General features: G+C 34.4%; 2 protein-coding genes, 1 non-coding gene and 3 pseudogenes across 3 annotated transcripts; 3 read left to right on the top strand and 3 right to left on the bottom strand.

Annotated features, from left to right (window-relative positions):
• The first annotated feature begins 12,002 nt into the window (after positions 1–12,002).
• Positions 12,003–13,775, top strand: LOC107957554 (allene oxide synthase 1, chloroplastic). The gene has a single exon (XM_016893087.2). The coding sequence runs from the start codon at positions 12,113–12,115 to the stop codon at positions 13,682–13,684; it is 1,572 nt and encodes a 523-aa protein (XP_016748576.2). The 5' UTR covers positions 12,003–12,112; the 3' UTR covers positions 13,685–13,775.
• Positions 13,776–20,968: 7,193 nt separating this feature from the next.
• On the top strand, positions 20,969–22,547 carry LOC121203638 (protein JINGUBANG-like; annotated as a pseudogene).
• Positions 22,548–23,434: 887 nt separating this feature from the next.
• On the bottom strand, positions 23,435–31,017 carry LOC121228901 (cytochrome P450 CYP82D47-like; annotated as a pseudogene).
• A 5,457-nt stretch (positions 31,018–36,474) lies between these two features.
• Positions 36,475–82,993, top strand: LOC107960636 (nucleobase-ascorbate transporter 3-like; annotated as a pseudogene).
• LOC121229956 (small nucleolar RNA R71) lies at positions 57,627–57,733 on the bottom strand. Its single transcript, XR_005927907.1, has one exon. It is a non-coding gene; the product is annotated as a small nucleolar RNA R71 (small nucleolar RNA).
• A 4,869-nt stretch (positions 82,994–87,862) lies between the features above and the next one.
• On the bottom strand, positions 87,863–88,656 carry LOC107960634 (probable disease resistance protein At4g33300). The gene is given in 3 exon segments (XM_041111917.1): positions 87,863–88,141; positions 88,144–88,536; positions 88,539–88,656. Coding segments are annotated over 3 exon segments (639 nt in total). The 3' UTR covers positions 87,863–88,013.
• Between the last annotated feature and the right edge of the window lie 14,364 nt (positions 88,657–103,020).

The raw sequence follows: 103,020 nt of genomic DNA on the forward strand, positions 1-103,020 counted from the left end.
TTCTTTTTGTTACATGACTATTAAATGAGTATTTTCTTATTTTAAAACTATTGAATTTAACAAAATAATTTTAACGATGTCAATAATTAGATTTAAATTTTTAAATCTAAAGAGTAAAAGGACTAAATCCTCAAAAATATAAGTAGAGATGTTATTAAAATTCAAGTATACGAAAAAGTATAGGAACTTGGAGCATGTTTTAACTTTACAATAATACTCATGAGATTAGTATTTTAACTGTAATTAAATTATTTGAACTAGTAAGAAAATTATCAATAAAAATTCCACATCATAATTTTAACCCAAATTTCATTTAATGCATAGACCCCAAAGTACATCAACCTCTCGAGAACTCTTTTGCAGTTACTAAGCACAACGTTCCCCGCCAGAAGACCATCACTAGCGCATCATTAAATTAACCCATGAGTCTTGAGCTACATAATCTCACAACATCTCCTCTTGGGCTGCACTGAATGCCGTCGGGTGGTTTGAGTGGGATTGACATGAGTGAATTTAAAAGGGGTAGGCAGGAGATTTTGACCCTTGTTTAAGAAATGTTTAAATTATAAATTAATATATAATTAAATTGTACTTTAGTCTTTTCAAAAATAAAAAATTTTAATAAATCTTTTTTAAAAAAAATTAATAAATATTTTTTAAAAAATAATGAAATTATAAATTAATATATTATAACATTATATTTTGACTTTTAAATTTTATAATTCAAATTTAACCTCTCTAAATTTTTTTTTGAATTCGCACCTGTATAGAGTAAAACATTGTGAGTTGAACTTTAGTGATTATCAATGAGAATCAATGAGAAAGAGGGGTGAGGGCATATAAGCCTTGTCTTGGTGAGTTTTTTATTCAGCAAAGTGGGATGCGCATGAGGCGGTGGAGACAATGGAGTTTGGAGGGTGGATTCCAAGGGCCAAACCCAAGTCTGAAATAGTGATGGATTGGCCATGCTTATGGATGATAGCTCAACAGCACACTTGAGTGACATTGAGACAGCAATTTCTTGAGCTGAGTTAAAGGTCGACCAATTTTCCTTCATTCGAAAGCCATCCACATGCACTATAAATTTTGGAGTTTGAGAGACCTCAATGGTAGTAATAAAGATTCTTCGTGAATATATATAGTAGTTTGTCGATTTTGAAGCAGAGCAGTTCAAGTATAAATAACATGGTCCCCAGAATTTCACCTACGTGATTTGATTTACACAATCATTTTTGGAAAGGTAAGGTCTTCAACAAGTGGGGACCGGGGTTTAAATTTTACACACTTTATTTGTGTGATAAGTGATTTTCATATCATTATTTACATATTTATAAGTATTTAGTTGATATCTAAACTTTTATTTATCTAGTTCGTATTTGAACTTACATTTTGCCACTCAGGTTAGTACTTTCACACTAATATCTTTAGTTTGTGTTGATGTGGCATTAATAGTCAATCTGATAATGATAAGTGGCAACATTTCAATATAACACATGATGGACAAACATTTATCCATGTTCATTCTTGATATTTATTAATTCATATATTTTTTTAATTTATATCTGTCATGTGTTGTATTAAGAGATTGTCATGTGTCATCACCGGATTGATATTAATGTCGTGTCAGCACAAATTAACAATGTTAGTGTGAAAATACCAACTTGAGTGACAATGCAAATTCAAGAACCAACTAGATAAAAAAAATTAGGTACTAACTAAATACTTTTAGATAAATTCTAAAGACAAATTAAGTATTAGCCCATATAAATAGGTGTGACAAGTAAATTTTGATACTATAAAAATTTATTAGTTTTTTTAAATCCCACCTATGATATGTCAATTTTGAAAATCAATGAACAAAATTTGGGTTACCATGGCCCTTTTACTACCTTAATTTTTGGGTAAATTACATTAAGATTACTAAACAATTAATAAGTTTATGTTTTAGTCACTCAAGTTCAAAAGGTTATAAAATAGTCATTGAACTATTTGAATGTTTACATTAAAGCCATTCAACTATTCAAAATATTTTATTGAAGTTACTCGATTGTTATTGGGAATTATCCATATTTATGGAAAATCAAAGATATGGGTATCAAATAATAGAAAGTCAAAGATATGGGTATCAAATATTGGAAAGTCAAAGATATGGGTATCAAATATTGGAAAGTCAAAGATATGGGTATCGAGATATTGGCATAATAAAATCTGAATATTTGCAATATATGGTCCCTAATTGTAAAGTGACTTTGCAAGTTGATCCCTGAACCTCAACTATAAATAGGCATAACCATCTCTCATTCTGTATCTCAAACTTGCCATTCTCTACTTAAGGCATTGTTTTCTCTCTCTCTCTTTGTAAATTCTCACTTGTATTTTGGAGTGAAATATATTTGGTAGTGCCCGAGGACGTAGGCAAAATTTGCTGAACCTCGTTAAATTCTTGTGTTCTTTATTGTATTATTCTGCATGAATTGTGTGTGTGATTGTAGTGATTTATTGTGCTATTAAATTACGATTGAGGGATATTCTGGCTAGGAAAGACCTGGTACTTAAGCGATCCTTGTGATCCACCTCTCTTTCCTGGGAATTGAACTTAGTGTGATTTTTTAGTACAATAATTTTACTCTTTTACACGCTTCTGCACAACAATTGGTATCAGAGCTAGATTCGTACTTGGGGAATACGATCGTTCACGGCACTGTTCACGTACTGTAGTTGGGATTGAGGAGAAAAAAAATAGAAAAGTCATCGTCAAAGACTACTGTGACCAATGCGAAATTTGAAGTAGAGAAATTTGATGGTACCAATAATTTTGGTATGTGGCAATGTGAGATCCTGGATGTCTTATGTCAGCAAGAGCTGGATATAGCCCTTGAAGAAAAACCTGACAAGATGGATGACAAGGAGTGGGCCAAGATCAATAGACAGGCATGTGGAACAATTCGCCTATGTTTGGCCAAAGAGCAGAAGTACTCTGTCATGAAGGAGACATCAGCGAAGAAGTTGTGGGATACACTAGAAGAAAAGTTTCTAACAAAAAGTCTTGAAAATAGGCTTTATATGAAAAAGAAACTTTATCGATTCACGTATGCACCCGGTATGTCGATGAATGACCATGTGAACTCATTCAATAAAATTTTAGCAGACTTGCTAAATTTGGATGAGAAATTTGAAGATGAAGACAAGGCATTACTGTTGTTGAATTCTCTTCCTGATGAATATGATCATCTTACCACCACATTGCTTCATGGGAAGGATACAATCACATTTGATGCAGTCTGTAGTGCGTTGTATAGATCTGAGACTCGAAAGAAAGATAAAAAAGATCACAGAGATACAACTACAGAAGTCTTAACAGTAAGAAGTCGTTCGCGCAGCAACAAATCTGGTAGAAGGAGTAAGTCCAAAGGGAGACCTGCCAAAGATGAATGTGCTTTTTGTCGTGAGAAAGGGCATTGGAAAAAGAATTGTCCTAAGTTACAAAAGGGTAAAGCTATTTCTGATGCATGTGTAGCGGAGCATGATGAGAAGTCAGACTTTAGCTTGGTTGGCATGGCAATGGCATGTCATACAGATGAGTGGATTTTGGATTCGGGATGTACTTACCATATGTGTCCTAATAAGGACTGGTTTTCTAGTCTTAAAGAACTAGAAGGTGGAGTTGTTTTTATGGACAATGATAGCGCTTGTAAGACAATGGGAGTAGGTACAATCCAATTGAAGAATCACGACGCCTCAATTCAAGTCTTGACAGATGTTCGCTACATACCTAGCTTGAAGAAAAATCTTATCTCATTAGGGGTCCTAGAATCTAAAGGGCTCACAATCACTTTGAGAGATGGATTACTAAAGGTAGTAGCTGGGGTATTGACGGTGATGAAAGGCACAAGAAGGAATAATCTGTACTATTTAAATGGAAGTATAGTTATTGGATCAACATCAACAGCTTTTACGAAAGATGCAGATTCAGAGGCTACCAGGTTATGGCATATGCGATTGGGACATGCTGGTGAAAAAGCTTTGCAGAGTTTGGCGAAGCAAGGCTTGTTGAAAGGTGCAAATTCTTGCAAATTGGAATTCTGTGAACATTGTGTTCTGGGCAAGCAGACGAGGATAAAATTTGGTTCAGCAATTCACAATACAAAAGAAATTCTGGACTACGTTCACAGTGATGTGTGGGGACCTACTAAAGTGGCTTCTTTGGGAGGTATGCACTATTTTGTTACTTTTGTTGATGATTATTCAAGAAAAGTATGGGTGTATCTAATGAAAAGGAAAAATGAAGTTTTGGATGTATTTCTGAAATGGAAGAAGATGGTGGAGACCCAGGCTGGTCGAAAAGTCAAACGACTTCGATCAGACAATGGTACTGAATACAAGAATGATCCATTTCTACAAGTATGTCACGATGAAGGTATTGTACGACACTTCACTGTTCGAGATACACCACAACAGAATGGGGTGGCAGAACGTATGAATCGGACTATACTGGAGAAAGTTCGATGTATGTTGTCCAATGCTGGATTGGGCAAAGAATTTTGGGCTGAGGCAGTTACATATGCGTGCCATCTAATTAATCGGTTGCCATCAGCTGCAATAAATGGAAAAACTCCTATGGAGAGGTGGGCTGGTAAACCTGCTATTGATTATGATTCTTTACATATTTTTGGTTCCACTGCATATTATCATGTAAAAGAATCTAAGTTAGACCCAAGAGCAAAGAAAGCATTATTCATGGGTATAACTGGTGGAGTAAAAGGATGCCGTTTCCGGTGTCCTGATACAAGGAAAATAATTTTCAGTAGAGATGTGACTTTTGATGAATCAACCATGATGAAGAACAATGATTCACAAAAGGATAACACAACCAGTGGCACTTTGCAGCAAGTGGAGCTTGAAAAGGTTAATGATGATCTAGCTAATATTGAAGGAACAAATGATGAAGAAGTTTCGACCCAAGAACTTCTACAACAACATGATTCAATTGCATATAGAAGGCCAAGAAGAGAGATTCGTATGCCTGCTCGCTTTGATGATATGGTAGCCTATGCACTTCCAATTGCAGATGATGATGTTCCTTCTACTTACACAGAAGCAAGAAGTAACTCTGATAGTGTAAAGTTGAAGCGAGCTATGAATGAAGAAATGCAGTCTCTTCATAAAAATAGGACTTGGGAGTTGGTGACACTACCTAAAGGAAAGAAGGCAATTGGATGCAAATGGGTATATGCAAAGAAGGAAGGATTTCCTGATAAAAATGAAGTTCGATACAAGGCTAGATTGGTAGCAAAGGGTTACGCTCAGAAAGAAGGAATAGACTACAATGAAGTATTTTCTCCAGTTGTGAAGCATTCGTCTATTCGGATTTTGCTAGCCTTGGTTGCGCAATATGATCTTGAACTAGTTCAGCTCGATGTGAAGACCGCATTTTTACACGGTGATTTGGAAGAGGAAATCTATATGACTCAGCCAGATGGATTCAAGGTTGCTGATAAAGAAAATTGGGTTTGCAAACTGACAAAGTCGCTTTATGGATTGAAACAATCTCCAAGGCAGTGGTACAAGCGATTTGATCAGTTCATGAAAGGGCAAAGGTATACAAGAAGTAAATTTGATCATTGCGTGTATTTTCAGAAGCTACAAGAAGGATTTTTCGTATACTTGCTCTTATATGTTGATGATATGTTGATAGCATCTAAGAGTAAAGTTGAAATTGAGAGATTGAAGACTCAACTCAACCTTGAGTTTGAGATGAAAGATCTAGGTGAAGCTAAGAAGATCCTTGGCATGGAAATATGTAGGGATAGAGCTCATGGCAGAGTTAGTTTATCTCAGAAGCAATATTTAAAGAAGATACTACAGAAGTTTGGCATGAACGAGCAGACTAAAGCTGTAAGTACCCCGTTGGCTTCTCATTTCAAGCTTTCTGCACAACTATCTCCTTCGACAAATACGGAACAAGAATACATGTTACAAGTTCCGTATTCTAATGCAGTAGGTAGCTTGATGTATGCAATGGTGTGTACAAGACCCGACATTTCACAGGCAGTTAGTATAGTGAGCAGGTATATGCATAATCCTGGAAAAGGACATCGGCAAGCTGTGAAATGGATTCTACGGTATATTCATAAGACCATGGATATTGGATTACTGTTCAAGCAGGATACTACACTTGGTAAAGGTGTTGTTGGGTACGTTGATTCTGATTATGCCAGTGATTTGGACAAACGAAGATCAACCACTGGTTATGTGTTTACTCTTGCTGGAGGACCAATAAGTTGGAAGTCTACACTGCAGTCTACAGTTGCGTTGTCAACCACAGAAGCTGAATACATGGCTGTAACAGAGGCTGTAAAGGAAGCTATTTGGTTACAAGGTATGGTTAAAACCTTGGGATTGGTCCAGGAGCATATTAATGTGTATTGTGATAGTCAAAGTGCTATTCATTTAGTAAAGAATCAAGTCTATCATGCATGTACAAAGCATATCGATGTACGTTTCCACTTTGTGCGGGAAATTATTGATGAGGGGAAAATTCACCTTCAGAAGATTAAGACTGCAGATAATCCCGCAGATATGATGACCAAGGTGGTAACAACAATCAAGTTCGAACATTGTTTGAACTTGATCAATATTCTGCATGTTTAACAGTTGAAGAAGGCACTATCAAGTGTTGTTGACAAAGGCAGAGAGAATTGTGTGAAGATAAGATTACTCGAATCAAATCTTCAAGGTGGAGATTATTGGGAATTATCCATATTTATGGAAAATCAAAGATATAGGTATCAAATAATAGAAAGTCAAAGATATAGGTATCAAATATTGGAAAGTCAAAGATATGGGTATCAAATATTGGAAAGTCAAAGATATGGGTATCGAGATATTGGCATAATAAAATCTGAATATTTGCAATATATGGTCCCTAATTGTAAAGTGACTTTGCAAGTTGATCCCTGAACCTCAACTATAAATAGGCATAACCATCTCTCATTCTGTATCTCAAACTTGCCATTCTCTACTTAAGGCATTGTTTTCTCTCTCTCTCTTTATAAATTCTCACTTGTATTTTGGAGTGAAATATATTTGGTAGTGCCCGAGGACGTAGGCAAAATTTGCTGAACCTCGTTAAATTCTTGTGTTCTTTATTGTATTATTCTGCATGAATTGTGTGTGTGATTGTAGTGATTTATTGTGCTATTAAATTACGATTGAGGGATATTCTGGCTAGGAAAGACCTGGTACTTAAGCGATCCTTGTGATCCACCTCTCTTTCCTGGGAATTGAACTTAGTGTGATTTTTTAGTACAATAATTTTACTCTTTTACACGCTTCCGCACAACAATTGTTAAGTTTTTATTGAAGCCCGACTAACAAGCTTCAAGTAATGATTATGGTGGATTAGTACCCATTGACGAGTAAAATAACATACTTTAGATCCAAGTCGATCTGATGGTCAACCTTGGAGATCGGAGAAGAAAGTTGTTTGGATTTTGGTTCGTAAATTTATGACGTTTAAAATTATTTTATGAAAAAAATTGAACTGTAGAATAAAATGGGAAGGGGAGCTTTTGATTAATGCAGGCGATGTAAACAGAGAATGCCATATAACAACAACTCTAATAGTTCAATGACTTAAATGAAAACTTTTAGATAATTTGGTGGCCATTTTATAACTTTTTAAAGTTAAATATTCAAAATATAAACTTACTAATAGTTTAGTAAACTTGAGAATAATTTACTCATATTTTTGTTGGTAGAAGAATATTACGGGGTTATATAATTGTCAACCGATATATATATAATTGAATTCATTTTGATTATTTCATTTAGTCCTTTTTTTTAACTAGTTCCCATTTCATGTTTATTGCAAATTATTTTACTTATTTAATTTTTAAATAATATATTTTATAAATATTTTAAATATATTATTTACTCTTTAAACGAGAAATGGTTAAATTTATAATAAAGGTCAGTTAATTTTGAAAATTAATTAAAAGGGTAAAATAACATTTTAAAAGTAATTGAAAATAAAAAAGTAGGAAGCATCCGATAGTAAAATATTAATTAATTAGATAAAATAACTTGTCCTTCAAATATAAATCTAAAATTTCACTTACAAAGAATCATTATTTTAATATTTAATTATTTTTTATATAATATTTCATAAGACAATGATAAACAACATTCACAATTGTGTCAATATTATTAAAATCAAATAAGATGACGGAAACAAAACCTATTAAATAATGCTAAAATGTGATTTTTCCCATAATCTTTTATTTGTTATTTTGAATGAAAATGTTTTACTAATGCATATATTTATAGTGCTAAATATTTGTTTTAATTAGTATATAACTGTAACACTAATTAAGTAGTGATAATTAGTTTAAAATAATAAATATATTTTAATATAGACCTAAAGCCTAATTAAATGATAATAACTATTTAATTGATAATGAAAACATTATTAATAAAATAAATATAATTATAATTAATCTTATATTATATTATTGATTTTACCAATTTAAAAAAATATGAGAAACACAGATAATGCAAATTATTAATTATTAATTAATCAATTTTTTATATTAATTTATCAAATAGATTTGAGACCTACTATTTGTCATGTCAATATTTGTGTTGGATGAAAATTATTTGATTAGATGCAATTAACATTTACAAAAAAATAATATTTAATTTTAATTATAAAATATATTTATTTTATTTTTAATTTTGATATATAAATTAAAAATAAATAAATAACTTTATGCATTTTTAGATTTGATTATCAATATATTAATATTATATTTTTATATACATAATTTTAATCTCACACGTTTAATTTTTATTAATTATAAAAAAATATTTTAAAGTTATTTATTATTATATTTAGATAAAATAATATATAATTTATATTTATTGAATTAAAATGTTTAATTAAAAAAGTTGGAATTTTATTTTTTTAATATATCCAATGGTTTTATTAATTTAAAATTTTATTAATTAATAACATATTATGTTATTTTTTTAGTAGAATTTTAAAAAAAATGACCAAATTAATTAATTTTACATTAATATATTATCATAGTAATTAATATTATTTCTATTATTATCACATAATAATACTAATAAATTATTATTCTAATGTTGATTTAGTAATATAATTAACAATAAAATGTATTTTTTTCGGTTAAAAAAATATTTAAACCTGTACATTTATATATATTATATAGATTGTAGATTATAGATAAAAATTTATTTAAATGTGTAACTAATAAAACATAAGTTATAAAAATAACTTGAAATAAAATATATTTTACAAGATCTGAGTAGTTAAAAAATATATTATGTATGGTTTTGGGATAGATGATAGATCTATTTTCCCCTTATTTTCATATTACCAAGCTGACAACTCACTAGTTTGGTGACAAAGTTCTGTATCGGTGTTATGTTTAGGTTAAAATATGCTTATAGTATCTATAGTTTTTGAAAATTAACAATTTAGCCTTTGTATTTGTATTTTTAAGAATTTAGTCTATCTACTTTTCAGATTTCAAAATTTAGGTCCACAAATGATATTGTTAATTTTTTTTTGTTAAATTCAAGTTAATTACGACATCATTTTTTAATTACATAGTTATCAAGTGAGTAATTTTTTTTATTTTAAAATGTGACAACAACAAATTTAAAAAAAAATCACAATGTTTGAAATTATAGAAATTGTAATAAACTTATGTCCGTAGAAAAAAAGATTAAATTAGACATTTGGTTTTATATAAAAAAAACAAAAAAAAAACAACAAACTAAAAAGAGGTGAACATCATTAGTGGTTAATATTTTTATTTTGGTCATTTAACTAAAAAAGTTACAATTTAATTATATAATTGTTCAAAAAAAATTATTTAAGTCATTGAGCTGTTAAAATTAATGCTCAATGATTTTCTCTATTCGCATTGCCTACACCAATCGAAATTTCTCTTTTCCTTACTCTTCTACAGTTTAGATTCTTTTCATGAAACAACTTTGGAGGTAATGAATTTGCAAACAAAAATTCAAACAATTTTTTCTTCGATCTCCAATACTGAATGTCAAATTGACTTGGACCCACTGTACTAATCGTTAAATTGTCACTTGAAGCTAGCTGGCAGAACTTAAAAAAAAAAACAACAACTTAATAGCCAAGTGACTTAAATAAAAACTTTTGAATAGTTAAGTAATTTAAATAAAAACTTTTGAATAGTTCAATGACAAATTGTAACTTTTTTCAGTTAAGTGATCAAAACAAAAAATTATATAATTTAGTGACTAATAGTGCAATTTGCCCAAAAAATAAGTCACGTGAAGTTAATGTCAAATTTGGCCGGCAGTGAGAACCAGCCGTAATCCCAAGTTAAATTGGTCGGAGCTGTGACGGCGTCGAAGAGCATTTGACATTTTGTACCATTTTCTTGGTCCACCTCTTGTCAATGTTTTCAACTGCCTCTTGTCCTTCTTGGGTTATATAACCTCCACAACATATAAAATATATTTTGTTCAATAATTAAAATATAAAATTATTAGGAATTTTTACAACATAAATTATTAAGAGTTAGGGCGGTCAAACTATGAAATTCTTCATAAGCCTATTACCGCGTTGATTAGCCAAAGTAATCAACATGTAAAAACGTGCGAATTCATGGAGGAAAATGCTTAGAAACTCAAGGTTTTGTATTGATTAATCCATAAAGAAGATTTATATTTTTAATAAAAAGATCATTCAACTTTAATTCATATTTTCCATTAATACATATCATGCATGGACAGCATCCTCAAGCAATTCCAACCAGCTCCAGCTGGTTAATCTAACCTTAAATTAAATTTTTTATTTTTATATTCAGAATCTTTTAATAAGGAACCTTATTTTATTTATTAACAAAATTATATAATTTTTTACTCATGCATTGTGGTATATATTAATTAAATACATTATATTTATTTGTTAAAAATCTGGTACAAAATATGTACCGTTTCATGCATCGTCTAAAAAATATAGTGTGTTTACTATTACAGTAAATGAACAAAAATACAAATAACAAAATAATTAATATAAAATAAGTTTGAAATCGGCAAATAACAACAAAAGGAAGTAAAAATAATAATAATAATAAAATATGATAAAATCATAGAACAAATAAGGAAAAAAAAAACTAAAAGCTAAAGTGTGTGTTAGGAATTAGAGGAATAACATTTACAAACTAAACTTAAAAGGTGAAAAAAAAAAGTCATTTTCAATCATTAAATTAAATTTGTTTCTATTTTTCAATAATTCCCCATGGGAAAATTTCCCATTAAAAACAATATGCATTAAAATTATATATGGTAAGAATTTAAAATTATTATAAAAATATTTGTTACCATAAATTAATTAAAATATATGGTAAAATTAAGCATTAATCCATACAATTAATTCCCGTAAATAACTTGAAAATATTCGGTGAGATTTAGCTGTAATTAAAAAAAATTACTGAATGATTTTAGTATTTAGCTTTGAGAAAAGGGTTTATTTTCATATTTTAACATTAATTCAAATTATTATTAAATAATTTATAGTAAAAATTAGTATTTGATATATTATATTTTTCTATTTTATAAATAATTTTAAAAAATAATATTATATATTTTTTAATATTTTACTATTCATTATAACGCACTTATCAACCTCTTAATTATCCTTCACAGTCAACGAAATAATCCGTTTTAACTGCATACCGTCCACACGTGCCTATTACATCCTGAAACGGTAATTTCAGTTTAAAAAAATTATAAAATGTTAAAAGATTCTTTAAAAAATTTCCTTGAAAAAAGGAAAAAGGGAAAAGAAAATATAATATTCAATAGTGCACACCTTTCATGACTGGATCAAGATATATTTGAAGCTTAATAGAAATCACCGACCGGTCCGACCCGGCCCCTCACCTTTTGCTTACGCCATTGTTGGCAAACATTATAAATATAGAATTGAAGACTGGACTCTGTCATCCACTTGCGAGCCACTTCAGCTTATTATCATAATATCCCCCACCTCAACACCTTTCGCGGAGCTCAGGAAGCTCATTGTTACTCTATTCAAATGGCATCTTCTTCTTTACCTTTTACCTCTCTTCATCTGCAATTTGTTTCACCAAACACAAAATCATCTACCACTAGGTTGTCTTCTCGGCGGATTAGAGCCTCAGTGTCGGAGAAACCACCTGTTCCAGCGCCGGCAGTGGCGGTTCCAGCGAAGGGAGAAACCAAGCTTCCATTGAAGAAAATTCCGGGGAATTATGGGGTTCCTATTGTTGGTCCATTCAAAGATCGACTTGATTATTTCTACAATCAAGGCCGGGACGAGTTTTTTAAATCGAAAATCCAGAAATACAACTCGACAGTGTTTCGGACCAACATGCCACCTGGTCCTTTCATTTCTCAAGATCCAAAGGTTGTCGCTTTACTCGACGGTAAGAGCTTCCCCGTCCTTTTCGATGTCACCAAGGTTGAAAAAAAAGACCTTTTCACCGGCACTTACATGCCTTCAACTGACCTCACCGGCGGCTACCGAATCCTCTCATATCTCGACCCTTCCGAGCCCAAACACGCTAGGCTCAAACAACTCCTCTTTTTCCTCTTGAAATCTAGGAGAGATCATGTAATCCCCGAGTTCCAAGCCTCTTACAGTGAGTTATTCGAAACGTTAGAGAAAGAAGTCGCCGAGAAAGGCAAAAGCAGCTTTCAGACAGCTAACGATCAAGCTGGGTTTAACTTCTTGTGCCGGGCTTTCTTCGGATCAAACCCACCGGATACTAAACTAGGAACCGATGGTCCTAGTTTGATCAGTAAATGGGTACTGTTTCAACTCGGTCCGGTTCTTAAACTCGGTCTCCCAAAGTATGTTGAAGAACTCTTGATCCATACCTTCCCTCTTCCCCCGGCTTTGGTTAAAAAGGATTACCAGAGACTGTATGATTTCTTCTACGAATCATCTGGTTCCATTCAAGATGAAGCTGAGAAACTGAGTATTTCACGAGAAGAAGCTTGCCATAATCTGTTATTTGCTACGTGTTTCAATTCATTCGGTGGCATGAAGATCTTCTTCCCCAACATGCTTAAATGGATTGGCAGGGCTGGAGTTAAGCTACACAATAGATTAGCAACGGAGATCAGATCAGCCATAAGATCCAACGGTGGAAAACTCACAATGGCAGCCATGGAACAGATGCCATTAATGAAATCGGTCGTCTACGAAGCGTTACGGATCGAACCACCGGTCCCGTTACAGTACGGGAGAGCAAAGAAAGATATCGTGATAGAGAGCCACGACGCGGTGTTCCAAGTGAAACAAGGGGAGATGCTGTTCGGGTTCCAACCATTTGCAACGAAAGACCCGAAAATATTCGAGAGAGCGGAGGAGTTTGTGGGGGAGAGGTTCATGGGAGAGGAGGGGGAGAAGTTGTTGAAGCACGTGATATGGTCAAATGGACCCGAGACTCAGCAACCGACGTTGGGGAACAAACAGTGTGCAGGGAAGGATTTCGTGGTGTTGATGTCGAGGCTTTTGGTGGTGGAATTGTTTAGACGTTACGACTCGTTTGATATCGAAGTGGGTAAGTCGGCTTTGGGGGCTGCCGTTACCGTCACATCCTTGAAGAGAGCTAGTTTTTAAGCCCAACAAGTTTTAGCTTCTGTCAATTGTAAACTTTGACAAAGTCAGTCATGTAATATGGTAGGATATTATATCACATATTTTTTTATAATTTATTTTCTTATTTGCAATGGTTGTATGTGGGATATAATCAATTAATATGATAGGCTTATTCCAAGTGCAAAGTTAAGAACTTAAATACACGATACTAAAAATTTACAGCTTGTTTGGTTTGGTGTATTGGCTAAGCCAATACACCCCTAATCGGTGGGGCCCACCTAATACCAATCTAAGATGCCGTTTGGTTGAGCGTATTGCTAATGCGCGTGTATCCCCTTACTTCCCTAATCGGTGAAAAGCACCGATTTCTATTCCCCCCCTTCTTTCCAGATTAGATGACCCTACCCTAAACCTTCCCTCTTTTACCCCTAATCGATCCCCTCTGTTTCTCTTCCGTTTCCCACCTTCATCCGAATTGCTTCCTTGTTTCATTGCTTTTTCCCAGTATTATTTTCTTCCCTTTTCTGCCGATTTGCTCCCCCGATTATTTTCTTTTCTATTTCGGCTGATTTGCTCACAGTTTCTGCCGATTTGCGTCATCGGTTAGTCTATGTTTCCCGATAGATTAATATCCTTTGCTATTGTAGATGAAAACCAATACTTTCGAGGTAAATATGATCTATTGTTTTTATCTAATCGGTTTCCCCTTTTGCTTTTTTCAGGTTCTTCTTCATTGTGCCCCGATTTGCTAATAGGTTAGTTTTAGCCAATTTTATTCTGTTTGTATTGCATGTTGAATTGAAATGTGTTTTCTGTTGTTGGTTAGGCTTAAGAAATGCATGCCGTTCGAAGTTTTTCTCTCTTCTCTGCTAATCTTCGATTTCTGTTTGTTCTGTTGTAATTTTCGAGTCCTTTTCTAATCTCCAAAACCGCGAATGAGATTTCTTCCAATGTTTGTTTGTTTAAGTGCCTGAACTGAGTAGCAAAAATAGGTAAGATCATTGAGTTCTTTTGGTCCTCTGAAAGTAGCAAAAATAGGTAAGATTTCTGCAGTTCGAGTTCTTTTGTTTGTTTGTTCTGTTGTAATTTGGTCCTCTGAAAGTAGCAAAAATAGGTAAGATGAAAATGTTAGATGATAACGAATGTTCAAAACAATTTATAATGTTAAGAATATTGAATTTCATGCTGAGTGCAGATCAGAGAAACTAGAAGCTGTTAGATGCAATTTGTGTAGTCTGGCTTTGGGGTTTAGGGGTGAAGATACTGATACTGGTACTTAGAGGTCTTTCATGTATTCCATTTTTTCTAAATAGTTAATTAGGATGAACAGAAATATGATTTTTTTAAGATATTAAACATTTTGGAATTTGACAGCTTGTTATTGATTGAATAGGATGTTTGATATGAGTAAGAATTTCTATTTTCTTTTTGTGTTTTAATCTATGAATTTGGGCAAGATATGAATTTGAGTCATATGTATATAACTACTTTGTTGTAAATTACGAATAAAATTTGATATTTTCAGCCTTTGATAAACAGAAAAGCAATGATGAGTTGGATTTTCCAATCAGTGTAATATGATTTTTTTCTTCTAACCAAGCTATCTATATGTTTATGTTTAATTGTAGGTCCAAAGTTCTGAATTCTATAGTCAAACTTCTAATGTTTCATCGGAACTTTTTAAAAAGCAATAATATTTTTGCAAAATTCCCTACAACTACCTTTTATCAACTTGTTACAGTCATTAAGTTCTATTGTTGGTTTTTGAACTTATCAAAGTACATTGTGTTTGGATCATTTATTAAACATAATTATGTATTTTCTGCTAGTAATATCACAAGATTTTGTTGGTTTGTTCTGGACATTGTTTTGATAGTCTGTTGGAAAATGTTATTTTAGTTTGTTAGTGAGTATAAGATGAAACTGTTGTGGAAGATGAAATGTTATTTTAGTCTGCTAGACCTTGTTCTTGATTTGTTAGTCAATAGAATTTGTTATTTTAGTTCTTTTGGACCTTGTCTGTTGGAAAATTTTGATTTGTTCTTGATTGGGATGAGTATAGGATTTGAAGAGCATGTGTTTTGAACATAGGCGATGATAATACAAAGGAAAAAGTCAGCCATTAAAACAAGCAAGTAATTACTTTCAGTTTCAAATAGCATTCAAAATAGGCTTTCCTCATTTGCTTTCAAAAAAATGCTGATGTTCTTGAAAAAACTTGTAAAAGCAAGTAATTAATTTCATTAAAATACCTTACCTTTCAAGCATCACTTTTCATGCCCTTCATGATGTTTTAGGGTGAAAGTTTGTAATCTATTTACCAAAGCTAAATTATAATTATATCTTTCTTTATATGATATTTCACCGACCAAAGTAAGCTAATTTAATGTGATTAATTGCTCTCTTTTTATTATGGTTTACGTCACTATCGCTCAAACCATATTAATGGGTTCCAGAGGAGGATGCAGCCTTGGTTTCTTGCATGGTGGATTTGCACAATGTAGGAACATTTAATGCTGATACCGGGTTCAAAGCCGGTTATTTGAACGAGCTAGAAAAAATGCTAGAAAAGGCTTTACCAAGAGCAATGTTGAAGGCGAAACCAAATATTGAATCTCGGATTAGGTGCCTAAAAAGGGAATGGTCAGTCGTCTACGACATGCTTAATGGCCAAAACAACAGTGGTTTTGGTTGGGACGAGCATAGGCAGCTCGTTGTTGCTGAAGATGGAGTTTGGGAATCCTATGTAAAGGTAAAATGTATTTCAAGTATTTATTTGTTTTTTTACAAAACTTATAACTAATATGATTTCCTCATTTTTTTTAGAGTCACAAAGAAGCCTCTCAGTTCAGACATCGTTCTTTCCCTTACTACAACCAGCTTACTGCCATATACGCAAGAGATCGGGCGACTGGGAAAGGCGCTCAAACAGCTGCTGATGTTCTTAAAGAAATACATGCTGAGGATGATCGTACTACAGATATGAATGAAGAGATAAACACATTCTATGACTGCGAAGCTGACGTCTCTTTAGACGACATGGATGTTTCCGGTATGGATCCGCGAGGAGATAGAGATCAAGGGGGTTCCTCATCTTCAAACAAGAGAAAAAAGAAATATGATGCTCGTGATAATGTGTATGCTTCATTTGAGGAGGCTGCCACCTTGTTGGGGGAAAAAATTCAGGCCGTTGGCGATCAAATCAGTAGGACTATGGCCTCCGAGGTGGTAGTTCAGCAGAAGTCTGAAGAAAAGATGGAAGAGAAAGCTTCAAATCTATATTCAGCCTTATGGTCAATTGAAGGTTTAACCGACGATCAGCGGTATGATGCTTTGAGTAAAATTCCCGATCATCCAACTCAAATGATCGTTTTCTTCAGTTTACCTTCTGTTGCCCGATTGGAATGGGTCAGAAGATTTCTTTCTCACCATTAAATATCAATGTTCAAACTTTTTGATGTTGAAAAACTTTTGAACATATTGATTATGATGTACAATTTCATTTTCATCTAACTTTTTCTTAGTATAAGTTAATTATGTTTATGCAGAATATAATTTTCAAGTTATATATTTAATAATAATTATGTTAATTTATATTTTACAGTATCATATATTATGATTTGAGTAAATTAATATAAGAATATTAATTATTAAGAATTTTTTTAAATTATATAGTTTAATTAAAATATATTTAATAATAATTATGTTAATTTATATTTTACAGTATCATATATTATGATTTGAGTAAATTAATATAAGAATATTAATTATTAAGAATTTTTTTAAATTATATAGTTTAATTAAAATATATTTAATAATAATTATGTTAATTTATATTTTACAGTATCATATATTATGATTTGAGTAAATTAATATAAGAATATTAATTATTAAGAATTTTATTAAATTATATATTTTAATTAAAATATATTTAATAATAATTATGTTAATTTATATTTTACAGTATCATATATTATGATTTCAGTAAATTAATATAAGAATATTATCCAATTAAGAATTTCATTAAATTATATATTTTAATTAAAATATATTTAATAATAATTATGTTAATTTATATTTTACAGTATCATATATTATGATTTGAGTAAATTAATATAAGAATATTAATTATTAAGAATTTTTTTAAATTATATAGTTTAATTAAAATATATTTAATAATAATTATGTTTAAATATGATTAAATTTTTTATTATTGATAATAAAAATCTTATTATAATTTAAATAACAATAACAATAATCATTTACCAAAACAAATTTATGCTAAGGGTATTCTAGTCATTTTAGTTTTTTCTATTATGCTATTACACCTCTATTCCATTCAACCAAACACAAGATTACTATTACGCCTCTATTCCATTACATTCAACCAAACAGTGGATTAGCTATTACACTTCTAATCCAATACACCTCTAATCCCAATACACCTCTAATCCAATACGCCTCTAATCCAATACAGCGAACCAAACGTGCCCTTAGGTTTTTTAGCCAAAAACGAGAAATGCAAGGAAATGGTTGTAAAGTAGACGTGACCGCGGTGGAAATCATGATTGTGGGGACAAGTTTGGGCAACAAAAAGACGAGTACTTGTCTTTAACTCTGTGGGCTTTGGGTTATGACAAATCGTTCATATTTTATGCATATCGGCTAATGTAAGAAACTTTGAATTCAAAGTGCGTGTTAGACAGATGTCCGAAATTCAAAGCTCAAAATGGGAAAGTTGACGTCTTTGATTGTGATAACCGAGAAGTGTTGGATATAATTCGTCAAGCATCACGAGTTTACAACCCAAGTAGTGTTGGATTCCAGCTTTTTATCATTTTTCAGTATCTTAAAACAAGTTGGGGGTAAACTACTTTTTGTTTTCCTCCTTTAATTAAAAAAAATTACAATTTTATCATTAAATTATTAAAATATCTTCATTTAAATCACCGAGCTATTCTATATGATTTTATCTGTTCGCATTATCTCTACCAATTGAAAGCTCTTTTTTTTCTTATCTTTTATAGTTTAGTTTTTTTCATAAAATAATTTTAAACATTATGAATCTGTGAACTAAAATTCAAACAACTTTTTTTCTCTAATCTATGACACTAACTATCAGATTAACTTGAACCTAAAATATATTTTTTTACTCACCGACTTGTATTGATCCACTATTCCGATCATCAAATTGTCGCTTGGAGCTCATTGACAGAACTTTAAAAAAAAAACCCTTAGCAACCAAGTTACTTATAAAAACTTTTGAATAGTTCATTAATCAAATTGTAACTTTTTTTAGTTAAGTGAGCAAAACGAAAACTTACCCATAGTTTAATGACTAATGGTGTAGTTTACCCAACAAATTTTTAGATTACCGTTTCATTATTATTATTTTGGGTAAACTGCATTAGTATTAATCTAACTATGATTTTTATTTTTTGGTCACTCGAATATGAAAAGTTACAAAATGATCACTCAACTATTAGTAAATTTCTTTTTTTGTCACTCAACTATATTGAATTTTTGAATGTTTCCATTTCCACGTTAGCCAGCTGGTGACTAAAGAAGACAAAATTAAATAGTTGAATAACAATTTTGTAATTTTTCATAGTTAGATAGAAAACATAATTGGATGACAACAAATATAGTTTACTCTTTTTTTTTTTGTCTGTAATCTATACTACTATAGTACGGTTGGTTTTTACCTTTTAACAAGTGTCAACCTTAGCTTTTTGTTTTTTTTTTGTTTTAATTATAATACAATAGTTAAATTTCAGTTTTGATCTTTATTCTATGTCGGGATTTAAATTTTAATTTTTATACATTAATTTTTTACATGATTTGATATTTATATGTTTAGAGTGGGTTTGAATGGTTGGTGCGGGGCGTATATCTATTTTTTGTCTCATGCTACAGTATCGTTATAGTATCTAATCTCACCACTACTGTTGTTTTTACATTAATCGCAAGTAAACGCATCGTCCATCCAAACCCACCCTAAATGATCAATTTTGTTAACTATTTTAATTAAATACCGACAACATATTTCTTAAAAATATTATTCTTCAAAAAAGTTTTATTTTATCAAGATGAATTTGAATGTGTTTTCAATAACAAATTTGCATTAACATTTTCAACGAAATAATTAAGAATGTTAATTATTTAGATTAACCAGTGTCATCATAATATAGGAACCAAATTATATCAAATAAAAAAAATACAAATTAAGGCTCTGTTTGTTTCACTGAAAATAGCTTCGGAAAAATAATTCCTGAAAAATAACTTATTTTCTGGAAAAGTTAATATTTTTTGGTGTTTAGATGAATCTTTGTAAAATATTATTTTTGTTATTTAACAGATTTCCTAAAAATATTTCATAAAAACTATTTTTAATGAAACAAACATACATTCGATATTTTCTTATATTTTTATTGTTTAATTGAGTTTGTTTTGTATTTATAAATTTATATTTTACATTGTTCTTTGTAAAACAAACACGACATAAATGTATTTGTTATAAAATATTATAATATAATTTCCTTTTAACAATCGAAATTTATTTTATAATAAAAAGTATTTTGTAATAAATAATGTCATATATAAACTTAATTATAAATAATACTTTTTGAAACTTAATTTAAATTACATATATTACATATATGAGAGTATATATTGGCACATTAACATTGTAAGAGATAAATGAAGTAAAATATTATTTAAATAAATACTTATATTTATATAATTAAAATATTGATATTTTTATAAATTTAAAAATGAGTTCAGTTTTAATTTTGAGTTAGTTCTACTTTTGAAATACCAAAATTAAGGTTTAATCTCTCCTACTTGAAAAATGCCGTGAAAACCTAATGTTGGCACTCACTAACTTCCTTGTTCTTCCCCCAATCCTCATTAGTGTCAGGTTTCAGAAACAGCTCAAAACAGACTTCTGCGACTCTTGCTTTTCTCTTTTTAGGAAGAACAAAGGTCATCTTAATTATTATATAAAAAAAGAAAATAAACAGAAATTAAACCAATCAAGCATATATCATACAAACAAAAACAATTCCAAATTGGGAATTAAATTAAACTACAAAGGAACGTTATTATTAGGCAAAACGGACCCAGCTGGATTCCAATGGCCATTCTCGACCTAAAGTAGTTGTTTTATTGTTTCTGATGTTGATTTCAACCCTCAAATCCCTCCTGTCCATCATATGTTCTTCCTTTTCCTATATTTAGAATTGGCATTAGTTTTTTGGGCCATAGTTAGTTTCATACTTCTTTCTTTTTTGGTTTTCGATTCTGTCGTGATCGTAATGAGAGACGCAGTAAGGTCACAATGTTTGCTGAGGCTGATGGCTTTCCAAGAGCCAGAAATGGCAAAACCATCCATTCTGATCCCAACATTTCCATCACTGATCCCGCCAGTGAAGATGATTTCAACATCCGATACAGCAGCGCATCGGCCGCCCCCGCTTGTTATGAAGTCAACAGGGTGAGTTGCGAAGCTTCACCTTTGACCATGTCGCCTTGGAAGCAAGCTTCTCCTTTGAGCAAAACGCCATGGACCCACTCCAACGAAGCCAACGTTCCGGCTAATAGTCTCATCGGCTCCATTGTACGTGAAGAAGGGCACATTTATTCATTGGCAGCAACAAAGGATCTTCTTTACACTGGCTCTGATAGCAAGAACATTCGTGTGTGGAAGAATTTGAAAGAATTTACAGGGTTTAAGTCAAACAGTGGATTGGTTAAGGCCATTGTTATATCTGGTGAAAAGATTTTTACGGGTCATCAAGATGGGAAGATTCGTGTTTGGAAAGTGTCGCTTAAGAACCCCAGCATTCATAAACGATCTGGAACCTTGCCAACTCTTAAAGACATTCTTAAAAGCTCCATTAAACCAAGCAGCTACATCGAAGTGAAACGTAAGCGTTCTTTATGGATCAAACACTCGGATGCGCTGTCGTGTTTGAGCTTGAACAGCGAACACGGTCTTCTTTATTCGGCTTCATGGGACCGGACATTCAAAGTTTGGAGAATTTCAGATTCTAAATGTCTCGAATCGGTTCATGCACACGAAGACGCTGTTAACTCAGTGATCTCCACCGCGGGAGAAATGGTTTTCACTGGTTCAGCAGATGGAACCGTCAAAGTGTGGAAAAGAGAACTGCAACATAAAGGAACAATGCATAAGTTGGCTCAAACACTTTTACAACAAGAAAGCGCGGTCACTGCCTTAGCCATCAATGCCGCTGGTTCAGCAGTTTACTGTGGTTCCAGTGAGGGCCTGGTCAATTTCTGGGGGATTGGAAAGCAATTATCCCACGGTGGAGTCCTTAAGGGCCATAAGTTAGCCATTCTTTGCCTTGCGGCGGCTGGGAATTGGTTTTCAGCGGGTCAGCTGATAAAAGTATATGTGTTTGGCGTAAAGATGGCAACATCCACACATGCCTTTCGGTGCTGACGGGGCACACTGGGCCAGTGAAGTGCTTGGCCGTCGAAAAAGATCATGATTCGGGGAATGACCATCGATGGATCGTTTACAGTGGAAGCCTTGATAAGTCCGTCAAAGTGTGGAGCGTTTCGGAGTTTGCTCAGGCAATGTCGAAGGTGGGTGACCATGAGAGCAATAGAGAGGCTTTCCCGGTGGAAGGGAGCTATTCCACGAACTGGCTCATCGAACTATACGTGTATACGTGTGAATATTAATTTAAAAATATTGAAAATCTTAATGTTTATTGCCCCCGAACTATACTCGTTTTTTCACTTGAGTATTTAAATTTTTTTTTGTTTCACATTTATACTTAAACTATCATTCATTACACAAATTTTCCCATAATGTTAAAAAAAACAAAAAAAAGCTAACACGTGGCTTATTAGAATGTGCAACGTTGTCTTCTTTTATATTTTAATATTATGTGTATTATATTAATTGAAAAAGCATATATAATATATAAATAATTTTAAAATTTTAAAAAATGTTTTTTAAGATAAAATATTATAAAATATATAAATATATATTTTAAAAATTCAAAATAATATATAAAAATAAAAAAAATTTGCAAAAAATTTAAAAATTATTTAAAATTTAGAAACTTGAAAAAAAACCTTAAAATTTTCAAAAATATATATTCTAGAAATATTGTAATAATTTTTTTCAAAAATTCTAAATTCTGAAAATTCAAAACAATAAATGAAACATTCAAAAAAATTTAACTAAAAAAGTATACATTCTATAAATTGAAAAAAAAATGAAATCTTTTAACTTAGAAATTAAAAATAAAAAATAAAAAAATATAAAATTGAGAAAATTTTTAATAATTTTTAAAAATTGAAAAATTAAAAATTATGAAAATATTGTCTTGACTTGAATTAGAACTAGTTAACGTTTTGGTTACACTCATTTGACATAGGTTCGAACCGTGCTGTCCCATCCCTCATCTCTAATATTGTATAAAAAATTATGAAAATATTAAAATGTTAAAAATTTAAAGGAGAAGTCTGTAAACTATTAGCTAAAGTCACAGAAATATTTAAAATGTTTAAATTGTTTTAAAAATTATTAACATTATTTTTTCTATTTTTTATTTTTTAAATTTATATATATATTAATGTTAATAAACATGAATGTCATATAACCTATTCTAATTGGGGTTGCATGTCAACTAAATTTTTTATTGCTATTATAAAAATCAAACTAAATTGGGTAACCAAATAATAATTTTAAAAATAAAAAAATTAAGCATTAATCCATATTAAAAACAAAGGTTAACTTATAACATACATATATGTGATATATCATTCACTAAAGTATGCTAAAGTAGCCTATTACAATAATATTCAATCCACACTATCTACTGACTATTGTCATCTTATATTATGGATTTCCATTAGAAGAGGACTATAGGGAAGAGTTTTGACAACCATTTTTCAGGTTCAAATTACAGTCCTAGATTGTCGCTTGCTTCCATTCCTATGATAACATGCGACTTTATAAATATATAATATTCCGGCGAACAACTATATATATGGGTAGATTTATTCATACAGATGAGGAGGAAGACGAGGTGTGAAAACAACATTAAGTGGCGTGGCTTTGAGATTAGTCAAACCGGCACCCTCACGCATGTCGACTGGCTCATCGAACAGTGTCGTAATCTCGAACGATTGCAGCAGAGTCGCAAGGTTGAGTTGTAAAACTTGAAGAGCAAATGAGATTCCGGGGCAAACTCTTCGACCGCTGCCGAATGGTATGAATTCGAAGTTTTGTCCCCTCACATCCATGTGCTTTTGCGTTGTAAGGAACCTTTCGGGTCGAAACTCGTCGGGATCGGACCACACTTTGGGATCTCGCTGAAGCTTGGAAATGTTTACAAGAAGGCGTGTGCCTGCCGGTATGAGTATCCGCCGGTGATGCAGTCTTCGACGGATTCATGCGGTACAGACAGTGGGGCGGCGGGGTATAATCGGGTTGTTTCTTTGATTATGGCTTGGAGATAGACCAAGTTCTTGATATCGGATTCTTCCACTAGCCTGTCTTTACCGACAAAAGTGTCTAATTCATTTTGGGCTTTCTTCAACACATCGCGGTGGTTTAATAGTAACGATAGAGCCCATGATATCGTCACTGTTGTTGTGTCGGTTCCACCTACAATTATCGCCTGCAAAAGTAACGAAACAATTTTGAAGATAAATTCTACCATGGGATTCAAAATGCAATCAACTTTACCTCTATTCTCCAACTGTGACGCTTCAATAATTTTGTGCTTAAATGGAGTAAACAAGACATGTGAATCCCACTCTGTCTCCATTTATTTTTTAAAAATTAATAAAACATTACCTAAGATTTCAGATCAAAAGGCAGGGTGGCTTAATACGTTGATATTGTCCAATCTTAATTCTTGACTTAAATATCGGATTTAAATAATGAAAAAAAATCAGGCACCACCCAATTTGACATCACAATGATTGAATGGTAGAAGGAAAAAGAAGAAGCGATTTGTAGGTAAAAGTCAGTAAGAACTAATCAGGCAGGTAGCTTTGTTGATTGTGTCAGCATCATAAAAAGGGTGGTCTCCAGCATCTTCAAGAAGCGACAACATCATGTACATGAAATTATCAAGTTCGTCGTACGATTTGCCTGAATTTCTCTTCCGTTTATGTTCATCCAAGCATTCCTTAAGAATTTGGTCTAGTTTCTTTGCCGTCTTCTTCATTGCCTTCTCATGCCCACCCAAATCCAACCACCGCAAGAACGGCAGTGAGTCCGCCACCGTGAACGTCCCTGTCAAATCGAAGAAATCTCTCAACCCTTTCCGCCGTTGCTCGTTTTCTTCTTCCTCGTGTGAAGTTTCAACCTCGGAGTATCTCTTCCCGATAACAATCTTGAAAACTGTGTTTATGTTCAAAGTCCAAAACCATCTCTTCATCTCCACAACCACTGGTTCCGAACAATTATTGGTGACTAATGTTGTTCCAATAGGGTCGGAAGCGTGTAAATTATTGTACTAAAAAATCACACAAAGATCAATTCCCAGGGAAGAGAGGTGGACACAAGGATCTCTTAAATACCAAGTCTTTCCTTAGTCAGAATATCCCTTTTACAGTAATTTAATAGCACAATTAAATACTACTATTATACCCTCAAATATTGAAAGAAAAATAGGACAAGAAAGAACACAAGAGTTTTAACGAGGTTTGGTAAATTATACCTACGTCCTCGGGCACTAACACCAGATGATAACTTTACTATCTCCAAGATATTACAAACAAATAGAATTCCTTAAGAATTCTCAAATGAGAGAAGAGAGAAAACTAAGAGAGAAAGATTGGTTGGGATGAATTGAAATGAGAAATGAGAAATGAGAAGGCCTATTTATAGTTGAGGTTTAAGGACCAAACAATAAATAGCCCATTATCTCAAGGACCAAAAAAAATTTATCCCATGCCACTTTTTCAAAGTCAACTTTAGGGTGCTAAACTTGCACCACTTGGATTGTTTTCCATTAAAATTGTCTGCCATTAATCATAATGTTAACAATCTCCACATTGAAGATTTGATTAGGATAATCACATCTTCACACACTTCCTTTAACTCCCCAAATTTGATAAAGCTATCTTTTGTAGTGCCTCCAAATGCACTCTCGAGCGCCATACACCTGAAGGTGCTCAAATTCTCAGGATGTTAATCAAGTTCAAACAATGATTAAACTTGATTGTTGTTACCACCTTGGTCATCATATCTGCAGGATTATCTGCTGTTGGAATCTTCTGAAGTAGAATTTTTCCTTTTTCAAAGACTTCCCGCACAAAGTGATATCTTACGTCGATATGTTTGGTTCTTGAATGATAGACTTGATTTTTCGCTAAATGAATAGCGCTCTGACTGTCACAATATAAACTTATGTGACTTTGAACAACTCCTAAGTCTTTCAACAATCCATTAAGCCAAATAGCCTCCTTAACAGCTTCTGTAACTGCCATATATTCTGCCTCTGTAGTAGACACAGCTACTGTAGACTGTAAGGTAGACTTCCAACTCACTGGGGCTTTCGCAAGAGTAAACAGATACCCCATAGTTGAACGACGTTTATCTAAATCACCAGCAAAGTCGGAATCAACATATCCAACTACAAACTGACCAAGTGCTTTATCCTGTTCAAAAATTAAACCAACATCTACGGTTTTTCGAAGATACCGTAGAATCCATTTCACAGCTTGCCAATGTCCTTTTCCAGGATCATGCATATACCTTCTCACAACTCCAACAGCTTGTGAAATGTCAGGCCTCGTACACACCATCGCATACATCAAACTCCCAACTGCATTAGCATATGGGACTTTCGCCATATATTCTCTTTCATCTTTAGCCTTCGGAGATAATTGAGCACTAAGTTTCAAATGAGAAGCAAGTGGGGTACTTACATGTTTTGTGTTTTCATTTACACCAAAACATTGTAATACCTTTTTCAGATATTGCTTCTGATTTAAACAGAGCTTGCCTCTCGGTCTATCTCTACTTATCTCCATGTCGAGAATCTTCTTGGCCTCACCTAGATCTTTCATCTCGAACTCTTGATTCAATTGAGCCTTCAGCTTATCTATCTCATTTTGGCTCTTCGAAGCGATTAACATATCATCAACATACAAGAGTAGATAAATGAAAGATCCGTCATGCAGCTTCTGCAAATATACACAATTGTCATATTTGCTTCTTGTGTACTTCTGCCTTCTTATAAAGCTATCAAATCGCTTGTGCCACTGCCTCGGGGATTGCTTCAATCCATATAGCGATTTGTTAAGCTTACAAACCCAATTTCTACCACCAGCATCTGTGTATCCTTCTGGCTGAGTCATATAGATCTCCTCTTCTAACTCACCATGCAAGAAAGCCGTCTTAACATCAAGTTGAGCTAGCTCCAAATTCAACTGTGCTACCAAGGCCAACAAAATTCTAATGGAGGAATGCTTCACAACAGGGGAAAATACATCATTGTAGTTAATTCCCTCCTTCTGAGCGTAGCCTTTAGCTACCAATCTTGCCTTGTAGCGAATATCCTTCTTGCTAGGAGATCCATCTTTCTTTGCGAATACCCACTTGCATCCGATTGCCCTTTTACCTTTCGGTAATTACGCCAACTCCCAAGTATTGTTCTTCCGGAGAGACTGCATTTCTTCATCCATGGCGCTTTTCCATTTATCACTTTCTAAGCTTTGCATTGCTTCTTGATAAGTGATAGGAATATCATCAACAACGGGAAGGGCGTAGGCCACCATATCAGTAAATCGAGCAGGCTTACGAATTTCTCTCCGTGGCCTTGTAACTGCAACTGGTTCTGGTGTACTTAGTGGTTCTTGGGTCAGAACCTCTTCAACCTCTAATTCCTCCATTGTGGCTAGAGAATTAGACTTATTAACTGGGCAAATCCCATCAGCTCAAACTCCACCTGTTTTGGAGTACACTCCACCTGCTGTGGAGTATTGCTCGTCTGAATATCTTTATCTGCTACCTTTTTCAATGTGGCAGATTCATCAAAGGTAACATCTCTGCTACAGATCATTTTCTTTGTGCTTAAGCACCAAAGACGAAATCCCTTCACTCTAGAAGTGATTCCCATAAAGAGAGCTTTCTTTGCCCTCGGATCTAACTTTGACTCCTTCACATGGTAATATGCAGTGGTTCCAAACACATGTAAGGAATCATAATCTGTAGCCGGTTTTCCAGACCATACCTCCATAGGATTTTTTCTTTCTAATGCAGATGATGGCAAACGATTAACAAGATGGCCAGCGTATGTCACAGCCTCAGCCCAAAATTGCTTGCCCAACCCAGCATTGGACAACATACATCGAACTTTCTCCAGCAATGTTCGATTCATACGCTCTGCCAATCCATTCTGCTGTGGTGTATCCCTAACTGTGAAGTGTCGAACAATACCATACTCTTGGCACACATCGAAGAACGGATCACTTTTATATTCCCCTCCATTGTCCGTCCTAAGCCGCTTGATTTTCTTGCCAGTCTAGTTTTCGATCATAGTTTTCCATTTAAGAAAAACTCTAAGCACTTCATCCTTAGTTCTCATGGTATACACCCAAACTCTTCTGGAAAAGTCATCAACAAAAGTAACAAAGTAGTGTTTTCCTCCCAATGAAGGTGTCTTGGAAGGCCCCCACACATCTGAGTGAACATATTCCAAAATACCTTTTGTATTATGGATAGCAGTACCGAATTTCACTCTCTTTTACTTTCCCAGAACACAATGCTCGCAAAATTTTAATTTGCAAGCCTTTGCACCTTTCAACAATCCTTGCTTTGCCAGAATTTGCAAGGATTTTTCGCTGGCATGTCCCAACTTCATATGCCACAACTGTATTGAGTCCAATTCTTTGTTGCCGGAAGCTACAGCGACTGCTCCAATAACTGTACTACCTTGGTAGTAATATAAGTTATTTTTCCTGATGCCCTTCAATATCACAAGTGCGCCAGATGTCACTTTCAAAACCCCATCTTTCATAGTAACAACTGAACCATTGGATTCCAAGGCTCCCAATGAGATGCGATTTTTCTTCAAACTGGGCACGTACCGAACATCAGTCAGAACTCTGGTTGATCCATCTTTATTCTTTAATTGGATTGAACCTATCCCAACAGTTTTACAGGCATTGTCATTGCCCATATAAACAACTCCTCCATTTAGTTCTACTAAATCAGAGAACCACTCCCGGTTAGGGGACATATGATAGGTACAACCCGAATCCAATATCCACTCATCTGAATGGAACGACGATGATGATGCAACCAGTGATAGTTCAGAGTCACTAGTATCATGCTTAGCAACACAAGCATCTACAGCAGCTTTTCCCTTATTCTTCAACTTTGGACAATTTTTCTTCCAGTGGCCTTTCTCATGACAAAAAGCACATTCATCTTTCCCGAGTCTGGACTTTGACTTTGATCTCCCCTTTTGAGTTTTCTTCCGAGTGTATGAACGACCTCGGACTACTAAAGCTTCTGTATCTCTGATTGAGTTTTTCTGTTTGTCCTTCTTTCTCTGTTCATAACTGTATAAGGCCGCACAGACTTCGCTCAGAGATATATCACTCCTGCCATGAAGTAGAGTAGTTTCTAGGAACTCAAACTCCTCAGGAAGTGACCCCAACAGCATCAAAGCCAAATCTTTATCTTTGAATGTCTCATCCATATTCAGCAAATCAGTGACTAACTGATTAAATTTGGTGATGTGATCATTCATTGTGGTACTTGGGACGTATGTGAAGTGAAACAGTCTTTTCTTCAAGTGGAGCTTATTTTGACTGTTTTTCTTCAAAAAATTTTCTTCAAGTGCCACCCACAACTTATTTGCAGAAGTCTCCTTTGAAAAAGCATACCTCTGCTCTCGAGAAAGGCATGATCGAATTGTGCCACATGCCAACCGATTGATCGCCTTCCAATCTTTCTCCTGTACATCATCTGGTTTCTCTTCATCAATGGCAATGTCTAGACCCTGCTGAAAAAGGGCATCTAGAACCTCACTTTGCCACATACCAAAATGGCCCGTGCCATCAAAGATCTCCACGGCCAATCTTGCATTTGCAATTTTCGGTCTTGTCCACATGGACGATGTTGAAGCTCCTACACCGACCGTTTTCTCCATAATCTTTCAATATACCTAAGGAAATCTTTTCTGATGTGGAAGATCAGTTTAAACTGCAACCACAGAGCATACTACGATTAACCTTCGGCTCTGATACCACTTGTTGTTCCAATAGGGTCGGAAGCGTGTAAATTATTGTACTAAAAAATCACACAAAGTTCAATTCCCAGGGAAGAGAGGTGGATCACAAGGATCTCTTAAATACCAAGTCTTTCCTTAGTCAGAATATCCCTTTTACAGTAATTTAATAGCACAATTAAATACTACTATTATACCCTCAAATATTGAAAGAAAAATAGGACAAGAAAGAACACAAGAGTTTTAACGAGGTTCGGTAAATTATACCTACGTCCTCGGGCACTAACACCAGATGATAACTTTACTATCTCCAAGATATTACAAACAAATAGAATTCCTTAAGAATTCTCAAATGAGAGAAGAGAGAAAACTAAGAGAGAAAGATTGGTTGGGATGAATTGAAATGAGAAATGAGAAATGAGAAGGCCTATTTATAGTTGAGGTTTAAGGACCAAACAATAAATAGCCCATTATCTCAAGGACCAAAAAAAATTTATCCCATGCCACTTTTTCAAAGTCAACTTTAGGGTGCTAAACTTGCACCACTTGGATTGTTTTCCATTAAAATTGTCTGCCATTAATCATAATGTTAACAACTAACTCATAAAGCCGTTTGATTGATGCTCTGATTTCCGATTCTTGTACATGTCTCAGCTTCTCCAATCGGTAGTTGGACAGTACCTTGAGCGTCGCTATCTTGCGAACGTGACGCCAGTAAGGGCCGTAAGAGCTGAACCCAAACATGGCGAAGTTGTATCCCAAAAGCTCTGCCGCTAGAGTTCTGGGACGACTGGCGAAGGCTTTATCGTTGGTGGTGAAACACTCTTTAGCCATTTCCCAATTGCTTACTACTAGTGTTGGGTGCATGCCTAGCCTGAAGGTGAAGATCGGCCCGTATGCGTCGGCAAAGTTACCCAAGGTGATGTGGGCTGGTTTTGGCCCTCCTAACAGGTGGAGGTGGCCAAGAAATGGCCTTGCACCGCCAATTTCTGGTGCTTTTTTCTTCTTGCTTGAGCTTTTTCGAGTAATCACAGTTGTAAACAACAAATAGCTAAAGAGCAACAAGGCAAAGATTCCAGCCACTCCAATTACAGGGTTTGGAAAGAAAGCTCCCATGGCTGATAATTCAAAGTTCTAAACTTTTAGGTCTTTGGAACGAAGACAACGAATAAGCAGGATTTGGAACGAATGGTAGGGAAGCAAGAATGAGCAAACATAATGCATTCAATTTATAATTCTTATTCTTATTCAATTTATAATATTATTTTTTTTAAAGGGTTACAAACATAATTATAAATATATGTGTCAATATATCAATCTATAACAATACATATTATCTAAATTACATTTTAATCCTTAACATTTACATTTTAATCCTTAAAGTTATAATATTTTAATCATGCATTTCATAACAATCATTCAAGCTTTAACTAAAAAATCTCATGATTTAATATTTAATTTCATCCATGAATTATGGCTTCAGTTGTTCCTTTTACAAAGTTTTCAATCAAAATTTTAAAAAGTATTATAAATATATAAAAAAATTTTTAAAAATTTTATTTACTTTTTGAAATTATAATTTTTAAAAATGATGATTATACCCAAAAAAAATTCATAAAATTCTAAAGAGAATAACCGTTTCAAACAGAGATGAGAAAACAATCTAGCTCTTGAATCTGGCACACAAAAATCACATGTAAAAAAAATTAAAATTAAAATTTATAATTGAATTTATGGGGCATGAAAGCTTAAAGCGTTCGCAAATTAAACCCCGCTTCATTCTCTCTTTACTTTATAGGGATAAACGACGTTTCATTTTTTATTTTTCCAAAAATATGATTTTCGTGAAATTCCAAAACTCTAATTCTATTTTTCTCTTTTTAATTTCTAGTGGAAAAGGTCCTTTTTTTAAATAAAAAAAACAGTTTCTTTTTTTTTTGGTCTCATGGTTTTTCTTTTTTTTGGCGTGAGGTTATGAAAATTTGGAATTAATTGATTTTTATTCGGCTAAATTTGATGAAAATAGAAAAATTAAAAAAATTAGTTTCTATGATATTTAAAAAAATATTGATTTTAAAGAAAAAAGACGAAAACGTGTTCTATAGGATGTACTTTTTGACTTTTTTAATATATTAACTCATTTAGTTAGATTATTAAAATATTAATAGTATTGTCTGAGGATCCGAATTGATTCTTCTTTTATTCACATTTGTATTGTTTATTTCATGTTGTTTCAATATTTTTTTAATTAATATTTTTAACATATCAGCACAATTGTATTTATTATTTTATGTTCTTTCAAGTTTCTTATTATTTTTAATTAATAAATATATTTTTTCCAATTTTTTATTATTTTTAATCCATCTTTTTAATTAATAACTCTTTTATTTATGAAATCAAATAATTATTGCAAATATTATTATTTTTAGTAAATATAATTTTTATACGTGTAATATATATTTTTCACTCTATATAACGAGTGTAATAAATTTTAGTAATTAAAAAAACTTAAAATAATCTATTTATTAATTAAAATATTAATTAAAAATAAAAAACTTGAAATAACATAAAATAAAAAATATAAATTTAACCATTTATCCAAAAAAGCTAATACATCAAAAAAGTCAAAAAAACTCTTGTAGAATGTTTTATGTTCCGCTTTTAAAAATCTACTTATTTCCCTAAATATCGAAAAAAAAAATCCCCTAAATATTTTTTAAAATCAGCATTTTCTGGCCATCTTTATTTCACCTTCTTCTTTTTCTTTGTTTACTCACCACTCAGCTGTAGATGAGTCAAACGTTATCAGTCTTGGTGCAAACTCGTTCTCGATCCATTTTTTAATTGAAGTTTTATCTATTGGGTTTCCTTACTTCCCTGTTTTTTTAACGTTCTGCTTTTGGTTTTCTTGGGTTTTTTGTTTCGATTGAGTCAATACGGCGTTTCGTTCTTTACCGACTGAGTGGACCCTTTGCGAAGTTCATTGAGCCAACTCGCGAGTTGGGGGTGGGGGAAGAAGAAGAACCGAATGGCGATGCCTTCAGTAGGGATGAAGCAACAGTAAACCAATAACCACCACCATGTTTTCAACGCAAGCCGACAACAATCGTTTGAGGCGGCCCTTGATTCCCTTCACAAAGATGATGTAGAGGTTCGTAGCAGTGGTGTTATTGGCATAGCTCACAATGGCAACCCTACTGACATCCTGAACTTGTCTTCAATGGATCCTCCACGTCCTTGTTTGATATTTCCCCCTAATTTTAGCTTTATTGTTACCTAGCATTAAGAAAAAAGAACTCAATAACAACAAAATGTTACACCAATAACATTAAAACTAATCAATGCATGATAATTTCCATGTAATTTCAAAGTTAGCTAATGACATGTTGATTTAATTTTATTGAGCCATCTAATTTATTGAAAACAGGTTCAATAATAAATTTACTTATTATTTTTAAATAAAAGTAATAAAAATTTTAAAAAAATAATTAATAAATAGTTTAGAAAAGTGGAGGGAAATTTTTCCCAAGTATATGAAGAATTAAGAAAATTTTACCTACTTACACAAATAACATTTATTGCATGGCATTCACCTGGCTGGGGCGAAATTTTAAATCATTAAATTAATATCTATACTATTAATAAAAAACTTATGGAGTTAGTATCACATATTAATCAGATATCAATTTGATTAAGAAAATTACAAATATATTTTTATTAAAATAAAATATATTATTCAATTGTACTTAAACTTTTTAAAATTAAAAAAGTAATAAAAACTACGCATATGATGCAATTTGCATTCACATCAGTTGCATTGATAAAAGTTTAAATTTACTACTATTTTGATTTCTTTATAAGTTTTAATTTTATTATGCACATTTTATTACCTTCATCAATTATGTATCTATACAATTAATAAAATTTCTGACTAAGTTGGTGTCACTGGTTAACCAAGTATCAACTCGGTTAGGTAAATTATAAAAATATCCTTTCGTATTTAAATAAGTTATAATATTCAAGGGTACTTAGTCTTTTTAATTTAAAATAAAAATAAAAATTATGCATATGGTGGGATTTAAATACACACAAATTGCATTGGTAAAATTTTAAAGGGTAATCTACAAAGATAGTCACTATTGTTTGCCTCAGGTTACATTTTAGTCACTTATGTTTGAAATGTTTTGTTTTAGCCACTTATGTTACTATTTTATTACGAAGTGATCACTCTACCGTTAAGTTCTGTTATCTCTCTAACGGTAATCCTATATGGCAGTCCAACTAGATTTTAGATGTCAACTTGGATTTCTAAATGGGATGAAAATAGATTTTTAATTAAAAATTTAATTAATTAAAATTTTTAAACCTAAACCTTAACTAAAAAATCTGTTCATCTCCTCTTTTTAATTTTTTTTTCAGTCTCTTCTTTTTTTCAATTTTTTTTTCATTTGATTGGAAAACTATTATTAAGATCAAAATAGTTGAAATCAAATTGACTGCTTCATAAAGATAGATTCAATGGAGAGTTCAGGTATGTCTTCTTTGCAATCTTCTATCTCTTTTATTCAATACTAAAAAACAAAAGATTAGATTTTTTATTGTTTAATAAAAACCCTAAATTAAAATTCTTGATATGAATATTAACAACTAAAAGAATTTCAGATCAGAAAAAAGAGATACCCACAAAGGGATTGTGAACAAACAAGCCGATTCAGATCAGAAAAAATCGGATTGAGAAACTAATTATTCAAGAACGTGAAGAATTGGAAAATACAATGATTAGGAACAAAAACGATTACCATCTTCTTATTTGTTGACAACCACTTCATTTTAAGTTTTAGAACATAAATTTGTCGGTGAAGAAGACATATCTGGACCCTCCATTTAATCCTCTTTTGTTTTTGTACGTGAATAACAAATTTTGATGATAATAACTTTTTTAGTCAATTGAAAAAGAAAACTAAACAAAGGGGGAGATGAACGGTTTTTTAACTAAGATTTAAGGTTTAAAATTTTTAATTAATTAAATTTATTTAATAAAAAAACTAATCTCATACCTTTAGGAAATCCAAGTTGGCACTTAAAATCTAGTTGGACTGCCACGTAGGATTACCGTTAGGGAGATAACGAAACTTAATGGAAGAGTGATCATTTCGTAACAAAATAATAACATAAGTGACTAAAACGTAACATTTCAAACATAAGTGACTAAAATGTAACCTGAAACAAACAAAAGAGACTATTTTTGTAGTTTACCCAATTTTAAATTTACCACTTAACAAAATATTTATTTTAATTTCTTTATATGTTTTAATTTTATTATGCACATTTTATTATCGGTATATATTAATAGTGTTGTTGATTGAGTTAGTGTAACAAATTAACTCCACACAACTTAGGATTGATAACAATGCCATAATAAACAATTGTATTTAGTATTCTTAATTTGATGCATTTGTGCTTAAATTTTGTTTTACTTACAATTTAATCTAATTTTTTAATTTTAATATCGTACATATTTTCACGTGTTATTATTTATTAGTTTCAAACCATACTTTTCATTACTTGTTGTATGTTATTTTTAAAAACATCTAAATACATGGTTTCCACATGTATATGCGAGTGGTAGACTTTCTAATTTATATTATTAATATAAGAGAGATAATTTGTGGCACCACACATCCGATCTTATCTGAATGCGTGGTGTAACATTACGTTACTGAATGCCGTGGTGGAAAAATATGGGTACATATATTTCCAGATAAACCAGTTACGGTAAGAACTACAAAAACACGTATGGGTTTGGGGAAAAGATCTCTTGAGTATTGGGTAGTTGTTATTAAACTGAGCAGAATACTTTATGAAATGAGCGGAATAGCCGAAATTACAGCCATAAAGGCTATTTCAATAGCGATGTCAAAAATACCTATAAAAACTCAATTCATTATTTCAAGATAGAAATATAAAACCAAAGGAAAGAAATATTGTCTAGGAAATAAAAAAAAATTTGTGAGTTTTTTTTTGAGAAACAATATTTCTTTTTTTTTTGTTCATCCTTTATTATATTGAAAAAAAGATTTAAAAAATTATTCAACCTCAGACTCATTCAAATGTAGCAAACCAATAAATTATGTATAATTTCAATTAAATCACATGAACATAATCAATGAATATTAATTGATCTTATTTAAAGTATTTAGGAGTTGCACGGAGTTAAAAACAAAGTTAAGATTCAAATCTAAATTCTATTAGGGGTCTCAAGACATGACTTTCATGTCTAGGGTTAGAAGTAGAAAGAGAAAAAAAAAAGAGAAATAGAGAGAAAAGATAAGAGGATATTGAAAAGAAAGAAAATCAAAATTAAAAAAAAAATAATATGTTAGATGTTGGTTTGAGATTTTGATGGAAGTGATCAAAATTTTAAGGGAAATAATTTTTATTTTGAATGCCTAAAATGAAAATTTTTAATAATTGAGTGATTATATTTGTAGTTTATTTTTTAATAAAAAAATATATAATCCTATGAAGTTTCAAAGACAATACAAGGAAAACATAGGATGGCAATGAGAAAGAATGGCACAAATGTTATTTTCAACGAAATTGAAGGCTAAATTCGATGGAAAATACGTTACAAGATCCTTGTACATGAAATGTGAGAACAAGGTGAAAGTTGAATAAAGCTCCACACGCGCGTGTCAAAACCTTCAACTTCGTTGAGCTTTTTCTCATTCTATTTTCAAAGTTTTCTTTTACAAACAACTGAAATCGAATCGGCCTTTTTATTAAATATTTTCTCGTTTTTGGAACAAAACAAAAGGTCTCCCTTCAACCATTTACATTTTTAATAAATTTTTGCTTTTTGTTCATCATTTTTCTTTTCTTTTTTTGGTATAGGAATTTGAAAAACACATTGCTTATCTGTTCTTCGAAGTGAAGAAGAGCAAAAAGAAAGATTACAAGCACTGGAAAAAAAAGTATTTAATTGGAAAGCAAAACAATAACAAAGAAGAACAAAGATGGGAGAAACAGAGCACCACTACCATAACCACCTGCCGCCACTGCCGGCTCTGAAAGGGACTTACTTGGACTCCTGCTGAACAACTCCATCAGCTTCAATACTGCATCCACTCCAACCCTTCTTGGCGTCAGTTCTTCTTCTTTATTTGCTCTATTTTTTGTCAAGTATTTACCGTTTAATTTAAAAAGAAAGCTGACTAAGCTTTGAAGTTTTTACGTTAAAAGTTTTACTTTTGAATATTTTTTCTTTATGGGTACTTTTCATTAAGTACTTTAAGCAATGCCTATGTATTATTTGTTTGATCTTTTTCGATTTATCTTGTCACTCCGTTCAGTACATTTTAGTAATTTGTTTCACATAAACTAGCATAAATCTATGCATATTTGGAATATTCAGATATAAGTAAAGCATAAATGGAATAACTTAGAAAAAGTTATGCATATCGATTTGGGACATATACTACTATTGGACACTCATTTTTCGAATATTAGTGATATGCAATCAATCTCATAGAATTAACTTGTTTAATAGCTAAAGCACTTTTACTGGCTTTCTAACACTACATTGTGAATCTTGGAACGACAGTCTTAATTGCAAATACATTTTTGTATCGAATAGGTGTCCATCATGTACATTTTACGATCCGAAATTTCTTTTTAGTGGGATTGGTATCCTTTTTATGTCTCTCAATCCTTTGTTGTATGCTATGAACAGGGAGATAAAGCCCGGGTCATTCAAGTGTTGTCATTTATGTTGGGCATTAATACGCTACTTCAAACATTTATCGGCTCGAGACTTCCCACGGTGATGGTGCATCTTTTGCATACACCTTACCATTGTTGTCGATCATCAACGATTATACAGACGAGGCCTTCACATTTGAGCACGACGTATGTAAACTTTAGTAATGACACGAATGAACCAAATTCATTCATTTTAATATCAGACATTGTTTTTATTTGTCTCTTAATATTTTTGTACGTTGGGGTTACATCTTGGAACTGATTTAGCATGTATCATAGAACAAAGTTGATGTAGATGCTCCATAAATCTGCTCATTGTTGGTGTACTCTTCCTAGCGTCTTCTCGGTTATGACCGTATTACTTAATGACAATGATCTGGGGTGATTGTTTCTGCAGCGGTTTGTTCATGGTATGAGAACCATTCAAGGATCACTAATTGTTGCTTCATTTGTCAACATTATCCTTGGGTATGGCAGGGCATGGGGAGAGCTGACGAGGTAATACCGAATGTAGTTATCACGTCCTCGACTGCTCGTTAGTTATAGCTTGAGGTGTTTGTTCGATAATTATTGAGTTGTCATTACTAATTTTTCTAATAATTTTCTCTTTAACCTTTTTGTCAGAATTAAATAACCCGAATCCTTATTTAAATAAAATACAGTGGTAAAATAAAATAGAAGTAAAATCCATATAGAACTACACTTCTTTTATTTTATTTTAGAATAAGGTTTTTTAAACCTTATTAAACTCTATCTATTTTATATTGATTAGAATAAGGTGTTTCAATCTTACTAGAATATGGCTTTACAAGCCTATATATAGACATAGTCTATTCCTCTTGTAATTAAATTTGAATTCGACATAGTGAATTTTCTTCTCCTCTGCCCATAGTTTTTTTCCCGAAAGGGTTTCCACGTAAAATCTGTGTGTTCTTTATTTTATTTTATTTTATTTTCATAAATTGGTATCTGAGCTTCCGGATAGTTCATCTCGATCACGGTAATGGCGTCTTTGAAGTATGAAATTCTATTAGATAGAAGCAGTTCTTGCGCAAATGGATATGGAAGATGCCCTGCTAGGGATAGATAAGATGCCTTCGACATTAACAGATAAAGAGAAGAAGCGTAAGGATCAAAATGCGTTAACACAATTACATCTAAATTTGTCCAACAAAATTTTGCAGGATTTGATGAAAGAGAAGATCGCCGCTACATTATGGAAAAGACTGGAACAAATATGTATGTCGAAAACTCTAACAAGCAAGTTGCATATGAAGCAGCGTCTTTATGCTCATCGTTTGGAGGAAGGTGCGTCTATACACGAACACTTAACAGTGTTTAAAGAAATTCTCTTAAACTTGGAGGCCATGGAGGTTCAGCATGATAAGGAAAATTTAGGGTTGATTTTACTTTGTTCGTTGCCCCCATCTTATTCAACCTTTAGAGACATGATTTTATATAGCCGCGAGTCTCTCACAGTTGATGAGGTTTATGATTCTTTGACCTCGTATGATAAGATGAAGCATTTTGTGGTTACACCTGACTCTCAGAGAGAGGGTCTCATTGTTCGTGGGAGACAAGATCGGAACGTTGATGATGATCGTGGAAGGACACAGGAACGGAATCCTCGCGGTAAATCTAAGGGTAGATCGAAGTCTTCAAACAAAGGTAAAACTTGTAACTTCTGCAAGAAGAAAGGGCACATTAAATCTGAGTGCTATAAGCTACAGAACAAGTTTAAAAGGGAGGCTGCGAATCAAAAGGAAAAACAACCAGAAAATTCCGGTGAAGCTAATGTTGTAGAAGACTACAACGATGGTGAACTTTTAGTTGCTTCTGTCAATGATTCTAAAGTAAGCAATAAGTGGATACTTAATTCAGGCTTTTACAATTAGGTCCAAGTGCTTAATTCATTAGTTTTTGATTTTATGGACAAAATTGAAAGCTACCATTGATAAGTGTTGGCTGTTTATGATGAAATAAAATGAATTTTAAGCTTTGATTTTTTTGTTTGATGATTTTATCAAGTAATTTCAATAGAAATTGATTTTAGGACCTAATTGTGAAAAAGTTGTGAATTAAGGTTTAGTGTTAAAATTATGATTTTCAAAGGTTGTGTAATAGTTTAGAATGATGGAATAAAATGTTAATTGAGAAAAATTAGCTTAATAGATGGGCTAATTGAGCAAGGACTGAATTGTATGATCTGTGAAATTTAGAGGAAAAATAGTAATAAACATCTTGAACTAAAATAGTTTTGGACAGCAGCAGTAGGTTAATTTTGAAAAATCACCATAAATTGTAAAAATATAATTAGAGGATGAAAAAAATATTGAATTAAATCTTATTGAGTCTAGTTTCTTATAGAAGAAACGGTGTAAGCAATTGAATTGTAAATTATGAGATATAATGAATTTTGTGAGACAAGGTTAGAATGAATTCGGGTTCCCCTATTTTAACTTTGGAAAATTACTAAAAATTGGAGAAAATTTATTTGAGGCTCAAATTTATATGTTTAGAATCCTTAATGAGTCTATTTTCAATATAAATCAACAAGAACATTATCCGAGTTCTGTACTATGATATAATTAATTTTTAGTGAAGAGAGGTCAAAACTGTTGGATAGTGAAATAGGGGAAACTTAAATGAATAAACTGTACTAATTGGCTAAACCAAAAATTCTGAAAATTTTATGGTGGAATGATATGTGAGTCTAGTTTCAGGAAAAATTTACGGATCTTAATTTGGAGCTCTATAGCTCGAATTATAAATAATTGAGTGATTATGACTCGTGTGAACAGCTTGATGTGAGCATTAATAAGTAAATTGTGAAATAGTACTTACAAGAATGTTATATACATTAAAGATGTGGAATGGAGAGGAGGAGGAGGAAAATAAATGATATATGTTTATAAGAAAACAGTATGAGAATGATACATATCATGGCATGTATATATATAACTAGTTTCAATATGATGCTTGTTGGGTATGAAGTTGGATTGAAATGTCTCAGGCAAGTATTTTATTCTGCGCATCTGAAATGTAGTATTTTATAAAGATATGATCTAGCTTTAAATATGAATGCTTGATGATTAAGCTGAAAATATTTGGTAAGATGATAATCATGGTATAAAAGTATAAGTGGTACCATAATAGACAAGGTAAAATGAGTATGAGAGATACATGTATGATGACATACGAATACTATGTTTGTAGTTTAATTGAGAATGTTTAATCATTAAATGAATACCATGTTATATGCTTTTGATTTTGTATGAGTGTGTAAGAGATTAAGGTTGACCAAGGCTTGGAAAATAGCTTAGGTATTGACCACACAAGCAGAGACACGGCCGTGTGTCTCAGCCGTGTATGGAACACGACTTTAGGACACGGGTGTGCGATGTGGCCGTGTGCCCCTAAATTGATGATGATGTCATAAACAGAAAGCTCCACAGACAAGGTACACGGGCGTGTCCCAAGCCACATGGGCGTGTGGAATCCACACGGCGTAATCATACGGGCATGTGGGTACTGTTCACAAGTAAAATTTTTAAAAAAATTAAGCGAAAATTTTTATGCGAAATCGGTTAAGTTCCGACTTGATTTTAATGTTCATGTTGGGCTTCGAGGGCCCAAATAAAGGTTGTTATATATATATGATCTCAGAAAGTGAATAGTAATATTTCGATTAATCTGTAAATGTTCTGTATGTACTGGTAACACTCTGTAACCTTGTTTCGGCGACGGATACGGGTTAGGGATGTTACATAAGGCTTCATGTAAAATCGCAGGTGTTGGAACAATTAAAGTTAAGATGTTTGATGGAGTTCTCAAAACACTTAGTGACGTACGACATGTTCTAGAATTTAAAAGAAATTTAATTTCGTTAAGTACTCTTAATTCAAAAGGGTATAGATACATAGCTGAAAGTGGAGTTTTAAAGATTTCCAAAGGTTCCTTTATTGTAATGAAAGGGCAGAGAAAGACTACCAAGTTATATGTTTTGCAGGGTTCTACTATTACTAGTGATGCAGCTGTCGCTTCCTTTTCCTTGTCAGATGATGATATTACTAAACTTTAGCATATGTGCCTAGGGTATATGAGTGAGAATGGCATGACAGAATTGAGCAAAATAGGACTTATTAATGGGTAAGGAATTTGCAAACTAAAGTTCTGTGAACACTTTTTGGGAAGCAAAAGAGAGTTCGATTCACTAGAGGAATCCATAACACGAAGGGAACGTTAGAGTATATTCATTTTGATCTGTGGGGGCCATCCAGAGTGCCTTCGAGAGGTGGAGCTAATTATATGCTAACTTTTATTGATAATTTTTCCAGAAAAGTTTGGGCATTCTTCCTGATGCAGAAAAACGATGTGTTTTCCGCATTTAAGTCTTGGAAAATTATGATTGAAAAATAGATAGAAAAACAAATAAAATACCTCCACACAGACAATGGCTTAGAGTTCTGTTTTGATGAGTTTAATATATTGTGCAAATCAGAAGGGATTCTAAAACACTTGACAGTTCGTCATACTTCACAGTAAAACGGTGTTGCAGAACAAATGAATAGAACGATCATGGAGAAGGTTCGATGTTTGTTGTCAAATGCCAACTTACCGAAGTCGTTTTGGGCAGAAGCAGCCTCTACTGCATGTTTTTTGATCAATCGATCTCCATCCATTGCCATTGAGAAAAAGACTTCATAAGAGGTATGGTTTGGTAATCTTGTTAATTATTATGACTTAAAGATCTTTGGGTGTCCTATGTATGCTCATGTTGATAATGAAAAATTAAAACTGAGATCCATTAAATGTGTTTTTCTTGGTTATAAAGTTGGTGTAAAATGATATAAGTTATGGTGTCCTGAAAATAGAAAAGCTGTGATTAGCAGAGATGTCGTTTTTGTTGAAACTGCTATGCTACCTAACTTATCTTTTAAAGACTTTTCCAATAAAGAAAATCAAAAGTAGGTGGAGCATCAGCTTAATACAGAGTCGACTCCTCAAGCCAGTACAAAAATTGAGAATAAAGTTGCTTCTTCACCACAATACTCTATTTCCAAAAACAAAACTAGAAGAGAAATTAAACCTCCAACGAATTATGACGAGGCTGATCTAGTTGCTTATGCTTTAAATGTGGCTGAAGATATAGATGCAAACTGAGAGCCATCTAATTATTCTAAGGCAGTTAGCTGTGAAGACTCAGAAAAGTGGATGTTTGCTATGCAAGAGGAGATGAAATCACTCCACAAAAACAGAACATGGGATCTTGTGAAACTTCCTAAAGGTAAAAAAGGTTGTTCATTGTAAATGGGTGTTTCTAAAGAAAGAAGGGACTCCAGGAGTTGAAGAACCTATATATAAAGTAAAGCTTGTTGCAAAGGGTTATAGTAAAATTCCAAGAGTGGACTTCACAGATGTGTTCTCCCCAGCTGTGAAGCATAGTTTGATTCGAGCTTTGCTTGGTATTGTGGCAATGCATGATTTGGAGCTTAAGCAGTTAGATGTAAAAATTGCATTTTTGTATAGAGAACTCAAGGATGACATTTAAATACAACAATCAGATGGTTTTACAGTATTAGAAAAAGAGGACTATGTTTACTTGCTGAAAAAGTCTCTTTACGGTTTGAAACAGTCACCAAGACAGTAGTACAAGAGGTTTGATTCCTTTATGACTTTTAATGATTTCAAAAGAAGTAGTTTTGATAGTTGTGTTTACTTTAAGAAAAATAGTAATGGTTCTTTTGTATCTACTTCTTTATGTTGATGACATGTTGATAGCAACAAAAGATAAAAGAGAGATAAGAAAGGTCAAAGCCCAACTAAGTGAAGAATTTGAGATGAAAGATTTGGGACCAGCAAAGAAGATACTTGGTATAGAGATTCTCAGAGATAGAAAAGCAAGTAAATTGTACCTAAGTCAGAAGGCGTACATTAAGAAAGTTCTTTGCAGGTTTAGTATGCAGAGTGTTAAGCCTGTTAGTACTCTTTTAGCAGCTTATTTCAAATTTTCATCGGCTTTGTCTCCACAATCAGATGATGAGATTGAGTACATGTCACATGTTCCATACTCTAGTGCAGTGGGATCTCTCATGTATGCTATGGTTTGTTCACGTCCAGATTTATCATATGCAGTCAGTGCAGTTAGCAGATACATGGCGAATCCCGGTAAAGAGCACTGAAAAACAGTTCAGTGGATTTTAAGATACTTACGAGGTACTACTAATGTCTGCTTACAATTTAGAAGAACTAGTGATAGAGTCATTGGATATGTTGATGCTGATTTTGCTGGACACCTTGATAGAAGAAGATCTCTCACAGGTTATGTTTTTATAATCGGAGGTTGTGTAATCAGTTGGAAAGCAACTTTACAAACTACAGTCGCTTTGTATACCACTGAAGCTGAGTACATGGCGATTATTGAGGCTTGTAAAGAAGGTATTTGGTTGAAGGGACTCTTTAATAAACTCAATGAAGACCTTCAAATCAGTACAATATTTTGTGACAGTCAAAATGCAATCTTCCTTACAAAAGATCAAATGTTTCATGAGAGAACAATCAGAGTTCTGTATCATTTTGTTCGTGATATTATTGCTCATGGTGATATTGTTCTAAACAAAATTAGTACTCATGAAAATCCTGCAGATATGATGACTAAGTCACTTCCTATAACCAAGTTTGAGCATTGCTTAGACTTGGTTGGTGTTCATTGTTGAAGTTAAACCCTTAAGGGGTTTTATGGAAGAGGTGGAGAACTTGTTCGCTGAGAGTTCGCGATGAAGAACTTGTTCTGTAACACCCCTCACTCGTATCCAACATCGGTACAGGGCTCGAGGCATTATTGAAACTTTATCATTCATAAACATACAAAACCGGGTCACCAAATTTCACCCAAAATTTAAAACTTCTAGAACTTAAGCATATCGTCCCTTATATAGGCCATCGAGGCCTATAACCTACATTAAGGCGGTTCGGTACAAACCGAAATCATTCGGTAAACTTTGGGTGACTTAATAAATTTCTAGCTTTGGAGTGTCACACGCCCGTATAGGTGGGCCGTGTGGACTCACACGCTCGTGTGGCCTAGGGCACGCCCATGCCTTTAATCCGTGGGCAACATTAACTTTTGGGCACAGCGAAGACACATGCCCGTGGGCTCACCTCGTGTCCAAAACTTGAGCATTCTGTTAAAATAATACGGTCCAGACACACGCCCGTGTGTCCTACCCGTGTGCTAATTTGACTTAAAGTTTTAGGTGCAGGGGACACACGACCATACCACACGCCCATGGGGATGGGCCGTGTGTCACACACGGCCTAGACACACGTCTGTGTGTCTAACCATGTGGACCTTAATAGGCTATTTTCCAAGCCTTTAGTCACCCCTTTCTATTAGTGTGCCTAATGGTTGCCAAGTTTGAGGGAAAGCATGATTATACACTTGTAAATAATCTTAATGAAAATAGTTGTATGGAAACCTTATATCATTGGTTTCATACATAAATGGTTATTTCCTATTTAGTGTCATGGGTTCCTATATTACATTAATCCATCTGAAATTGGCTCATTCATGTGATTCATTTCCAATTAATAACAACCCGTCATTTGTAATTAAAACCATGCATAAAATCGTAGGTCTTAGCCTACTTAAATTAAGCCAATTTTCATGGCCATATACAAAGAGATAAACATATTTTTACATGCCTTTACTGGGCAAATCAAATGACACATATAACAAAATACTCGAAATTACTATACATGCCATTGAACAAAATAAATAGAGTCTTTATACCAAAGCTTGTTTAGTTAATAGTTTGTTGCTTCTCTAACCGTCTTCCAATCCTTATGAGTCCTCGAGCTCTGTAAAATAGGGAAAAGAGAGGGGTGAGCATTTTCATGCTTAGAAAGCTTGAATAACCGAAGAGTAAACTTACCGAATAATTAGCATACATCCATACTTAATCATGAAATCATCCAATATGAAATGATTTCCTATCACATGCACTCAATCAATGAGTTAGTCACATAATCATGTATCATGTAATTTAACTAAATGAGCTCATCATTCAACATTTCATTCATACATATATCCTACGTTAATCTCGTTGAGTTTCTAGGGAATATCGATGGAATGCCCAATATTCGTCAATTCATTCAGATGATCTTTCCATATATGCACTCCCGCGAACCTCACATCATATGGCGGGATTACCAGTCCAGGCTAAATCCCCTATTCTATGAACTCATAAGGTGATGTCAGGATTGCCAGTCCAGGCTAAATCCCTTATAATGACAAACACCTTTAATGATCTCGGATCTGAGTTACCAGTCCAGGCTAAATTCAGATCCTAATCGGATTACTCGCCTGGGCTAAATCCACAATGCACTCATGTTCTTCAGGAGCCTTGATCATTCAAGGGACACCCGTCCGGGTTAGATTCCTTTCCATACTCGAGATCTCGGATTACCCGTCGGGGCTAAATCCTTACTGTAACACATGCAGGATCTCCTTTCACATGTAAAACATGGTTTATCCCTCAAATTCCCTTTCAACCTCAACCGAGACGGTTATCAACAAGTCATTATCAAAGATGCATTTCATGCATTTCAATACCATTAATAATGCAATCATCATGCATTCGTAAATCATACAATCATGCATATTAGGGGTTTACTTTAAGTTATCTGAACTTACCTAGTAACAGTTTCAGTGTTATGTTTCGGTTATTCCGAAACCTTGCATTTACCTCGATCGGCCTCCGGAATTTGTTCCTCGAGGTTACTGAGCTTGAAAAGAAGAAACCCTAGCTATGGTGTCTTCCCAATTTCGGCAGCTATGGGAAGAAGATGAGCATATTTTTGCTCTATTTTTCCCTTTTTATTTCATTAAAATGACAAATGACCAAAATGCCCTTATGCCCTTTCTTTAAAATTTCATCCATGCAAGCCCATTTTTGTCCAAAAATTTAGAATTTGGGTAAATTGATCTCCAAGACCTTATAATTCATAATCTAAAGAAATTTCATCCAAATTGCTTCTAGAATCTAAGTTTTGTAATTTATTCAATTTAGTCCCTAATTTCCAATTGGACACCTTATACTTAGAATTTCTTCATAAAACTTTAACACATACATATACTCATATTCTAGGCCTCATAATAATCATAAAATAAATATTTTTGATGTCAAATTTGTGGTCCCGAAACCACTATTCCAACTAGGCCCTATTTCGGGATGTTACATTTCTCCCCCCTTAGGGACTTTCGTCCTCGAAAGTCTTACCAGAAAATAGATTTGGATATTGGATTCTTATGGTTTCTTCTGGCTTCCATGTGGCTTCTTCTACACCATGTCGATGCCATAAAACTTTCACAAAAGCCACATCTTTATTTCTCAACTGTTTAACTTCATGAGCCAATATCTTAATCGATTCTTCTCCATAGGTCATGTCCGATCGAATTTCGATCTCAATCGGCGAAATTACATGAGAGGGGTCTGATCGGTATCTCCTTAACATGGATACATGGAACACATCATGAATCTTTTCTTGTTCAGGTGGCAACGCCAAACGATAGGCTAGTAGTCCAACTCTTTCGGTGATCTCGTACGGTCCAATAAATCGTGGGCTCAATTTACCTTTCCGACCAAATCTCAATACCTTTTTCCATGGAGATACTTTCAAGAATACTCTATCTCCAACTTGAAACTCAATTTCTTTTCTTTTCAGATCATCATAAGACTTTTGTCTATCTGATGCCGCTTTTAAATAATCCCGTATCACTTTAACTTTTTCTTCAGTTTCTTTAATCAGATCAACTCCATGAATCTGATTTTCCTTAAGTTCTGTCCAGTACAATTGAGTTCAACATTTCCTACCATACAATGCCTTATAAGGCGCCATCTTCAAACTTGTTTGGTAATTATTGTTGTAGGCAAATTCTACCAATGGCAGATATTTTTCCCAACTACCCTGAAATTCAAGGATGCAACAGCGCAACATGTCCTCGAGAATCTGAATCATCCGCTCAAACTGACAATCAGTATGAGGGTGAAAAGTTGTGTTAAAGCTTAACTTTGTACCCAATGGTTCTTGTAACCTCTTCCAGAATCTCGAAGTGAACCTCGGGTCTCTGTCCGAAATAATTGAGAGTGGTACTCCGTGCAATCTTACTATCTCAGAAATGTACAAATCAACCAATCTATCAAGGGAATAATCCGTCTTTAACGGGATAAAATGAGCCGACTTTGTCAGTTTATCCACTATATACCATATGACATCCTTCTTTTTTGGAGTCAAAGGTAATCCTGTCACGAAATCCATGGTAATTTTGTCCCATTTCGATTTGGGGACCATTACAGGCTGTAACAGACCTGAAGGCACTTGATGTTCAGCTTTAACTTGCTGACATACTAGGCATTTCGATACAAATTCAGAAACATATCTTTTCATGCCGTTCTACCAGTACATCTTCTGTAAATTATTGTACACCTTGGTACTTCCCGGGTGAACTGACAAATGACTGTTATGTGCTTCTTGCAAAATCTTTCGAATAAGTTCATTGTCTCTGGGTACACAAACCCTATCTTTGAACATCAAACATCCATCAGGACTAATTCGAAAATCGATCTCAATACCAGACTCATATTGAGCCCTTTTTGCTTGCAAGTCATCATCATTAAATTGAGCATCATAAATTTCCTGCAAAAATGTCGGTCTAGCTTCCAGCTCGGCCATAACTGAACCATCATCAAGAAATGTCAAACGAGTATCCATGGCTCTCAAGGCATACAGAGATTTCCTACTCAATACATCGGCGACCACATTTACCTTTCCCGGGTGATAGTCGATAATCAAATCATAATCTTTAATTAATTCTAACCATCTCCGCTGTCTCAAATTTAATTCTTTCTGAGTCATCAAGTATTTAAAACTCTTGTGGTCCGTGAATATACGACAAGTCTCACCATACAAATAATGTCTCCAAATTTTTAAGGCAAAAACAATAGCAGCAAGTTCTAGGTCGTGGGTTGGATAATTCTTTTCATGTGGTTTCAATTGTCGTGAAGCATAGGCTATCACCTTGCCATCTTGCATAAGCACTCAACCCAATCCATTTAAGGATGCATCACTGTAGACCACAAATTCTTTTCTCGGTTTAGGTAGCACTAAAACAGGAGCTTCGGTCAGCAATGTTTTTAACATTTCAAAACTTTGCTGACACTTCTCCGTTCATTCAAACTTAACGTCTTTCTGTAGCAGCTTCATCATTGGAGTCGCTATCATGGAAAATCCTTTTACAAACCTTCGATAGTAACCGGTTAAGCCCAAAAAGCTTCTAACCTCAGTTATATTCTTAGGCGATTTCCATTCAACCATTGCAAATATTTTACTTGGTTCAACTCGGATGCCTTCACCCAAAACTATATGACCCAAAAATCCAACTTCCTGGAGCCAAAATTCACTCTTGCTAAACTTAGCATACAATTGCTTTTCCCGCAAGGTCTGCAACACAATTTTCAGATACTTCGCATGCTCTGTCTCATCTCTAGAGTAGATCAAAATGTCGTCAAGAAACACAACGACAAACTTATCCAAATATGGCTGAAAGATCCTATTTATTAGATCCATAAACACGGCCGATGCATTCGTCAGCCCAAATAGCATGAAAAGAAATTCATAATGGCCATACCTCGTTCTGAAAGCTGTCTTGGGTACATCCGAGTCTTCAACTCGTAACTGATAATAGCCAGACCTCAAGTCTATCTTTAAGAATACTGTGGCTCCTCTCAATTGGTCAAACAAATCATCGATCCTTGTAAAAGGATGTTTATTCTTGATAGTCACCTTATTCAGTTGCCGATAATAGATACATAACCTTATCGACCCATCTTTCTTCTTCACAAATAACACGGAGGCACCCCAAGTTGAAAATCTTGGCCTTGCGAATCCTTTATCAGTCAGCTCTTACAACTGTGCCTTCAACTCTTTCAACTCAGTTGGTGCCATTCTGTACGGTGCAATAGAAATGAGAGTTGTCCCTGACATCAACTTAATACCAAACTCTATCTCCCTTTCAGGAGGTAATCCGGGTAATTCTTCTAAAAAGACATCTAGATACTCACATACTATAGGCACAGACTCAATCTTTAATGTAATTTCCTTAGTGTTCATCACAAATGCAAGGTAGGCTTCATATCCTTTCCTCATATATCTCTGGGCAACCATTGCCGTGATTACAATCGGTGACGAACCCAATTCTCTTGATTCAACCCGTAGAACCTTACCATCCGGGCATCTTAACTTAATATACTTACTACCACAATTCACAGTTACATCATGAAGGGCTAACCAATCCATACCAAGTATTACATCAAATTCATCAAATGGTAACAACATAAAGTTAGCCGGGAAACAACAACCTTGAATCGTCACAGGACAATTCTTACAGACTTTATCAACTTGGGCTGATCGGCCTGGTGGATTCGACACTCTAATAATATCTTCCATATGTTCAACAGGTATGTTCATACTAGATGCCAATCTCATGCAGATATATGAATGCGTCGACCCCGGTTAATTAAAGGAACAACACTTATATTAAAAAGAAAGAAGGTACCCGTAATAACATTAGGAGCATCGGTTTCCTCTCGAGCACGTATCGCATACGTTCTTGCCGGGGCTCGAACCTCTGGTTTTGTAGCATCTTTAGTTATGACTCGACTGCCACTAGCAATCCCAGGGCATCTCGGAGGTCTACCTCGAAGAATAGGAGTGCTCGATTTCAGGGTTACATCCACTCCTTTTCAGCTTGTTCATGGCAGTTTCTAAGAAAGTGATCAAGAAAACCACATTTGAAACACACACCGCTCTTCATTCAGCACTCACCGAAGTGAAATTTATTATAGCTCTTACACTTCGATTTTTGATCATCTACACTCCCCACACTAGTTTCCATCGGGGAGGAAGACTTTTGACCTCGGCAATTAGAGCTTCTCGATCTACTCGAATATCCCACTAACGACGTGGAGCGTTCATACGAGCTCCTGGCTTTCTTCGTGGAGAACGAGAGTGTTTTACCGTTAGTCCTCTTGTCACAACTCGAGCCTCTCTCTTAGCTTGTTTTCTTTCATTATTAAGTTCTTCGACCTTCTTGGCTCGATCGACCAATACGGCGAACTCCCGTATTTCCAAGATCCCAATAAAAACTTGATATCCTCATTCAGACCTTCCTCGAAGCATTTACATATTTTCGATTCCGTTTGGACCCATTCGGTTGCGTACTGACTTAGTCGTACGAACTCTCTCTCGTATTCGGCTATAATCTTGTTATCTTGGTTGAGTTCTAGGAACTCTTTTCGCTTTGAGTCCAAAAACCGTTGGCTAATATATTTCTTCCTAAACTCTGCTTGGAAAAAATCCCAAGTAATATTTTCCTTCGGCACTACCGAGGATACGATTTTCCACCAATTGTATGCAGTGTCTTTTAAAAAGTACACAGCACACTTCAAACATTCCTCGGGTGCATGACAAATTATCTAACACCCGTGTAGTGTTTTCGAGCCAGAACTCAGCTCTTTCAGCGTCATCATCAACTTTAGCTCTGAATTCTTCAGCCCCATACTTTCTAAGCTTATCTACAGGGGCTTTACCGATTCTCACCGGTACCAAACCTCGTGGCTCATCCTTATCAAGTTGGTTAGGGGGCGGGGGTGGTCTTTGTATATTGGGGGGATTTCTTAGATAATCCCCAAACCATTCATCCATCATATCAAAGAAGGCAGCTTGGGCCTCATCTCAGCCTTCTGACATCAGCCTTCTACTACTACTAGATAAAACTCATTGAACGGAAGCTGTAGCATGACTCTCGGCTCCCTCGGACTCAGCTTATGCTTGATTGGAAGACATTTACTATATTCAAAACAATTTAAAAAATTAAGAGACGTCACACTATCAACATTCGAGTAATGGCATGTATAGCGAACCTTTAAAGTCCTCTATGGTCGTCCTTGAACCGACTAAATCGTAGCTCTGATACCAATAAATGTAACACTCTCACCTGTATCCAACACTGGGACAGGGATCGAGGCATTACTGAAACTTTATCATTCATAAACATATAAAATCGGGTCACCAAATTTCGCCCAAAATTTAAAACTTCTAGAACTTAAGCATATCGTCCATTATACAGGCCATCGAGGCCTATAACCTACATTAAAGCGGTTCGGTACAAAATCGAAATCATTCGGTAAACTTTGGGCGACTTAATAAATTTCTAGCTTTGGAGTGTCACACGCCTGTGTAGGTGGGCCATGTTTTCTCACACGCTCGTGTGACCTAGGGCACGTCTATGCCTTTAACCCGTGGTTAACACTAACTGTTGGGTACGACCAAGACACATGCCCGTGGGCTCACCCCGTGTCCAAAACTTGAGCATTCTGTTAAAATAATACGGTCCAGACACACGCCCGTGTGTCCTACCCGTGTGCTAATTTGACTTAAAGTTTTAGGTGCAGGGGACACACGACCATACCACACGCCCATGGGGATGGGCCGTGTGTCACACACGGCCTAGACACACGTCTGTGTGTCTAACCATGTGGACCTTAATAGGCTATTTTCCAAGCCTTTAGTCACCCCTTTCTATTAGTGTGCCGAATGGTTGCCAAGTTTGAGGGAAAGCATGATTATACACTTGTAAATAATCTTAATGAAAATAGTTGTATGGAAACCTTATATCATTGGTTTCATACATAAATGGTTATTTCCTATTTAGTGTCATGGGTTCCCATATTACATTAATCCATCTGAAATTGGCTCATTCATGTGATTCATTTCCAATTAATAACAACCCGTCATTTGTAATTAAAACCATGCATAAAATCGTAGGTCTTAGCCTACTTAAATTAAGCAAATTTTCATGGCCATATACAAAGAGATAAACATATTTTTACTTGCCTTTACTGGGCAAATCAAATGACACATATAACAAAATACTCGAAATTACTATACATGCCATTGAACAAAATAAACAGAATCTTTATACCAAAGCTTGTTTAGTTAATAGTGTGTTGCTTCTCCAACCGTCTTCCAATCCTTATGGGTCCTCGAGCTCTGTAAAACAGGGAAAAGAGAAGGGTAAGCATTTTCATGCTTAGAAAGCTCGAATAACTGAAGAGTAAACTTACCGAGTAATTAGCATACATCCATACTTAAATCATGAAATCATCCAATATGAAATGATTTCCTATCACATGCACTCAATCAATGAGTTAGTCACATAATCATGTATCATGTAATTTAACTAGATGAGCTCATCATTCAACATTTCATTCATACATGTATCCTACGTTAATCTCGTTGAGTTTCTAAGAAATCTCGATGGAATGCCCAATATCCGTCAATTCATTCAAATAATCTTTCCATATATGCACTTCCGCGAACCTCACATCATATGGCCGGATTACCAGTCCAGGCTAAATCCCCCATTATATGAACTCATAAGGTGATGTCGGGATTGCCAGTCCAGGCTAAATTCAGATCCTAATCGGATTACTCGCCCGGGCTAAATCCATAATTCACTCATGTTCTTCGAGAGGCTTGATCATTCAAGGGACACCCGTCTGGGTTAGATTCCTTTCCATACTCGAGATCACGGATTACCCGTCCAGGCTAAATCCTTACTGCAACACATGTAGGATCTTCTTTCACATGTAAAACATGGTTTATCCATTGAATTCCCTTTTAACCTCAACCGAGACGGTTATCAACATGTCATTATCAAAGATGCATTTCATGCATTTCCATACCATTAATAGTGCAATCATCATGCATTCATAAATCATACAATCATGCATATTAGGGGTTTACTTTAAGTTATCCGAACTTACCTAGTAACAGTTTTAGAGTTATGTTTCAGTTATTTCGAAACCTTGCGTTTACCTCGATCGGCCTCCGAAATTTGTTCCTCGGGGTTATTAAGCTTGAAAATTGAAGAAACCCTAGCTATGGTGTCCTGCCAATTTTTCCAGCTATGGGAAGAAGATGAGCATATTTTTGCTCCATTTTTCCCTTTTTATTTCATTAAAATGACAAATGACCAAAATGCCCTTATGCCCTTTCTTTAAAATTTCATTCATGCAAGCCTCTTTTTGTCCAAAAATTTAGAATTTGGGCAAATTGATCTCCAAGACCTTCTAATTCATAATCTAAAGCAATTTCATACAAATTGCTTCTAGAATCCAGGTTTTGTAATTTATTCAATTTAGTCCCTAATTTCTAATTGAACACCTTATACTTAGAATTTCTTCATAAAACTTTTAACATATACATATACTCATATTTTAAGCCTCATAATAATCATAAAATAAAAATTTTTGATGTTGAATTTGTGGTCCCGAAACCACTATTCTGACTAGGCCCTATTTTGGGATGTTACATGTTCATTGAGAATTCATGTCAAGGTGGAGATTGTTAGAATTGAATGACCCGAAACCTTATTTAAATAAAATACAGTGGTAAAATAAAATAGAAGTAAAATCCATATAGAACTACACTTCTTTTATTTTATTTTAGAATAAGGTTTTTTAAACCTTATTAAACTCCATCTATTTTATATTGATTAGAATAAAGTGTTTCAATCTTACTAGAATATGGCTTTACAAGCCTATAAATAGACATAACCTATTCCTCTTTTAATTAAATTCGAATTCGACATAGTGAATTTTCTTCTCCTCTGCCCGTGGTTTTTTTTCTCGAAAGAGTTTCCACGTAAAATCTGTGTGTTCTTTATTTTATTTTATTTTTACACTTTTTCTTCTCTAGATTCTTTACTCCCATAGTTGTGTTGCCAGTGGTTTATCTCCTTGGTCTTGGTCTGTTTGCAAGAGGTTTCCTGTTTGTAATATTCTGTAAAATTTTTGTGATTCGATTGGTGCTAATAATATACCAGCATGAACTATGCTTTGATGCAATTAACTTATGATACAAATCGGGAATTGTGTGGAAATTAGTTTGCCTATGCTTATTCTGCTGGTTATTTCTCAACTGGTAAATATAAATTAGCAATATCGTAATGTTCCAGACTAACATTCTTCTTTTATTAATTTGACAAAAATACATTTTTGCTTGCTGCAGTATCTGAAGCGCATCCACTATTCGAGGGCACATCAGATACCTGAGAGATTTGCTTTGCTTTTTTGCATCAGTATTATCTGGGCTTTTTTGCATCAGATACCGGTGTTTACAATAATGTTAAGATTACCACTAAACAGAGTTGCCACACGGATCTATCTTTTCTAATTTCTTCAGCTCCATGGTATGATTATGATTTCTTGCATTCCTTGTTTGATTGTGCTATGATTGAATCCACTAATTTAAATCTTTCCAACGGCTCATAGTTTCTTGTAATTGTTACTAGGATTAGAATACCCTATCCATTTCAATGGGGCACTCCAATATTCAGAGCAAGCTATGTCTTTGGGATGATAGGTGCTGCACTTGTTTCATCTACAGAAGTTTAATCTTTATCTTAGAGGATTTCAATTCTATTTAATATTCAGTTTCACTCCATCGAATTCGAAGGCTTTGTTCTGCATTGAGCTACATAAACTTCATTTACCTCATCTCGAATCTTAACTTCTATATGTTCCTTTGTATATTTCTTCGGTTAAAAGAGAGAAGTTATATACTAACGTACCTTTACTATATGACTTGCACAACAGTCAACAGAAACATTTTTCACAGCAGCTTGACTTTTTTGTGCAATAGCCCCTCCTGCACACGTACTCAACAGCAGTATTGTCTTACAGGTTCTTCCTTGATTGCTTTCTAATAAACGCCAAATTATACATATCTATACCCCAAATACTTAGCATATTTATGGATGTTTATTACTAGATTTGTGGATTTTGGTGCTCTTAATCCGGTTATTTCATGTTTTGTACTCATGAGAGCACCAAGAGTCGAAAGGAGAAAAAAAGAGCTAAAAAGGGATAAAAAAGGACCAAATCGAGAAGATGACAAGACCTAAGCCTTGCCACACGGGCATCTCAAACGTCCGTGGCCTTCGGGGGTGTCGACCAAGGTTTTCACGATTCACACGGCCTGGCCATTGAGCCCATCCGGCCGTTTGCATTTCAATGGATCGAACACGTCCTGGTAATCACGTCCCACGGGCGTGTCCCTTTTTCAAAGAGTTGTATTTTACACAGAAAAGGGTACTTAGGCCAGAAGAAAGCCAATCCAAAGCCTATATAAACACCCTAAGTGTGACCTAGAAAGAGGCCACTCTTTCCAAAACTTTTCTGGAATACAGAACCACACGCTAGGAATTACTTGAAGAAAGTCAGACGATCCATCTCAAAAGCTGGAGCTACTCCAAGACTGAAGATCTCTCTCAGAATTCCTTCAGGGGTTTTAGAGTTTTCTTTATGTTTTGTTATTTTCATACTTTTGAGATGTACTCCTATTTTATTGTGAACTAAACCCCTTAGATGCCTAAGGGGGATAAAACCTATGATGGATCTTGTTATTATTATTTGAACTGTATGATAAATACTTGATTTGTTCTTAATTATGTGTTCTTAATGCTTGAGTTAATATTTCGGGTATTAATTCATGATTTGATGTGCTTATGCAGAGGAGGAATAGACCCTGCCTAAGAGTAGATTTGGTATAATTAAGCGGAGTTGATCGAACGCCTAGAAATAGGGTTACGGGATTTTGCTGGATTAGGGTGAAACCTAATAAGGGGATCCATAGATCGAGTTAATGCAACCCTAGAGTGTTAATTAGAGAAAAGTATCAGTTATTCGATCTAGGGATTAGACGTTATTAGTCTTGAATAGTGATAATAACTTAACTTAGGGATCTCTACGGAACAAGTTAAGTGAATAAATCGTCCGGCTCAGAGTCAGATAACAAGTGAAATCTAGGTAGATTCCTCATTGGGTGTCGTCTTTATCAATTTCTTTTCGTCAAGTATTTTTCCCAGTTTTCTCTTTGCTTTAATTAAATCAGTTAATTAGTTTAGATAATTAGTTTAATAAACAAACCCTTTTATTCCTAGGCTAGATAATAAAAAGATAGTTATTACTAGTACTTTTGGTTCCCTTGGGTACGATATCCTGGTCTTGCCGTTACTATACTATTGTTTGATAGGTGCGCTTGCCTTTTTGTCGTGATAATAGTTAGTCTAGGTTCGATCTTAATTATAAATATTTATTACTTGTTACGAATCACACGATCAAGTTTTTAGCGCCGTCGCCGGGGATCTGAAATATTAGGAACACTAAATTTTTATTACTTTAGCCATTTATTTTTCTTGCAATTTTATTTTATTTTATTTTTTATTAATTTACTTTTTTCTCTCTCTTGGCAGGTTTTTATAGTTTATGACTAGAAGAAACCTGTCAGGACCAGTACTCTTTGACGAAGATATCGATTGTACAATTCGCAAAAATCAAAGGGAAATAAGGCGTAGTTTACGCTATACGGAAAACGAGTGAGAAAACGATACTCAAAACCCAACCTACGAGATGGCTGAAAACCTAGGCGATCAGCTGCCTCCGGCAATTGCAACTAATCAAAATCCTGCTCCACGTACTATGTATGATTATACTAAACCTTCTTTAACAGAAACTGAGTCTAGTATAGTTAGACCTGCTATTGCTGCGAATAATTTTGAACTAAAACCTAACACAATTCAGATGATACATCAGTTTGTTCAGTTTGATGGTTTGCAGGATGATGATCCCAACACGCACTTGGCAAATTTTCTTGAATTCTGCGATACATTCAAAATCAATGGTGTTTCTGATGATGCCATTCATCTTCGGTTATTTCCCTTTTCACTGAGAAACAAAGCTAAACAGTGGTTGAACTCGTTACCACGAGGGTCTATCACTACTTGGGAACAAATGACCAAGAAGTTTTTACTAAAATATTTTCCGCCGGCTAAAACAACTAAATTGCGTAATGATATCTCTTCTTTTGTGCAGATGGATTTAGAAACACTTTACGATGCATGTGAGAGATGCAAGGACTTACTGAGAAGGTGTCCTCACCATGGGTTATCGCTCTGGCTACAAGTTCAAACGTTCTACAATGGTGTGAATCTCTCGACAAGACAAATGATTGACACAGCTGCTGGCAGAACCATCAACAATAAAACATCAGAAGATGCCTATGAATTCATAAAGGAGATGTCACTGGACAACTATCAGTGGCAAGTAATGAGGATAAAGCCAACGAAAACAGCCGGCGTCTATAACATCGATTCAGTCATCATGCTCTCTAATCAGGTAGAACTTCTCAATAAAAAGATTGATAGTTTTCTTGGTTCTATACAGGTACATCCAGTAATGAGGTGTGACTCAAGCGGAGGAGGTGTGCATACAGAATATGAATCCTTCAATCCCACAACCGAAGAGGAACAAGTCAACTATATAGGTAATAATAACTTTAGATCTCAAAATAACCCATACAGTAATACTTATAATGTAGGTTGGAGGAACCACCCCAATTTTTCCTGGGGAGGTCAAGGGAATCAAAAGCCACAAAATCCTCAGGGTTTTCAACAGCCACCTTACAACAGGAGAAAAAACCAAACCATGAAGAGATGCTTTCTAAATTCATCTCGGTGTCAGAAACCCGTTTCCAAAATACCGAGGTAGCACTTAAGAATCAACAAGCATCGATCCAAGGACTCGAAACTCAGATAGGCTAGTTGTCCAAACTAATCTCCGAACGACCACAAGGTAGCCTACCAAGTAATACTGAACCTAATCCGAGGGAACACCTCAATGCAATTAGCACTCAAGACAAGGAAGGATTCATTATACCCCAACCAAAAATACATCAAGCCAACGTGATGAACAAATGACAAGAAAAGGTAAACAATAATGATCCCAAGTAGGTAAGTACAAATCATGAATCTCATGTGTCATATCCTAAAGCGATGACGAAAGACAGAATAGAAGAACAATTCGGTAAGTTTGTCAAACTCTTAAAGAAATTACATATTAACTTACCCTTTATTGAAGTTCTTTCGCAGATGCCCAACTCAGCAAAATTCTTAAAGGAACTTCTGAGCAATGAAAGGAAATTAGACGCTACATCATATGTGGAACTCAATGCAGTCTGCTCAGCTATTCTAAAAAATGAACTAATTAACAAATTGAAAGATCCAGGGAGTTTTTCAATTCCTTGTTTAATTGGTAGTTTATTTGTGAATAATGCTTTAGCTGATCTAGGGGCAAGTATAAATGTTATGTCATATAAAATGTTTAAACGACTAGGTCTCGGTAAACCCAAACAGACTAGGATGAGCATACAATTGGCTGACAAAACAGTTAGATTTCCTAAGGGTATTGTAACGCCCCCACGCCCGAGACCGTCGTCGGAGTCGAGTATGAGGTGTTACTAAGCTTAATTTAACATATTTAGAACTTTGGATTATTTATTTCTACATTCGCAGCTTTTAAGCTACTTGCATCACAGTCACAAGAAAAATAATATCTCGAGTTACGAAACTTGAAATTAAGATCCGTAAATTTTCCCTGAATCTAGACTCATATACCTATCTACTAATTTTTTTCTAGAATTTTTGGTTGGGCCATTTAGTACAATTTATTAGTTAAAGTTACCCAAGTTTTAGGACTTGACTGGTCTGACATCTGTTTACTACGAACCACATTTCTCTCTGTAAAAAATTCATATGAATATGAGGTTTATTTATCCTGAAACTAGACTCAATAAGGATTCTGAGAATATAAAATAAACTACCTAATTATATCTTTACAATTTATGGTGAATTTCTAAAGTTGGAATAGGGGATTCAGAAACTGCTATGACCCTGTTTCACTAAAATTATAATATCTTCTTACATATAATTCCTTTTCTTGTTTCATTTGTTTCATATGAAACTAGACATAATAAGCTTCAATTTTATATGTAGTACATCACCAAATTAAATTTCTATGATTTTTAGTAAATTTTCAAACTCGCATCAGTGTTGTTGCAGTATCCTGTTTATGGCAAATTTCATCCCTTTTGATGAGTTTTTATACACTAAGTATCTTATTAATTTTCCTTATCATCAAACATAATCTAAACTAACCATTTTCATAATTTATCATTATCAAACATTTTCTCAACCATTCCATTACCATACCATAAGATCATTTACACAAAATAGATATATTGCTATACATGCCATACTTAAATTTACAAGCCTTTACCAAAAGTCTTCCGGATAGTGTGACTGAGCCTTCGACCTATCCCGACTCCTGAGCTGGCTTGGCCAAAACTACAATGAGTAAGAATGAGGGAGTAAGCATAAATGCTTAGTAAGTTCATATGCAAATAATAAGTAACATAACAAACAGTCATACCAATCAACATTAGCATGCATCACTAAAACACATGTCACATTTCTAATCATTTTTCATCATCTTATTACCTTATCGTGGTTGTATCAATACTCAACCCGAGGGTTAAATACATACCTGTTCAAAATATCCATTTCACATCACTTACCAATACGTCTCTTTACATCTCAAAGATTCCTCCATTTGAGTAGAGCTTTACCCGTTGAACACATCGGAATGTAATTCGGATACATGGATAACTTGCACATAAGTGCCATATATGAAATCAAGCAATCATGTAACCCGCCCATAAGTGAACTCGGACTCAACTCAACGAGCTCGGGCGTTCGCATCCATAAGTGAACTCGGACTCAACTCAACGAGCTCGGATGCCTAGTTACGTCTCACGAACTCGGACTCAACTCAACGAGTTCAGACATTCGCATCCATAAGTGAACTCGGACTCAACTCAACGAGTTCGGATGCTCAACCATCCTAGTGACATGTCACTTGTATCGTAATCTATTCCTAAGGTTCAAACGGGATTTTTCTCGAACACTTATCCTTGCCATCTTCCGTAGAATGCCGAAATCAATACTCGGTAACAATTATATTTAACAAGTAGTTCACATAATTTACATATTATTTGAAATTAACCACAAAGCATACATTTCATAATAAAATTCAGCATAACATATAATTAATATCAATAACTTAAAAATAACCATTATGCTACATTATTTACACATGAACTTACCTTGGTACCAAAATACAAGGATTTTGCAATCTAGTCCACAATCTTTTTTTTCCTCGATTGAGGTCGATTCCACGTCTTTCTTGATCTAAAATAACACATTTAGCTTATTTAATACTCACATTATCAAATTAATCCTTAACTCAAATTTTGGCAAAATTACAATTTTACCCCTAAACTTTTGCATATTTACATTTTTTCCCCTAGGCTCGGGATTAAACTTTATTCCTTATTCTTATGTTTTACAATATGCTGATAACTTTTATCTTCTATGGCAACATCAAATTCTCACTCTAACATGTACTTGTAACTATTAGGTATTTTTACCGATTAAGCCCTTTTACTCATTTTTGCTTAAAATCGAGTAGTACAAGTTGTCTAACATAATTTAAAACTTCATATTCTATCATAAAACATCAAAATACACAAATTTCACCTATGGGTATTTTTCCAAATATAAACCCTAGGTTAAATTATTGCTAACATAAGCTTTATCGAGTTACCGGGATCTCAAAAACGTAAAAATCATTAAAAACGGGGCTTGGAATCACTTACTATGGAGCTTGGAAGCTTGAAACAAACCCTAGCTATGGAGAACCCTTGAAATTTCGGCCTAATGAAGAAGATGGACAAAAATTGGCTTTTAATTTTGTTTTTAATTCATTTTAATAACTAAATGACCAAAATACCCTTACTACTAAACTTTCCAAAAATTCCTTCCATGTCCTAATTTTCTCCATGAACTAAAAATTGGTAAAATTTCTATTTAAGACCTCCTTATTAATATTCCAAAACAATTTCATACTAAAAACTTCCAGAATGCAAGTTTTGCAACTTATTCGATTTAATCCCTACTTTCAATTTAAGCACTTTAGGCATAGAATTTCATCACGAAATTTTCACACAATCATGCAATCATATCATAAACCTCAAAATAATTATAAAATAATTATTTCTATCTCAGATTTATGGTCACGAAACCACTATTCCGATTAGGCCCTAATTCGGGATATTACAGGTATTATTGAAGACGTTCTCGTTACAATTGATAATTTTATTTACCTATTAGACTTCGTTGTCTTAGATATGGATGAGGATAACGAGGAACCTCTAATTTTAGGATAACCATTTTTAGCAACTGCCAGAACCATTATTAATTTAGGCACAGGAGAGCTTACACTTCGTGCAGGTGACGATGCAGTAACACTCCAAGCACGTGACTCAGTCAAAACCTCTAAGACTCAAGATAATGCTATAAAAACTGTCAATGATAAAACTAATATTCAATCTTCCTTGTAGGAACTTCCTCGAACAAAGACAACAGAGACAGTCCGCTACTATCATGAAGAGAACAAAGACGTCCACGAAGAACGAAGACTACGTATAGAGGAGCTAGACGAATGGCGAGAACACAAACTGAGAACACATGATAAATTGAAACTACGCAAACACAAGCCCGATACCTCTCCTAATCAACTTCAGGTCGGCGATACAGTCTTACTAGATGCTGTCGATCCTCACCTTGTTACTACCACACCAAATGAGGAAATCCCTTTTACGGTACTTAGTATTTTTCCATTTGGTACAGTGGAGGGGAGTCATCCCAAGTTCGGAACTTTTAAGGTAAACAACACCCATTTAAAACCTTATTTTAAAATTGACACTAGAAATGAGGAGTATGAACTCCTCGAACCACCATGATCATTCAACGGAGAGGTGACTCGAGTTTAGACTATAAATAAGCGTTTCTCGGGAGGCAACCCGAGCACTAACATATTTTGATTTCTTTATTTTTATTTTCTCAAACTTCGAGTCAATTAACTCAAATATTTGAATTGCAAAATTTTTAGCACACACGGCCAGACACACAGGCATGCCTAAAGCCGTGGCCAAACAGGGAAAGAGACACGACCGTGCGATACGGCCGTGTTGAAGCAGGACATAATTTCCCCAAAACACGAGGTGTGATAAATCCCCACGGCCGTGCGACATGGCTGTGGGTGAACTTGATAGGAACACACGGGCGTGGGAATGAAAACCCATGGGCATGCCAGGGACAAGGCTCGATTCTGTTTTTTCGACACTAGCGTGCGGCACGCTCGTGCCAATCAGCCGTGTACAACAATAGACGGGCGTGGAAGAAGCGAACAAAGCTAGGCATGGCCATGTACCACACACGCCCAAGACACACGAGCGTGGGACATGGCTGTGTGCCACACACGCCTAAGACACAAGGGCGTGGGACAGTAGCCGGGCACGACCTAAATTGAAAAAATTGAAAAAAATAGGCTCACACTTAAAGTACACGGGCGTGGCCCAAGGCCGTGTGACCCTCTCTTATATAAACAAACCACTGTTCATCTTCTTCCCCTTTTCAATACCCTAGCCGAAAACACCTCCTCCCCACTCTTTAATCTTTATTCCGGCTACCATCCCTAAGATTCTCATGTCTCCAACCTTCAAACCACCCTGAAATCCATTCCCCTTGCATTAATCCCCTCTTTCCCTTCTCTATACCCTCTATTTTTCCTCCACATGGCTTCCTCTCCGCGTCACACGCCCGTGATCGCCATCACACGCCCGTGCGCCGCCATACAATAGCCATTGGTTCACTTTTTCAACTTTATTTTTCCAATTTGTATTGCTACATTAGTATTCTACATGCTTTACATAGATATTGTACTGTTTTGATTTAGACAAGTTAGGAATTTACTTTAACTTTTTCTATATTTGAATTATTTAAGCCGCTAAATAGCATATACTAGTTTTGGGCCTCTTGCTTAATTACTGATGTATCGTAGATTCTATCACTGCTCATATATTTTCAGGTACATTATGTCGTCATCGAGAGGAAAAAAGGCCACGGTCCCATCCTCAAAGAGACTAGGGGATTGGGTTCTTCCTCGGTGCGTACTACAGCCGAAGTTTGGTACCCGTTCCTTGACTTTCCACAAGCTTCAAATACTACGCGCACGACCCATCACCACAGGTTGCTGCATCGACTGGGCTGCCTAGAGCAAGTCTAGCTTGCTGATGCCATCCACGCCCTCCTGTCCACAGACCAATGGGAACGGTTCTTCACTATCACCGAGCCCACTTATTTAGAGCTAACCTTAGAATTTTGCTCTACTTTTCATTTACAGGTGGTGATGACGAACAATGACGACCTCGATACCATTCACTTTCGATTAGGCAGTCTAGTTCGTTCGATGAGTGTCCCAGAGTTTGGAGTTGCTCTGGGACTTTACACCGATGAGTTTATAGAGGAGGAGGACATGAATGTACTACCATGCAACATCCACATCTCCCCCTCCTTGTGTTGGAAGGCTTTGGCACCACTCTCTTCCAACTACGACCCCAGCCGCTCGAAGGCCTCAGCTCTCCCCCATTCCCTACGATATCTCCATGCCATATTGGTATACACCTTGACCGGGAGGAGAGAGAGCACCGACGTTGTCAACGCCTACTATTTATGGTGCATGGCGAATGCACACGTGACCGACTTAGCCTACTTCATTGCTTTCGCCATACGCCATTAAACCGAGCAGCATAGGAAGGGAGTGATCTCCATCAGCCCCTACGTGACGCGCCTTGCCAGACACTTCGGCCTCCTCAACACCACGGCGCAGTCATCAGCGCTTACCCTGATAGGTCAGATGTCCCCACAGGGCATCACGACTAAGTTACACATGAGGATGATCGAGCGCCGACGTGGGACCGATCCTCCTCAGTACCGTCTCTCGTACGCCATTGACGAAGAGGATCTTGAGGACATCCCTGATGATGTTCCCCCACAGCATAAGGAGCCTTCTACCGCGCCACCTAGGGAACGACCAGCTTATGTGGCTGCTTCATTGGCACACCTTTCCGACTGACTCGCCCATTTCGAGCAGTATTGCACTACACAGTTCGAGATGATTCATGAGCGAGATTGGTGACGTGAGAGACAGATGGATGACATGCAGGCCATGATGCAGCAGCTGTGCCAGCACTTCCACATCGCTACTCCAGCACCACTACCTGAGGGCCCCACCGGCAAGGATCATTGAATCCTCCTATTTTTTATTTATTTAGTCTTATTTTTATTTTATTTTATTTTATTTTCTTTTAATTTTTATTTTCATTTCAATTTTATTATTATTTTATTTTGAAAGATATATCTATATTAGTAAATTTTACTTTTTCCATTTTCTAGTATTTTTAACAAGTAATTCCACTACGCTCCCTTCCACACCAACTCTTAATAAGCTATTCATGATTCTACAGACTTTCAAGCAAAGCTGTTAGGAATATTTTACGGAATGAGGAAACAAATGAGAAACAATACCTCACGAGTGCCATGTTCAACAACCCAATTTCTTCACCTAGCCAAGAACAATGGTAGCTACTACTTTTCCCAAACACTCTAGCCTCAGAATCAAGCTCCACATCCGTATAACAGAGAGTTTGACCTCCTTTCCTCTTATGATTTTCTTTATTTTGAGTAATCTATCTTTGTACATTGAGGGCAATGTACATCTTAAGTGTGGGGGGTGAACATGAAACCTAACTTTTTGTATTATTCTCAAATCCATGAAGTTGGTCTTATGCTTAAGTGATTTTCTCATAATCTTGATCGAATAAATTCTGATTGATCTACAATTATTGTTGGTATGTCATGAATTAGACTATGGGAATTATGCATGATTATTTGATTATAGGACCTTAAAGAATCAAGCATGATAAGTTGATATTTCAAAAACTAAAATTTTTTAGATTATTTTCCTAAATTGAGGTATTATCTTGAAATATTAAGTATACGGGAATGGCATCAAAAACCCAAATTTTTGGTGAGATTTTTGAGCCTTTTGAGCATATAGCTTTCTTTCTTTCTTACTTCTTTTGTGGTTTGAGTGTGTCAACATTAAACTGTTATTCTAGAACTTGCTTCGATTATACATGTCGAGATCACACGTATGATTTGATATACTGAGATGATAAAGGCACTTAGGATTTAACCCATTTACTCCATAAAAAGCCTTCCCACATAATTAAACCCTTAGTGAACCCCTTTTGAGCCTACTAACCCTTTTCTTTGATTAACCCTCATCATTAACCCATTAACTCATTATTATTGAAATCCTCTTACTTAGTTTGACCCTTTTTATCGAGATTAAATTTAATATTGTTACCTCACTATGTTCACCATTTTTTGTTACTGAATCATAAAATCTGATTTCCATATTGTATTGACTTGATTTGTTCTTAAAAAAAACTCAATATTATATTGTAATTCTCAGCAAGCTAAATTTGTCATGAACTCATGTAAAATAGTTCTAGATATTTGTTTGTGGTTCAGTAATTAAGTTTTTGATAGTGGGGGAATATATTGAAATTATCTCGATTCTAACCCTTTTCTCTTCAGCTTGTATCCACACCTGCAACCTAAACCCCATTACAACCATGCAAAGACCTTTTGATTAGTGTATCATATCATTTACAAGTGGTGGAGATGTAATTTTCATGCAAGCCTATGGTAATAACTTTTCATGTTAGACAATTGAGTGCCTAATCTTGAACCTTAAACACTTTGATTGATTTGAGTGAATCTTTAGTGAGGATGTCATCTCTTGTATATTTAGGACTAAAGTTAATTACTTGAAGGAAGGAGATTACCTAAAATTTTGTTGTCAAAGTATTCGATTTAGATTGTTTGAGGCTTTTAATGCCCCTATAGTTGAATTCTCACTGTATGATTTTTTGTGGAATAACTTGTAGCATTATCAGTAATAATTATGTGATTGAGAAGGATGAATTCTAGCAGTAAATGAGAATTTTGCTTAAGGACAAGCAAATGCTTAAGTGTGGGGGTATTTGATAAACGTCAAATTATACATATCTATACCCCAAATACTTAGCATATTTATGGATGTTTATTACTAGATTTGTGGATTTTGATGCTCTTAATCCGATTCTTTCATGTTTTGTACTTAAGAGAGCACCAAAAGTCGAAAGGAGGAAAAAATGAGCTAAAAAGGGACAAAATTAGACCAAATTGAGAAGATGACACGGCCTAAGCCTTGCCACATGGGCATCTCATACGCCCGTGGCTTTCGGGGGTGTCGACCAAGGTTTTCACGATTCACAGAGCCTGGCCATTGAGCCCACACGGTCGTGTGAAATTCAATGGATCGAATATGGCCTGGTAATAACGTCACACGGGCGTGTCCCTTTTCAAAGAGTTGTATTTTACACGAAAAAAGGGTACTTAAGGAGGAAGAAAGCCAATCCAAAGCCTATATAAACACCCTACGTGTGACCTAGAAAGAGGCCGCTCTTTCCAGAACTTTTCTAGAATACAGAAACACACGCCAAGAATTACTTGAAGAAAGCCAGACGATCCATCTCAAAAGCCGGAGCTACTCCAAGACTGAAGATCTTTCTTAGAATTCCTTCAGGGGTTTTAGAGTTTTCTTTATGTTTTGTTATTTTCATACTTTTGAGATGTACTCATATTTTATTATGAACTAAACCCCTTAGATACCTAAGGGGGATAAAACCTATGATGGATCTTGTTATTATTATCTGAACTGTATGATAAATACTTGATTTGTTCTTTATTATGTGTTCTTAATGCTTGAGTTAGTATTCCAGATATTAATTCATAATTTGATGTGCTTATACAAAGGAGGAATAGACCATGCCTAAGAGTAGATTTGGTTTAATTAAGCGGAGTTGATCGAACGCCTAGAAATAGGGTTACGAGATTTTGTCAGATTAGGGTGAAACCTAATAAGGGGATCCATAGATCGAGTTAATGTAACTCTAGAGTGTTAATTAGAGAAAAGTCTCGGTTATTCAATCTAGGGATTAGACGTTATTAGTCTTGAATAGGGATAATAACTTAACTTAGGGATCTCTACGGATCAAGTCAAGTGAATAAATCGTCCGGTTCAGACTCAGATAACAAGTGAATTCTAGGTGGATTCCTCCTTGGGTGTCGTCTTTATCAATTGCTTTTCTTCAAGTCTTTTTCCCAATTTTCTCTTTGCTTTAATTAAATCAGTTAATTAGTTTAGATAATTAGTTTAATAAATAAACCCTTTTATTCCTAGTCTAGATAATAAAAAAATAGTTATTACTAGTACTTTTGGTTCCCTTAGGTACGATATCCTGGTCTTGCCGTTACTATACTATTGTTCGATAGGTGCGCTTGCCTTTTCGTCATGATAATAGTTAGTCTAGGTTCGATCTTAATTATAAATATTTATTACTTGTTACGAATCACGCGATCACTTTCACAACTTATTCATCGATAATTTCTCTAGAATAACCAATTCTAGTCCATTAGAGTGCTGCTTGAAATACTTTTAATTTAAATGCAGGATATTGAAATGCTGCTCAAAGGGCTTTTTGGTTCTCTTGTTGGTACATCTGCATCTGTGTAAGGAAGCATCCATTTATTTTTTTAAAGAGAAGTTATATTCTATTTAGAGTAGTTATTAGTTCTAAGAAACTTTTACTAATAAACAGCACTCCAAATGATATTGCAGCAAAAACTTCAGCTTTCTTGGATTTACGTATATTGGATTTCATGATATTTTTCTCCATATTTGGTTTGTTTCCTGTGCTTGGTTCTTAAGTATTTTGGTCTATTTGCATCATGTTCATTCTTGATTGCTGCATTATCCTATATTCTTTCAGGGAAATATGGAGCACTATTTGCATCTATTCCATTGCTAATATTTGCCGCCATATACTGTATTTTATTATGTATCTGATATCGTATTGCTTATTTAATTTATAATTTCCATCTTGATGCCAATTACTTCCGAGATCACATCCATCCAATTTGCAAACAATAATTCTAAGAGAAACATCTATGTGTTGGGCCTCTCTCTCTTCTTCGGGCTTTCGATTCCTCAATACTTTGCAATGAACACAACTTACGATGGTTATGGACCCATTAAAACAAATGCTGGATGGGTAAGTTCCATGTACTGCAATTTTGAGTTCCTTATACACTTATTTTGGTTGGATATAACATGAGATTACGATCCATGCAGTTCAATAACATATTGAACACAATCTTTTCGTTACTTGCAACCATGGTGATTGATGGTCGTGAAAGTAACTAAAAATTTGACTTAAGGCAAGCGCACCTATCGAATTATAGTATAGTTATGGTGAGACTGGGAATATCATGTCCACGAAGACTAAAAGTATTAGTAATTACTTATCTTTTTACTATCTAGCCTAAAAATTTAGGGAATGTTTTATCTAAGACTTAATTAACTAATTAACTAAAGTAATGACAGAGATTAAAGTTGGAAAATACTTTATGAAAACTAATGGAAAAGACAATACCCCAGGAAGAATCCACCTAGACTTCACTTATTACCTTTGACTTAGACGATTTATTCCCTTGACTTATTCTGTAGAAATCCCTGATTTATGTTAATATCCCTTTCGAGACTAAAAACAACTGACTCTAGGTTGATTAATCGAAATCTCTTTCTAATTAAAACCCCTATTGTCGCATTAACTCGATCTATGGATTCCCTTATTAGATTTGACTCTAATGCGACATATTTATGTCGTCCTATCTATAGGATTGCATGCAACTCCGCTTAATTATGAATGATCTACTCTTAAACAGGGACTTTTCCTCCACTGAATAAGCACATCAAAAACCTAAATTAATATCCTGGAATATTAAAGTAAGGATTAAAACTCACAATTAAGAATAAGAACAAAGATTTATTGTCGAAACCATTTTTTTGGAAAAGTAGGGTCGACTTGATTTTGAAAACGAAAACAAACATGGGACTCGCCACCAATCCTTTTTGATGAGGTGTGATCGGGTTACCTCGTAAAAGTGGTTATTTTTAATAAATGATTTGATTTATTTAAACAACAATTTTGGTCCGCGAAATTCAGAAAAATAGATTCGGGAGTCGATTACGTACAAGGAAGGATTAGCACCCTCATAACGCCCAAAAATTGGTACCTAGTTGATTAATTAGTGTCTTAGTGTCGAGAATTGAAAAATTGAAAGACTTTCAAATACGATCCCTTTTTTTGTAAAAAAAAACTCGAATGTTAAAGACCTTCTCGTCTTGAAGTAATAAAATGTCACATCCAGTAAGTTAGGACACAACATCTTGACCTTTTGAGAACGAGCTTGCCTTTTATTTAAAATTCATGTATTTTAACCCCTTTTTTAAAAGGATATTCGATTATTTAGGGTAAACGAGAAAAATCGAAACCTAGCAAGTTAGGGCACGATCTCTCAAACTTCCAAATACCGAAGATCGCCTTTATTTACAAAAATCTTATCTCGAGGTGACAAGATGTCATACCCGATAAGTTAGGGCACAACACCTCGAATCTCGGAGAGTAAGCATTTTATTCAAAACTCGTATTGCGGTTTTAAAAGAATATTTCGTTATTTAGGTTAAATGAGAAAAAATCGAACCCAAAAATTTAGGGTACGACTTTCTCGAATTTCCAAATACGAGACATTAACTTTATAAAGGAATCAATTTTAGGTCGGGTAAAGATTAATATAACATAAGTTTTTAATAAAATGAGATAATAAAGAATGCATAAACAAATACAAATTTCGATATTGACAGGCATAACAGAATAAACATAGACGCGAATGTGAACGATAATGATAAAAGAAAAAAGAAAATAAAACGAATAAAAGAATAAAACGAATAAGCTAAAATAAAAAGGAAATAATAAATAAGCTAAAAAAATATTTGAAATTAAAAAAAAACTAGTAGTAAATAGATGAATATTATGTAAAACTATTTTAAAAAATGATAGTAACAGTAATGATTATAATATTAATGGTAATAATACAAGTAATAAATACTTTAAAGTTTGAAATGATATAAAAAGATATATAAATAAATAATATATAATGTGAGTAAGGAATAAAAATAAAATGAGTGTATTTAAAAAGTAATAGGTAAAAAAACATAATAATAATATAATAGTAATAATAATATAATAAAAATAGTAGTAATAGCAATAAAATAATAGTTATAAAATAATACTAATAGTAGTAATAATAATAATACAATAGTAATAATAGTAGTAGTAATATTGAATTAATGAATTTAATAATAATAGCAAAAATAACCAAAAAGGGACTAAATTGAACTTAAAACAAAAGTTCGGGGCCAATTTGAAATAAAAAATAAAAGAAAAGGACCGAATCGAACATGCGAATAATAAGGAGGGACTAAAATGGGGAATAACCCCGACCTCCAAAACGCGCAGTAGCAGGGAGGATCAAATTAAAATGCGCGCCATGAAAGAGGGACTGATTGCGCAATTATGTCCTATCCCCAAAACGACGCTGTTCTAATGCACACTCCTCAAATGGTTAGAGGACCAGATTGTAATCAAAATAAAATCGTGGGGCAAAAATTAAAAAATATAAAAAATTGCATTGCAAAACCATAAAAAAGCGGAAGGGCCAAAAGCGCAAATAACCCTTCCGCTTAAAAACACGCAGACCTTCGGGCGGACGAGCCGGTTCGCTGGTTGCCATGCCAAACGACATCGTTTTGGGCGCTAAAACCCCAAGAGAAACTACGTCGTTTTCTTCAAGCTATAAAAGGCCAATTTTTTTTTTAAAAAAAATAATTTTCCCCTTTCCTTAAAACAAAAACTGAAAAGCTCTCCCCTCACTCTCTCAACCCATCCCCCTCCGGCCATGGTCCGATCATCGGACCGATGTCGTCCGCCGCACCGGCCACCGTTTTTAAAAGATAAAATAGAAAAAACATGTATAAATAGATTCGAAAAGAAAAGAAAGAAAATAAAATAAAAAGAAAGAAAAGAAAAAAAATAAATAACAGTAACCTTTGGTTTTTTTTTCCTAATCTATTTTGTGGACCTGTAGTTTGATATTTGAATCTCTTTTTTTCTATTTCATTTATTTGTTGAAGTAGAAATCGACGCTACAATGGTTTCTTAGATGGCTTTTATAGCCATTTACAACTTGTTTAATAATTGTTCTACTCTTCTCTTTTCCAGGTAAATGGTAATGGCAACTGGGGAGGCAATGGGCAGGTGCGCCACTTGCACTGATGATGTGACATCGGTGACGCTAGAGGTTGATTAGGGTTTTAGCTTTTTTGAAACCTTAAATCTGGCTAGTTGGGTAAAAAAATTGGGCCTATGTGTGGGTTTGGGTCAATTTTGTTTGGGTTAGGGTAGGTTGGGCTTAGTTTATTTAATTGGGATTGGGTTTAGTTTAGGGTTTTGGATTGATTTGGGCTTTGTTTTGGCCCGGGCCAAAATTGGACTAAATAGCTGCCCCTCTTTGCTCGTTTCGTGTAACGAGAACGGAGCAAAGACTTTCAAGAAAGACCAATTTTGCCAGGTCGCGCCGAGTCTTGACTTTTTTGGTGCTCGTATTCTTCAGGATGCCTCGTTCCAGTCCACCAAAACTTGTTGCTTCGATCCACTCTACCGCAATCTTTACAGAAATAAGGTTTGTAGTTTTCATCCTGCTCCACTGCAACTTTAGGAAGATAAAGTTTGTTATGATCTGCTCTATAGCAACTTTAGAGAGATAAGGTCTGTTTATTTATGGCTTCAATCTGTTCCACTGCAACTTCAGGGAAATAAGGTTTGCTATCTTCAGTCTGCTCCACTGCAACTTCAGGGAGATAAAACTAGTGACTTCAACCTGCTCCTCTGCAACTTCAGGGAGATAAGGTTTGTTTTGATCTGCTCTATTGCAACTTCAGAGAGATAAGATTTGTTTATTTATAGCTTCAATCTATTCTACTGCAACTTTAGGGAAATAAGATTTGCTGTCTTCAGTCTGCTCCACTGCATCTTCAGGGAGATAAGACTAGCGACTTCAACTGCTCCTCTGTAACTTCAGAGAGGTAAGGTTTGTTTTGATCTGCTCTACTGCAACTTCAGATAGATAAGATCTGTTTATTCATAGCTTTAATATGTTCCACTAAAACTTCAGGGAAATAAGATTTGTAATCTCCAGCCTGTTGCCCTACTGCTTAGGGGATTAAGACTCATTGTCTTCGATCTACTCCACAACTGCTTAGGGAGATAAGATTTGTAATTTCCAGCCTATTGCCCTACTGCTTAGGGGGTTAAGGCTCACCGTTGTCGATCTACCCCACTACTGCTTAGGGAGATAAGATATGTAATCTTCAGCCTGTTTCCCTACTACTTAGGGGATTAAGGCTCGTCGTCTTCGATTCGTTCCACTACTGCTTAGGGAGATAAGATCTGTAATCTGCAGCCTGTTTCCCTACTGCTTAGGGGGTTAAGGCTCATCATTTTCGATCTACTCCACTACTACTTAAGGAGATAAGATCTGTAATCTTCAGCCTGTTTCCCTATTGCTTAGGGGGTTAAGGTTCGTCGTCTTCGATCCGCTCCACTACTGCTTAGGGAGATAAGATCTGTAATCTTTACCCTGTTTCCCTACTACTTAGGGGGTTAAAGCTCGTCGTCTTTGATCTCTCCACTACTGCTTATGGAGATAAGATCCGTAATCTTCAGCCTGTTTCCCTACTGCTTAGGTGGTTAAGGCTCACCGTCTTTGATCTACTCCATTACTACTTAGAGAGATGAGATCTGTAATCTTTAGCTTGTTTCCCTACTATTTAAGGGGTTAAGGCTCGTCGTCTTCGATCTGCTGCACTACTGTTTAGGGAGATAAGGCCTGTAATCTTCAGTCTGTTTCCCAACTGCTTAGGAGGTTAAGGCTCACCGTCTTCGATCTACTCCACTACTGCTTAGGGAGATAGGATGGTGGCTTGAATCTGCTCCACTACTGCTTAGAGAGATAAGATTCGCCATTTTTGATCTACTTCACTACTGCTTAGGGAGATAAGATCTATAAATTCACCGATGTTGCTACACCGTCCTCAGGGGCATGATCTGTAGAATTGATTTCATGTACTTATGCTTATGCCAAATGAGTAGGATGCTATGACTGAAATGAATTAAATACTCCTAACTAGATGTGTTATGAATGATCTATAAATGAGTGCAGCATGTTATGAGAATGATCCCTTTTTAATGCTTGGGTTGCCATTGCTCTTTGTTCATCAAGGTTCTATCACTGAAACAATATCTTGTGTTCTTGTTTAGTTTAGATCTTGGACAGAAAACCCGAAGAGGTAGTCCCAATTTAAACTCTTCTTTCTCAAATGTTTCCAATCATTAGGTTTGGTTAGTTCTAAATAACAGTCCTATTTTAGGTTCCTGTACTATGTAGAAACTTTCAGAGTAATTTGCAGAACTCCTTTTGTGAAAGTGTCATTAGTCCATTAATCGTTATTTTAATACAAAATGCTTGAAAAAGGTCGTAACAATGGACAGAACTGAAATTCATCAGAAACAAAATTTAAAAGGAATAGATTAATCACAGAAAGTAAATATTGTTGGAATGCGAAGTGAATAAAAGGAAAATAGGTACCCCAGATATTGCCACATGAGTATCTCTGTATGAACTTCTTGAGGACCCTTTTTTTTAGCTCAATATGTGTTTAGGGGATCTAGAGTACTTTTGTTGATACCCTAAGATGTAACATCTCTCCTCTTTGTTAATTCAGGTATCGCAAGACTACCGCATGCCCCACCTTCGATCAAAATTTGAATTGCCCTTTACGGGTTTTCAACTCAAATCTCTTTTGGTCTCAAAGCGCCTTTTGCTGGTTTTCGCCTTGGCCTCTCCTTTTTTTGTTTCTTCTTTTTTTTTGCGTACTTTACAGGTTTGCACTTTGGCCTCTCGCCTTTTAGGTAGAATACATCTTGACTGGATTTGAATTCACCGGATTGGGCAAATATTTGCCACCCATCTTAACGCTCCTCCAGAATAGGCATTCTTTACTACATAAGGTCCTTCCCAGCTTGACATTCGCTTTCCTCTGAAGTCCTTTCGTATATGAAGGATCATTTTCAAAACTAAGTCTTTCTCATGGAATTTTCTGGGACAAGCTTTTTTGCCATAAACTTGATACATTTGACCATTATGGGTATTTTCAAACTCTTTTCTTCAATCAGGTTCACTTGATCATATTGAAATTGGACCCACTCTGCTTCATCCAATTCTTGACTCAATTGAAGCTTGGAGAGAAGGAATCTCGACTTCAATGGGCAAAACTGTTTCCAATCCATAAATCAGTGAGAAAGGTGTTGCCCCGATGAAGGTCTTGGTCGACGTTCGATATGCATAGAGAGTAAATGGTGACTTCTTATGCCAATATTTACCAGTCTCGATTATCTTCCATAATTTTTTTGTTGCCTTTGCTGCACCGTGATATGTTGTCTGATCTTTGAATAGACTGCAAACTTTTGACATTGTGAGGTTGTGCATTGTTAGACATGATCCTTTTTTGGTATTTTTTTTTCCAGCACTTGATCTCTTTACCTTATTTTTTGTTTTTTTTTAATTTGATAGCTGTCGACCTTGTAACGTTGGCATATGAAGCCACATTCACCCTCTTAGTGAGTAATAGACGACTACAAGGATGAGTTAGTGTTGGTCAGAAGCTTTTGACGAGATCAGCCTCATAACATCCATACCCCACAAAGAGAAAGTTTGTGAAGAAATGAAGGGACACATGAATCTTGTCTCCATAAATTTGGCATTTACGACATACTGATGCAATTCCTTTCTACGGTGGACCAGCAGAACCCAAATCTCATGATTTGTCTGGTTATCGTAGAACCATTAGCATATGTTGTTCGACCATTCTGTAGCATCCTCACGCCTTAGTAGCCCAGGCGTATCTTGATACAATCGTGTGAAAACATCTTTGAATTCTTGAAACAACTCAATGCCGTCTCACTTTTGTCTCTGTGGTGATATAGGCTCCGATCTTCACCTTTTTCTCTTCTCTTAGGTTCGCGATATCCATTGCCCCTTTGTAAAGTAGGATCTATTTCCTATCTTGTTCTACCATCCTTAACAAATTAGGAGATAAGTTACGATTTCTGTCATTTTCAAAGTCCTGAGATCGCTCTAAACACATATCTCACCTAAAAAGGAGACTCTAAGTCAGTGTTAGTGTCACTAATATTGTTGATATCTAGGGACCTGTTGAAGGCAGATTCCAAAGAATAAATGATTTTAACCTGTTGAAGGCAGATTCCAAAGAATAAATGATTCTAAGGATGATTATTTGTATGGTATGATCATGAATGAAGAATAAATAAATTTTTAAAAGAAAGTCCAAAAAACAAAAGAATCTAAGAAAAATTATTTGTACAGTATGAAATGGAAAAAAAAATAAAAGAATATTTGTTCAAAAAGATGCATTCTATTGAAATAAAGATTTTGGGCACAAGCTTATTTCACAAAAAGATTCTTATTACTTCTAGGCTTAAAGCAACAAGCATGTTTTGAATATTATTCTAGATTAGCTCTAAAAATATAAGGATCTTTTCCACAGCCCCATTGTTCAAAACACACCCAAGTATACAAGGGTTTGGAAACTTTTATTCCCCGGTTCCCTCTTCGGATATGGCCCCCATATTCCTTCCACGCTTTTGACTTTTTCAAGGCATCGCAACTCTTTTGCCCCCACTTTCAAATATCGCATTTACTGAGTTGTCAGAGTAATTAGGTTCTGAGGAATCATCAAACTTCACAATTCTCATTTCAATTAACCTCTCGACCAACTTTTTAAATGTAGTATAATTTTCGATTGAGTGTCTCGTTATTCCCGTGTGGTACTCACATTGAGCATTCTCTTTATACCATTTTGAGAACGGAGGTTGCACAGGTTTCGAGTAGAACGGAGACACCACATGCACATCAAAAAGATTCTGATACAACTCTTTATATGACATCGGGATGGGTGTAAATCGGAGCCTTTCTGTATTTGGCCTCGAGTTAGATTCCTGTCTTGAAGAGCCTTAATAGCTAGTGGTTACAGTTCTCGGCTGGCCTACATTGACCAATTTGGAATACCTTTTGCTCGTACTATTCACTTCATTTTCATTTCTCTTTACGGTTGACCTCTTAGCGCTTTCTCCTGCGTCTATCTTTACGCTCCTAATTTTGTTTTCAATTATCTCGCCGGACATTACTATATCTGAGAAGCTCATGGTAACGCTTCCCAACATATGGGCAATGAACGGGGCTTTTAGAGCGTTGACAAAAAGCATCGTAGTTGCTTTCTCCAGAAGAGGTGGCTGGACTTGCGTCGCTACCTTTCTCCATCTTTGGGCATATTGCCTGAAGCTCTCACTTTGCTTCTTTTCCATATTCTGCAGTGTAATCCTGTCGGGCACCATGTCTGTCACGTGGCTATATTACTTCATGAAAGCCTGTGCCAAGTTCTTTCATGAATGAATTTTGGCACAGCTCAGTTGGTTGTACCATTTGGTAGTTGACCCAATCAGACTATCTTGGAAACAATGAATTAACAGTTGATTGTTATCAACGTATCCTGTCATTCTTCGGCAGAACATCGTGATGTGAGCTTCAGGACAACTGGTCCCATTATACTTTTCAAATTCTAGAGTCTTGAATTTCAGCGAGAGTACTAAATCTAGAACCAAACTGAGATCTTTGGCGTTAACCCTGCAATGGTAATTAGCATTATCCATTGCTCTAAGTTTTTTCTCCAACCACTTCTATCGATTTTCGAGTTGCTTTGGTAGTTCAACCCTTGCTTTTCATATTTCTGCCATTTCGTCTAGATTAGGAACTACATGATTGGTTAAACTATTCCTCGGATTGGAACCTGAGCCCGTCGGGTAGTTCATGGGTGCCGAGGTACCGGCCTGATGTTGTTGGGGCCTGACAGTAACAGATGCCCCTTGTAGATACGCGTTTGGTTGGGCCTGGGCACTTATTGAGGTAAAACCTGAAGGATAAATAGAGTCTTCATTACTGTCTTCACTGTTGACTACTGGTCTTTCCCTTTTTCGAGCCTTCCAACTAGCAATTGCGTTAATTGGCTCATCATACTTCTTTGGGATTCAAGCATTTGATCCCTCATATCCTGTTGAATATTGGCTAGTTGTTCTTGCATCTGTGCCTGTAGCTGGTCTTCCATATCTCTTTTTAATTGCTCTAATCTTTCCATTCTTTGATCCATTACTTTTGTCTTGCTACGGGTATCGTAGTGATACTTAGTTCAGTAGACTTTTGTCGATTCCTAAGTTAGCTAAAATAATTTTACCTAATTAGGGTGCTTTTGTGAAAATCTAATGCATGTGATGAAATGCAATGCAAATGCATGAGATGAATGCAAAAAGAAAGAGAGGCGTTGATTATAGATTCAATTCCATTAGAACAATTTTTCTAGACAACAATTTTTTTTTTACATAAAATGGATTACATATGCGGCTTTGCCCTCATATTCCAAGCGAAGACACCGATCTTTTTCTTCATATCAGGATGTTATGGTCAAATCTTGCGAATTTTCCAAAAAATGTCTCTATTATCTCCTTTTTGCTCGATCCGGACCGCAGCCCGTTGCTCACTTATCCCCGCGATGCTCGTCAGATTCTTTAAGACATGACGACTCTCGAATAATCTTTGTTGGCTTCTTCAGATAATGAAGCAAAGTCGTATATTCCTTTATGGACTATCAACCTTCTCTTGTTTTTTACTCGGACCATATTCGGACGGCCGTATTATATTCCACTTTATCAAGAAATCCATTCTCCATGACAAGCTTTTCTAGCAATCAAATGTGACTCAATGCCTCATTTCTATGATGAAAATGCAATGTAATCAAAACAAAAGAAAACATGTTAGTACAGGAGAAATAAACAAAATAGAGTACCTATCCGGGTGACCACTAGGGGTTCGGAGTGGCTCTACCTAGGGTGGGCTCTTAAGGCTTGCTATATGGGGTTTGGTTCTAAAGAAAGGGTACATGAACTAGCAAATTCCTCAATCTTCACCCATTATAGGTTCATATGGATCGAGTTCAGTTCAGGGGAATACATTTCCCTATGGGTATGCGGAGATGAAAATCTCACGAAGACATAGGTACGAATGTATTTCAGAAGCAGTCTACTAGCCTATGCGGAGGTGAAAACCTCACGAAGGCATAGCTTCTCACTCCCACCTAAAAAGGTAAAATCTATCGATCATGCGATGTAATGTGCAGAAAGATGCCTAAACTCAAACCAACACAACAATTATAAACCGCAATGATAAGGATCGTAACAATGACGAATAAAAATGCAACGAAAGGATCTCTTACGATGAAATGCAATGTGATCGAAGCAAAATCAAAGGCATCAGCACAGAATAAATAAACAAAATAGAACACCTATTCGGGTGACCACTAGGATTCGGTGTGGTTCTACCTAAGGCGGGCTCTTAGGGTTCATTATATATGCCTCAGTTCTAGAGTGAAGGTACCCGAACCGACATATTCCTCAATCCTCACCCATTATAGGCTCATATGAATCGAGTTCAATTCAGGGGAATACATTTCCCTATGGCTACACAGAGATGAAAATCTCACGAAAAAATAGGTATGAATGTATCCTGAAAGCGATCCACTATCCTATGTGGAGGTGAAAACCTCACGAAGGAATAGTTCCTCACTCCCACTTAAAAGGGTGTGACCAAGTGGTCATACAATGCAATATGCGATGACAGATATATATAAAAAACTCAAAGCAGTAACGAAAATAGGAACAAAATGACGAAAATCGTAACAAAAACGGATGAAATGCATTGTAAGGATCGTATATTAAAACCAAACTCTCTTATTTGTCCCCAGTGGAGTCGCCAAGCTATTGAAACCATTTTTTGGAAAAACGGGGTCGACTTAATTTTGAAAACGAAAACAAACATGGGAATCACCACCAATTCTTTTTGATGAGGTGTGATCGGGTCACCTTGTAAAAGTAGTTATTTTTAATAAATGATTTGATTTATTTAAACAATGATTTTGGTTCTCAAAATTCAGAAAAACAGATCCAGGAGTCGGTTACGTACGAGGAAGGATTAGTACCCTCGTAACACCCAAAAATTAGTACCTAGTTGATTAATTAGTGTCTTAGTGTCGAGAATTGAAAACTTGAAAGACTTTAAAATACGATCCCTCTTTTTGTAAAAAAAAAACACTCGAATGTTAAAGACCTTCTCGTCTCGAAGTAATAAAATGTCACATCCAGTAATTTAGGACACGACATCTTGAAATTTTGAGAATGAGCTTTCCTTTTATTTAAAATTCGTGTATTTTAACCCTTTTTTAAAAGGATATTCGATTATTTAGGGTAAACGAGAAAAATCGAAACCCAGTAAGTTAGGGCACGATCTCTCGAACTTCCAAATATTGAAGATCACCTTTATTTACAAAAATCTTATCTCGAGGTGACAAGATGTCATACCCGAAAAGTTAGGGCACAACACCTCGAATCTCAAAGAGTAAGCATTTTATTCAAAACTCGTATTGCGATTTTAAAAGAATATTCCGTTATTTAGGTTAAATGAGAAAAATCGAAACCCAGTAAGTTAGGGTACGACTTTCTCGAATTTCCAAATACAGAACATTGCATTTATAAAGGAATCAATTTTGGATTGGGTAAAGATTAATATAACATAAGTTTGTAATAAAATGAGATAATAAAGAATGCATAAACAAATACAAATTTCAGTATTGACAGGCATAACAGAATAAACATAGATGCAAATGTGAACGATAATGATAAAAGTAAAAATAAAATAAATGAATTAAACGAATAAGCAAAATAAAAAGGAAATAATAAATAAGCTAAAAAAAATTGAAATTAAAAAAAACTAGTAGTAAATAAATGAATATTATGTAAAACTATTTTAAAAAAATGATAGTAATAGTAATGATCATAATATTAATGGTAATAATACAAGTAATAAATATTTTAAAGTTTGAGATGATATAAAAAGATATATAAATAAATAAATAATATATAATGTGAGTGAGGAATAAAAATAGAATTAGTGTATTTAAAAAGTAATAGGTAAAAATATATAATAATAATAATATAATAGTAATAATAATATAATAATAATAGCAGTAACAGTAATAAAATAATAGTTATAAAAATAATACTAATAGTAGTAATAATAATAATACAATAGTAATAATAATAGTAGTAATAATATTGAATTAATTAATTTAATAATAATAGCAAAAATAACCAAAAAGGGACTAAATTGAACTTAAAACAAAAGTTTAGGGCCAATTTGAAATAAAAAATAAAAGAAAAGGACCAAATCGAACATGCGAATAATAAGGAGGGACTAAAGTGGGGAATAACCCCACCCTCCAAAACGTGCAGTAGCAGGGAGGATCAAATTCAAACGCATGCCACGAAGGAGGGACTGATTGCGCAATTATGCCCTATCCCCAAAAAGACACCGTTCCAATGTCCACTCCTTAAATGGTCAGAGGACCAAATTGTAATCGAAATAAAATCGTGGGGCAAAAGTAAAAAAATATAAAAAATTGCATTGCAAAACCATAAAAAAGCGAAAGGGCCAAAAGCGCAAATAACCCTTTCGCTTAAAAACACGCGAACCTTCGGGCGAACGGGTCGGGTCGCGGGTTGCCATGCCAAACGGCACCGTTTTGGGTGGTAAAACCCCTAAGTGAAACGACGTCATTTTCTTCAAGATATAAAAGGCCAAATTTTTTTAAAAAAAAAATCATTTTCCCCTTTCCTTAAAACAAAAACTGAAAAGCTCTCCCTTCACTCTCTCAATCCATCCCCTTCCGGCCATGGTCCGATCATCGGACCGATGTTGTCTGTCGCGCCGGCCACTGTCGAAAAAAGGTAAAATTTTTATTTTTTTAATATTTATATATAAATATATATATATACTTTTTTTAAAAGATAAAATAGAGAAAGCATGTATAAATAGATTAGAAAAGAAAAGAAAGAAAATAAAATAAAAAGAAAGAAAAGAAAAAAATAAATAACAGTAACCTTTTGTTTTTTTTCCTAATCTGTTTTGTGGATTTGTAGTTTGATATTTGAATCTCTTTTTTTCTATTTCATTTATTCGTTGAAGTAGAAGCCGGCGCTACAATGGTTTCTTAGATGGCTTTTATAGCCATTTACAACTTGTTTAATAATTGTTCTACTCTTCTCTTTTGCAGGTAAATGGCGGTGGCAATAGGGGAGGTAGTGGGTAGGTGCGCCACTTGCATTGATGATGTGACGTCAGCGACGCTAGGGGTTGACTAGGGTTTCAAATGTTTTGAAACCCTAAATCTGGCTAGTTGGGTCAAAATTTTGGGCCTATGTGTGGGTTTGGGTCAGTTTTGTTTTGGTTAGGGTAGGTTGGGCTTAGTTGGTTTAATTGGGATTGGGTTTAGTTTAGGGTTTTGGATTGGTTTGGGCTTTGTTTTGGCCCGGGCCAAAATTGGACTGAACATTTATCATATAAATCAAAGAGTAATCAGATTCGTCTTAGGTTTCATCTCCCTTAGGTACTTAGGGAGTTTAGTTCATAATATTAATAGAAAACATCTTAAAGTTTGGAAAACAACAAAACATAAAGAAACCCAAAGAACTTCTAGGAAATTGGATGGAAATCTTCAGTCTTGATGTAGATCCTAGCTCTGAGGTGATTCCGATGGCTATTCTCGAGTATTTTCTGCCTCCAACTCTGTGTGTCCCCTCTAATCCTCTTCTAGGGTGTTTATATAGGCTTTAGAATGCTTTCAAACCCTTAAAAATGGCATTTTTCTAGTAGAATAGACTTGGGCTCGACAGGGAGACGGCCGGGTACCTCGCCCGTGTGCAAGTGCTCAAACCGTGTACAATTTTGACTTGGATTAATGTCGACATGGCCATGACACACGGGCGTGTGGTTTACCCGTGTGGAAATGCCTAGACCGTGTGTAACACTGTTTTAAGCCTAATTTGTCCGTTTTTAGCCCGTTTCTCGCTCTTTTTGCTATCATAAGCTCTCCTTAATATAAAACATGAAATTAAAGGATTAGGAGCATCAAATTCACTAAAACCAAGGAAAAATCATTCAAAAATAAGCCAAGAATGAGGTAAAATATGTATAAATTACGGTTTATCAGCGATCATCATTGGGATAGTGTTTGATAACACACTAGAAGCAAAGAATTTGGAGGATCAAAGAGTTCCATGGTGGAAACCCTCCCAACACAGCAAGGGAGATGTTCGAACTAAGGAATTCTACAGCTAATCTCTCAAAATAAATGAATATAATCTGACCAGGTTTCTATGAAATATCCTACATTGTGTGTATTGCACCAGACATGGCTTAATTTATTTACAGATAACTCCCAGTGTTGGCCAATGTGCAGTATTGTAATCGTCTACGACTATTGTTAGAACTGATATATTTTAGTAAAATGAAACATCTAGTAAATACAACATTTATTTTTATAAAAAAATTGATAAATAAATGAAATGGGTTTGAATTTCATCATGAAGTGGGGGCCTGGATTAAATTGATGCAAGTGTGAATAACTTTACATGCTTTTTTTTACTTAAAGATATTTGACTTTTTTTTAAAGTTTATTTGTGGAGAAAATATAAATATTAATCGAAATTAATAGAGGCGAAAAATTCTTTTTTTTTGCCCATGTGGGTACCTATTTATCGAATTTAGATATAAAATTTCCTTTTCTCTAAAATAGAAAAAAATAAAACTTCTCATCCCAACCTTGGAACCACATGCACACAAAAAAGAAGAATTCCACTAAATCTTTAATAGCCGCATATCATATCTCGGGTGATGGCATTTTCCTCATCCATAATGGAACCTTTTTATGCTTCTTTTCTCTTTATTTTGCTGGCCCTGCCCCTTCACACCCTTCTTTTAAAGGAAAAAGGAAAGTAGTTGCAATACTTCCCCATTGATTTGAATTATGATCTAACACCAAGAAGACTTTTATGGCAGTAAATAAACTTACTATTAATATTTGACACATAGATACATATCATATGTTGTTTCAGTCATGAAGCTAGTCCAAACTATACCATTTCTCTGCAACTTCATCATCGTATATAACTCGGCGTAGTGATTTCAAGTTCAACTACATGACTGGCGATGGTAAATTCACAATCTATGGGCATTCCCTCATGTCTATTATTTCTAAGCTTGCTAATTTACAAATTTCTCTAGGTAGAGACCTCAAGTTAACACATTGTGAAATGGCAAGGAATTTTAACCTAAGTAGCTCGCCTATACTCAGAGGGAGGACCTTAAGTTCCAGACAAGCATAAAGCCTAAGTATTTGCAGTTTCTTAAACAAGCCGAAACCAACAGGCAATTCAGATAACCTGTGGCTAGAAATAAGCTAAAAAAATTTTAATATTGGCTGGGCTGGGTTGGGCTCGGGCTTAGCAATTTTATTTTGGACCGAGCTTGAATAATTTTTAGGCCCATGTTTCAGGTCGGGTGGGGCCTGGGCCTAAAAAATAGGCCTAAAATTTTATTTGGGCCCAGCCCAAACCCGGTTCGGCCCATGATCAGCTCTACCTGTGGCAGCTAGTTATGCTGAGATTTTGAAGTAAATTTACCTTACAAATGCTTTCAGGTAGCTTAACTAAATAATTATAATGATCTATTACGAACTCGGTTAAACAAGGGAAGATCTAGGGCAGGTCTAGAACTGATAGATTGAAGTTGTTATTAACCTTATAGAAAACCGTAGATAGTTTCCTCAAGTTCCTTAATGGAGCAGTGGTGTTGGACAATTTAGGAACCAACACCTTTTCAAGCCATAGGCTCCATAAATTCGTCAGATTAATGAAAACTGAGAAATTCAGAAGAGTTGCCTTAGTTGTACCATAGTTATTATAATAAGTGCTCTAAGATAAAGCATATCATCCACGAAATGAGGCAAGAAGTATTCATTGGAGGCAAAATTCAGGATGACTACTTTAGCCTTTGGAAACTCCATCCGGTACCAGTCCATTTCCCTCATTTCTCCTGTCATCAAACAATTTCCAGAATTGATAGCTATGCTAGATTTTAGCCAAGGAACTTATTTAGTGCAAATCAATTAAGAAAAAGTAATCATTTACACCTATATGAACTAAAATGATCTGAGCATTGAATGGCAGATTTGTATTTCTTCCCCAATCTCTCGAAAGTTTGGTATCTCTTATTGGCATAAGTAATCGCTTTCATTCATTCACATCCGAGCGATTGCTTAGATGAATAGCGATGTAACAGCCCGTTTTTGGGTCAAATTGGAATAGTGGTTTTGGGACCACAATTCTGAAGTCAAAATATTATTTTATTATTTTAATAAGGTTTACAGCATGATAAAATTATTATGTGAAAGTTTCGTAAAGAAATTTTACTGTTTGAATGCTTAATTCGGTAAAAAAGACTAAATCGTATAACACGTAAAAGTTGAAGTCTATTATTTAAATGTATTAATTAGCTATGAATCATTAAATTAAAAGTCCTTATATTGAAATTTGACCATGATCAAGGTTAGTAGACATTTATGTCCTTGAATAATATGATATATTAATGATTTACAATAAAGTTATAATGGTAATTTAGTTTATAAGGTTAATTATAATAAAACAAAATCAAAATTTTTTTATTTCATTCATCTTTAGCCGAAAATTAGAAGTAGATGAAGCCAAAATAGGGTTCTTCATTCGGCATTGATAAAATTTTCAATTAAGGTACGATTTTTACTCGGTTTTTAATGATTTTTACGTTTTTGATATCGTTGCTTCATATTCTAGCTAGCCCGTACCTTAATTTTTGAATTTTTTCATGATTTTGTGAAGTTCCATTGATGATTATTTGAGTTTTTAGATGTTTGATGATCAAATATGAAAATTTGATGATGGATTTTAATGTTTTGTAAAGTGATTTTTGACAAAAATGTCAAAAAGGAATTAAATTGAGAAAACGTAAAATTATGTGGTTAAAATTGTGAAATAATGAAAAATATGGGCTGCTAGTGGTATATAGTAAATTCGACTACTATGGGTTATGGCCTAATTATGTTATTTTGCATTTTTATGTGTTAAGGACTAAATTGCAAAGTAGTCAAAAGTCTAAGGGTAAAATTATAATTTAGCCAAAATAAATGTTTTAGGCTAAATTGAATTGAATGAAAGTTTGAATGAGTTAATTTAATATTATAGATCAAGATAAGCAAATATCGAAACTATATCGGGGAAAACAAAAAATGGACGAATAGTTGATAGTTTTATTCGAGGATACGAGGTAAGTTCATATAATTAGAATCAAACTTTTATATACTTGTAATTGTTGAAATGAATGTATATAATGGAAATACTTGAAATACGAATGCCTTATTGATATAATTTATTTGTTACTTAGCCTTGTTTGAACTGTATAAATTCATAGGATACGGGTGACATGTTACTGGGGTTACTGTTTTGGTCGAGCTCCTGCATTTGTTGCGGACTCACCACAGCTTGTATGAGCTTACTGATATATCAGCTTGTAAGAGCTTACTGTTATCAGCTCAATAGAGCTTACCGTTTCAACTCAATAGAGCTTATTGTTTATCAACTCAGGAGGAGTTTACCAATCATGGCTCGAAAGAGCATAAATGATAATAAATTGACAGATTACTGATATTATTCACCTGAGTATCCTTTGAATTTCTAATAGGTTCAACGGGCACAAATAATGTTATACGGAAGAGTTACGGTTTATAAATGTTGTTAATGTTATATATGATATATGAATTTCGAATGATGCAAAGTATTGTATTAATGGATGGTTTCAGGTATTTTTACAATGACTAACATGTGATGACTACTTGTGATTAGGTGTTTGTAAATTGAATTGGTTACACTTTAATTATTGATTTGATTATGTATAAATGGTAAGTTTAATTCTGATTTATACGGGCTTTTAAGCTATAAAGCTTGCTCTGTTTCTTTTTCTATGTTTTATAGAGGTTCGTTAGCTCGCTCGTTTTGGACAAGTCAGAGTTGCACATCACACTATCCAATTTCCGATTGGTACTTTTAAACTTGTGAAAATATGTAAATATGGCATGTATAGGCTAGTTTAAATGATATTAGTTATGGTCACTTGAAAATTATGCTTTTGGTATATCTTGTGTATTAGGTATATCTTGTGTATTAGCTAAGCCATGTGATTTGGCTTATTTTGGTATCATCATTGGTTATGTATAAGTGTTCAATTATGGTATGTTTTGGCAAAGAATATATGGAATGAAAATGTGCAAATGTTGTATTGATATGTATTTGGTATATGAATGGATTATGCATGATGTTAAAAAGTATTTAGGTATGTAATTGTTAGGTTTTGATATGGCAAATAGTGTGTATTGAAATGGTTATCTTGGCTGCCTATTGAGTTGTAAAAGTTTGGTCATTTATGCTTGTGATACTTGTTTTTATAGGGTGGCAAAATGGCTTTACAAATGGTCTATTTTTGTCCACACGAGCAGAGACACGGGCGTGTGTCTCAGCCGTGTGCAACACACGGTTATGTTGCACGGCCGTGTGTCCCCTAGGGTACCCTTTCGAATTAAGTCAGTATACCCTACAGTTTTGGTACGGCCTAGACATACGAGTGTGTCTACTGGCCGTGTGTGACACACGAGTTAGCACATGGGCGTGTGGCTGGCCGTGTGACTCAAGTTAGTAACCTCTCCAGTTTTCACATGACCTAGCACACGGGCGTGTCCTTGGCCATGTGACACAAGTCAGTATGTATGCCTTGTTTTCACACGGTCTAAGACCCGGGCGTGTCTATTAGCCGTGTGAAGTACACAGCCTGTTCACACGGGCGTGTGACACTTGAAATGTTGAAATTTTTCTAAGTTTCCAAAATTTTTATATGTTACCGATTTAGTCTCGAATGCATGTTTTAAGCTTCCTATGCTCAATTTAAGTATATATTGAATGTGAATGAATGATATTTTCTGTAACGAGATGACATTTGATAAATGATTGTTCTGAATTGAGTTACAAATTCGGTAATGCCTCTTAACCTATTCCGGCGACGGTTACAGGTTAGGGGTGTTACAAGCGAGGTTCCTCAACACATCGTGTTGAGTAACATAGATTACATGGTAACTGCTATAAGCATCCCCGGACCTATCCAAACACAGTTCACAAAACAAATATCAGACACCTCAAACTAAAAACTAAACCAATTAAAATAACTTGCTTCAATAGCAATAACAATTACCTTGCATCTTTCACCAAAGTGAGTATGTTTTTGTTTGATTTGGTTACTTAGAATAAGGAAGAGACTTACTTCAAACTTGATTATCTCTACAAATTTCATTAGCCAAAGTGGTTTTGCTAGATCCTCTAATACCCCAAATTCCAACAACGTTTAAATCATCTCTTATGACTACCAATTTTTTAACGTTGTTTTTCGTAAATCCAAACCAACTCCACCTACAATCCCCGCACTAGCTTCATCTTCTTCGACCCACCCTCTAGCTCCAATCTTTATCGAACTGAGCCGCTGCTCCAACCGGCCTTCTAACCGATCAAACCGCTCTACCGTTTCAAACCGCATGTGGTGGACGTCGGCCAATAAATGGGCTTGCATCGGTCTGCTTAAGAACCTCTCAACTTGTTTCTCTAACTTCTCCATCTTCCTGGCGAGCTGGAGGTTTTTGTAGACGTTCCAACGGCTAGAGGGAAGGACTTTGCAGGCCAATTCGAGGCCGCCACATAGGGTCTCGAAGAAACGGTCAAGCTGAGATTGGCGGAGGGCGGGGAGTTCGACGCCGGAGTATTTGATTTCGTTGATGATGAGAAGGAGGCTTGGATGCTTGATATGAGATTGTCTACACTGGATTTGCAGAGGCAGGACTTACGGGAGATGGCAATTAATTGTTTACAAAATTCCATTGCGATTTCTCCGGCGAAAAAATAGTTGAACGCCATCGTTTTTCTTGGTTAACCGGTGGGAAGAATTCCGTCGAGGTATGACTAATGAGTTGAAATGGCGGGCATTGTTGGATTTCTAGTAGCTTTAGTTACTGTCTTTAAAAAGAGGTACAATTTATCTTTTTTTAAAAAAAGTACAATTTATATTAAAAGTATTTCAATTTACACTTCTTATGACATGTATAGTTTAATGGTAATAAAAAATTGAATTTTTTTTCCAGATATAGGGAAAAGCTACTTTCTTTTTATTCGATTTTGTTGTGAATCTTTAAATTTTTTTTATTTCACTTTAATACTTTGAAATATTATTTTTATTTCAATTTATTTCCAATGAAAAAATTTAATAAAAACATAAATATATATATTTGAAATTACAATGTTAAAATTTTAAACTTTTAGGTTTAAAATGAAATTTATAAATTTTATATAATAATACAGAAAAGGTAAAAACACTCTATAACAGTAGATGTTATTTTGTAAAAAGATATATATATTAATTATCTTTAATTTCCAATTAATTTATCATACTAATTTAATTATAAATTTAAAATAAAATAAAATTTTAAAACCTGAGTGATTATATGGTAAGTATTTTATGGGAAACTAACTATCCAAAAAAACGAAAATGCTTTAGACAACATGTTTACTTGCATATGAAGTTGAACAGCTTTAAAGTAAAAATATATATTATTATCTCTTTGTTTGGTCAAAAGTTTCATTTTCTTAAAAAAAGGTGAGATACTATTTGAATTAAGCTCGAATAAAAAAATATTTAATTATTATTGAAAAAATAATAAATAACTAAATATAAATGTGAGTCCGCTTGTATTCATAAAATCTTTCTTCAAAGTGTCACCCCTATGGGTGTGCCAACTCTTTGTGTGGTTAGGGGAATTTGATTATAAAAATCACCATTTCTTCATGTCCTCATTGTTTGATAAATATTTATATTTTATAAGATTTATTTTAAAATTGGAAACTTTTTGCTTTTTATTGACTAGTTTTTTTATTACAAGCAAAACTTAGAGTGATGTGATTCCAGCTATGTACTGATAGTACGGTTAAGGTTGATCTGATTTTGTTGCAGCAGAGGGATTTTTAAGAAATGGGGATGAAAAATGAATAATAGGATTTAACATATTTTTAGGAGAATATTAGGTATTCGATGTGAAATTGTGGGGAATTCTTGATGGGTTTGTCTCTTATCCATGATAACAGCTTTGCTTGAATTATGATTCAAACAGACAGTCCAGAGGTAGTCAAAGCTATACAGTAAACTTCTTCATCAGTTTCAAACTCTGTCTTAATCAGGCGTATATATTGAGTTATTCAATATATTCCCAATGAACTTAATAATGTCACGAATTGTTTTGTCAAATTGGCCTTTGATACAAGACAAAGTCGAAAGGTTTTCAAGGAAATCCCTAAACAACTATTAGCAAGTGATAATCTTGCTTAGGGAATTTATGATGTAATCTGATATGTTATTGTAGCTTTTAAATATTCATATTAATTTAATAAAATATTTGAAGTAGTCAAATTAACTTTTAGTTATTATATCTAATAACCACATTATAACAAATACTATTAATTTAAGTAACTTCAAAGTATTCTTGTTAACAGAACCCTATACTTTTTTACATTTTAAGTAATTAACTGTATTAAACGAAGGTAAATTTGAGCCCCTTTATTTTCTTAAAAATATAAAATTATAGATTAATATAATGCCCTTCTAAAATTTCATAATTCAATTTTAACCCTTAAATTTATTTTTTTATGAATTTACCCATGAAAGCACAAATTCATTTGCACTATAGGAATATAGGGCTTTAGCGGCGTTTTATCAAAAAACGCCGCAAAAATTGTAAAACACAGAGCAATAGCGGCGTTTTACCAAAAACGCCGCTAAAAACTGAGCAATAACGGCGCTTTTGGTAAAACGCCGCTAAAAGACAGAGCTTTAGCGGCGCTTTTGGTAAAACGTCGCTAAAAGACAGAGCATTAGCGGCGCTTTTGGTAAAACGCCGCTAAAAGTCATATAACTCTTAAAATCTTAAACCCCAAAAAATCATAAGCACTATTTTATAACCCCTAAAATAGTAAATCCCTAAATCCTAACAAACCCTAAACACTAAACTATAACCCTTAAAACCCTAAATGACGCAATAGGTGTATTTTTAGCGGCGCTTGGTTATAAACGCCGCTAATGTTAAATTATTTTGTTCAAAACTTCATCGTTTATCTGTCTTATATATTTTTTACCCACACCTGATACACTTAACATTTTCTCCATTTTTCCCTAGTTCTATTTCCCCCTTCTTCCTCATCCTAAATCCCTAAAGTATTATCACCCATTCCCAAATTCGACATCCAAATCCCTAACGAATTTAATAATAATAAAAAAAGTAATTTTAATAATTAAACTTAAATTCAGAAATTTGAAACATAGAGGAATTAAATTCTTAAGAATAGAAATATAATGACTAAATTTTAATTTTACGAAAAGTACAAATACTTATCTCATATTTTAGCTTTTACAGATTAAGTGGTTTAGTATTCAATTTGTTAAAGTATGTTAAGAGAATTACTTTTTCTTTTTTAAGATTTAACACTCCTATGTGAGAAAATATTATTTAACTCGTATATTTATTAAAAGTTTATATAAAAATTAATTTAAAAGTCTATATAAAAATTAATTGTTATTTTAATCATAAAGTTAATTGTGTTTCGAATTTTTATTATAGAAAAATATTTGTTAAAAATGAAAAAAAATAAAATACTGTTATTTAAAATAATTTTAAAGTTTTTTGGGTATATGACTTATTGTTTTTTAATTTATATATTAAATAAATTCTTATATAATAGTAAAAGAGATATATAGTCTTAATAAATTTTAAAATATTGAATTAATTATCATTATAGTTTAAGATTTATGGCTTAGCGTATATGATTTAGGGTTTAAAATATAAGAGTTACTATTTTAAGGTTTATGGATTATGGATTATGGGTTTATGGATTATGGTTTACAGTTTATGGTTTAAGGGTTGGGGTTTAAGGTTTAGGTGTTAGGGGTTATGGGTTAGGGGTTATGGGTTATGGATTTAAGGGTTATGTTGTATGATTTAGGGTTTAGGGGATAAAAGTTAGGGGTTTAGGTTTAGATTAGTTAATTAGTATTTTTTAATTTATATATTAAATAATTTCTTATATATTCGTAAAAGAGATAATATTAAGGCTCCGTTTGTTTGCAGGTAAAATGTTTTCTGGAAAATGATTTCTGGAAAATAATTTCTTGAAAAATGATTTATGGAAAATGATTTACTTTTCTGGTATTTGGATGAATCTGTGTAAAATATTTTCTATTGTTTGGCAGATTTCCTGAAAATATTTTCCTGAAAAGCTGTTTTAATAAAAATTTATATATTTAAGAATTTATTATCTTTTCCTTTTTTGATTGAGTTTACTTTATATATATATATATATTAATAAATTTATATTTTAAATTTATATATTAATAAAAAAATTTCCTTCATATTTTACCCGGGTATAATACGTTGCTGCTGGTGCTCTGTTTGAAATTCTTACTTTACCCGGTTAAAGTGTGTTGAAACTCCAACAACATATTATACTTGTTATGGAAATATTTTAAGCAGCTTTCTTTTCTAACATTCACTGGTTTACATAAGAAAAAGACAATTCTAAATATCCCAACTCATATCTCCATTTTATGATGAAATTTGTTAAATGATGAAATTTTATGTAATCAATTAATGCTTTTATATTTAAAAATATTTAATCTAAACAATTTGATATATAAAAATATATAAAAAAATTAAAATTTAATCTAATTATTTTAAATATTACTTAAATTTTTTAAAAAAAATTATTTAAAATTAATATAAAAGATATAAAAATTCAATATAAAAATTATAAAAAAGTCAAAAATTAGCGGCGTTTATGATAAAAACGCCGCAAAAGACAAGCAATAGCGGCGTTTATATAAAACACCGCAAAAGGCAAGCAATAGCGGCGTTTATGATAAAAACGCCGCAAAAAGTAATTTATTTTAAATAAAACGGTACCGTTTTGATAAAATATGCGGCTAAATTTTAGTTTTGATTGAAACGACGCCGTTTTATTTCTCTCCCCCCCCCAATTCCCTTCTTTCCCGATTCCACTCTCTTTCTCAGCCATTCTCAGCCTGTACTTCTATTCTCTCCCCCGATTCCCTTTTCTTTCCTAATTCCCTTTTCTTTCTCAGCCTTTCTCTGACTAAGCCATTTGCCTAAATCATAGTTCCCCCGAAACCCTCATTTTCTCCCAAATCATAGTTCCCTCAAAACCCCAAAATTTCCCTAAATCAAACCCATTTGCTGTCTCCCTCTCTCTTTTCGATCGACAGGTATTATAATTTTCGAATCAAACCCAAAGCCCCTTCTTTCATTTTGATTTCATTGCAGCAAGCAAGCCGTTTATTTTTTATTTAATTTCGACTTCGATTTCACTTCTGTTTTATTTTTGCAGCAAGCAGAAAGATTAAGGGATTTCATTTTGAAATCAAACCCGATTGAAGGCTACCTTTGGCGAGTCCATCAAATCAAGGTACTCTTATTTACTTGTTCTTCAACCTGGTATTTGATGAACCCATTTTGTAATCTGTACTTCATCTTTTAATCAACAACAGGTTCTTATGTTTATAATTGCTCCATTAATACCTCTTTACACTAGCATATTTGACTGTGTTCTTGTTTGGAACACATCAAAGAATGTCTCTAGGTACTCTGTCATATGCTTTCTCTAAATCAACAAGTTCTTTTGTTTGTAATCACTCCATGCATATCACAGTATACTGGCATATTTGAGAGGGATTGTGTTCTTATCTAAAGCCCATCAAAGTTCATTGCCTTGGGGGCATGAATTCAAACTAATTTTCCACAATCTTAGCATGTTGTCGTAAATTTTACTTGAAGACTTTTTCCCAGTATTTCATATTATGACTTATAAGTTTTATTGGAATAATCTTATCACATTTGAACCTTTTGCCTAAGGTATAACACAGTGCATGTTAGGAGATCTGATTATGATTTTCTTGAGATTTGCGTCTGATTTTTATTTCTTAAAATTCCCTTGTTAGTTTAAATAAACTTTCCTTATAAATTAGTATACTTAGCTTTCTTATCTTCTTTTTCTTGGTAGAACATGAAATTGTGGTTTTGCATCTTGTTTTTTAAATTGTAAACCTTTACTTAAGAGGAATATTATTAATGAATAAAATGAGTCGAAAGTTTCAGTAAATCCATTCCAACGTATGCAACTCCCTTAGAGTTCCACAACCATAGGCAAAATTTGGAATTGAAATACGGGAAAAATCTTTCTTCAAATTTTAGTTCTCTATTAATTGTATGGTGGTTTGATCCCAGACTTGGAACATAACAGTGCACCAATTGTCATCTTCTGGATGTTAGTCCTATATATAGTAGTGATCTACCATCATCCTCTGGAAATTGAGCTTTTATGATTATGTCATTTCTTTCCAGATCAGGTAGTGAGCATCATTTTCTTGGTTTTGTGCCTTTGTGTCGAATAACAAAGAGCATCAAACCTGAAAAAACATAGAGCGTCAAGTCCCTATAACCAAGACCATTTGATTAGGCACTCGCTTGATGCACCTAGGCATGCTGTTTTGTTAGGCAATATTCATAAAAAATGTCTACATGGTTGAAATTCTCTTTGCTAGTAAAAATGGGGGCAATATCAACTTCTCTACTTCTCAGTATTTGAGTATTCTACAAGAAGCATGGGCTAGGAGATAATAGTGCATATTGACCTACATGATTAAAAGAAAAATATTTCATGTTTTGTAGATATACCAAATCAATTTTGTGTTTTTTAATCATAATTATACATCTTAAGCTTATTTTACAGGCATCCCACATAAACGTGCTTTTTTTTTTTTGCACTTTGTGCATCTTGCGCCCTTAACAACATTGGTTTAGAAATTTGTTGTTGGATAAGCTTGTAGTGATTTTGCTTACCCAAAGCAATTTTCTTTTCTAAATTTTAATGCTTGCTATACAAATGCAGCATATTTTCTATGGCTTCTCCTTTTCAGGTTTCACTTTTGACTGATAATATTCAGCTGATAACGGATGCTCTGCAAAGTTCAACAGTTGTGGAAGTGCAGGTACTTTCTATAGTTGATAAACTTGGGATGTATGTTTTATCAATATTGAAATGCCTGGTCTTATTTTTAAGAGGTATGTATATTTAATTTGCTAAATCTTTATTTCTAGGAGATTATATTTGGTATGTATTCCATGAGCTAATTACAAGGTAATTACAATTTCAAATAGGTATGTATATTTAATTTGTTAAATTTGTTTTTAACTTGTTTTTTAATGGATCATTAATGGATCATGTTTTTAACTTATTTTAAGTCTGTCCTTTGATTATTTTTTTTAATTTGCTTATGCTGTTTATCCTTAGACACTTGTTATGTTGTCTTTAATTTTTTAATTTGCTTATTCTGCTTATCCTTTGGATCTCTTTGCTACTAGTTCCAATGCGTATGTTCTTCTCATTGCTACTGGAAACCTTTGCGTATGTTGTTAAGTATGAATAAGTATGAATTAATTTTATTACCATGTAGCTTGCTTGTCCATTAAAATTACAACAATAGCTGACCTTCTCTCCAACCTTTTTTTAAATATTTTAAAGATTCAAAGTATATAGGCTGGAAACCTGACGGGTTGCCTTATATCGAGCTGTAAGATATAATGGATCCTCCCTAGGTGTAACAACGCCACGTATGATGAATCTTAAAAAATTCAAAAAGACTTGAAAAAAGTTCTATCGAGCTCATTTACTATTGAATATTTTTTACCATGTAGCTTGCTTGTCCATTAAAATTACAACAATAGCTGACCTTCTCTCCAACCTTTTTTTAAATATTTTAAAGATTCAAAGTATATAGGCTGGAAACCTGACGGGTTGCCTTATATCGAGCTGTAAGATATAATGGATCTTCCCTAGGTGTAACAACGCCACGTATGATGAATCTTAAAAAATAACTTACATAACTCACATAACTTACATAATTTACATAACTCACATAACGTACATAACAACTTACAGAACTTAACTAATACATGTAGTGTAATCTAATAGTTTCCTTAAAAGCATATAGTTTAAAGTTCAAATTTCATAACTTACATAATCTACATAACTTACATAAAACATAAAAATATATCATATCAAGACTTACATAATAAACAACTTACCTATGTAATTTATTGTCAACTTTAGAATTCAAGAACTACGAAATGGATAGGAGTTGGATGAAATTGTCAAGGGTAAGCAACGCCTATCGAAATGGAGTACAAACTTTTTTGAATTTTGCATTTCAAAATGCAAGCCAAGAGAATATGATTCTTTGCCCGTGTAAGAAGTGTGGCAACGTCAATTGGCATACTCGTGAAGTTGTCTACAAACATCTAATTGTTGATGGCTTTATTCGGGGGTATAAAAAATGGATTTTCCATGGAGAGTGTACGGCTAGTGGAACTTCTTCAATGATTAATCAGAATTATCCTGATATTGATTACCATCAGTATGTCAGACAAGATGACATGGAAGGTATGTTGCGGGATGCATTTAATATGCACAGTCATGGTGAGCAATCGTTTCCACCTGACTTTATTGCATCCGATGATTGTAATATTGGTGGAAATGTTTTTGGCGAAACGGGAACAAGTGCACCTTATGAGGAGCCAAATGAAGAAGTGGCTAAGTTCTACAATTTACTTGATGAAATGAACGAAGAACTTTACGAGGGATCAAAATATTCGAAATTGTCTTTTTGCATTCGTTTATTTCACTTAAAATTTTTGGGAGGGTGGACTGGAAATTCTTTTACAATGCTGCTAGAGTTTCTGAGAGAGATGTTTCCTTTTGCAAAAATCCCCCAATCTTCTCAAGATATGAAGAGACTAATAAAAGATTTGGGCCTTGGGTACGATAAAATTCATAGTTGCCCAAATGATTGCATGTTGTACTGGGGTGATCAGAAGAACCAACAGTGTTGTAATGTTTGCGGCAAGTCTCATTGGATGAATGGGAATACAGAAGATGTGAATGCGGATGAAGGTGGGGCACAGTTAAGAAAGAAGCCAGTCAGGGTTTTGCGATACTTTCCCCTAATACCAAGACTTCAAAGGCTTTTCATGTCATCAAAGACGGCCGAATCTATGAGGTGGCATAATGATCAACGGACCGATGATGGATTATTAAGACATCCTGCGGATTCTTTAGCTTGGAAATCATTTGACATGAAATTTTCAAGCTTTGCAAGCGATCCTCGAAATGTGAGGCTTGGGCTAGCAGCTGACGGCTTTAATCCATTTAAAATCATGAGTACTTCGTACAGCACTTGGCCTGTGGTGCTTGTTCCTTACAATTTGCCTCCATGGATTTGCATGAAGTAATCTTCGTTTATTTTATCAATGATTATTCCTGGAGAGAAAGGTCCCGGAAATGATATTGACATCTATTTGCAGCCACTTATTGAAGAGTTAAAACAATTATGGTCGGGTGTTGAGACATATGATGTATTAAGAAAAGAGAACTTCTATTTGCGTGCAGCTTTATTGTGGACAATTAATGATTTCCCAGCTTATGCTAATTTATCGGGTTGGAGTACTAAAGGACGTTATGCTTGTCCTTGTTGTGCTGCGCAAACTTGTTCGAAGTGGTTGTACAATGGGAAAAAGTTCTCTTACATGGGCCATCGTCGGTGGTTAGATGGAAATTATAAATTTAGATTTCAGAGGACTTTATTTGACGGTATAGAAGAGTACAGAGGAGCTCCTCAGCAGACCGTTGGATCTGAAATCTTGTTTATGTTAAAAGATATCAACTTCAGTTATGAGAAGATGAATCAATCACCTAACACGCAATCAAAGAGAAGATCGAGGGATGAATTCGATGATGAATCTGACGAAGAGGATGATCCTAATGAGGCAAACTTGTGGAAAAAAATAAGTATTTTTTTGAGTTGCCTTATTGGGAGCATAATATTTTACGCCACAATCTTGATGTCATGCATATTGAGAAGAATGTCTGCGAGAACATAATTGGGGCAATTTTGAATGTCGATGGAAAATCAAAAGACAATCTTCAGAGTCGACTTGATTTAGTTGACATGAGAATTCGGCGTGATCTTCATCCTCAAGTACTTCCGAATGGGAAATATCGATTGCCACCTTCTATTTTTTCAATGTCAAAGGAAGAGAAAGAGGCGTTTTGTATGGTGTTGAAGGATATAAAGGTCCCACATGCGCATGCGTCAAATATATCTCGATGTGTGAGTCTTAAAGATCAAAGATTATATTCATTAAAATTACATGATTACCACATCTTGATGCAAGATTTACTCCCAGTTGCTTTACGGTGCTGCATGTCAAAAAATGTGACGTCCTGTATAATTGAACTATCCAATACAATGAAAGCTATTTGTGGCAAAGTTTTGGATGTTGAAGAACTTAAGAAAGTACAGGATCGAGCTGCTTTGACTTTATGCAATTTGAAGAAGATCTTTCCACCTTCCTTCTTTACTATTATGGTGCACTTGATAATCCATCTCCCTCACGAAGCAATACTTGGTGGACCGGTTTTTTATCGATGGATGTATCCAATAGAAAGGTGCTAATTTATTTGTCAAGTATTTATTTATTCGCGTCTATACATTTAGTTACAACTTTTGATAAATATTGTATATCGTGTTTAGGTTCCTAAGCAAATTGAAAGCTTATTGTCGCAATAAGCGTTATCCAGAAGGATCAATTGCTGAAGGCTACTTGGCAGAGGAGTGCATGACATTCTGTTCTAGATATTTAGAAGATGTTGAAACACAATTGAATAGACCAAATAGAAATACTGGGCTCAATGATCATAACTTGGCCGAAACTTATTTATTCCAAAGTTATGGAGAACCAATCGGCAAAGTTGAAATTACAGAATTAGATGATATATCGTGGATACAAGCACATCGATATGTACTTTTTCACCACGATTTAGTTGAACCGTTACGCAAGTAAGTTCTAAAATTTCCTCACATATTCGTAGTTTTGATTTGTTTATCTTCTAACCAATTACACTTGTTTTTAATATAGTGAGTACAAACAAATTTTGAGATCTCGTGCACGCTCTCGAAGATTGCAACATCGAGAGATTAATAAGTTATTCACAGAATCTTTTCATGAATAGTTAAGTCAAACGGTGTGTAACTAAAGTTAATAAGTTACATAGAATCCTGAAATTTAGTTAATTATTCAATTTACTTTCGATTCAATAGGTTTGGAGTGGAAAGGACATCAATGACGAAGTTAAATGGCTTTCCCAAGGTCCGAACAGAATAATAAAAAGATATAGTGCCTTCCTCATCAATGGATACAGATTTCATACAAAGTATCGTGAGAGAATGAGGAGAACTCAAAATTGTGGAGTTGTTGTTAATTCTTCAATTACAAGTTATGCTAGTGCTAGGGACAGTAATCCGGTTGAGGGTAATGTGGAGTATTATGGACTTCTTACCGACATTATTGAGTTGGATTACTATGGCAGATGGAAAGTTGTCTTATTTCGGTGTGATTGGGCTGATGTTAATATTGCTCGAGGAATTAAAGAAGATCAATTTGGTTTTATAATGTTGAATTTCTCTCACTTGATTCACACTGGACAACAATTGATGGACGAGCCATATGTATTTTCCTCTCAAGTGAAACAAAGTTTTTTATTCGAAAGATCCAACTGATGAGGGTTGGTATGTTGTACTCCGGAACACCCCTAGAGACTTGTTTGAAATGGGTAATGGAAGTAGAGATGACATCGTCGAAAGATCAGAAACATTACCTTTTCCAGAACAAAACTTAGATGAAAATATCCCTAGTAGTAATACACAACATCAATAGGTTCGACATGATGTGGATGAAGATATTTACGAATAATGATGTAGTAAGATTTTACAATTTTTTAATTATATGTAATATTATAATTTTAATCTTTGTTATGTTATATAATTTAACTATTTTATATGTACTACTATTGTTGTAATTTGTTACTAAAACTTTAAATATTTTATGTGTATTGCAGGAAAAATGCGTAGAAGAAGATTAAGAGATTTAAGTATTGTCCAGAATACTCCAAATTCGGAAGAAGGAAATAGTGAACAGCAGACAGTTGTTGGATCTTCGAATGTGCCGGAGACACTTGATGAGCCTGAAGAATTTCAAAGTAATGTTATGTTCATTTTACATGTGTTGACTTTTATTATTGAATTATTTGTCAATTTTAATATAATAATAGTATATCATTTTTCAGCTGAAAGTGGTGGGACGCGTAGAGTTCGAGGACGTACGTTGCTTAGAGATTTATACGACTTAGATCCTGTCGAGCGTGTTAAAGTAAGTAGAAATACTCATGGTCAGCCTGTTGGATCTGAGGCTCGACTTTTAGCAGGCTATTTGGGCATTTTAGCACGAAATGCAAATATGTTGCCCATCAACTATGAATCATGGCATCACATGCCTGATAGCAACAAAAATCAGGCTCTCGCTAATATTAAGGTAACAAAATGTGAATGCAATTTATAATACTTTGGTTTAAGTTTCATTTATATTTACATTCTAAACTTATGTTTTTTTAGGAGAGATTTTCTTTAGAAGTCTCCGATGATTATATCAAGAAGGCATTAGGTAAAAGATGGAGAGACAATAAAAGCACTTTAAAGAAACAATACTTTAAGAAAGACATAAGCCTCGAGGAAAAATTGAGAAATGTTCCACCGGGAATGCTGAGGTATCAATGGGAAGATGCGGTTAGATTTTGGAATTCAAAGAAAGGAGAGGTATTGCGTATTTCCAAACTCTTATATATAGTGTTTACTTTATACGTAATAATAATTTTATTATGTAGGACCGTGAGCGAGTTGGAACAAGCAGCAGGCAAAAACAAAAATTCACGCACACGACAAGGTCGAGAAGTTTTGCTTCTGTAGCTGAGGCCGAGGTATTATGAATTTATTAATTCTTTCAAATATTAATAACTTTCTATTATTAAATAATATTCTTACTACTATATTGTAGGAAGTTAAATCCAGACAAAAAGTTGGACGCCTTCAGCTTTTTGAGATTACGCATAGGAAGAAAGATGGATCTCCTATGGCATCCGAAGCTGGAGAAATTATGGTATATTTACTTAATAATATTTGATTTATTCTAAATATTTATAATCTTTAATGATAATTTTTTAATTTGATTTATTCTAAATATTTATAATCTTTAATTATAATTGTTTAATTCAATTCATCATTAGTAGTTTTAAATAATGTTAAATTATGTTGCATTCCTTTTTATTATATATGTCGTTTCTAACTCTTTAATTGATTTTTTAGGAGAAACTAAAGGAGAAGAAGGCAGAATATGAAGCGATTGCTTCGAGTGATAGTTCTGTTAATCTTGAGAACATTGATAACAGAATTATCACTGAAGTTTTGGGTCCTGAAAAGTACGGTCGAGTTCGATTTCAAGGATCTAGTGTTACCCCGACCCAATATTTTGGATCCGGCTCCCAGCAATACATGCCTTCTGGAAGTCAAGCTCAAGCTGAAGTTCAGAGGTTAAGAGACCAGATAGCTCAGATGCAAGCGAACACGGTTGAGCAAATTGCCGAGGTTCAACGAAAATATGAAGAACTCCAGCAACAACTTAGAGCGGAGGCAGCAGAGAGGGAGGCAGCGGCTGCAGCGAGAGAGGCAGAGGCACGAGTGATGGTAGCAGAGCAAAGCAAAAAGTACGATGACCTCCAGCTACAGCTTCAGCAGATGATGCATATGTTTCAGCAATCGCAAAAGCCACCATCTTAGACATTAGTTTTCTTATTGTAAGAATGTTTTTAAGTTTTGTCACGTTTAACAGTATTGTAAAAATATTTTAAATTATACTTTATTTATTAATTATATCATATATCTTTAGTTAAATTTGAAGTATCATTTAGAATTAATTTTTTGGTTGTATTTTTATGCTAAATTTGTTGTTTTTGGCTGCATTTTATACTATATTTGTTGTATTTGGTTGGAATTTAATGCAGGAAGGGCTGGATATTGGTAAAAAAAATATTGCAAATCTGCCAAAATTAGCGGCGCTTTTCCAATAAACGCCACTAAAAGTCAAGGCTTTTAACGGCGTTTTTACCACAAACGCCGCTAAAAGTCAAGGCTTTTAGCGGCGCTTTTACCACAAACGCCGCTAAAAGTCAAGGCTTTTAGCGGCGCTTTTCCCACAAACGCCGCTAAAAGCCTTGACTTTTAGCGGCGTTTTTTTCAATAAACGTCACAAAGTTTTGTGGCGTTACCTATAGCGGCATTTTTTGCGGCGTTTTAGAAAGCGCCGCTAAAGGCTAAAAAAAGTGCCGCTAAAAGTCTATTTTCCTGTAGTGTTGGTTTGATCTTTGATGTGAACTATTATTATTATTATTTTCTAAATTTTAATTCGATTTTTATTATACGTATAAATTAAACTAAATTGAGATATATTGATATGACGATGAAGCTGATGCTGATGCTGATGATGATGACGACTGAAATAGAGAAGATTCAACGCTGAAACTTGGACGACTAATTTTTTCTTACGAGTCATCATCGCTTAGAAGAAGATTAGTTCTGTCCATACTATTACTATTTCCAAGTATACTAGATTTGACTTTTTGGATCTAATTTGTAGTTTATATTTTTCCTTTTCAATTTGGGGCTAATAATTATATATATCTCGAGATATATATGTTTAAAAAAAATAGAATATGAAATTAAGAAATTCAATTGACCAACTCATATATAGGAAATTAACCAGGGTAGGGGCTTAAAGCATGCATGAAACACAATTCGCTGACAAATAACACCAAATTTTTTCTTCAATCCAAAACAATCAATAGTAGCAGTGCACGTAATATATTTTTTAACTCTTTTTTTTTGTTTCATCACATTTCAACATTGCAGACTACGTTTTGTATGCTAAAAGGCTGTTTTTTGTGTGTATTTTAATGAGTTTACGCTAACAACAGCTAGCTGTTCATACCTGTATCTCACATAAAGTGCAGAAATCTTCCGTAATATTGATTCTTACGCAAGTATGTAACTTGCAAATAGAATTACTAAATAACTAGAAGCATAAGCCCATTGCTTATTATCTTGTTCCAGCTCGAGTTTAAATTCAAATTAAAGTCTTTCTTCTAACTATAAAATAAAATTTAATTTAATTAAACTCGTAATTTATTAAATCCAAATATTAAAATAGTGGAATTCAGAAAGTT

Source organism: Gossypium hirsutum, chromosome A05 (genome assembly GCF_007990345.1).
Source record: "Gossypium hirsutum isolate 1008001.06 chromosome A05, Gossypium_hirsutum_v2.1, whole genome shotgun sequence".
Lineage (NCBI taxonomy): Eukaryota > Viridiplantae > Streptophyta > Magnoliopsida > Malvales > Malvaceae > Gossypium > Gossypium hirsutum.

Coding starts and splice junctions, on each gene's coding strand:
- LOC107957554 (XM_016893087.2), top strand. CDS start 12,113: ATGGCATCTTCTTCTTTACCTTTTACCTCTCTTCATCTGCAATTTGTT.